Raw genomic sequence first — 144179 nt, 5'->3', positions numbered from 1 at the left:
GAGTGTAGTCAAAACATTTTTACTGAACAACTACTGTGCAGTAGGTTATGCTCAGCCTGCAAAAGATAGGCCAGATATGGAAGGCTCCTGCCTTCAAGGAGCTCACATTCTAGTTGCCAACAAACAAAAACAACAGATAGTAAACAAACAAATAAACAAACAAAACTACATTAAACAAACAAAAACTACAGATTGAGATCAGTGTTATAAAGGACACGGGTTCACATGATAGTACACAAGGGGCAAAAGATGGGAAGGAGGGGAAGAGAAGAGTTTAAATAAACCTCACTTCAAAGCCCAAGTCCTCAATATTAGAAAATAGGGTTTATCCCCCCCATAACTGTAGGACACAATAACCACTTACCTTTTACTTGCTTTCCTCTTTATTATGTATCCAGTTCCTGCTCAGGGTAATTTGGGGGAGTACGTAGATTAAGCATCCTTTCCTCTCACTCTCTTTTAGCTGTTACTAAAAATTTTTCTCATGAGGGTGTGAGTTGCACCAACACTCTGGAGAAATTCTCCTCCGTGGGCCTTCTTGTTAGCTCGCCCTGAGAGACACCAAATGGCCCTCACCTTCTTAGGGACCCCTTCCACTTTCAGTGCCAAGGAACAATTGGGAAAGGAAATCAAAAATCATCCACAGACCTGAAAATTTTTACCAAGCTGAATAAAATGAAGACACTCCTGGCAGCTTTCACTCCATAAACAAGCTGAAAACTGCCTGACCCACTGGCTCACTTCAGATTCCAAGTGAACTTGGAACTTACACTTTGGCAAGTGTAAGTCTAAGGCCGCTGCATTCACCCTCAGAAGGGGAGGGGCTCCAGTCCTGGCTAAGATAGTATTTTAGGAATTTATTGGAAATCAGAAGCGTACTGCAGCTCTCCTGCTGTCCTCTCCAGCTCTCCTGCTTCATATTTATTAGGGCAAGATAATCCCAACATACAGGCTACGCTCTTGTGCCCAAGATCCATGCTTTCACTCCAGCTTCCACGGCCTCATTTAGAAACCACCCTACTGAACGACAAAGCCTGCCCAGGCTCACCACAAGCGTATTTAGCCTGAGCCCCAGCAGCAGAGCACTTAATGCTTTGAAGATAGCCCACAGTCAAGGAAATAATAGAGCGGGAAGAAATCAGAAAAACAAGTTGGTTTGGAAGAGCTCCATCCAAAACCCCACCCATCCAAGAGCCAAGTTGCCAAGCTAGCACCCTGCTTGCCACATGAGTCATATGTTTTTGTTGTTGTAGTTGTTGTGGGTTTTGGGGTTTTTTTTTTTTTTTAATGTCACAGAGAACTTGTGATTCCTTCTTAACCAAGAGAGATGATATAATTCCCTAATCTCCGTGCATAATTTTCACAATTGGTTAGAATGCCGTGGCTGGAGGTGCCCGCCAGCCGTGCTTTGGAGGGGAGGTGAATAGGCAGGCTTCAATAAGGGACCTCCTCCTCCACTTCTAGATCCCATGAGTACTTGGGTTATTTGTGGGTTTGGTTTTGAAAGCAAGCAGCCCCTGGGCATACTGTCACCGCTCTGCAGGACAAATTACTGGACAGGCCAGTAATCACAGTCATGGGCATTCGACTGGGTCGATGTTCCCGACCTCCCCTTGAGAGGGAGGAAATAAGCCTGGTGCTCACATCGTCCAACACTTCTGGCAGGGGTTCAATTGGCTTCCCAGGAACTAGCAAGAAAAGCAATGTGTGGGCACGGGGAAGCAAATGACAAAGTGAAAAATGTTCTAACAAGAAATAAGTACCTCAGCTTGTTTGGCTGCTCTTAGCATATTGGCCTCAGACCAGGAAATGTGTGTGTGAGCATTTCCAGCATCTGCGACTCCAGGTATCTTGTCTTTCTCTTTTTCTTTTTCTTTTTTTTCAGAAAAATTAAATTTTATTTCAACGATGCACATTGTCCAATTAGAAGGAGAAGGGAGTCATTACATGTAACCAGAAAATTAACTTGGCTTGCCCGAGTTTGCAGATCACGTAAACTGGTATGTTTCTCAACTTCATAATTACAGTGTTAACATGAAAGCAAACTTTAAAGATTTTTTTTACTGTGTTTTTGTCTGTATATTCAGCAACTAAAATTGACAATTAAGGGTCTTAATAAATGGTTGTTTCAAATCAAGAGAGATGTTATCTAAGAAAACTTAACTGTGCTAACCAAACTTTCGGAATTTGTATCAAAAAGGAAGTTATTTTTGAACTTAGATCATAGCAGCAAGGAATGAGTGACAAGTTTGATGGCTGCCAGTTTTCAGCTTAGACTGTGGCTCTCTTTACCCTGCTACCAAGATGGTCGTTCCCATTCTAGTTATCACAACTGTGTTCTTGACAATTTCTTTTTCTGCTGCTCACCCCAAGGTAAGTTTTTGTTTTGTTTTGTTTTGTTTTTTTTAGATTTTATTTCTTTATTTGACAGGGAGAGAGAGAGATCACAAGTAGGCAAAGAGGCAGGCAGAGAGAGGAGGAAGCAGGCTCCCTGCTGAGCAGGGAGCCCAAAGCAGGGCTCGATCCCAGGACCCTGAGATCACGACCTGAGCCAAAGGCAGAGGCTTAACCCACTGAGCCATCCAGGCTCCCCTCGAGGTCAATTTTTGCCCCAATCACCTATGTTAAGGAGAGGTGTGGGAACGCTGGTCTGCGTTCCATTCGCTCTCTGACCTGGTTTCTTTCTACTGTCTTCCTCGTTTTCTCGGCTCAGGTCCCCTTTCTCTTTTTGTATGAAATTCTTGGAGTTGGAGGATACTCAGTGCTTATGAGGAGGGAAGAACACTTGGAACTTCATTTGTTCCCTGTTATTTATTTCAGGGGTGAAAAATCTGGGTAGGTGAGGCATGAAGCCAAGAGAAAGACCTTTTTACACCATCTTCCCCCTCCCTCACTGCTGCTTAGCCTATAGATCACAATTTCAAAGTCAGGAGTGATTTTAAAGATTCATTTCCTTATCTATCATTCTTTCTCTTTGTGTTTCTGACTTCTTTTTTAGTTTATCATTAGGCTATAAACTCCAAAGTCCAGTTCCTACGAACCTTATTGCCTAAGAGAATTCAGGAAAGGTACTCCTCCCTAAAAGCCAACCAGAATTGTCTTCCACCACTTGGTTCTAAAAAAGACCTTTGTCCAAAAAGCGGTGCTGTATATGGAATGGGTATCCTAAATGGAAGAACTGGAGTCCTTAGTGGAAATTCCTTGGATAGGGATGACTCTCCAAAGAAAATCATGGCTACTAATCATAATTGTCATCATGATCTGTTGCCACAAAAATATTTGTGAAAACCTATTCTGACTTTTTGCCTACTCTACTTGAAAAGAGAGTTACCTTTAACAATGAGGTGGAAGTCCTTGGTCTCCATTCGCACAGATGAATTTGCAACACAGCTGTAGGTTCCATTGTCAGATTTCTTGACTTTGGTGATTGACAGTTGGAGAGACTCACTTGTCTGATGGACTTGGTAATTTTTCTCTAAAATCAGGATGTTACTGTTTTTGTACCACATCATTTTAGCCTGGGGGTTGGATTTCACGCTGCAAACCAGCCTCACATCATTGCCTTCCTCCGCTGTTTGGAAGTCATCTCCACTTAGAATAGGAGGAACTGCAAGACTCAAGCAGGTGGGTTGAATTAACAGACAAGCAGTAGTTGACTGTCAACGTTCAAGATCTTCCTTCAGTCTCTCTCATGTAGTCATTCATTCATTTGACAAAAATTTATTGAGTACCTACTTTGTGCCAAGCACTGGACTAGGAACCAGGGATACACTGGTAAATGATACATATCCAGTTCCAAACCTCATAGAACTTCTATGTAGTAGAGAAGATGAACCATGGAAAAACGTCTATAATAATGAATCTGGGGCGCCTGGATCAGCCATTTAACTGACCGACTCTTGGTTTCGGCTCAGGTCATGATTTCATGGGTCATAGGATCAAACCCTGTATCTGGCTCTGTGCTCAAGAAGGAGTCAGCTTGAAGATTCTCTCCCTCTGCCCCTCCCCCCACTTGCACACACAAACTTTCTCTCTCTCTCAAATAAATAAATCTTTTTAAAAAAATAATGAGGGGTGCCTGGGTGGCTCAGTCAGTTAAGTGTCTGCCTTCCACTCAGTTTATGATCCCAGGGTCCTGGGTTCAAGCCCCGCATCTGGCTCCCTGCTTGGCAGGCAATCTCTATCTCCTTCTCTCTCTGCCTCTCCCCCTGCTTATGCTCTCTCTCTCTCTTAAATAAATTAATAAAATCTTTTAAAATAATTAATTATAAGTCTTTGCTCTCTGACCTTGAGAAAGTTACTGAACTGCTAAGTACCTGCTCAATTTCCTCATCTAAAAAGTGGGCTAACACCTCTATCTGCTGTAAAGATTCAATGAGGTAATGCCTGTAAAAAATTTACCACAGTGCTGGTCATATTATTGTGGTGCTGGTGTTGGTGGCCGCGGCAGCCACGGTGGTTTTGAGGTTTCCTTACCTCCTCTATTTTTGCATTTTATCTACCAAATTTGCCCTGGCCACATTTAACCAGTGCATACTTGCATTTCCTCGGTGATCCTCTAAAAATAATGTCCTCCTCCCGGAAGGTGCTCCAATCATGGCAACTTTGACATCTATGGAAGTTGTGACCTTCTGAGTCTCTCTCATCCCTCTGTGTGAGCAAGTCCTTACTCCCTCCATGATAAGGGCAGGCACAGAGACAGAGATTTTGAACACGTTTCTCTTTGCCAAATAATTCCAGCCCTCTTCCCCACCGGGGCATTCCAACATCTAGGAGGAGAAATGGTTGTGCTGACTCTTTTTCTCCTCTCTGCCCGTTGCATTTTCTGGTTGAGGTGCGGAAGAGCAGTAAAGTGCTTAAAAAAATGGGCAGTAGGAAAGAGAGGTGGAGAAGAGGAGAAAAGGAGCTTGGATACACACTGAATAATTAGACCCTGAGTAGGCTGTGCTATTAATAACGCTTTCAGAAGAACGACATTTTGTTGCTCTTTGGAATGAGCTTGAAATTCTGTATCCATATCCAACAGCATGTTAGATGGTATTCAGAGATGTAGGAAGCTGCTGAAATAGATAACAGAATTACCAAATGTACTATAGGGCCTGTGGACGTGTCCTATTAGTTGTTCCTTTTTATTTAACTATTTACAGAGTTAATTTGGAAGACTGTCAGCAATACGTGGGTATTCCCTTTTATAAAATTAGCACATTTCTGATAAAGTTAAGATCCTCTTTGACTCCATCTTGTTCACGTCCTGGCTCCCCAAAGAGGCCCACTGCTGTAAGTTTCATGTAAATCTCTACAGCTGTTGTTTTTAAAAACAAACAAACAAACAAGGTTTTTTATACATATACTGTACCGATAGGAAATACAACATATTGTTTTAGGAGGCTTATATAAAAGACTCTATTCATTCGATAGCTTGCATGTTTTTGAGATATATATACGATGAACCACAGATATAGGACTCTTTGATCATTTTACTTGATGGGGATTCTTTTCTTTCTTTTTTCCCTTCTCCTTCTTCCTTTTTTTTTTTAATTTTTATTTTTTTAGAAAGAGAGAGAGTGGGAATGTAGAGGATAGAATCTTAAGCAGGCTCCACACCCAGCAAAGAGCCCCACATGGGGTTCCATGCAGGGCTCATTGCGGGGGCTCAATCTCACAGCCCTGAGATCATGACCTGAGCCAAAATCAAGACTCAGTCACTTAACCAACCGAGCCACCCATACGCCCCTAGCCAAACCAATTTTCAAAAGGCAAATAACCCAATAGAGAAATGGGTAAAGGACATGAGCAGGCATTTCACACAAAAGAAACATGAACAGCCAATACACTTATGAAAGGGTGGACACCCTCATTCTTAATTAAGAAAATGAAACTAAAATTCCAAATCAGGCTGGCAAATTCTTGGAGTTGGAGGATACTCAGTGCTCATGAGGGCATGGGGAGACGAGCACCCTCACACACTGTTGTGGGAGCATAAATAGGGCAATGAGGCAACACCAAGCTCATGTGAAAATGCACACACAACTCTTCAGTCCCAGGTTTCAAGTACCACTTAACACAGTGCAGACAACAGCGATTGGCTAGCGGTCTCTTCCCTCTCACTCACAAGTGACATTCAGCACCACTGAAACGGACACTGACTGGTCCCTCTGTAGCTTGCAGGTAAAGGTGACTCCGTTGTCGTTTTCACTAATGGAAGAAACACAGACCGTACTGGAGTTGATTTTGTTTCCAGATTTCAAATCCACTGTCCCCTCTTCTCGGTACCAGAGAAGTTCTTCCTCTCTGGTGTGGTTATGAACAGCACATTTCAGAGATTCTTGGGAGCCAGGCTCAGTGTCCAGGATATAGTTCTCAGTGCTATTATTCACAGTTAAAACAGAAGCTGGGAGGGCAGGAAGAAAGTATTAACCTAAAGTGAATGATCAAAACGATGTAAATGGGGGATTGGTTAAACAAATCATGTTACACCCGTACAATGAGATATTTTGTGATAATTAAAAATAGTCCTATTGATCTATGGTTTTACGAGGGGGAAAGCTCTGTAATGTATTACTAACTAAAAGAAGTTATGTTAAAAGTAAATGTTAAAATGATGGTTACCAGATTTTGCTCCACATTGGAATCACCTGGGGATCTTTACAAACACATGGTTGGCTCCCACCCCCAGACATTCTGATTAACTGATATGAGAGCAATCTGGGTATTGCATTTGCAAAATGCCTTCAGGCAATTCTAATGCGCAGTGAAGTTTGAGAACTACTATGCACAGAATTACCCCATTTACACACACACATGCATGGATGTACACACACATGCATTTAAGAGGAAAAGTCTTGGAAAAAAATTCAGTGTGTACACTGAACAGGATTGGTAAAAATAGAGAAAAAAGTAGAGAAGTGCTTTCTAGACATTAATTGTTTACTTTAAGGGGTTGAAAGTGGCGAAGGAAGGGTGTGAGAGTGAGGAAATACAAATGAAAAAGATTGATAGTAACATTGAAAAATACTTAGGACACCACATTAGGTGAATAGGCAGAATGTAAATTACATCTCTAGTAATTACTATGAGTGTATAAAAATTGAATATGCAACTGAATACGGGCAAAAGCTGATTTGAAAATGTTTCCGATTAGGTAATGGGATTGTGGAAAATTTAGTCTTGCATTTCTGATGTTTGAATGCTATTTTGGCAGTGTAGTAAAATAATTGATGTTTAAACAGCTGTGGTCTGTAGCACAATCGAGTTGTTGTGCGAAGGATTATCAGGATATATAGCAGCTGGTTTCCATCTCTGATTTTCAGAAATCCGTTCACTGTAACATACTGGAATTTCAATTCTTACTTCCCTAGTTCAAAAGCAAGTAACAAAAGGTAAAATTGACTTTAACTGCACACACTTGCCCCTGACATGACATTTGTTAATATAGTCTGTAATCATATGAATTTTTCCTTTAAAATGCATAAACTACTGGTGAAAATGATGTGATTGCTGCCCAGTATTTTTTAAAAATCTGGAAGAATACATATAAAAATGTTGTTGAGTGGTTATCTCTGGATGATGGGATTTAGTTTTCTTTCTTCTTTTTTCTTTAAAGATTTTATTTATTTATTTGACAGAGACAGAGTGAGAGAGAGAACACAAGCAACAGGTGTGGAAGAGGGAGAAGCAGGCTTCTGCTGAGCAGGGAGGCCACCAGGGGGCTTGATCCCAGGATCATGACCCAAGCTGAAGGCAGACACGTAATGACTGAACCACCCAGGGGCCCCTATTCTTTTTTTTTTTTTTAATTAAAAATTTTAGGGGCGCCTGGGTGGCTCAGTGGGTTAAGGCCTCTGCCTTCGGCTCAGGTCATGGTCTCGGGGTCCTGGGATTGAGCCCTGCATCCGGCTCTCTGCTCAGCTGGGAGCCTGCTTCCTCCTCTCTCTCTGCCTGCTTCTCTGCCTACTTGTGATCTCCGTCTATCAAATAAATAAATAAAATCTTTAAAAAAATTTTTTATTTATTTGATGGGGCGCCTGGGTGGCTCAGTGGGTTAAGGCCTCTGCCTTCGGCTTGGGTCATGATCCCAGGGTCCTGGGAACGAGCCCCACATAGGGCTCTCTGCTCAGCAGGGAGCCTGCTTCCCTTTCTCTCTCTGCCTGCCTCTCTGGCTACTTGTGACCTCTATCTGTCAAATAAATAAATAAATAAATCTTTTAAAAAATTTATTTATTAGAGAGAGACAGACAGACAGAGCAGTAGACAGAGAGAGAGACAGAGAGAACACACACACATGTGGAATAAAATAAAAAACATGCACATGACAGAAAGAGACAGAATCCCAAGCAGACTCCCCGCTGAACTTGAGCCTGAGCCTGACACAGGCTGATCCCATGGAATCAAGAGTCAGACGCTCAACTGAATGAGCCACGCAGGTATGCCTTCTTTATCCTTTTATATATTTCCTAATTTTTTCTACAAAGACTGTGTATTACTTTTAAAATTGGTGTTTGGCGGGGGAGGGGATCTACTTCCAGGTTGGGGTAGAGAACAAATGCAGAAAAGATTTTCTTGTGAGTGGTTATGCTTAAATAAACAGCAGAGTGTATTTTGGATGTCATTAGTAATGAAATGCATTAAAACGGAGAAAAATAACAGCTGTGGCTCTGGAGAGAATAGAATATTTACTCTGTCTTATAATATCAAGAACCATAAAAATGTTTTTCCATTTAATGTCTTATCATGTGGTCTGACTCCTCTACTCTGAGCCATACTGGCTGTGTATTTGGTGATTTGGATTTTCCCAGTACCCGCTGATCAGGTTTTAATTGGCAGTATTTATTTACAAAGAGACCAAAGGAATATTAACTTACTTGTAACCTCACATGGCAGAAACAAAATCACTAAGAGAAGAAATCTGCATGTTCTCATGAGGCCACTGACGTTCCACACCATCTTTAACAAATTTATGTCTGATCTGCTGGGGGAGAAAGAGTGTAGTTTGTTCTGTACTTTGGTCTATACTGACTTTATGAACCTTCCTCTTGTCTATTATGCATTTAAAATAAAATCCCAGATGAGTCATCCCAGCTGTACTCTTTCTAGTTTTTAATTAAACAATCCTGTTCTGATTACTGAGTTCAAAGTACTTTTGGTATTAGGGATTTTTTTTTTTAAGGCAAGAAAAGAAAACCACAAGGAAATACTATAGGGCAGCCTGGCAAAGGCAGAACCAGTCTTCCTTGGAGAAATTGATAGGATGTCATTTTAACAGAAAGAGAGAAGAAACTTTATTCATTCACAGACAGTCTATACTGAGCTACAGTAATTCTGATTTTGAAAGCCTCTTTTGGACCAGTGTTGTAAAAGTTGCTCTCTGCTACAGAGAGTTTTTGAGACTGCCCCAAATCCCATAGACTCAGATGGTTCATACCTTAGAAAAGACTCAGCTGCCACATGGTCTGTAGTCTGAATCACATCAATCTCTCTGCTTTCCCCCATCCCACTACCATCATCCCCCTTGGAATACACGTTCCATTTAACCCAGTATAGACTAAAAATAATAGATAATAAAGTCCTCCATTTTTTTTTCTTTCTATGCTTTTGCTGCCACTAGCCCCCTCTCCCTAGATACTTTCCACTTCATCTGGGAAAAACATGGATGTATGACTTCCTTTCAAGACTACCACTATGAATATGGTAGAAACACATGTTGAGTGGTTTCTATGCAACAGGCACTGTGCTGAACAGCCTACAGACATTATTTCAATTTCAGTGAAGTCCCTAACAGCCCTCTTGAGATCACTGCTAAAGGTTTGGAGAGACTATGTAATTCGCTCAAGATCCTGAACACAGGAAATGTCCGGGCTAGGATTTGAACCCTGGACTTCCAAGGCCAGGGCTCTTAAGTATTCTACTGGGTAGACCGATATTCTCCTCCTTTAAGAAGCTGCCATTAATCCCTTCTGAGCCATGGCCTCTCCATAAACACAGCAACCTGAAGTTTTGTCCCCCTAATACAAATATTAACCTTCAAGAGATGGAATGTAATTCAAATATTAACCTGCCTAGGATTTCTGTAGGCAGGCTCTGCTCCTACCCATCCCAGGCCTGTCCTGACAGGAGCAAGCTTCATTCTTGTCAGACTCACCTCTTCTGACCGGCAACGCTATGTCAATATTTCAATAAGATACCATCAGTAATAACATCAATACTTTTGGGATGCCTGGGTGGTGCAGTTGGTTAAGCATCTGCCTTCAGCTCAAGTCATGATCTCAGGGTCCTGGGATCGAGTCCCGCATCAGGCTCCCTGCTCGGGGGGGAGCCTGCTTCTCCCTCTCCTCCCTGCTTATGCTCTCTCTTGCTATCTCTGTCTCTATCTCTTTCTTTCAAATAAATAAAATATTTTTTTAAAAAAATCAATTCTTTTGTAACTTTAAAACCTTGCCAAAAAAGATTTTTATCATAGTACTGTAATGTGATGATTTCAGAATTTGGTCATTAATAGCCTTTTCCCAAGCACTGTCCACTGTAGGTGCCTAATAAGATCTGAGAGTGTGGGCTCATTAGCAGACCATACCCGACCTATTAATTAAGGAGGAGGATTAATTTCTCCCCTTCTCTTCCACCATACCAGACAACATCCTTTCAAGATGAATTTCCCTTTCTTGTTTTTAATTTTCACAACTTTCTATACAAGACAAAGATTTACTGCTTACCTGCTGAGCTCTGAAAAGCTGACTTCCTTGACCAACTGTTCCTTCATCTGGAACCCTGAATCCTTTCCCTGTTACCATCTTTATACTACTTGAATTTAAACACTTTATGACAGTAGGGTCAAGTCAGCAAAATAAATTGGGTTCAAAGTCTATTTCTTTTTATGGATTCTTAGAGAAGACACTAACTAGGAAAGACATCTTCAGATCTAAGTTTTCATATGTCCCTAAATTACTAGGTGAGGCCAGAGATTACTAACAGGGATATAATCATACCAGGAAAACCTGACCTTGTGCAAAAGTGTGTAGCACATTTCACCGAACAATGCCATTTTCAAGTTAGATAGGGCACCGGGCTTGGGTTACCAGTGGTAAGTAATACTTTTCCACCATGATTTAAGTTGTGGAATCTTCCAATATTTCAACTGCTGTGAAAACCAACCCTTTCCTCAGATCGCCCCCTTACCATTCTCAGGCTGTCAGATTATCAAAGCTATCCAACTGGAACACGGCGGCCAAAATAGTGGAAGATTCGACAACTTAAATCATGCTGGAAAAGTATTACTGGCCCCTGGTTACCCATACTTGGTGCATAAGCTATACTAAGCCAAGCAAGACAGGGAAAAGGTTTTTGGTTTTGGGGTCTTTTTGTTTTTGCTTTTTTTGGCTTTGGGGTTTTTTTGTCCAACACTTGGAAATGATTTATTTCCAATGTCTTTAGAACACAGTTCAGATCCCTGCATGGACAAAAAGAACTAAAAAGACATTTTAAATTTCATTCAGTTGGGGCATCTGGGTGGCTCAGTGGGTTAAACTCTCTGCCTTTGGCTCAGGTCATGATCCCAGGGTCCTGGGATGGAGCCCCGCATTGGGCTCTGTGCTCAGCAGGGAGCCTGTTTCCCTTCCCCTCTCTGCCTGCCTCTCTGCCTCCTTGTGATCTCTGTCTGTCAAATAAATAAATAAAGTCTTTAAAAATAATTTCATTCAGTCATTTCCTTGGTAGTATTGTTATTGGTTTTATTACTTGAAATTACTTTCTTTATAGTGTAGGATAAACACATTTTTGAGTTAATAACATTAAGAATCAAGAATTTCCCTGAATCAGTCTCTCTGCTCAGCAGGGAGCCTGCTTCCCTCTCTCTCTCTGCCTGCCTCTCTGCCTACTTGTGATCTCTGTCTTTCAAATAAATAAATAAAATCTTAAAAAAAAAATCAAGAATATCAGGAGCACCTGGGTGGCTCAGTTAAGTGTCTGCCTTCGGCTCAGGTCGTGATCCCAGAGTCTTGGGATGGAGGCCCACTTTGGGCTTCCTGCTCAGCAGGAGGGGGAATCTGCTTCTCCTTCTCCCTCTACCTCTTCCCCTGGCTTGTGCTCTCTTTCTCTCTCTCTCTTTTTCTCAAATAAATAAATAAATAAATCTTTAAAAAAAAAAAAAGAAGAAGAAGAAGATCAGGAGTTTTAGTATAAGAGGAAAAAAAAAAAAAGGACCTTATCAGAAAATCAAAGAACAAAGTAAAACACTATAATGGTAAACAGAATTGAAAATGATTTTTAAACATGCATTTTTTTTTCTAGGTGTACAGTCTGGAATGACTAGAAACATTGCCAGTCCGGTAGAAAAGACTACTCGCAGTACTTAGAATCTAGGCTTTAATATCATTCTTCATGACAATGAACTAGCATTTCTTGAAGAAACAGCTGATTTTGGGTCTGGTATAGGAAAAGTAAAAGGTGAACCAAGGAGATCTCAAGACAGAAGGAAAGAAAGTTTTTGAAGACTAATGAGCTCCTATAGGACAGGGAGAAGTTTTATCCCTTTGAGACCCTCACGTGTTTGGGGAATCCTTGTGTTACACTCTCAAGAATCAGCAATTTGAAGGGAACTTTTTTATTGGTTAAATTATAAGTGTATTTATGGTGTCATTACTCTGAGCTATATAGTGGTTCCTTGGTAGCACTATCATTCTCATTTATACAAGAAATGGATAAAAGAAGATTTATGGTTATCTGCACATTTTAGCACAATGGTGAAGCATACCAGAGATCTGGGACTTCCACAAGTTATTGAACTTCCGTGAGCCTCAAGTTCTTGTCAATGCAATAGGAATAATCATAGTGCCCTCCCTTCAAAGTCACTGTGAGGAGTAGGTGAAGTGAAGCATGTGAAGCAGCCACACGGTAGGCTCTTCATTAGCAGGAGCTATCGTTATTATTAAGATGGGCTGAGCAGGACCCAGCCTCAGTATATGGCATTGTTCCAGAAGAATCATGACCGCGAGTGGTTTCTGTGACTGACTCGCAAGCACCATCTGAAAGGTTTGGAGCTTACTACTCTGTGGATTAAGAGCAGTGTGTTTTACCATCATCATTTGGAAGTGAATTTAGCTAATGAATTGATAATGTCTTGGTTCTGGGTCCCTCCAGGGCAGACTCTTAAGACAGTTGCTTCGGCTGCAAGTAGTAGTTTATTTAAAGCTGACCTCAGGAAGTACAGTAAGGAAGCAAGGTAGGTAGGGAAGGAAAGACAACGAATAAAAGTCCTTCCAAGATGGAAGGACAACCAATAAAGGGTGTGTTAATGAACAGGTTAGTGCTGGGGGTGACTGTCACTAGTAGGTCCTTTGACACACTCTGTAGAGCATACCTGAGAATCAACTCATGAGGGGAAGGAAGCTTGGGTATATATCTACTAACTTTTTTCCATCATTGGTTAAGGAACACTCTCGGGGTACTAACTCCCCAACATCTCCAGCCCATCCTATGAGGGCCGAGTACACTCTTTGGATTGTGCCATGAAGGTTCAGGAAGAGACACTCAGGAAGTCACCTGTTTGCTATATGGGAACTGTTGGCAGGTGACCTCTAGGCAGGCCAAGGCCATTTGGGCAGGGCACCAACACCAAATTCTATTTCTAAATGATATTAGGAAATAATGGTTAATTATTCTCAGGTGTGATAATGGAATTGCAATTATGTAGGAGAATGTCCTAATTCTTGGGAGATACCTGGTGAAATATTTATGGGTTAAGTGTCATGAGGATTGCAATTAACTTTCAAACAATTCAGCCAAAACAAACACACATGTGTGCACATACACACACAAGCAAATAATAGCTAATATTCATACCTACTGAATCTAGACTCTAGATAGGGTTAAACAGTTACTCAATTTTTCTTTATATTTGACATTTTCATAAGTAAAATGTTGAGGGAATGTATTTAATAGATATTTATTCCCTATGAGCTGAGTACTCGAAACATTGGGAGGGCCAGTGCCATCCAAGCCAATATGGTGTTTTTTTTTCTTTTTTTAAAATATTTTATTTATTAATTTGACAGATAGAGATCACAAGGAGGCAGAGAGGCAGGCAGAGGGGGGGGGGGAAGCAGGCTCTTGCTGAGCAGAGGGCCCAATGTGGGGCTCAATCCCAGGACCCTGGAATCATGACCTGAGCCGAAGGCAGAGGCTTTAACCCACTGAGCCACCCAGGCGCCCCCCAATATGGTGTTTTTATCATGAACAAATGAAAGACTGGACTTCTCAATTCACTCTCCTGATATCTGTGGAAAATTGCTTTACTAACTATACGAATCTATGACATCTACACGATGAATGGTGCTCCCTCAATTCTACAACATTAAGTGGGTATTCCAAGAGACACGAAAATATGCAAAACAAAGGTCTTCGTCTTGAAGAGCCTGATGTTCTAGAAGGGAAGGTTAAAAATGGCTAGAAGCCAGGTAGAGTGCCCTCAGTGCCTGAGAGGGAGTTCAGATTTTTCAAGAATGAGATCATGGCGCCCCTTCTGGAGAGTCAGAGAAGTGATGAGATTTGTCCAAGGTCATAAAAGTCATTCCTAGAACATTCCGCTTTGCTATAACTGACAGAAAAGGGAAACAATTTTGCCATAAAGAGTGAAGCCTAGTAGTTAACAATTAAGCCTAAGTAGTTTGCCTGGTTGGAGTATTAACAGAGTCTAGGACTTGACACCTTCCACAAATAGCTCAGGCCCAGCAGGAGAGGAGAGAGTCAGCCTGGAATCTGGAAATTCCTGGGAATGGAAGCCAATCCGCTCCACATCAGGCCCCATGCACTTCTGGGCAGAGAAGAACTGGCAGCCTGCTGATTTCGGTGAGCATAAGAAACATCTGGGGAGGGGCGCCTGGATGGCTCGCTCTGCCTTCAGCTCAGGTCATGACCCCAGGACCCTGGGATTGAGCCCCATGTTGGGCTCCCTTCTCAGCAAGGAGTCTGCTTCTTCCTCTCTCTCTGCCCCTCCCCCCTGCTTGGGTTCTCTCTGTCTGTCAAATAAATGAACAAAGTTCTCAAAAGAAAGGAATGAAGACAGGAAGACCAACCTGGGGAGTCTTCAGGCACCTTTCCTTCATCAGTTCTGTTGAGACTCCAGATTTTCATCTTTAATAGCCTACCGGTGATTCACACAGTGTTCCGGCTTCTTATTTCGAGAAACAGTCTATGCACCAAGGGTTGGTGAGCGTGATGGAGGTGGAAGGGCCTCAGCTAAGGGGAACCTGCCCAGAGTATCGCCTACTGCATGGCAGGCACCCAAGAAACAGTACAAGGAGGGGAGGGAGAAAGGGAAGGAAGAGAAAGGAAGGGAGAACGAGATGGGAGGATACCCACTTGAAGATAAATTGGAGGTGCAAGTTGGGTGCTCCCCTGGAAGAGAATGCGTGCACAGGGCCATCTGTGGGAGACAGACTGTAGGTATGTGGGCCTCACGGTGCCTCGGGAATGAAGGACAGGAGAGGGAACCAAGCAACTAGCATGTAGGAAAGGCATGAGAGGCACAGGTTTTACGGCATTTTTAACCAGGGCCATTCCCTAAGGTCTTTGAGCCATAGCCTTCACATCTGCTGTCACCAAGCTTTCTGTGACAGAGGCAGCAGCTCGGCAAATGGGTGGAGGGTTGCAAGCCAGGAAGATCATCTAGCTGGTCACTGGGAATGCACTGAAGGGTTTTTTGTTTTGTTTTTGTTTTTTAATATTTTATTTATTTATTTGACACAGAGAGAGAGATCACAAGTAGGCAGAGAGGCAGGCAGAGAGAGGGGGGAAGCAGGCTCCAGGCTGAGCAGAGAGCCTGATGTGGAACTCGATTCCAGGACCCTGAGATCATGACCTGAGCCGAAGGCAGAGACTTAACTGAGCCACCAGGACACCCTGCACTGAAGGTTTGAAAGTGACAGAAAAGCTAGAAATCTGGCAGTCATAGCCTAGCAACAACAGAGTGGTCCTTTGAGCAATGCAAAGGATCCAGTGTGGTGAATTTTCCATCCAGGCTCCACCAGTGTCCTACTCAGCTCCTTAAACTCAGGGGTGCCTGGCTGGCTTAGACAGAACACGTGACTCTTGATCTTGGGATCCTGGGTTCAAGCCCCACGTTGGGTGTACAGGTTACTAAAAAAAAAAAAAAAGTAATAATCTTTTAAAAAATTAAAAAATAAATAAACTCCTTACCCTCATTCATGGGACTTCAGAGTTCCTAGCTTAAACAGTGATTAATGATCCTGTAACATCCCAGTCTCCACTAGGGTTCCTTCACCACTGACAATCTTAGATCTTAAATCAAGACCTCAAGGGCCACCTTTCTAGGGTTGTCAGATTTAGCAAATAAAAATACAGGACACCCTGTTAAATTTTGAATCCAGATAAACAATGAATATTTTTTTAGTCTCCGTTTGTCCTGTGCAACCTCTGCCTGTTAATTCATGACCAAAGCCAATATTTGGGGTATAGTTGTACTAAAAAAAAAAACCTGTATTTATTTGAAATTCAGATTTAACTAAGTAAGTACCCTGTCTTTTATCTGGAAATCTTACATCTGTCAACCCTTCCTTTTTTTCACAGATGAGGAAATGGTGTTCAGAGAGGTAAAGAGATTTGGCCAAAGTGACACAGAGGTTAGAATCCATTCAGGATTCCTGGCTGCCCCCACTGAATTCTCATCCAAATGCCTTACTTCAGAGTTCAACCTTGGCTTCATCCATTATGGATGTGCCTTGAAGTCTCGGTGAAATTCCCGAATTTCAGGCAAAAAATGCGCGTGCAGATGTATGTCTTGTGTGTGCAAGTGCACACACTGATTTTCCTGAGGAGATGGTGTCTGCCCTTTAATGAGTTTCTCAAAGGAGTCATGATTTTATTTTTTTTAAAGATTGTATTTATTTGACAGAGAGAGAGAGATGGCAAGAGAGGGAACACAAAAAGGGGGAGGGGGAGAAGCAGGCTCCCCGCTGAGCAAGATGCCAGACAAGGGGCTCCATTCCAGGACTCTGGGATCATGATCTGACCAGAAAGCAGACACTTAGCCACCGAGCCACGCAGGTGCCCCAGGAGTCATGATTTTAAAAACGAGGTTAAAACCCATGTTTTCACAGTAATATGCTCCACCTTCAAAATGCAGAACATCTGTTACTTTCGACTGAGGTCTCATTTCTGCTTCCCCTTTATCCCTTCGCTCCCTGGCACAACACTGGATCCGGATCTCCCTAGGAGATGAGTAGATTTTGTCCACTACTACAGCAAAAAATATCCACTCCATCATCTCAATGCCATAAGATGTCATCCTACCCTCCACATCCTCCTTATACCAAACCCCCAATTCTTCTGCTCTGTTCTCTATTTTCTTTGTTCTACCTCTTGGAACGGACAACAAAGGGTTGACCAGAACACCTTTCAGAGAGAGAGGGAGAAGGTAGCAGAGATATGACCTTTGGGACTGACCACTAGAGGTCCTTTCTCATCTGCAGTGATTTTGAAGTTCGTCTGCTAGGGGTTAGGGTGTTTCCCTGGACCACTGGGGAAGGTCTCAGCTTGTTACAGGCTTACTGTTGTAGTCTGTGCCAAGCACTGGGGGGAGTAGTGGTGTGATTCAGCAAGAGTGGTGCGGCATAAAATGGCTTCCTTAGATGTTGGATAATGTCTTCCAGCATTAGGCTTCAAGGCAGTGTTTTTAAGCAGCTCAGGGTTTGAAGCTTCCTCCTCTCCCACAAGGGAAACACACACACACACACCACACACATGCACATACACACAGGACATCCTGTCGCTCACCGTCACCAGGCAAACGTCCAGCTTTCTTTGGAGCATAGTCTAGCTGCAGAGCCGTATTTACTGGAAGCAAACGAAGCTTCCGCTGGAGACCCTCCTTTGCGTAGGCTCATTCTAAAGGCCCAACCCTAGTAGCTTTATATTTATAAGGTTGGGTTCTTTTCTTTAAAGATTGTCCCCCAAGTACGTAAATATCAGGCCCCCATGGAGTCTGGATATAGCCTCTTCGACTTTAGGATACAGGATTTGGAGAGGAAAGGGGCCCAGGGGCTATTTGAAAGGGAGGCCGCCCTGGAGACTAATGAGTGAGAGTTTCCTGTGAGAGGAAGAAGTTTATACATGTGTCAAACGACAGGGCAGCCACTTAGTTTCCAAAGAACTGTAACTGCGGAGGCACCAGAAGTGAGGGAACTCCCTCTCGCCTGCCTGGAGCTTTCCTTGGGCTGTGGGAGCCTGCCAAATCTTGAGGGGCAGGGTAGTTCACTGACCGGCCTGTAGCATCCTGTTGGCTGCTTTCTGAATAAATAAATGGTCTTGCCAACCATTGTGTAGATTTGTGGTGGGGGGAAATACTCCAGTCCCCATCACGAGCTATGATGGGCCATGAACTTTACTTTACTTTAAAGAGTAAGTAATCCAATCAGGGTTGAATGAACAATGAATGCTATTTGGGAGGTAGAGATGGATTCTGGAATCCAGATTAAATCAAGATGCAACAATTTCAGAAGCAGGTGAGTGTAAGGAGCCGAGAGTTTCTTCTGAAAGAGAACAGTGCTGGAAACCTGCAGCCCGCGATGTGGTGGGAAGGACTGGTACCCACGGGTAGAAGCTGACCCAGCGCATTTCTTCCACCCTGCATTCAGTTACTACAACCCCATAGCTTGAAATCGGCCAGGCTGGGAGTATTTACACCATTGAAATTGGCAGCTGCTGCAACTCAGGGCTCCCCCAACCAGGACCGGTTGTTAGGTAGTTACCACCATATCACTGCCTGTGCTCTACCCCTAAAACCTCCCCTCACTGCCCTCCCCCCAAACTGACAGATTGCAGAACCTGCAAGCAGGCCACCTTGTGTGTGTGTTTGTGTCTGGATAAGCACACAAAGGATCACATTTGTACATTTCCCCTTCGTAGTCAGCTTGGATGTCAGCGATCCTCCTGGCTCTGTATTGACATTTTTTTTTTAAAGATTTTTATTTATTTGACAGAGAGAGATCACAAGTAGGCAGAGAGGCAGGCAGAGAGAGAGGAGGAAGCAGGCTCCCCGCCGAGCAGAGAGCCCGATTTGGGGCTCGATCCCAGGACCCTGGGATCACGACCTGAGCTAAAGGCAGAGGCTTTAACCCACTGAGCCACCCAGGCGCCCCTTGACAATTTTTTTGACCCAGTGTTTTTCTGCTACTTACAACCTGATCCCAGATGGTGGTATCTCTCTCTCCCTCTCTCTCTTAGATTCACAGTTTTCTCTCCCTTACATCATGAGGCTTTCAGTACATCAGGGACTAAGTAGCCAATTGTGAAAGCTTCTGAGGCAATAATATTGTGAGGGCGGCAAATCACCTGAGCCATCTGTAAGTGAGCCAAATCACCTGAGCCATCCGTAAGTGAGCCGTGCAGACCATATCAGCAACTTGCACAGTATCATCCAAATGGAAATTATGTTAATATTTGGTCAGTGTTCTTTCAAGATGCAGGTTCTCACCAAGTACATCCTGTTCTCCTAAAGCTCGGAGAAATTTGAGACTAGCATTTTGGGTTAGATGGACAGAACCCAGGAATGTTATATCACTTCTGGGCCTGAAAGTCTTGAACTGCAAAATATTACATGGGAGACATGGGGAGGGGACTGTCATTTTCATGTCTACTTTGGGCAGATAATTATGTAACAAATAGCCTTTGAGGAGATCATTACTATCCCCAATTTCCAGACAAAAGAATGGAGTAGTATATTCAAGAATATATAGCTAATAGGTAATAGAATATTTTCGTAGCGACTTAACAATATTGTTAACAATATTGTTAACATAACATAACAATATGTTACGGTAGCATGGTAGAACTTGCAGGAAAATCAATCCCTTGTCTCATTTCTCCCCACCCCCACCGCTCCTAAATCTGCTCACCAAGGCAACTCTTTTTGTTTTATTTTTTATTTAAAAAAATATTTTATTTATTTATTTAATTTACTTGAGAGAAAGTGAATGAATGAGGGAGAGAGAAAACAAAGTGGTGAGGGGCAGAGAGAGAAGGAGAAGCAGACTTACCACTGAGCAGGGCGCCTGACAGGGGCTTGATCCCGGAACCCCAGGATCATGACCTGAACCACTGGGGTGCCCCCGCAAGGGAACTCTTTTTAGACTTTTACTATTTTTCTGGTAGTCACCTTAATATCTCTATCCTTAACCAATAGGTTTATTAGCAGAATGAGTGTAGTGACTTTGTTCAGTTTGTTTTATATCTGTACCCTCAATGCTTTAGGACATCATAAATATCTGTTGAAAAAAATACCATCTTTTGATGTATCAGTTGGCTTCCTGCTCTGTAAGATAAGGATCTGGTGTGCTAACAACATTTCCCTTTCACCTCTCCCACTGCTTCCCATTAAGGCTTTATCCATATGTTTACTTCCTCAGCTAGTAAACTTTGTAACTCTAAGTAATGCACAGACTCCTTTATCTCTTATTCCACAACTACAGATAATACTTTTGGACTCCAGCGTGAGGGTCCTGGTTTCACTACAGTTCTGCCTGACTTGAGGACCCATACCTCTTCCATCCCGCTGACTACTTTTGGGCCAGTGAGTGTCTCTCTGCCTTGTTTCTGAAAATATATTAAAAATAATAGCCACTGGGTAATGGATTTTGAACAAGAGGTATTCTTGGGCCAGGGTCAACAACCAGAGAACGGTCTGAAGATATTGGAGTGAGTTTATCAAGCTAAAGTTGAGTGTAGTTCAGAAGCATTAAATAGGCACAGGCCAGAATTCTGATAGCCGGTTATAATTGGCTGAAATCCTCCTATGGCCTAAGGTGAATTCCTGCCATTTCTTTAAAACAGGACTTGCATTTTACACTAGGAATGTGATGGGCCCAAGAAACTGGTAGATACTCTGGGTTCTATCATCAGCACAAAATACCCCAGAAATGTCCCCTTGCCCGATGTGTGCCCGGAGTCAAGTTATTTCCTTGGCAAGTGGTGAAAAGGAGTGGGAGCTGGGCATAACCCCGGCATAAGCCTGGGTGTGGGTTTCATTAGAGAAAAGTAATTGACACCGAGCAGCAGAGGCCATGAAAGGGAAACAGACGTGGCCTTTGTTTCTTGGGGCCCTCTGGCTGACATTACACACAACGCAAACACTGTCCATGTTGGTGCTTGATACGGAGTTTTTGTTTCTGCCCAGTCCCTGCCTTCTTGCAGAAGACAGCTTCACTTGTCTTTTGTTTGTACTTCCTCATCCCCAGCAAATCCCACTTGTTCTTAAAGGTACCTGCTGGCTTTGTGTAGCTGAGTTAGACAAGGGCTTGACCTACACATCTGGAACCTGGGCTTGAGCAACAGCGAGGACAGATGGCAGGAAAGCTCAGTTCTGAGCCCCACAGGCACCTGTTGGTCCTGCTATCTAAAGAGAACTCCAAGGGGCGCCTGGGTAGCTCAGTTGGTTAAGCGACTGCCCTCAGCTCAGGTCATGATCCCAGAGTCCTGGGATCGAGTCCCACATCAGGCTCCCTGCTCAATAGGGAGTCTGCTTCTCCCTCTGACCCTCTTCCCTCTCATGCTCTCTCTCACTCTCTCTCTCAAATAAATAAATAAAACCTTTAAATAAATAAAAAAGAGAGAACCTCAAGAGGGGCACCTGGGTAGCTTGTTCGGTTGAGTGACTGCCTTTGGCGTGGGTCATGATAACAGGGCCCCAGGACTGAGCCCCACATTGGGCTCCCTGCTGAGCAGGGAGTCTGTTTCTCCCTCTGTCCTTCCTTGTGCTCTCTCTCTCTGTCTCAAATAAATAAAATCTTAAAAAATAATAAAAATGAAGAGAACCCCAAGGACTAGTCCCTGTCCTACAGTCCAGCAGAAAACGACCCCTCTCTGCAGATTGCAGAGTTGCCCGTGGGAACCTGGCAATGTTTGCTTGATCTCTTTGCAGACAGTTACAGATAGTACAGATAGTACCTGCCTGCTAGGAGAATATCATAAGAAGTAGTGGGGGAGCTCAGGTCATGGCAAGATGAGATTGGAATTGTATACATTTAGGGTCTGGACTTGAACAAAGCCACATCATTAGTTTGGTCAAGAATCAATTAGGAGTATCAGGAAAAAACTGGAAATGACTTAAATATGCAAATCTATTTCTCTCTTCTATTTAAGAAGTCCAGAGATAGTCATCCCGTGATTGGTAAGGTATGCCATGGTATCCTTCTTAATATTGCTTTATCCTGCATGGCTTCTATTCCCAAAGTTATCTCTCTCTCTCTCTCTCTCTCTCTCCTTTTTAAGATTTTATTTATTTATTTGTCAGAGAGAGAGCACGTGCACAAGCAGGGGTAGCAGCAGGCAGAAGGAGAAGCCGGCTCCCCGCTGAGCAAGAAGTCTGATGTGGGACTTTATCTCTGGATCCTGGGATCACGACCTGAGCCAAAGGCAGATGCTTAACTGACTGAGCCACCCAGGCATCCCTGCCAAAGTAATCTCAACATGGCTCCTAGACTTCTGCTCATTGGGTCCATATTATAGCCAACACAGAGGAAAGAGGGCAAAGCAGGCCTCTGCTTTCCTTTAAGGCTGTTGCTTGGAAATAGCTCATAGCTCATACCAACTACTTACATTGTTCATACCAACTACTGCTTCTCTGTCATTGGCCAGAACCTGGTCATGTGACCATACCTCCCTGCAAGAAGCCTGATCATTGTTGTTTTTATTCCAGGCAGTCATGTGCCCAGCTAATAATCAGGGATTTTGTTCCTCAGTACAAAGGAAAATGGAGATGGAAGAACAACCAGTCGTCTCTAATCCCTGATGGAGCAGATCAACACGACACTCACTGCCTCCATTCAGGCCACTCTTATTTGGGTTCACTGGCCTAACCAAACATTACACATGCTTGAGAGTCAACTTCCAAGGATAAAGATGAAGCGTTCTCTCAGGTTGCACCCGCTCCACTGACCTCTCAGGTCAGGGCAGACCAACTCCATTTGAGGGATTGGGATAAGTAGTATCTCAATGTATCCTGGCTAAGAAGGCGTGCTACTTAAAGATAAGCTTTGTCCTTGCCACAGGAAAAAAGCAGTAGGCTTAGACCTGTCCCACCACACAGCCATGCCAACTAAAGGAGGCAGGGAGAAGCATCTCCAACAGAGGTGTACCCAAGGACACTGGACTCCAAACTAGGATTTGATTTAGACCTTTCCCCTGTCTTCAATGACTAACATGGTGGGTCAAGGTATGCCTTCTGGATCACAGAGCAATGAGAATTCAGGCCATGCCAGATGGAGGAGTGGAGGGCTTCACTGACCAAGACCTGGTGAATCAAGGGGCATCCCTGGTCCAGGTAAAGCCATACCTGTGTGTGGTCACTTCTCTCTGTGTGTGAGCAGGACTCCTTGCCTCATTCCTAACAAAGAGATTATGGCTGAAGCTTTGGGATGTCACTGCTGAGAATAGGTTACAAAAAGACTATGGCTTCTGTGTTGCCCTCCATCTGAGCACTTACTGAGGGAATCCAGTTGTGGGAGGCCCTTGGGGAGGTCCACATGGCAATGAACTCCTATCTCCAGCCCACAGCCAGGAATGATCAACACCTGTGAAAGCCACATGAGTGAGCTTGGAAATGGATCTTCTCCAATAAAGCCTCGAGAAGACTGCAGCTCTCATCGATAGCTTGACCACAATTTTGTGAGGAACCCTGAACCAGAGTCACCCAGCTAAGCTGCACCCAGATTCTTGCCCCGCAAAAACTGTGACAGCATGCCTATTGTTGTAAACCGCAGAGTCTTGGGGTACCTATTTATGGAGCAATAAATAATGAATATAAGTTGTTTACATCTTAAATCCTGCAAGTTTACTCCTATTCTCAACTTTTTAGACTTGTTATCTCAGCCTCAACGTGCCAGGTTCAGGCCATGCAAGAATGTGAACACAGAGCTGAGATAATCCCCTTGAAATTAGAGAAATATTTCTCCAGGCAGCATGAGTGTCACGAAGAAATACTATAAATCACTTTCTTTATTTAAAAAAATGTGTGGGAGCGCCTTTCCGTAGCAGACGACATGCCTCTGCTTCGAGAAGCGGAGTCTCGGAGTCTCGTTTCTTCTTGCAACACGCTGAAAAGGCATGCATTCCTTGGTTGCATTGCGTATTTGCAACCTCCTCTCCTTCCTTCATCCCTGAGTCAAGGTCAGGGCACTCGCTGGGAGTGAAGCAGTTCATGGATTAGCATTCCAGTGCAACCTGTTATTCTTAGAATAACGCTCTTCTTTGCTAAGCATATGGCCAGGTTTCCATCAGTAATGACTCCAACATCTATTTTTTTCACAAAATCATTATTATAGATGAAAACTCTCTTCTCCCATAGCATGAATCTGCAGCGATGAATAGAATAAAATGTCACGGAGCATTTTCCCCTCCTGTATGTTGCACACATATAGCAAGGGCTGTTTTGTATATAGAACATCAGCCTTTTCCTTCGTATGTGAAGGGAAATATCTTTTAGGAGGTGCACACGACCCTATTTGATTTTTACATTGTAGGCTGTTGAGTTTTTGCATCAGCCTAGAGCATCACTAGATAAACAACTTTTGTTTGCCTTCTACTCAAGCATAAAATGTGTCATTAGCTCTGTAATTGGATTTAGACCTTTCTGGCAATAGAATAATTTATAGCCTTGTTTTGCTGCAGAAGTATAGATTTCAATAATGTTCTATAGTTATATTTTCTGGCTTCCTTTAAAAATCAAATTCATCAATTTGGAAAATATTATTTTGTTCTTACTCTAGAAAAAATGTTATTATTTTATTGAGAGGTCACCATGTTTTGTTTGAAAAAGACAATAAAAAGTCATGGGTGGCTTTATGTTAATATCTGAACAAGTTCATAATAAACAATACATTGAGGAATAGAGATGAATAAATTGTTAGTCCAGTAATGTCCAATTTTCAGATACTCACTATCCCTTTTGCTATTTGCACTATAATATTTTGCCTACTTGTACAAAATAATTACATTTTCAGTTGTCTATCCTACAACATAAAGAGTCACATATTCTCACTAGAGTCCTACTCATGACTTAATTCTATCATGCTACTTTGATTTGTGGTATTCACATTACTATATTCTTGGTTTTTATATTATTTATTTTATTTTTATTTTTATAGAGGGAAGGAGAGAGAGAGACAGAGAGAGAGACTCTTAAGCAGTCTCCATGCCCCACATGGAACCTGATGAGGAGCTCAAACTTGCAACCCTGAGATCGTGACCTGAGTTGAAATCAGGAGTCAGACACTTAACCGACTACATCACCCAGGCACCCGTATTTATGATTTCTTTTTAAAAACTTTAATAACAGGGGGCGCCTGGGTGGCTCAGTGGGTTAAGCCACTGCCTTCGGCTCAGGTCATGATCTCAGGGTCCTGGGATCGAGTCCCGCATCGGGCTCTCTGCTCAGCAGGGAGCCTGCTTCCCTCTCTCTCTGCCTGCCTCTCCATCTACCTGTGATTTCTCTCTGTCAAATAAATAAATAAATAATCTTAAAAAAAAAAAAAACTTTAATAACAGGGGCACTTGGGTGGGTCAGTGGGTTAAAGCCTCTGCCTTTGGCTCAGGTCATGATTCCGGGATCCTGGGATCGAGCCCCACATCCCGCTCTCTGCTCGGCGGCGAGCCTGTTTCCTCCTCTCTCTCTGCCAGCCTCTCTGCCTGCTTGTGATCTCTGTCTGTCAAATAAATAAATAAAAATCTTTAAAAAAACCTTTAATAACAGGTTGATTGAGATATAATTCACATAAAGTTTGCCCTTTGAAAGTGTGCAACTCAGTGGTTTTCAGAACATTCATACAGTTGTGCAACCATCACTGTTATCAAATTTTAGAATAATTTCATCACCCAAAAAAGAAACCCTCCCCCTATTAGTAGTCACTCCTATTCCCCTCTTCCCTCCAGCCCCTGAAAACCACTAACCTGCTTTCTGTCTCCACAGATTTGCTTATTCTGGACATTTCCAATAAATGTAATCACACAGCATGTGGTCTTTTATGTCTGATTTCTTTCACTTAGCATGATGTTTCCAAGATTCATCCACCTGAGCATCTGTCATTACTTCATTCCTTTTTATGGCCAAATATTTTTCCATTATATAGATATGACACATTTTTGCTTATTTCTTCATCAGTACATGGACAATTAAAGTGTTTCCACTTTTTGGCTCTCATGAATAATACCACCATGGACATTCATGTACAGGTTTTTGTGTGGACAAGTGTTTTTATTTCTCTTGTGTATATACCTATGAGAGGAGTTGCTGGTTCTTATGGTAACTCTATGTCTAACATTTTGAGAAACTTCCAAACTGGCTGCACCATTTTATAATTCCCCGCAGCAATGTGTGAGGATTGCATTTTTTCTGCGTATTTATCATCATTTGTTATTGTCTGTCTTTTCCATTTTAGCCATCCTAGTATGCTTAAAGTGGCATCTCATTGTGAATTTTTTGGTTAACGGATTTACTGCGATATAATTCACCTCCATACAACTCCCCCATTTCAAGTGTAGGACTGAGGGCTGGCTCCGTGGGTGGAGCACATGACTTGATCTCGGGGTGGCAGGTTGAAAGGCAACATTGGATGCAGAGATTATTTAAAAATAAGATTTCTTTTTAAAGTGTACAATCCAGGGGCACCTGGGTGGCTCAGTGGGTTAAAGCCTCTGCCTTCGGCTCAGGTCATGAACCCAGGGTCCTGGGATCAAGTCCCACAACAGGCTCTCTGCTCAGCAGGGAGCCTGCCTCCTCCTCTCTCTCTCTCTCTGCCTGCCTCTCTGCCTACTTGTAATCTCTGTCTGTCAAATAAATAAATAAAATCTTAAAAAAAAATAAAGTGTACAATCCAGTGGTTTTTCATATATTTGCAGTTGCGTAACCATCACCACAATCATTTTAGAGCACTTTCATCATCTTCAAAAGAAACTCCATTTCCTTTTGCAATCTCACTGTGGTTTTCCTATGTGTTTCCCTTGTGAATAACAATGTTGAACATCTTGTCATGTGCTTATTGGCCGTGTGTACATCGTCTTTGGAAAAATGTCTGCTCAAATCTTTTGTTTGAGAGACAGAAAGAGAGCACGAGCAAGGGGGAGAGGAGCAGAGGGAGAGGGACAAGTGGGCTCTGTGCTGAGTGCAGAGCCTGACGTGGGGCTTGATCCCATGACCCTGAAATCGTGATCGGAGCTGAAATCAAGAGTCAGATGCTTAACTGACTGAGCCACCTGGTTGCCCCACGTCACAGTGGATTCTTAAGCATGTTCTCCACATATGCCAGGTGCTAGTTGGATGTCTTTTGGCATAATTGTTATATGCTTGGCATGAGGCCTACACAGGTTGGTGTCTTCAAAGAGGCCCATCAGATAGGCCTCGCTTGCCTCCTGCAAAGCACGAATAGCTACACTCCAGAAGTGCAGGTCTGTTTTGAAGTCCTGAGCAATTTCTCACACCAGACTCTGGAAAGGAAGTTTGTGGATCAGAAATTCAATGGTGGGACACCTGGGTGGCTCAGTCGGTTAAGTGGTTGCCTTCGGCTTGGGTCATGATCCCTGGGTCCTCAGAATGAGTCCCACATAGGGCTTCTTGCTCAGTGGGGAGGCTGCTTCTCTCTGACTCTGCCTGCTTTTGTTCTCTTTCTTTCTCTCTCTGACAAATAAAATCTTTAGAAATTAAAAAAAAAAGAAAAAAATAGAAAAAAATTTAAAAATCTTTTAGAAAAAAAAATTTAGAAATTTAAAAAATTCAATGAACTTCTAATAATGTCTAATTCCACAGAGTGCCACAGTACCAGGCCTGTAGTGATGAGATTTCTTCACCCCTCCAGTAGAGGGCACACTCTTGCACGTGGCTTTTGTAGCAGGTTGCTTCCTTGGTGCATTACCACAGGTCCATTGGCAGGCAGTAGACTTTGGTACAGCCATGGTACAAAGACCTTCTTACTTATCCCCCTTCTCCTTTGGCTGGGCTTGGCAAACTAGAGGTGGCCCTGGCGTTAGTGAGTGACAAGAGAAGGTGGTGAGGAGGCCTGAGCTGCTAGTTCTTTTTAAAATTTTTGGGAAATGTGGTTCACAGGGATAGGGGCAATGAAAATGCAAATTTAATCACTGTTGGGTCAATGTTCTTAGTTGCAAGCAGCAGAAACTAACTCTAGGTGGTTTAAGCACGAAAGAAAATTTACTAAAACGATGTTACTGGGTGATGGAGAAATAGGCTCGGAAAATAGAACAAGGGGTGTTCCAGCAGTAACCAGGTCCAGAGGCTAAATATTACTATAAATCAGTCCAGGAAGATCCTGTGATTATACCTGCTAAACCACTGAATGCCACAGGTTGGTGTGCACTCGCCGGAGGCCCAGGATACTGCCCCACTGCTAAACCAGAACCCCAGCAAATGGATCTTTCCGCCACTAAGGCGGCCACTAGGCACCACAACCAGTTCCTGCTCTCTGTGTCACTTGCTCGCGATCCAAAGCTGGAGAAATGACGGTACAAGATCATGTCTACGCTTACCTCTCAGATCTGTTGATGCTTCCCAGTCTGCCTTTGGAATAAGACTGGGACAGGTCAAGGGTGCTGCATTCTGGTTGGAAGGAGGTCGTGTTGAAATTGCATTTAGGAATATTACTTGAGTTTTCTGAGCCTCACTTCTCTCTTTTTTCTTAAATATATATTTTGTGGAGTTTTAAAAAAAATATTTTATTCATTCGTGAGAGAGAGAGAGAGAGAGGATAGAGGGAGAAGCAGACTCCTCACTGAGCAGAAAGCCCGGTGCAGGACTGGATCCCAGGATCCTGAGATCATGACCTGACCTGAAGGCAGAGGCTTAACAGACTGAGCCACCCAGGAGCCCCAAGCCTCATTTTCTTTGTCTAGCCCCATTTTCTTTGCCTTTTTTACAGGGTTATTGTGGGAGTTAGAGGAACAATGGACATAAAGTGAGTAAGACAGTGTTTGGACACAGAAATGTTAATAACCGCTGGCTGTTTATAGTCTTGGGTCAGTCTATTTCTTGGCTACCAGGTCCTTTTTCTTGGAGTCAGCAAAAGTCTGTTTTTCACTGTAGCTTTCGAACCATCTCTGACTCCTAAGCTTTCGTATTCCAGCTCCTAATCAATGCCAGTGTTCCTGAACTTGAATGTCTGACCTACTGTGAAGTAGAGATGCCTCCTGTTGAACTTGGTATTGGACTTGTCCTGACCATGCTATTGGCTGAAAGCTGTCAGGCTTAGAAATGCCTCTCCACAGCTTTCACAATTTGCCATGGTACACTGGCAGGACACAGGGTAGAACAACCGGGTGTTGTAAGCACAGGCTCTGGAGTTAGACTGTGTAGACTCAAACTCACCCATCTTCATCTCTTATTAGGTATTAACTTCGGAGAAATTATGTAATCTCTCTGTTTCCTCTTCTCTAAATATATTAGAACAGTGCTAGGCCAGGAGCAAGCTCTGTAGTACTTGCTTTTATTTTATTTTATTTTATGTATTTTTTTAAGTCTGAGACTCAAACCTAAGCACTGAGGAAAGAGGACCCCTGGCAACTAAGATGCTAAGGTCAGACTATGCCACATAAGGGCACATAGACCGTAATCTTGTGGTTGTGGGATCAAGCCCCATGTCCGGCTCCGTATTGGCTGTGGACTCTGATTAAGATTCTCTCTCTAGGGGCACCTGGGTGGCTCAGTGGGTTAAAGCCTCTGCCTTCGGCTCAGGTCATGATCCCAGAGTCCTGGGATGGAGCCCTGCATCAGGCTCTCTCCTCAGCAGGGAGCCTGCTTCCCTTCCTCTTTCTCTGCCTGCCTCTCTGCCTACTTGTGATCTCTGTCTGTCAAATAAATAAATAAAATCTTAAAAAAAAAAAAAAGATTCTCTGTCTCTCCCTCTGCCCCAACCCCAACCCTCACATATGTGTGCACTCTCTCCCTCTTTCTAAAAAAAAGATGAATTACACATTTTGTTCTCTTACAAAAAGACTAATATTCTAAAATTCCTGGGGTGCCTGGGTAGCTCAGTTGTTGGGTGTCTGCCTTTGGCTCAGGTCTCAATCTCAGGGTCCTGGGATCCTATCCTGCACCAGGCTCTCTGCTCAACAGGAAGCCTGCTTCTTCCTTTCCCACTCCCCCTGCTTGTGTTCCCTGTCTCGCTGTGTCTTTCTCCATCAAATAATAAATGAAATCTTAAAATAAAATAAATGAAATAAAAGAAAATAAAATTCCTGACCTTTTCTCTTATGACAAGTGACTTTCACTGCTATGCTACCTAACAGATATTAAAATAATGAATGCATTTAGACAATATCTTTAAAGAAAGGGTGGTGCAATGTGAAAGTAACTACTTTTGCAAAGAAACCCTTTTTACTGAGAGATCATTTTGAAAATGGATGCCTGGAAATGTTTCCATTGTTATTCCTGAAATTGGTATAATTGTATCATCACCTAGGAAACATTTTAATTTTCATGCTTAAAAAAAATTGGAAACAAAGTCCTCTAAACTATTCATACTCGAGACATCGGTTTACAATATCTTTAACTGGTTTTCAAGAATAACTCTTTGACATCAGTAAATTTATTGGCTGAATTTTGATAAAACTTTGCATAACTGGTGGATGAAAATGAATATTCAGATTTAGTAATGCATTTTTGGTGTATTTTAATACTACATTACTTTGTGAGTATCTTTTTTCAGCTATGATGATGAATAAAACCTTTTTTCAAAATAAACCAAAGTTAGAAATATGTTTGTGCATCTCTGAGTCACAAATTATTAAGCCTACATTAAAACAAAAACAGTGAAATTTATTCAGGTATAGAGAGAGCAAAAATGTTTTGCATCTCTGAGAAATCAAATAAAAATTTAAATAAAAATATTCATTTCCTCTCTATTTCCTTTCAATTTGTATTCTGCACATTTTACAATGTTCATCTATGTTTAGTCACATGCGTACATTACTTAGAAATAAATAAATATGCTAGAGATTCATGCTCAATCATTTTTATTGAGAGGGTGTGTTCTCAAAAGAATATGAGACCCACTGCTTACAAAGAGAAGTCTGAGCCTATGTGAGAGATAAAGGAAGAGAGGGGCAAAAAGCTGTTAAAACAGGAGACCAGTCAGGTACCTCGGCTTCACAACATTCCAGATCAGTGGTAATAAGAGAATGAATTAGGGTGGTGACATTTTGAATGGAAAGGGACAGATTCAAGAAAATGAAGTGATGAGAAGACAGAGCAAAAAGCTTTGGTGACGAACGAATGGCATTTTGAAAGCATGGAGAAAGGCACCTGGCTGGCTCATTCAGTTAAGCGTCTGCCTTTGGTTCGGGTCATGATCTTGGGGTTCTGGGATAGAGCCCTGCCCTGGGACTGAACCCCTCACTGGGCTCCCTGCTTAGTGGGGTGTCTGGTTCTCCCTCTGCCCCTCCTTCCACTCTTGCTTTCTCTCTCAAATAGATACACAATTTTTTTTTTTTTTAATCTGCCATTAAAAAAAATAGAAAGCAAGAGGAGGTAGGTATCAGTGACTGACCGGAGGAAGAAAAAGTTGATGGGACAGAAAACAACGAATTTCATTTTAAACATGTCAAACTTGAGTGCCTTTTGGGACCTTACAGGAGAAGATCAAAGGAGCAGTTGAGATAAAGAGAGTGGGTGACAGTGGCTAAAAATGGCTTTCCAGTCCATATGTTTTACAGTTCTAACATATTGCTGTGAAGATAATATGCATTCATGGGAGCCAATGTATTTGACTTCTTAAAATATGAGTACACTTTAGAGGCACACACATCTCTCTTTCTCCTTCAGGACTTCCCACTGTAGCAGAAGATGGGAGAGAGAGGAAATCCAGAGGCTTAAAGTGGAGGCACTGCTCTGGGAAACTCAGATTCCAAACCCACTCTACCACTCACTAGTTAGGCAACTGTGGGGACTTATTTAATCCTCCTAAGACCTAGTCCCGCTATTATTAAATCATGACCTAATAATAATTATTTTATATCATTACTGTGCAAATTGAATGAGCTGTGTAAAGTACTTATATCCTTGCCTTTACCGTTTTGTTTTGTTTTTTAATTTTTCTTAAGACTTTATTTACTTGTCAGGGAGAGAGTATGCATAAATAGAAGGAGCAGCAAGCAGAGGAAGAAGCAGGTTCCCCACTGAGCAGGGAGCCCGATGCTGGACTCGATCTCAGGACACTGGGATCATGACCTGAGCTGAAGGCAGTCGCTTAACCAACTGAGCCACCCAGACATCCTGGCCTTGTATCATTTTCAAGCATTATTTAAGCATTAAATAAAAATTGGTTTTAATTATTGGCTAGTCTCTGTAGTTCTTGGAAAACAAATTGGCTGCTGTGTTATCTTTTATTTCGGCCTACTACATCAGAGACTACACATTCGCATACTTATAAAGCCTGTTAAATCTGTTCCTAAATAAGTGTTGTTTTCTCCCTTTCGATATTTCTATAAACAGTGGCACCCATGTAGCACACGTTTAAGGTTTTCTAATAATTTCATATAAAAGCTATATACTCACATTCACACACACACACACACACACATTCATACACACACTAAAGACTATCCACAAAGTTCTTAGTATCTGAGACCTGAACTGAGAAAGAACTTTAAAATTCGTGTATTTGGATCATACCTATAACAATGATGATTATCCATATGTTATAGACTGCATATTTTGTCTCCCCCAAATTCCTATGTTGAAATCCTAACCCCCAATGTGATGGCATTAGGAAGTGGGGCCTTTGGGAGATGATAAGGTCATGAGGACAGAGCCCTTATGGGATTAGTGCCTTTATAAAAGAGACCCCAAAGAAATCTCCTGCCCCTTCTGTCACATGAAGACACAGTGAGAAGACATTTATGAATCAGGAAGTGGACTTTCACTAGACACTGAATCTGTCAGCACCTTGATTTTGGACTTCGTAGCCTCTGGAACTAAGAGAAATTATTCTGTTTGTAAGCCACCCAGTCTATGGTACTTTCGGTACAGCACCTCAAACTTAGACATTTTACATCTCTATAGTATTTTGCAGTCATAAAAATGATACACTTTGGGGTGCTTGGGTGACTCAGTGGGCTGGAGCCTCTGCCGTCAGCTCAGGTCATGGTCTCAGGTTCCTGGGATCGAGCCCCGTGTTGGGCTCTCTGCTTGGTGAGGAGCTGGCTTCCCCCTCTCTCTCTCCGCCTGCCTCTCTGCCTACTTGTGATCTCTCTCTCAGTCAAATAAATAAAATCTTAAAAAAAAGAGAAATGATACATTTTGAGAAAAGACAACAGAAATCCACCATGTAGGGGTGCCTGGGTGGCTCAGTGGGTTAAAGTCTCTGCCTTCAGCTAAGGTCATGATCCCATGATCCTGGGATCGAGTCCCACATCAGGCTCTCTGCTCAGCAGGGAGCCTGCTTCCTCCTCTCTCTCTGCCTTCCTCTCTGCCTACTTGTGATCTCTCTCTGTCAAATAAATAAATAAAATCTTTAAAAAATGAAATCCACCATGTATATACTTGGTGTCCCTGAAGTAGATAGTTGAGCAAATCAAGAATAAGAATATTCAAATAGAAAAGTAGTTTCCTGAAATGAAGAACAGAATCTACAAATTTAAATCATACACTGTGTTGTAGGAAAAATTAATACAAGAGGTCTAAAAACATGACATAGTCACATGAAATGACCAAACTTGATGAACAAATGAATAATCCTACATATCTCTAGGCAAAAAACACAAGTCACTTGTAATGGGAAAAGGTAAAGCCAGATTCAAACTTATTTACCACAACGGTCCATGCCAGAAAATGATAGAGCAATGTTTACAGAGTTTTAAGGAGAAATGAGTGTGACCCAAGAATTTTATACCCAGCCCAATTTCTACCTGTGTGTGAAGGCAACCAACAAATAGTCTGACACATGGTTAGACTTTGCTCAAGTAAGGCAATATAGAAATACTTTTTATAGGGACGCCTTGAAGGCTCAGCTGATTAAGTCTCTGCCTTCAGCTCAGGTCATGATCCCAGGATCCTGGAATCAAGTCCTACATTGAGCTCCTTGCTCAGCAGGGAGCCTGCTTCTCCCTCTGCCCCTCCCTCTGCTTGTGCTCTCTCTCTCTCTGAAAAATAAGTAAATTAATAAAAGTCTTCTAAAAATTAAAAAAAAATTGTAAAAGCTACATAATGATGAAATACAGCCAATTTGGATATTTCAGAATAAAAAATTAAGGGAATGGGGGAAATATGATATAACAGGACTAGTCATGAAGTTGAATCTATGTAAATCTAGAAATAAAGCAAAGCAATTACAGGTCCTTCCCAAACATGTCCTCCGTGTTTGAACAAAGAAGAAGAGCCAGCGTGCAAAGTGAGGAGGACATCCATGTGGTGGTGTGGCCCAACACAGGGTGTCAGAGCCTGAGTGGACAAGGAGGGCATCCACGCCGAGGAGCAGCCCCACACTGGGTGGGTGTCAGAGTCTATGCAAGGTACTGGCATTGAAAGGCTTCTTGAGTGCGAGACATTGGAGCCTGTACAAGGTGAGAATGGTATCCAGTGGGGTGGTTGGTGGGGGGGGTGGCAGTGGTGGTGGCTGAGAGCAGAGTGTCAGAGTCTGAGCCAGATGGCAAAAGTGTCCATGCATGGGGACACCTGGGTGGCTCAGTTGGTTAAGCAACTGCCTTCGGCTCAGGTCATGATCCCAGAGTCCTGGGATCGAGTCCGACATTGGGCTCCTTGCTCGGCAGGGAGCCTGCTTCTCCCTCTGCCTCTGCCTGCCACTCTGTCTGCCTGTGCTTGCTCTCACTCCTCTCTCTCTTTCTCTGACAAATAAATCTATAAAATTTTTTAAAAAAGTGTCCATGCATGGAGGTGACCTGGCAAGGGTGTCAGAGCCCAAGCAGGGTGAGGAGGACGTCTCCATGGCAGCACAGACTGGCACCCGAGAGCACGATGAGAGCGTGAGCCTGGTGAAAGAGAATCTCCGTTGGAGGGCATAAAAAAAATTGTCTTGTCCTTAATTGTGATTTTTCTGACAGTGTGTGACTATTTTTTTAAATGGGCACACACAGACTTTTTCTCTGACATTGCAGCTACCTACGTGGGAGGAAACAACACAGAAAATGGTTTTAAAGTCTTATTTGATATGTATGTATACAAGGGCTGGGAGTATCATATTAATCAATCACATGATATGGATTCCTTTCAACTGTGTCTCGCTTTTCTAATACTTTTGGCTCTATCATTAAGGAATTTTGGTATGCTAATAAAAAAAATTTTAATGCTACTCAAAGAATATGAAATGGGTAGACTGTAGACACTGACACTTCCTGGACCACCTCACTTTGCTGTGCCCATTCACTTCTTCCCATGGCAGGTACATGAAACTTAGTCAGTGTTCAGGCTCCCAGGGTTTTCGGGGACTCTGCTGCAAAGGCTGAACTTGAAACCAACTATGTCTTTCCTTGTGGTTTCACACTTGTTATATATTTTTTTTCTCACTTTACCACCACCCAGACAAGCTCAGCCTCCCTTGCTACATCAGCTTTCAGTGGCTTCACTTCCTGGCTTCTGGGAAACCACAGCCTCCAGAGTTTTTGCAGGCTAAGCAATGCCCCCATTAAAAACACGCAAATAAGAAGGTAGATGCAAGAGAAGCACCAGTGCAGTATCTGATGGCGACAGTGGGAGGAGAGCCCTGTTTCCGCAGGTTCTTCATCATCATCCTCTGGTCAGGAGGTCTCTCTGGTCTTCAGTCTTTCAGTAGCTGTCTCCGGGACATTGTTGCATTAAATTCTTCCATATGAAAGAAAGCCTGCTTTCAGGACACTAGAAATGTCATATTGAATCAGAATAATGGTTTGGGGGCTCAGGATTTCCATGGCTGGTGGTATTGTCAATCCCTACTTTGTAGTATCTACAAAGACTAGTCTCTAGTCTCCCAGTTGGTGCTAATCTGGAAAGTTTTGTTTTTGTTTTTGTTTATTTGCCAGTATGAAATAAAAAGTATAAGAATAATACAGGAGAACATACCAATGTCATTTTGGGGAAAGAACTGTTTTTTTATCCTGAGGCTGTGTCCTTCTTCTTCTTCTTTTTTTTTATTTGACAGAGAGAGAGAGCACAAGCAGGCAGAGCAGCAGGCAGAGGGAGAGGGAGAAGCAGACTCTCCGCTGAGCAGGAAGCCCAATGCAGGACTGGATCCCAGGGATCTGGGATCATGACCTGAGCCACAGGCAGCTGCTTAACCAACTGAACCACCCAGGTGCCCCTCCTTCTTACATTTTTAACTTCAAAAATATACCTCCTTTTATGAAGAAGATGAAGTTATCATCTTCTAACTGATAGTAGATGGCCGGTTACTGTTCTTCAGGGTGCTTACTTGGCAGAACCAAAGACAGACAACTTCATGTCAATCCATGGGTGTCTTTTCTTGGTACTCTTTTTTTTTTTAATTGTGGTAAAATACTTATAACTTAAAATTTATCATATGCACAAATTTTAAGGATACAGTTCAGTGACATTAAATACATTCACCCTCTGGGCAGCCTTCACTACTGTACCTCTTCAGAACTCTTTTTTATTTTGCAGACTGAGATTCTGTCCCCGTTAAAGAGCAACTCCCCATTCCCTCCTCCCCTCACCCTCGGTAATCATCATTCTGCTTCCTGTCTCTATGAATTTGACTCTAGGTACCTTATCTAAGTAGAATCATATAATGTTTGTCCTTTTGTGATTGGCTTATTTCACTCAGCATGATGTCCTCAAGGTTCAAGGTAGTGTATGTCAGAATTTTCTTCCCTTTTAAGGATAGATAATCTTCCGTTTTATGTATATACCATATTTTATTTATCCATTCTTTTGTCAATGGATATTTGAAGGCTTTCACCCTTTGGCTACTGTGAATAATTCTGCTATGAACAAGGGTATACAAACATTCTTTTAGACAAAATAAAGATATAATTTACATATAACAAAATGCAGAGATTTAAAGTGAACTGTTTGATGAACTTTGAAAAAGATATTGATTAATCTAACTGTCACCTGAATCAAAATACAGAATACTTCTATTATCTCAAAAAGTTTCCTTGTGCCTCCTTTAAATCTCTCCTCCCCAACAACTGTTCTGACTTTTATCACCATAGATTCATCTTGCCTTTCTAGAACTTAAAATAACTAAAATTATACAGTATGTACTCCTTTGCGTCTGGCTTCTTTTGCTCAGTATAATGTTTTTGAGCTTCAGCAACATTGAAATTCACTCCCCTCGATTGCTAAGTGTTATGCCATTGTATGAATATACACAATTTGTTTATTCATTCTCATTTGGGTTGTTTCCAATTTGGGGCTATCATAAAGCTGTTATGAACAATCTTGCGTATCTTTTTTTTGTGGATATATATTTTCCATTTCTCTTGGATAAATGCCTAGAAGTGGATTTGTTCTCATCAGAGAGGTGTATGGGTAACTTTATTAGAAAATGCTTAACATCTTTCTAGAGTGTTTTATTTTTATTTTTACCATTTTACCTTGTACTCTCCGGCAATGTATGAGAGTCTCCGTTTTTTCACAATTTTGCCTTTGGTATTGCCAGTTTTAAAAGAAATTTAACCAATGGGGCACCTGGGTGCCTCAGTCAGTTAAGCATCTGTCTTCAGCTCAGATCATGATCTCAGGGTCCTGGGATTGAGCCCCACATTGGGCTCCCTGCTCAGCGGGAAGCTGCTTCTCCATCACCCACTCCCCCTGCTTGTATTCCCTTTCTCTCTCTCTCTCTCTGTCAAATAAATAATAAATAAAATCTTAAAAAAATTTTTTTAAACCAGTCTAGTTGGTGTGTAATGGTGCTTGTACAACTTTATATCAATTCCCCAAGGCAATCAATTTCAAGGAATATTTCAGATTAGCTTTGCTAGGATAGGACTTTTCAAATAAAAGTTTAAAAAACATAGCTTAAACTAGTTTAAATGGAAAATAGTCTCTATTTCCTCCTCAAGCTAACCATGGACCACAGAGTTGGAAGGAGCTGCTCTCAAGAATGATTGAAATTACCCCCAGATCACTTCTGTATAACCTGTTCTCTCTGCCTCTATTCACATGTTGGCTTCATTCTCAAAATTCACTTGTCGCCGCTAAATTGGAACTTTGTCTTCAGGCAAGTCTAGGCTTTCATCCATATAGTCTTCTAATTGAATAGAGAAGAAATCATCTTCCCATTAGTTCTGGTTGGAAACTGATCATTCTAGTTTGGGGTACACATGATCCCTGAACCAATCACTGTATTTATGGCAGAGACCAGTTTGGTTGTGTGCCAGTCCTGCAGCTGGAGAATGGAGAAAGTATGATTGGACTATCCCACCATAACTATGTTTGGAATGGGGAAGAACAGTTTCCAAAGAGGTTGAGTACTCTTTGAGGCAGGTAAAACAATAACATCTATATATTCATCTTGATTTTTAAGGATGTTTCTATTGCCATGAGATCCCGAAGTCCTGGAGCCCATGTTCTTCCCTTGACTGACAAGCACAAGTCAGAGATATAGCCCAGACACTTCTAATCACACTTAACTCATTGTACATCTTTTGGCTATGAGTCGATCTATCTAGCCATGACTTAAGCACTGGGAGGGGACTGCCACTTGAACGACATCATTTTGGACCCAGTAGCCAAATGCTATCTAGGCCCCCTAACAAACAACCTACCCCACCTTGCTAACATGTCAACATTCTCTTTTCCTGTATTCCTCTTTGGCTACTTCATCTTGCCTTCAGAACACAACTCTAGTCAGCAAATCACTGCTTTTATTTTCTCTCCCATTGTCCAGCTTTTAACTTTGGAAACTTTCTTTTTCTGCAATCCCCAGGCTCTAAATCTAATTATTTTGGCTCTCAGAAGCCATCTCAGGAACTCATTTTTCCTTCCTGGCCTTGACCCATACCTATACTTCTTTTTGCTGTACCTGTTATACACCAAGTCCTGCCTAGTTTAACATTATACCCAAGCTTTTGTCTCTGGGCTGCACTGGTACCCAAGTTCAGCTTCGAGAAGTGACGTGTAATTCTAGTGCTCAAGGCCATGGTAAAGAAGGCCACATTTTCTGAAGCCATATCTTTATGATCAGGGTTGTATAACCTCCCAATTTCTATATTTCTAAATATAGTCAAGGTACAAAATGATTGAGAAGATGGAAGCCATTCTGCCTCTCTAATATCTTGATGTTCTCAAAAACCTTCTCCACACTTTGAAGCACCACTACCAAAAGCTCATTCAGTATCCTGATGTAAGAGACCAATGATTTTGTGTACTTTTGTGGGATTTTGTCAATAAGCATGCTGGTTCTTTTTCCAGAATACCAATTCTTCCCTTGTTCCCACCCATTCTTCCTTTCACTCATTAACAATCATGATGACTAGCAGAAATTGGGAAAGAGAAGAGCAGTCATGATGGCTAGAAAAGTAAGAGCCATCTTCCCATGAGCTTTTAAAGGTCAGGGGAAATGTCCAGAGATGGGAGAAGGAGCAATATGGCAAAGGAGTAGGAGACCTAAATATTAGCAAGTCCCAGGAGTTCAGCTAGATAGTTATCAAACCATTCTGAACACCTACAAACTCAGCAGGAGATCAAAGACATGAAGAGAAGTAATTCAAGGAACAGAAAAGCAACAACTTTCTGGAAGATAGGACTTGCAGAGAAGTGAATCTGAGGTGATATATGGGAAAGAGACTGTGGGGGAGGGGCCGGCTCCCAGCAAGGAGTGGAGCAACAAAATTGGAACTTTTAGAAATCTGCTCCACTCATGGACGTCTCTCCAGAGGCTAAGCGGGGGGTGGCGTAGGAGGGGGGTGGAGCCCTTGCAGGGATAGTGTGGTCTCAGGACCCACGGGGTCACAGAAAGACTAGGGGTGTGTGCGTGTGGCAGAGCCCCCAGGTATCAGAGCAGGAAAGCCGACTACAGAGACAGAGCCGAGGAGGGGGCTTTCAGCTCTGGGTTACCTTAAACCATGATCTGAGGCAGAGTTAGGCCATTGCTCTTTGAGCAGAGACCCCACAAGTAACAGATTTGGGAGACTCACCTTCCCCTTCCAGGAGGAGCAGTGCAGGAACACGCTGCAGGTTTCTGCTGGGTTTGGAGATTCCAAACAGGGCCGTGTGCCAAAGATAGAAATACTTGGTCAGGGGCCGGGGGAGCACAGAGTGCTGCCAGAGACCAGGGAGACAGGAGAGATTGACCACTTTTCTCTGAGGGTGCAGTGAGGAGGGGGGCCCCAAGCTCTCAGCTCCTCCAGCAGGAGATTTGGGGCCGCCATCTTCATTCCTGTCCTCCAAATCAGTACGGAAATTGTTCAGGAAACAAAAGCTACTGAGAGCAAAACTGCACAGATTGCTTAGCCTGGCTCCTGGCAAGGGTGGTGTAATTCTGCCTTGGGCAAATACATTTAAGAAACACTGCAATAGGCCCCTCTGCCAGAAGATTAGCAAGAACATCCAGCCAAGGCCAAGTTTACTAGTCAATGAGAACTGTGGAACTCCAGAGCTAGGGGAATACAGCACATAGAATTCATGGCTTTTTTCCCATGATTCTTCAGTCTTTCAAAGTTATATATATTTTTTAAATTTTTTCTTATTCTATTTTTAAAAATATTCCTCTTTCCTATTTTAACTATTTTACCTTATCAATACCTTTTAAAAAATCTTTTTAATAATTCATTGTTATAATCATATCCTATTCCTTCATCATATTTAGCCTTATTTTTTTTTATACAGATAGGTTTTTCTTTCTTTAAAATTTTGGGATACATTTTATTCTATTAGATCAAAATATACCCTAAATCTAGCACATGGCTTTGTTCTAGTCTCCCGCCAGAGCACATTCTTAATCTCTCTTTTTTTTCCAACCAACTTTTTATCTTATCAATTCCTTTTTTAGAATCTTTTTAAAATTTTCATCATTCACCATACTCCATTCCTTCATCATGTTTACCTGTATTTTTGTATACATATAAGTTTTTCTTTCTTTATAATTTTGGGAGGTAGTTTCTTCTAACAGACCAAAATACACCCAAAATCAAGTGTGTGGCTCTGTTCTATCCACCAGTCTAATATATATGCATATATATATATATATATATACATATTTTTTTCTTCTTTTTATCCTCCTTTCTTCTACCCCTGGTTTCAGGTCTCTTCTGATTTGGTTATTGTGTATCTTTCTGGGGTCATTACTACCCTTTTAATATTTTGTTCTCTCATTCATCTATTCTTAACTGGATAAAATAACAAGGTGGAAAAACTCACCTCAAAAAAAAAAAAAAAAGAAAGAACAAGAGGCAGTACCAACAGCTAGGGACCTAATCAATACAGTCATTAGTAATATGTCAGCACTAGAGTTCAGAACGATGATTATCAAGGTGCTAGGTGGCCTCAAAAAAAGCATGCAAGATACTAGAAATCCTTATTTCCCCTTTCTGGAGAAATAAAAGAACTAAAATTTAATCAAGTTGAAATAAAAAAATCTATTAATGAGGTGCAATAAAAAATGGAGGCTCCTACTGCTAGGATAAATGAGCCAGAAGACAGAGTTAGTGATATAGAAGACCAAATGATGGAGAATAAAGAAACTGAGAAACAGAGAGACAAACAACTACTGGACCACAAGGGGAGAATTTAAGAGATAAGTGATACCATAGATGAAACAGTATTAGAATAAATGGAATCCCAGAAGTAGAAAGAGAGAGGGGGACAGCAGGCATACTGGAGCAAATTATAACATAGAAGTACCCTAAGTTGGTGAAGGGAACAAGCATCAAAATACAGGAACAAGAATCAAAATCCAGAGAACGCCCCTCAAAATCAATAAAAACAGGTCAACACCCCGTCATCTAATAATAAAACTTACAAGTCTCGGTGACAAAGAGAAATCCTGAAAACAGCTTGGGGCAAGATGTCTGTAATATATAATGGTAGAAATACTAGATTGGCAGCAAACCTATCCACAGAGACCTGGCAGGCCAGAAAGGACTGGCATGATATATTCAGGGCACTAAATGAGAAAAATATGCAGCCAAGAATATTATATCCAGATAGCCTGTCATTGAAAATAGAAGGAGAAATAAAAAGCTTCCATGACAAACAAAAACTAAAAGAATTGCAAACACCAAACCATTCCTACAGGAAATATTGAAAGGGGTCCTCTAAGCAAAGAGAGCCTAAAAGTAACAGACCAGAAAGGAACAGAGAGAATATACAGTAACAGGCACCTTACAGGCAGTACAATGGCACTAAATTCATATCTTTCAATAGTTACTGAATAGCCCTGAATGTAAATGGGCTAAATACCCCGCTCAAGGGGTGCCTGGGTGGCTCAGTGGGTTAAAGTCTCTGCCTTCGGCTCGAGTCATGATCCCAGAGTCCTGGGATAGAGTCCCAAATCGGGCTCTCTGCTCAGCAGGGAGCCTGCTTCCCTTCCTCTCTCCCTCTCTTTGCTTGCCTCTCTGCCTACTTGTGATCTCTGTCTGTCAAATAAATAAATAAAATATTTTTAAAAATACCCTGCTCAAAAGACGCAGGGCATCAGAATGGATAAAAAAAAACAAGACCCATCAATATGCTGTCTGCAAGAAACTCATTTTAGACCCAAAGACATCACAGATTTAAAGTGAGGGGGTGGAAAACAATTTTCCATGTAAATCAACATCAAAAGAAAGTTGGGATGGCAATCCTTATATCAGATAAATTAGATTTTAAAACAAAGACTATAATAAGAGATGAGGAAGGACCCTATATCATATTTAAGAGTCTGTTCAACAAGAAGATCTAACAATTTTAAATATCTATGTCCTTAACATAGGAGCAGCCAGTTATATAAACCAATTAATAATAAAATCTAAGAAACACATCAACAATAATACATTAATAGTAGGGGATTTTAACACTCCCCTCACTGAAATGGACTGATCATGTAAGCAAAAGATCAACAAGCCTAAAAAAGACTTTAAATGACACACTGGACCAGCTGGCTATCACAGATATAGTCAAAACATTCCATCCCAAAGCAACAGAATACACATCCTTCTCTAGTGCACATGGAACATCCTCCAGAATAGATCACATCCTGGGTAACAAATCAGGTCTCAACTGGTACCAAAAGATTGGGATCATTCCCTGCATATTTTCAGACCACAATGCTCTGAAACTAGAAATCAATCACAAGAGGAAAGTTGGAAAGAACCCAAATACATGGAGGCTAAAGAGCATCCTACTAAAGAATGAGTGGGTCAACCAGGAAATTAAAGAAGAATTGAAAAAAATCATGGAAACAAATGAAAATGAAAACACAACTGTTCAAAATCTTTGGGACACAGCAAAGGCGGTCCTGAGAGGAAAGTATATAGCAATATAAGCCTTTCTCAAGAAACAAGAAAGGTCTCAAGTACACAATCTAACCTTACACCTAAAGGAGCTGGAGAAAACTGCTAGAACTCATACAGAAATTCAGCGAAGTGTCAGGATATAAAATCAATGCACAGAAATCGGTTGTATTTCCATACACTAACAGCAAGACAGAAGGAAAATAAATTAAGGAGTCAGTCCCATTTACAATTCCACCCAAAACCATAAGATACCCAGGAATAAACCCAACCAAAGAGGCAAAGAATCTGTACTCAGAAAACTATAAAGTACTCATGAAAACAATTGAGGAGGAATCAAAGAAATGGAAAAATGGGGCGCCTGGGTGGCTCAGTGGGTTAAAGCCGCTGCCTTCGGCTCAGGTCATGATCCCAGGGTCCTGGGATCGGGCCCCGAATTGGGCTCTCTACTCAGCAGGGAGACTGCTTCTTCCTCTCTCTCTGCCTGCCTCTCTGCCTACTTGTGATCTCTGTCTGTCAAATAAATAAATAAAATCTTAAAAAAAAAAAAAAAAGAAATGGAAAAATGTTCCATGCTCATGGATTGGAAGAACAAATATTGTGAAAATGTCTATGCTACCTCAAGTAATTTACACATTTAACGCAATCCCTATCAAAATACTATCAATTTTTTTCAAAGAAATGAAGCAAATAATCCTAAAATTTATAGGGAACCAGAAAAAAACAAAAACAAAAACAAAAACAAACAAATAGCCAGAGGAATGTTGAAAAAGAAAACCAAAGTTGGCGGCAAACCAATTCCAGACTTCAAGCTCTATTACAAAGCTATCATCATCAAGACAGTATGGTACAGGCACAAAACAGACACATAGATCAATGGAACAGAACAGAGAGCCCAGAAACGGACCCTCAACTCTATGGTCAAAAAATTTTTGACAAAATATGAAAAAATGTCCAATGGGAAAAAGACAGTCTCTTCAACAAATGGTGTTGGGAAAATTGGACAGCCACATGCAAAAGACTGAAATTGGATCATTTGCTTACACCACACACAAAAATAGACTCAAAATGGATGAAAGACCTCCATGTGAGGTAGGAATCCAACAATATCCTTGAGGAGAACACAGGCAGCAAACTCTTCGACCTCAGCCACAGCAACTTCTTCCTAGAAACACCATCAAAGGCAAGGGAAGCAAGGGCAAAAATGAACAATTGGGACTTCATCGAGATAAAAAGCTTTTGCACAGCAAAAGAAATAGTCAACAAAACCAAAAGACAACTGACAGAATGGGAGAAGATATTTGCAAGTGACATATCAGATAAAGGGCTAGTATCCAAAATCTATAAAGAACTTACCACTCTCAACAACCAAAGATCAAATGATCCGATGAAGAAATGGGCAGAAGACATGAACAGACATTTCTGCAAAGAAGACATCTAGATGGCAAAGACACACATTAAAAAGTCTCCACATCACTCGGCTTCAGGGAAATACAAATCAAAACCACAATGAGATACCACCTCAAACCAGTCAGAATGGCTAAAATTAACAAGTCAGGAAATGACAGATACTAGCGAGGATGCAGAGAAAGGGGAACACTCTTGCACTATTGGTGGGAATGCAAGCTGCTGCAGCCACTCTGGAAAACAGCATGGACATTTCTCAAAAAGCTCAAAATAGAGCTACCCTATGACCCAGTAATGGCTCTACTGGGTATTTACACTAAAGATAACAAACATAGTGATCCGAAGGGGCACATGCACCCCAATGTTTATAGCAGCAATGTCCACAATAGCCAAACTATGGAAAGAACCTAAATGTCCATCAACAGATGAATGGGTAAAGAAGATATGATATACACATACAGTGGAATACTATGCAGCCATCAAAAGAAATGAAATCTTGCCATTTCCAACAATGTGGATGGAACCAGAGGGTTCCATTATGCTGAGCAAAATAAGTCAATCAGAGAAAGACAATTATCATATGATCTCTCTGATATGAGGAATTTGAGAAGCAGGGCAGGGGGTTATGGGGGATAGGGAAGGGAAAAATGAAACAAGATGGGATCAGGAGGGAGACAAACCATAAGAGACTCTCAAGAAACAAACTGAGGGTTGCTGGGGGATGGGGGGATAGGGTGAGGGTAGTTGGGTTATGGACACTGGGGAGGGTATGTGAGCACGGTGAGTGCTGTGAAATGTGTAAGCCTGTTGATTCACAGACCTGTACCCCTGGGGCAAATAATACATTATATGTTAATATAAATAAATAAACAAATAAATGTCCAGAGATGGTCACCCCTTAAGACAGCAGAAGAACAAGAACACCAAACACCAAGCAAGAGAAACACTCATGTTTAATTAACGTAACAAGACTTTTGTCATCCTTTTATGTAGAAGGAAGCTATTTTAATTTGAGCATGTATGTAAGGTTTTGTGGCATTTTGAACAATCTTATTTTGAATTTTCTTCTGGGAAGGTGACACCGTGATCTTTTCAGTGCTTAAGGCCTTGGGGGGGGGCTTTCTTAATCTGATCTTAATTGTGTTTTTTCACTTCCGTACGTCCAGAGCCTTGTCCTGGGTCTGGCGTGGAGATTGTGCTTAGTCAAGGTCTGTTGGATGAACTAATAGCTGGATGGGATATCTGCAGAACAGAATGCCGGGAAGGAGGCAAAGATGAGAGTGAGGGATGGGGTGGTGGTGGGAAGCAGCATTTGAGAATCTGCTGCAAACATCCGCTCCGGTGTCCTTAGAGATTGGCTGTAATTTCCACTCCTTCTGTCTTTGCTTTGGTTGGATGAGTTCACCTTACTTTCTCTGGCTTCGTTGTCTTCTCATTCCTTTCTTTGGGTGCTGTGAAAAGTGGTTCCCTTCTCTAGTGAGTATATGAGCTGGTAATTGCTTCTCACAAGGGTCATTTTGCAAACCCACTGCCTTGTTCTGTGTCCCCAGCACTGGGGGTCTCCTGGGAGCTTTGGCTCCTGTGTGGGCTTGCGGCATTTTGGTAGCTGCTGTCTCCTTATAGCTCCTTATATTCCCTTGCACCATTTCCACCCAGACCTATAACAGAAAGATGACTGCAGATTGTTCCCATAAATAGCATCAATCTCTTCACCTTCTGGAGCTTTATCGTGTACTCTTGAGATGGAGTCCAGCTGGCTGGGTGTGAATGTGCGTTGTTTGTGCCAATTCAGTCTCGGCAAGTATTTTCATCAAAATTAGAGGCTGGAATTGCTGGCTGTCGGAGCCTCCCTGGTAACTGACTACTTTTCTGGTTAGGGGGGTGTGGGTTGTGCTCTGAGGTCTTTATGCAAGAGTACATAGTCTCAGTTATTTGCTCTTTTTTTGGAGGGTGTCTTTGGATTTGGGCATTCCTTACCACATCTGGGCAAGAGAGCACCTGGTCCTGTTTGAATATGTGGCTAGATTCAAGGGTCCTCCTTGGGTAAACCTGTAAAATAGTATAAGGTATTACCCAAATAAAACTAGGCTATAGTTAGCCCTTTCCCAGCACAGAATATTATCCAAGAGAAATCCGAATCCAAATCCCATAAAAGCCTTGATAAGTAAAGTATGGTTAACTCTTCATTTTGCTTTATAATTGACCTTACCATTACAGAGCACATATTCTCTCTCCTAAAGTCTCTCTCTCTTTTTTTTTTAAAGATTTTATTTATTTATGTGACAGAGAGCTATCACAAGTAGGCAAAGAGACAGGCAGAGAGGGGGAAGCAGTGAGTCTGCTAAGCAGAGAGCCCGATGCAGGGCTCGATTGCAGGACCCTGAGATCATGACCTGAGCTCAATCCCAGGACCCTAAGGTCATGACCTGAGCCAAACACAAAGGCTTAACACACTGAGCACCCAGGCATGCCTGAAGTCTCACTTCTTAAGAGCTTCCTCCAATTTTCCTTTTTTCTCTGAGATTCTCCACCCTCATACATGCCCTTTATTACCCTCTCCCCTCTTAGGGCACTAGTATCTTTTTAAAATTTTAATGGAGGCACAATTCACATAATATAAAATTAATCATTTTGCTTTATTTCTTTTTAGGTAGGCTCCAGAGCGGGCGTGGAGCCCAATACAGGTCCTGAACTCACACCCTGAGACCAAGACCTCAGCTGAGATCAAGAGTCAGAGGCCTTTAAAGTGTACAATTCTTTTTTTGAAAAAAGATTTTATTTATTTGGAATAGAGAGACAGAAAGAGAGCATGAGCAAGGGGAGAGGGAGAGGAGGAAGCACATTCCCTGCTGAGTGGGGAGCCTAATGCAGGCCATTCCTAGGACCCCAAGATCATGACGAGCCAAAGTTAGACGCTTAACCAACAGAGCCACCCAGGCACCCCTAAAGTGCACAATTCAATGGCATTTAGAACATTCACAATGTTGTGCTACCGTCAGCTTTATCCAGTTCCACAATATTTTCATCACCCCTAAAGGAAACCCTAGCTCCGTCAAGCAGCCATTCCCCATTCTCCTTACACTTGTGCTTTGTGTAAGTTCCCTAGGTGATTCTAAAGGGTGACCAGAGTTGAGAACCATCAGCATTAAATAATCCTGTATTTCCTGGGGCTTCCTTTGCTGACATCTCCATTCTTTACCCCGGCAGACTAAGCAGCCAGCCAAGCCAAAGATCCTCCATAGAAATGTGGGGGCAAACTCTGTTTTTGGCTCCAGTCACACAGCAACCCTATTCTTAGTATTTCTCTCCTTCTCCTGTCCCACGCACCTATATTCCACTCTCATGGGCCCCTCTCTCAAGCAACTGTTTAGCTGAGTCCTCTCTGAGTTAAGAATCCCCAGCTTTGCTGCCCCACCCCTGGTCTGAGCTAAGATTACAAGATCCCTGACCTGTTGCCTATGAATTGAGAGAGAAGCCTTTCAGACTTCAAGGAACCCCTCTCTAATGGTATATTTCAGGCACTAGACATGTGGGGAAAGGGAAGGACTGTTTGGGGACAAAGAAGCCTTTCCCAGTTTGTTCATTACCTATGAATGAGGCATGTACTGAAGAAACTGGCTGGAAGATCATTTTGGTCACCAGTTACTTAATCTCTCAGAGTCTGTATTCTCACCTGAAAAATGAGGACAATAAAACTGACCCCAGGGACGCCTGGGTGGTTCAGTCCGTTAAGCATCTCCCTTCGGCTAAGGTCAGGATCTCAGGGTCCTGGGATGGAGTCCCACATCCGGCTCCCTGCTCAGTGGGAAACCCACTTCTCCCTCACCCTCTGCCCCTCCCCACCAGTCATGCTCTCCCTCTGTTGCTCTCTCAAAAAAACAAACAAACAAAAAAACCCCAAACACACAAACAAAAACCACCAAAACAACAACAACAAACTGACCCCAAAGGGTTGTATTTCAAAAGTTGCAGCCACAGAAATTATTCTGGTTGAAGATGAATTAATTAAAAGGATACTGGTTTGTTCGTGGAATTGCTATGAGGCCTGGAAAACCCGAGATTCTCCCTGGAGAGTCACAATGCCCCAAAGCAAGCAGCAGAACTAGGGGAACTGCTCCTCCTGTCACCAAGTACCACCTGCTGTGTCTTACCCTGCCACAAGCCCTGGCACTCAGAGTGCAGTGTCCTGTTGGCTCCGTTACCTGGAAACTATGGGTTGCTGCCATGCTCACTCCACTACGGCCAAAATGAATTTCCCACAGTCTCTGCCTCTTTGTGTCACAATTCAAAGTGCGTCTCAGGTTCACCTGCTTGGCCTAGCCCAGGCTGTGGGCCAAGATCCCCGGAGAGCAAGCACCTGGCATGGGCAGCCTGTAGAATGGGAGAAGGTCCCGCCTCCCACCAGGACTCATGAAGGTGGAAGATTCCCTAAAAGAAGGGATGGGGTCTGGATACTGGAGAGCCAGAAATGAGGACAAGTGTTCCTCTTCAAATTGTGGGGATGAGCAAGACGGACTGTACGGAAAGCACATTTTACGCTCTAACGCTCACACGGGTGTTAGTTACAAGGACTGCCAATTCACACGGTTACTTATTCACGTATTTCTTACGCATTCCACCATGTTGCTTAACTCATTGCATTACGGCACTTCCTTCTTCTTTCCTTCTGTCTCATACACACTTACTTACGTGCTCCCCCTCCCCCCCCCCCCCGCAGGGCAGGGCACATAGATCTCATAAACATTGAGAGAATAAAGTGTTCCAGTGCTAGTATGGTGATGCAGGTTGGTATAGGTTGGTTGTCTTCCCAGCTTCCATTCTCCTCTTCCTTTTTGCCATAGACTCTGATTTCCATTCGGGGATCCATGCAGCGCCTGGGATCAGATTCGGTTCAGGGCACCAGCTATCCAGTGCATAGCCTAAGTTAAGCCAATCAGTGTATTCCATCTCGCCCGTAGTGATTGGTTTAGGGGTGGCCATGTGACCTAAGCTGATCCAATCCAAATGAAACTCAGCATGAATGAGAAAGCATGGGGTGGGACGCCTGGGTGGCTCAGTTGGTTAAGCAGCTGCCTTTGGCTCAGGTCATGATCCCAGCGTCCTGGAATCGAGTCCCACATCCGGCTCCTTGCTTGGCAGGGAGCCTGCTTCTCCCTCTGCCTCTGCCTGCCACTCTGTCTGCCTGTGCTTGCTCTCGCTTCTCTCTCTATGACAAATAAATAAAAAATAAAAAAAATCTTTAAAGAAAGCATGGGGTGTAGGGGAGCTTCGGACAGCCCTCATGGGACCACAAAGAGAGACAAACTTAGAATAAAGTGAACATTGAAGAAGGCAGGTGCTTGGTGACCAATTTAGTCACAGGGTAAAGCTATGCCTCAATGCAGACTTCTCAGTTATATGAGCCAATAAATTCCATTTATTATTGAAGTTAGAATGAGTCAGGTTTTCTCATATGTATAACTGAAAGTATTTGATACTTGCTTCCCTCCCTTTCTACCTCATGAGACTAGAAATTCTGTCCATTTGGTGCTGGCTAATAGCGAGTTATTTTGTTTTGTTTTTGGAAATACAGATCCGAATCACTGTGGTGGCATCATGATTGGGCAGCAGCATTTCTACAACCTAGAAACAAGTCTAACTAAAATTTAAAGAACAGGTCTACCTAATAACCAAGGTAAATTGAAAGCGATTTCAATCAACATCTTTCATTTCTCTTTGGCCTGGGAAGATACAGACTCTGAGGACGTAAGAGCAAACTCTATGAAAACAAAAACAAAAAACAAACAACAAAAACATAAAACAAAATGTATTCCATCTAACTTACAGAGAGAAGTTCTGTGGTGTTACACCTTATCTGGGTGATCTTAAAGCAGGTTTTCTAGAAGCACAGTCTGGGGCAGGGATTCTTGGATGAATGATTTACTGAGGAAGTGCCCTCAGGAGAAACCTACAAGGGATTAAAGAAAGGCAAGATAAAGGAAGAAGCTAAGTAAAGATGAAAGAACTCTTACTTAGCCTGATTCCATGTAAAGCTCTGGGTCATAAATTGCTCCTAAGTTTTCCCATCCATAGGCAAGGGACCCTGCATCTATGACCCTGGTGGGATAGTGGAGTGAGGAGCGGGGAGGGGCACACAGGCTGTGTGTGTAACTTGACAGATATTTCTGGGCAAAGCATTTCCTGTCAGCTAAGGAAAAAAATCTCCCAGAAAAGGGTGCAGGAGTAATAGCAGCTAGGGGATGGATATCCTGGCTTGGTAAAGAGGATCTGGGCAGTGAACCAACAGCATCTGCAAGAACTGATGTGGTCAAATCTTCTCTCAAAATTTTCTTACTTCACCCATCTTGAGGCTTCATTCCCTTTTTAAAAAATTCCCCTTCAGAAATTAAATCATTCTTGTGTTTTGCTGCTGGGAACAACAGCAGCACATTTGTGAAAACTCTAATTGGATATTGCTTCATGTTTTCTCATCCTCGTCTCTTGTAGGCAATTTTTGTCAGTTTCTCTAACTCCTCTTTAAGTGGACGTGTCTCTACAGCCCTCAGTTAATTCTCCAGTTAATTCCTCCACAGGCACTAACCAAGTGTCTGTCACCTGAAAAATGCCGTTCATTTCTTTGTTAATAACCACTAATCCCGTAAAATTGGTTTTCCACATTCTTCTTTTTAAGATTTTATATATTTGAGAGAGATTTAAGATTTTATTTATTTATTTGAAAGAGAGAGAATGAGAGAGAGAGAGAGAGAACATGACAAGGGGGAGGGTCAAAGGGAGAAGCAGCCTCCCCACTGAGCAGGGATCCTGAGGCAGGACTCAATCCTGGGACTCCAGAATCATGACCTGAGCCAAGGGCAGTGGCTAAACCAACTAAGTCACCCAGACAACCCATTTTTCCACAGTCTTCAAACAGTTTTCACCAACATACATTTCTACTTCTGTTTTAGACTTGGTTGCTTATTTCTTTCAAACTCTCTTGTTGTAGGTTAGATGTGCACACTAAGTATGGACAGCTCAGAGTGGGTTGAATGAAAGGAGCCCCAGGGTGTGACGGCAGGAGCTCTGGAAAGATTTTGCAGATAGGGCTGGAGTTCCCAGCTCTGCCATGTGTCTAGCTATGGGACTTGTCTGAGCTGGTTAGTGGCAGCTTAAATCTAGAAACTTTTTAGGTTGTCCTGCTACCCCTAAAGAGTTGTTGTGTACATGAATGAAATAACATATGTGAAAGCACGTGTAAGGTGATATGGTTATACAAACTAGGCATTGACATTATGTCTTTCTTTCCAATCTCAAGTTTGCTTTCATATGGTTACTTTGGATCAGAATGAGATGACTTAATCTATTACTCGTGCGTGTTTCTTGGCCTGCGAGGTGCTAGGACTGGACATACTCTTGCAGAGGCAACCAAGAGCAAGTGGTCACTTGTCTGGGTGAGTTAACACTAGAGGAACTTGGGCATGGAACAAAATTCAAGTGAAATGGAGAATGTAATTGTGATCCAGTCTTTCCCTCATCTACATTCATCTTCGCAAGGGCCTCCCATCCCTTCAAGCTGGCTTTTCGGAACTCAATTCTTTGGACTCCAACTATACTTTTTAGGCTCCCAGATGATCTCCTCAACAAACAAATAATCAAAGAAACCCTTCTGTTCCATGTCCCATTAGCTTTGAGGTATAGAGGACATGATAAAAACAGCTGGTCCCTATTACGTATCAATGACTAAAAAAAATAATAATAAAATAAGTATCAAAGACTGAAAACTATCATTAGTCTCCATTTCTCTTTCCCACCTTCCTGTCTTTTCTTGAACTTCTGACACCTACTATAACATCCTTACTCCCTGCTGATGGCCTTATTTCCCATTTCATTAAGAGAAACAGGGCACCTGGGTGGCTCAGTTGTTAAGCTTCTGCCTTGGGCTCGGGTCATGATCCCAGGGTCCTGGAATCGAGCCCCACATTGGGCTCCCTGCTTGATGGGAAGCCTGCTTCTCTCTCTCCCACTCTCCCTGCTTGTATTCCCTCTCTCGCTGTGTTTGTCTCTGTCAAATAAATAAAATCTTAAAAAAAAAAAGAAAAGAAAGAAAAAAAGGGGCACCTGGGGGGCTCAGTGGGTTAAGCCTCTCTCTACCTTTGCCTCAGGTCATGATCTCCGGGTCCTGGGATGGAGCCCCGCTTCAGGCTCTCTGCTCAGCAGGGAGCCTGCTTCCTCCTCTCTCTTTGCCTGTCTCTCTGCCTACTTGTGATCTCTCTGTGTTGAATAAATAAATAAAATCTTAAAAAAAGAAAGAAAGAAAGAAAGAAAGAAAAAGAAAAGAGAAGCAATCAGAGAATATCCACTAGTGCACTACACCTCGCCTACCCACTTACTTGTACCTATGCCCATGTATTCTGGGTGACTACAGATCAAGGATCTGTGCTCCTACCGAAGGCCAGCCCTTCCACTGGCGGATTAGATCCTGTGACTTCAGCCATTTTCCGCCCTATTGTATCATCAGATTTTCCCTCTTTACTAGATCATTCCCATTAGCACACAAACAACCTTTCTCCCACCTTAAAAACAAAAAACAAACCCGTTCCCAAATATTATTTATTTATTTGACAGAGAGTATGATAGAACACACGCAGGGGGAACAGAGGAAGAGGGAGAAGCAGGCTCCCCACCAATCAGGGAGCCTGATGGAGAAACTAGGACCCCTGGATCATGACCTGAGCAGAAGGCAGACTCTTAACGACTGAGCCAGCCAGGAGCCTGCTCCTAGTCACTCTCGAACCCTGTCCATTCCGGTTTTTCCTGCACCACTCTGCTACAGCTGCTCTTACGAAGGTTACCAGGAACCTGTGCATTGCTAAATCTAAAGATCAATTCAATTTCGTCCTCATCTTTTTTTTTTATTTTTAAGATTTTATTTATTTATTTGAGAGAGAGACAGTGAGAGAGAGCATGAGCAAGGAGAAGGTCAGAGAGCGAAGCAGATTCCCCATGGAGCTGGGAGCCCGATGCGGGACTCTATCCCGGGACTCCAGGATCATGACCTGAGCCATCTTAAAGAGATTTTCTTCTGCCTTCCTTGTCTTGGATCATGGCAAGGCCATCCATCTGGGTACTCTCACTAGCTTGTGAAATCATCTTTTTCTTCTTTTTCTTCCCTCTTACCCATGCAGTTGTTCAATCTTGTCAATCCAACAACCCAAACATCTTTCTTATTTATCTTTTCCTTTCTAACCTCGAAAAGCTTGCCAGACAGCTCTTGTCCAGACGGTTAACTACTCTTTAGCCCTCCCCACACAGCCCCTGCAAATCTCTTGCTAGAACAAAGATGTAATCCACACCACTCCCCTCACGGCTCCTCTCAACACATACTACATTCTAGCCACCATTCACAACCTGCCGCTGTCCCTCTACCCTTGCCGGTCCCTCTGCCTAGACTGCCCCTTTCTCCATTTTTTTTCCCATTTGAGATTTCTTATTATTATTAAAAAAATAATGATCTCTGAAAGCTTATAATATGCAAACTATGCCATAAATATTATACATGCATTGTTTCATTTAATTATCAGAAAACAGAAATAACTTTACCAGGTGAGGGATGGGGTGCCTGGGTGGCTCAGTCATTAAGTGTCTGCCTTCGGCTCGGGTCATGATTCCAGAGTCCTGGAATCGAGCCCCGCATCGGGCTCCCTGCTCAGCATGAAGCCTGCTTCTCCCTCTCCCACTCCCCCTGCTTGTGTTCCTTCTCTCCCTCTGTCAAATAAATGAATGAAATCTTAAAAACAAAAAACAAAAAAACAAACCAAAAAAACCCAGCTAGGAAATGGTTGATCTAGGATTTCAGCTTGGTTCATGATCTGACAATATTGGTGAAAATTTCTCTGACTCATCACAATTAGTTGCCTTTTCCTGTGTTCCAATAGCATTTGTTGTTGTTGTTTTGTTTCATTTTAGTTCACTACACAAAAGCAGTTTTATTACAGAGGTTAAACATACAGACTCTGAAGCCAGACTCCATGGGTTTGAGCCCTAGGTCTGTGGCTTGTCAGCTGTGAGACCTTGTGCCTCAGCCTTTTTATCTTTGAAATGGGAATGATAATAGTACCTTCTTCAGGTAGTTGTGAGGATTAAACGCATCAGCCAACAGAAAGGGTTTAGCACAGTGCCTTTGCATAGCTCTGGCCCTATGGGTACACGCTGTTCTGTCTATGTTCTATCTTCCTCACTAGACTCTGGCCTTCTGGAAAAGGAGAATCTCTCATTCATCCTCCAGTCCTCCTGAGCCAGGAAAGCAGATCTTTCACTAGAGTAGGTGCTCCATAAGCCTCTACCAAACTGAATTTGTAAGTTTACAGATGTTTGCATCAGACAATGTGACATTTACAAGTTCATGGTTTATGCTGTTCTTCAATTACCTTCAAGTCTTTTAAAGAAAGTGATTACCTTGATCAACAAGGCCATCCAACAGCTCTGCCTTGTTTTGAAAAGTCCAGGTCTTTACTGCTCTGCTTCTGTGAACAGGAAGCCTTTTCACCTTCAAACTTTTCCTAACTTCCTTCATTTGTGAGGCCAACACTTTCCCTTTGGGGGAGGAGGAAAGGGACACCTGTCACAAGGTTCAAGACTTCTCTGGGACAGCTAGAGGTATGTAGCTGGAGATTTCTCCTCCAGTGAGCCGTGGCCAGGGTCAGGTTTCACTTCTAGCCACTGGCACAGTGTACCTGCTAGGACCAGAGGCTCTAAACCTGAGAGAGGTCTGAGGATTCCTGGGAGGGCTCAGGCTCAAGTCACATCACATTGTCTCACTGCCCTCAAGCTTATTTATTTACATTTCAAGGCTGCCTCCCTAGGTGAGGCTGTGGGAGTGAGGTGGCAGGAAGAGGTTTCAAAGGAGAGCAAAAGTAGTAGAAAAGGAAATATTTGATTAGAGGTTAACATGTCCCCTGGGGTTTCTTTGATTTAGATTATTGTAAAAGTGCATCGTGTAACGATTAAGCACTCCCCAGGGGGAAGTGGTCTCTGTATCAAGTGGAGGCTTCTGTTCCTGATGTGTTATGCTGCTGTGTATGATGTGGACTCAACCAAACGAGGCATTTATAGCATCAGTCACAGTGACTGTGCTAAAGTCATCATCATCACCTAAGCCTGAGCTCTCTTCTCTCTTGTATCTTGGTGAACACCTGCAAAAGTTGCTTAGGCTGTAACTTGGAGTCAGCCTACAGTCCTCTCTTTCGGCCACCAGACCTTATATACTTCCTTTCCCAAAAGTCTTTCATATCCAATTCCTTCTCTCTGCTTCCACTGGCATCGCCTTTGAAGGTTAAAGGCTTCATCATGTCCTCTTGGATTGTATCTTCCTCACGAGTTTTTTGGTCTCAAGCCCTAGGCCTTCGACTCCATTCTCTATGTTAGGGTCAAGGGGATTTTTCAAAATTAAAATCTACCTGGTTTACAATCCATCCATGGCTCCCATGGTCTTCTGTATTATGTGTTCCCCAGACCCTGGCTTGTGAGGCTTTTCAGGTTCTGATCCTGCTTCTCTGGCTTAGGTCCTGTCAGGTCACCTCCACACCTGTGAGCACCTTCACATCGTAATCTTGATCTGCACCCAGTCCTCAGAACATGGAGTAAGTATTCTCAGGCCTTGCAGTTTTCTGGGCTTGCTCCTCCTTCTGCCCAGAATTCCTCCTCTCCCCTTCAGCTTTTCTTCTCCTTTTCTCCTCCTCAGGTTGAATGAGGTTTCCCTCATATCATACCTGAACATCTCTATCAGAGACTGTATCTGATCTCTATCTTACCAGCATCTGGCTCTGACATACAGTAGATGCTCAATGAATATTTGACAGAGAAATGAATGAACTCTTTACTAGTCTTATTAGGGTTCAATCATAGTTCAAGAAAGGCCTTGAAATGCCTGGCTCTGAAAGAAGGAAATACCACAGTTATTGTAATTATGTTGTTAGATGGGTAAAATTTCGCAATTGATACAAAAATTGTGAGATTTTGTGTTTCTTCAAGCTAAAGTGACTGAAGCTTATTTTAAAAAACAGTTTAAAAGGCCTTGCCTCTAGACGATTAAAAAAACCCCTATTTGCCAGCTTTGACAAAACACTGAGTTCAGGAATTATACTCACCAAGCAAGTGTTTCCAGAAATGTCATACCTGCTTCTTTAAGAATGTCATTCTAAGGCCACAATTAAATAACTCTTTCAGGAGAGTTGTGAGAGGGGAGAAAGTGAAATATGAAATGAAATCTGCCAACAGAGGGCTGAGACCAGCACACACAAGAATTAGTGGCAGAGAAATAACCTGGAGTGACACGTAAGGACATATACATTATACATGATTATACATTAACACAAAGGGAGCCTACTACGTAGCAGATTTCTGCTAAACATAAAGAAGACACCTTCTTTCAACACAGAAACTAAGAACTGGAATGGACTGCCTTGTGAGGTGAGCTCTAAGTGTCCCAGTGTCCTGCTGTCCTCAGTGGCTTGCAGGGCGCTGGGCTCAAGCCAAGGCAAGACGGCCCCAGTGGAAAGGCACGGGGTGGAAACGGCTAGGGCGTCCTTTGGCTCTTTCAAGGTAGATTCTTTCGAACCTTTTGATTATTATTTTTTTTATTGTATTCTTTGATTCTTTGGAATCTTTTGATTCTTTCGATTCTCAGTTCGAAGCGTTAAAGCGCAACGGGGAAAAGCTGCAACAAAGATGGGAAGGGAGCTAGCTAGTAAGAATACTCAGAGAAAAGTGGGTGAGAATTTAACGGGTAAGCCATAAAGGAGAGACTGCGCGATTAGAGGAAACGCCGAGCAAACGCAGAAGAGGAAACCGGGAGGAGGGAAAGCGAGGGAGAGGAAGCCGAGGGAAGGAAGAGAGCGACCAAACTACTCCGGGACAGGAGGAAGGCACGCCCAGAGCGAAGCTGCCGCTTTAAGGAAATCCCCGCCCCCTGCGTGACGCCGCAGCAGACCCGTCCACGATTGGCTGTGACTGGAGGGCGGGAGGGGGGTTGCTAGGCGCAGAGGGGATCCGGCGGGCCCCCGCCTCCCGGAGCGCCGAGCCGCGGGAGCGGAGTGGGGATTAGCGGCGCTGCTGGAAGATGGCGAGGGGCTGGGACGCGCGGCCGCCGTGGCGGCCCGGGCGCCTCCCGCTTCTGCTGTGCCTGCTGCCGCTGCTGCTGCGGAACCCGACCTGGGCAGCGCACATCAAGAAGGCGGAGGCGACGACAACTACGACGAGCGCAGGCGCCGAGGCGGACGAGGGCCAGTTCGATCGCTACTACCACGAAGAAGAGCTGGGCTCGGCGCTGAGGGAGGCGGCGGCCGCGGGGCCCCCGGGCCTGGCCCGCCTCTTCAGCATCGGCAGCTCGGTGGAGGGTCGGCCGCTGTGGGTGCTGCGCCTCACGGCCGGCCTGGGGCCGCCGCCTCCTGACGGTGACTCGGGGCCCGACGCGGCGGGGCCGCTCCTCCCCGGCCGACCGCAGGTGAAGCTAGTGGGCAACATGCACGGCGACGAGACCGTGTCGCGCCAGGTGCTGATCTACCTAGCCCGCGAGCTGGCTGCTGGTTACCGGCGCGGGGATCCGCGCATCGTCAGCCTGCTCAACACCACCGACGTGTACGTGCTGCCTAGCCTCAACCCCGACGGCTTTGAGCGCTCGCGGGAGGGAGACTGCGGCCTCAGCGATAGTGGCCCACCCGGGGCCAGCGGTCGCGACAACAGCCGCGGCCGTGACCTCAACCGCAGCTTCCCCGACCAGTTCAGCACCGGCGAGCCCCCAAACCTGGACGAAGTGCCCGAGGTGCGCGCCCTCATGGACTGGATGCGCAAGAACAAGTGAGTGTCGTAACCCTAACCCTTCACCCCTACCCCAGCTCGCCCACCCACGTGAGCCTGCGGGGTCAGAGGCTGAGTGGGCATTCCGACCGTGCACTCACTAGGCATTCAAACAGTGCTTGCTTGCAGGCCCAAGGGACGGCGGTAGTGAAGGGGGAAGGCGACACCTGGTACCCGGGGCAGGGCCCAGGCCGCTTAGTCTCTTGTTCCACTAATAGTCCAAGAAGCGCTGCCTAGAGGCTGTCATTTGTTCAACCGATGCAAAGAGCTGTTTGGCTAGAAGCGAGACTTCTTTCCGACATTCTGGTCCCTATTGTCACAGAATCATAGAATATGAGCTGTAGAAGAGAACTTAAGGATAACTCCTTAGGTCAGCTCACTCATTTTATAGATAAGCTGTTAATATTGCTGTTATTACTGTGCTAAGTAAGCTCTTTCCCTGGACTGCATGATCTCACTTGATGTTGGTCACAACCTCATGAAACAGACATCGTTAATATCCCTGTTTTGCATAAAGGGGAAATTGAGGGTCAGAGCGGTTAAATAATGTACACAGTAGGAAGTGTAGCTGGGACTTGGATGCAGGCAATCTCTTTGTCAGTGCCCTTAACAGCTGTAGAGGGAGGCTGTAACCCATTAATGATAAACGACACTCTCTGGGTCTTGGTTATTTGAAGGAAACTGGTTCTCTTCCAGTCTCCACTTCTGACTCAGCTAGGGAGCATATGGCTATGGCTGGAGAACTTGCACAGAGCTGGTACTTTCATCTGTGAGCTGCTTCATTTTAGCTTCTCTGAGAGGTGTCTGGTGTCATTTGTGTACTTTATTAGTGGGCCAGAACTGAATGGCTAATTACCACATTTAATACCTTAGGTGTTATTAAGCACTGTGTGCGTTGTAAAAAATTAAAAGCAATAGGACCTCAAGAACTTGATACATAACGAGAATATTATAAATATCTGTGAGATGTGTTTATGTACCCAGTTAAACTTTACAGGAATTGTTCCTCCTGACAAAATGTGTGTGGGCTGCAATAATATTCCATCTTTGTGGAAGAGGTAGAACTTGAACTGTGTCTTGAGAGATGAGTAGGATTTTCAGCAAAAAGGAGGAGGGGAGAAATAAAAGAAGAGAGAACTTACTCCAGATGGAATAATGTCTGAAGTGAGCATGTACTTCTTTTCTTTTCAAGCTTTGCCAGCTTCTCTTTTTCGGCTTTGCCCCCGTATCCCCATTTTTGTCTTTCATAAGGCTTGCGAGGCAATAGTTAATCTTTCCATCTTGATTTAAAGGTTTCTAAGTGACAGATATAATAAAAGTAATAATGAATAGAGAAGTTTCTCTCTGGGACTTGGGATCATCTTGTCTACAAGATTTCAAGGCATGTGACAGACCTAGAAAATTCATAGGCATTATGACACTCCTAGATTTTTTTTAAAAAATATTTTATTTATTTATTTGACAGAGAGAGATCACAAGTAGGCAGAGAGGCAGGCAGAGAGAGAGGAGGAAGCAGGCTTCCTGCTGAGCAGAGAGCCTGATGCGGGGCTTGATCCCAGGACCCTGAGATCATGACCTGAGCCGAAGGCAGCGGCTTAACCCACTGAGCCACCCAGGTGCCCCTAGATTTTTTTTTTTTATCTTCCACCTTTCACTTTGCTTCTCCTTTTGAGATCCCTTGTAGATATTTAATTTCACATACATATTCTGGGAAGAATTTTTTTTTTCTTGTAAAAAAAAATGAGCTCTGAACACTTGCCCAAGAAACGTGACTTTAATGTGTATCTTGTTGTCAGAATCTATGATGGCCAGGGCATTTCTGAGATGATATATCGAATGAACTGTTTGCATTGCTTAAATGAAAATGCCCTGTCATGACCCTTGCCGGGATATAAATTCCGTGACTGGATTTTTCTCATCATTATTAGTTCTGCGGTGACCAGAAATGAAAACGAGCTTTGCCTTGGTGCAAGTCACCTTGAGGCTATACCAAAAGCCTTAAACTTTAAATGTGGAACCAAAAAATTTGCTCTTGGTTAATTTTTTCATATCATAGTGTTTAATGATTATAAGTTTTGGTTGGGCCAGTTAGTTCAATGACAGGAGCTTGTGATGAATTTACAAGTTAACCTGTGTTTTTTGGCATTACGCAGAAAGTCATTTGGTTCTGTGGCTATGGACTGTCCCAGTCATAACGAACCACATTTCAAACATGTAACTCTAATAAGAAGGGAAAGTAGGTGGGCGCCTGGGTGGCTCAGTGGGTTAAGCCGCTGCCTTCGGCTCAGGTCATGATCTCGGGGTCCTGGGATCAAGTCCCACATCGGGCTCTCTGCTCAGCAGGGAGCCTGCTTCCTCCTCCTTCTCTCTCTACCTGCCTCTCTGCCTACTTGTAATCTCTCTCTGTCAAATAAATAAATAAAATCTTTAAAAAAAAAAAAAAAAAGAAGAGAAAGTAGGTGCCTCTATAGGGTGAAAAGTACATCCATCCATCCTCACTTTTCACAAATAAACTCAAAATGCATATTCTTTAGTGATAAATTAATAACAGGACACTGATATATAAATAAAATTAGAAGCACAAGCATACACACAACCTGAGATTGATTTCTGGAGTCAGCTCTGTGAATAGGAAATTTAAGAACTGAACACATCAGTCTAAATAGGAAAATTACCTTTTTCAGTGTATTTTCTGAAATCATTTAAATGATTTCTAGATATGTTATTCACCTGGCTAGATTAGAAATAGATTTTTGTTTTTATTTTGGGTATGTAAGAATTTAAGACTTATCTCAATAACTTCTGCTTAGGAAAGTGAATTTTATTTTCTTTATTTACCTTATACTTCATCCAGTGGTGTTTCTGTATTATTGATAATTGACACATACTTAGGAAAATATACAAGATTTTAACCCCATCATGAAAATAAAGATTTTATAGTTTTCTTGGCCCCGATTTTTGGCATATGAGGCTTCTTTAATTAAATATATCTGCTTAGACTTTAATAGGAGATTAGCATATAAGTGATTTTTTGGTATGTTGTTGAAAAGTATTATCTTATGGCTGAGAGTGGGTACAAACTACTGTTGAGGGTCTTGTGTTATATCTGTAGTTTCCTGAATCTTTAGAATTTATTGTATCAGACTCAAGTTCTCATCATTTTTATTTATTTTTTGTTTTTATTTATTTTTAAATTTATTTGAGAGAGAATGAATGCGGGAGGGGAGGGACAGAAGGAGAGGGAGAGAGAAAATTTCAAGCAAACTCTGCACTGAGCTGGAGAAGGGGCTCCATCCATGACCCTAAGATCATGACCTGAGCCAAACTCAAGAGTCGGACATTTAACCCACTGAACCACACAGACACCCCTCAAGTCCTCATAATTTTTGTTTATTTGTTTTGTTTTGGTTTTTGTTTGTTTTGTTTTATTAACATATAATATATTATTAGTCTAGTCCTCATAATTTTTTAAAAAGTTATTTGTAGGGTTATCTGGAGAGCACAATAGAATTAACTTAAAGATTGGCTTTTTAATATCTATAGATCTTTTTTTATAATATTTATTATAAAAATTTTTTTATAATATAATTTTTTTGTTTAGGAGGTACCTTAAATCTTATGCAAGGAATAATATATGATCTGAAGTCAAGTATGAGGTACATTTAAAAGAATTTATTTGTGTGGAAGCCATAAAATACTTTTCAAATAAAATTGGATTGACATGCAAAGTTAGTTTGATAAAGACTAAAAATGATAAACTTCTAGCTACTATAATAGGTATCACTTTGTCTTGAAATCCTACTTTTAAGACTACACAAGTCAAGTAAGGAAAATCTAACAATTGAATTTTATCACTCAAGCAGATTGCATATATTTTGTTGTTCTTGAAGTATTCAGTTAGACCATTTTAATATCTCTGAGAAGCATTGCCAGAAATGCCTAACAGTGAAAACAGCATTTAGTAGAAAATCCCAATCGGACTTTAAAGTTTTAACTGAAAATATACAATTAAAGTGGCTTGCTTCGTTTATTTAGAATATGCAGTTATCCATTTTATTTTACAAGAATATGAGTGCCATGAGGACATTTTTAAGTTTGTTTGTTCCCTGTTGTATTCCTTAGTGCCTAGAACATTTTGCACGTAGTTGACATAGTGGCTGAATGGATTACCTGAAGTAGGCTAGCCTTCTCATATCTTTCCCAAAATCAGAGCGTGAGAGAAAAGTGCTTAAATTACTTTAGACATACAAATCTAAAGTAAATTGATAATACCTTAGTGGTGAGGGCCAGATGGGTAGAATGGAGTTTAAATGTTAGAATATATACTTGGGCTTTGTTTCTGTGTCATTCTTTCACCCAAGAGCTAGCAGTGGTAGTGGGGAGTAGAATGAAAGTCTGAAGGCAGTGATTCCCTGATTCCCTAAGTAGGATGCTAGATATCTTCAAAGGAGTGAACATTTGTTGAGCAGAAGATATACAGCAGTGGTTGTGCTGAAGGTGTTGTACATGTAATAATTCTTAGAACAACCCTGGGAAGCAGGTAGCTTCAGCCCCCATTTTACAAATGAGAGAGAAACTGGGGTTCAGTGACTTTAGGGGCAGTAACTTCTTCCTGATCATATTTTATTACTGGCGATATCAAATTTATTACTGGTGACATCATATTTATTACTGAGTGACAGCTCTGAGAGACTGAATGTTCTTGCCCACATTTGCCTGGCTCCAAAACCTGAGCTATTGCTGCTCTACCAAGTGGCATTCTCTGGTGTCTGGAAGGTTGCTACTTATAATAATATATGTTAGTTTTTAACTAGTCTCTTTTCATAGTCTATTCTAGTATTTAGTCACTGTTTTTATTGGCTAAGTTTTATCTTGATGAACAGATTCTGTGTTGCAAGTAATTTTCACTTTTTGATATTTTCTGGGATGGTACTGATCACGCTTAAAATAACCTTTCAAATTAGAGATACTATAGGTTTCAGTTTCTTTGAAGCATATAGAAAGAAATGTTATATATAACCCCCATCAGAATGTCTGTAGGTCAGTTCATTTCAGCCACCAAAAGGCAGAAGCAAGAAAATCCAATTTAAAGTGCAAAGAGGAAAGTGTTTAATCTGTAGTCACATTAATAGTTTGAACTGTTCCATGAGGGAAAGATGTATAAATAGGACTTCGGCATGTTTTTGTTTTTACTTTCACCATAAAAGGAGTTCTTCAGTATTTCTGTATCTATAAATTTCACCAAATTATAAATTGGTTCACTTAGAAGTAGAAACATAAAAAAAAAAAAAAATGTTTCTTTTATGGGAGCAGCCCTGTCTCCATGTCAGTTTATTTTTTAATGGACCAATCAGAAACCTTGGGCTTAGAAAGCTGCTTCTATGGTGATGCACTGAAGGACTAATCTTCTCTGTGCTATATTGTTTTTCTCTGAAAGCAGCTCACTGTATCAGGTTCTCCCCACCCCCAGTCTTCTCTACTGTGGCTTCTCTCTTGAAAATGTGAATTTAGTATATTGTGAAACTGGAGTCAGGCAAAACACATACTTTTTTAATTAGATTCCCTACCTTTAACATTTTGGGATAGTAAATATAAAAAATCATGAAGGTTATTAACCTAACTCATGTATTCAACACATATTTATACAAGGCACATTTTCTACAATGTTAACATGTTATGAAATACAAGTATTAGATTGAACTCTATGAAATTGTCATTTTTGTAGGTCAAGAACTAACTGAACACTGGCAAGTTCATATTGTTCAACCTAACACGTACATTTTGAATTCCCTGAATTAGTTGTCTCCCGGAATGTTAATTTATACTGTTACTCAGCTACATTTTCAATGATGGCAAAATTCTTTAAAGTTACTTGTATAAACTGCCTGAAATTTGTTGAACTGATGATGTTTTCTTTCCTTTTTTTTCATTGTTGTTGTTCTGCTTCCAGTAGCTGATAGTGTTGTCTCTTCTAGTTCTCTAAGAGATACATGAGTTCATTTATGAAAGATGTAGAATTTTTAAATACATGGCATTTTCTGTACCTTTTTTTAGTGACATGTGCTTTGGTTTTTTTCAAAGGTTTGTGCTTTCTGGAAATCTGCATGGTGGCTCGGTGGTAGCAAGCTATCCTTTTGATGACTCTCCAGAACATAAGGCCACTGGAATCTATAGCAAAACCTCAGATGATGAAGTCTTTAAATACTTGGCAAAAGCCTATGCATCAAACCATCCCATAATGAAAACTGGTGCCCCTCGTTGTCCAGGAGAGGAAGACGAGACTTTCAAAGATGGGATCACAAACGGCGCACATTGGTATGATGTGGAAGGTATGGAAAGCCCTGAATTTGCTATATTTTCCCCTTTATCATTTGGCTTTTCTCTCTCTCCTTTTTCTTTTTCTTTTTCTCCCCTCCCCTCCCCTCCCCTTCCCTTCCCTCTCCTCCCCTCTTCTGCCCTCCCCTGCCCTCCTGTAAGCTGTGTGCCCAATGTGGGCATGGACTCCCCACCCCTCCCCCCACGACACCCTGACCCCGAGATCAAAAGTCACATGCTCTACTGGCTGAGCCAGCCAGGTGCTCCTCATTTAGCTTTCTTGTGAATACTCTGAGTGGAAAAGAGGAAACTAAGAGGAATTCTAATTTTTAAAAATTTTCTGTTTTTTATTTTGAAATTTTCAAACCCACAGTACAATTGAAAGACTACACGAAGGCCTATATATCCTTCATTTAAACTCACCAACTTTTGTTATTACCCTAAATGTTCCTCCTCTCCCGTCCCTTCCCCTCACACATTCTCTTTTGCCAAAGCATCCACAGGTAGGTGCAGATTCCTTAATATTTCACCTGTAAGTACCTCAGCATATGGTTTCCAAGTACCGGAACATTTCTGTGTACAACCATATGCTATTATCATAACTGAGAGGTCAACAGTAATTCAGTACTACAATCCTACATTCTGTCCATCACTCAAATTTCCTTTATTAGTCCTCAGATTTCCTTTATAGCTCCTTTTCTTCCAGATCAGATCCAACCAAAGTTCAAGCATTACATTTGGCTTTCCCAATGTGGTTTCCCTAGGGTAGAAGCATCAATATCAATACTTTCTTAATGATAGTGAATCCTTTGAAGAGTTCAGGCCAGTTGTCCTACAGAACATCCCATATTCTGGAACCTGGTCAAATTTCCCAGCAAGACTCACATAGATTACATCACATCATATGCGGACCCACATGAAGTACCTGTGCCATGTGTCCATTGCAGACATCTTAGTTAATGGGCTGACCACCAGTTCTCTCCCTTTTATATAAGGGCATGGTTTCCTTTTATATTTTAATCTATGGGGTGATCATGGAATTTTTTTAAAAATTGTGGTTGAATACACACATATAACATGATATTTGTTATTTTGATCATTTTTAAGTACAGAATTAAGTGGCATTCATTACATTCACAGTGTTGTGCACCCAATGTCCTCACTACTTAAGAAAACTTTTTCAGCATCCCAAACAAATTTGGTGACCATTAAGCCATAATTTTCCATTCCCTTCTAATCTATTCTCTATCTCTCTGGATTTGCCTATTCTAGATATTTCATAGAACTGGAATCATAGAATGTTTGTTCTGAGTCTGGCTTATTTTACTCAGCCTGATGTTTTCAAGGCTCTTGCAATTTGTAGCATATCTCAACACTTCATTGCTTTTTATGATGAAGAAATACTCCATTGTATGCGTATACTCCATTTTGTTTATCCACTCATTTATCGATGGGCGCTGGATTGTTTCGACCTTTTGGTTGTTGTGAATAATGCTACTTGAACATTGGTGTACAAATACCTGTTTAAGTCCTTGTTTTTAGGGCTCCTGGGTGGTGCAGTCAGTTGAGCAGCTGACTCTTGGTTTCCGCTCAGGTGTGATCTCAGGCTTGTTACATTTGAGCCTCACATCAGGCCACATGCTCAGTACAGTCCGCTTGGGACTCTCTGTCCCTTCCCCTCTTCTCCTCCCACCTCTATTCATGCTCTCTTTTTCTCTCTAAAATAAATGCATCTTTAAAAAAAAAAAGTCCTTGTTTTCATATCTTTTGGATATTACTCAGGAGTGGCATTGTTGGATCATATGGTAATTTTCTCTTTAGCTTTAAGGAACCATCAAATTGTTTATTTACCCCAGTGGCTGTACCATTTTACATTCCTAGCAGTAATATATAAGGGTTCTCATTTTCCACAGAATATTATTTTTAAAAGAGTTGTTAAAGTAAATTTGTTTACCTTTTCTTTTCAAATGTTATATAAACCGCTATTGTGCTTTTTAGACTTTGGATGTCCTTTAAATAATAGCCTTTTTCTTTTTATGCAGTCTTAGACTATTTAATTAAGACTAAGCAGAAGGTAGAAGTTAATTCATGGAAATGTCATCTGTATAAACTTTTTTTCCTTTTAGAATCTGCTGATGGTAAAATGCCGTAGCTCTTCCTTATTTTTTTAATGGCAGTGAGTTACATTATAAAGTGTCTTATGACATTTCTTTTAATGGGCCTTTATTTAAACCTTTGGATTATTCTTTGACTTTATCTGTCAAGCACTGTTTACTCAAATTGGATCCTAAGTTTGAGAACTTGATACTTTGAGGGTCTTTTGATTCCCCTATAGTTTCTACTAATATTTCTTGTATGTAACAAACATCCACAAAGAGGTTTAAAATAATTAGAAGCCATTTCTGTCCATGACAACTAGAGGTGATTTGAAAATCATTTAATTTCTTTTATAGATAAGAAACATACTTTGATGTTTAATCCCATTGCAGTCTTCAGCAAACATATTTAATAAAGTCTGACTTTATGAACTAATGGTTTTATGATGCAGTCAAGTTGCTTCATTAATTGGAGATACCATTTAAAATAATGTGTTAAAAATAATTTACTAAAAAAAAATAATAATTTACGGGACGCCTGGGTGGCGCAGTTGGTTGGACGACTGCCTTCGGCTCAGGGCGTTATCCTGGAGTCCCGGGATCGAGTCCCACATCGGGCTCCCAGCTCCATGGGGAGTCTGCTTCGCTCTCTGACCTTCTCCTCGCTCATGCTCTCTCTCACTGTCTCTCTCTCTCAAATAAATAAATAAAAAAAATCTTTAAAAAAAAAAAAAAAAAAAAAAAAAAATTTACTTTTTTTTTTTTTGGAGAAAATTGCAAACAGAAAGAAATTTCTAATTGATGGTTAAGGAAGGCAAATCTATGTTATACTATTAAAAAAATAGGGTGCTGCCTTCACAGTAATTAAGATTGTTTGGTTAAATACAACATCTGAAAACGCTACATTTTGCTGCTGCCACTATTATTGTTTTAATGAACATCAACTTTTCTCCTTTTCTAGCTGGATGGTCAGATCTATTTTCTGGTTATTTCTACAACTAACTTATATCTCTTCCAGCAATATTGAGCAGTTTTAAGAAATTCAGCAGGGCAAATTCACTTTGTTTATCTTATCCAGGACTGCAGTGAGTAAGATATTGTGAAACCTCGTGACTAGGCATGTACTCAGACCCGGATGTCCTGGAGTAATTTGACTGCCGCTTTATGTGATGTATTTAGAAATTCTAGCTCGAAGTAGTATATACTTTTAGAGCTAAAAGCGAATGTATTGATCTACTCCAACCCTTTTGCTGTATAGGGAATCAAGACCCCTGAGAGGGAATAACTTGTACAATATCATTTATTACTTTAGCAAATATTTACTGAACTTCTGCCATCTCCCATATACTGTGTTAGGTAATGGGAGCTTGAGCCAAACGGGAGCAATTCCTGCTGTCAAGGATTAGACCGTGTTTTAGGAGTACGGGATGCGGGGTGATCTGGCCCCCCCATGGTCACATTGGTTAGTAGGGTTGACCCGCGTATCTAGTTGTCTAGGTGGGTGGGCCTTGCTTCTCTCAACATGTTTCTCAAATCTGCAGGATACCTCTAGGGAATGACTATCCTAATAAGGCCTCTGAATGAGTAGTCATGCTCTGCTGCTAAAGTCTCCTTATTGTGTGAGAGCCTAAGGCAAACTTTTTCATGGAGCAGATCCTCTGCTGCTGCTGCTTTTTTTTTTTTTTTAAACCACAGTGTGCTGATTTCTTTGCCTTTTGTCTACCATTCTTTTTTTCTTTCTTCACAGTTAAGGAGACATAAAAATCATCTGATGGTTTAATATGTTTATTCCAAAGCAAATTTAATGAAACTGAATGGTAGTTTTAGGTCAACTTGTAAGAATTGCTTTCTTTTAACTTACAAAATTTTAAAAAGGACAAGTAGCCCCAGGCCACCTATAATTGAAATTATATGATCAAAGGTCACAATTTGATATAATTTTTAGAAGTTTTCTTAGGCAGAATGCTGTTATATTTTTTTCTTGCAGATAGAACAACTCTGGAAGGCAGTGTAGTATAGTGGCTAAGGGCAGAGCTTTGGAATCCTGCTGCCCTGAGTTTGAATCCCAGCTCTGCCGTTGACTAGCCACGTGTGTGAGAGAGAAATAGAGCGTGCGCGTGTGTGAGAGGCGGGGGTGGGGAGAGAAAGAGAAGTTTATGCAAGTAAAGTAATTTCTCTGAGACTCATTTCCCACATACATAAAAGGAAGACAAATACAATCTACCTCATAGGATTATGAGGCCCAAGTGAAAATGGATATAAAGCTCTTAACCTAGCAGCTGGCATCGTGGGTGCTTATATCTGGTGGAATTTAAACTTCAGGAGGGCAGGAACTTGATTTATTCAGTTTTCAGTTTTCTGTTTCTAGCACATAGAGCTGTGCCTAGGCTATAGAAGGTAAACAATAAGGCTTTTTTGAATTTTGAATAAGTGAATCCTTGCATCTGAGAAATGAGTACACAGTTATTTAAAATCTTAGATGATGTGTAGACAAGATAATCTTACAAAAATTTATAAAAATATTCCTCTTAATTTTGTTCACACTCTGAGAAAATAAGTTATCTTACTGGTAGATCTGAGGTGAATGTTTTTCAGACTTTTTTTTTTTTAAAGATTTATTTGAGAGAGAGAGAGTGTATACACCCAAGTGGGAGGGGTACAGGAGGAGGGAGAGAGAATCCAAAGCGGACTTCACACTTGGAACATGGAGGCCCACACGGGGATCAGTCTCACCACCCCGAGATCATGACCTTAGCTGAAACTAAGAGTCGAACGCTTAACTAACTGACTGTGCCATCCAGGTGTCCTGAAACTTTTTTTTTTTTCCCTGAAACTTTTTTTTTTTAATTGTAATCTAAAATGTAAAATTACCTTTCAGTCATTTAAATACATCTCATATGTGTGTGTACATAAAACTGAAACAATTTCATGAAATAGTACTTTGTGATATATTCTGGTATTGCTTTTTTCTAGTCTCTACTAGTTCATTAAACAAAAAATGCTTATCTGAACCTACTTCTGTATCTCACAGTGCACTAATGGGTCATGACCTATAGTTTCAAAGTATACTGTTTTTGGTTACTCTTGGTAAAATTGATTTATTTTCAAATTCTAAGTAGGAACAAAACACCTTATAAATTGCATGTAATAACTTACAATTTAGGCTTTTTATTTTGCCCTGTCTTGTTTATGTTAGTCATTTCCAGTGAGGACTGAGCCATCTGTGTTTATCTGAGATCACCTACTTTTAGACTGTTTTCCTTATATCAAAGAGTACTGAGATAAGAAATTGGTCAGAAATATTGTCAGGCCTGTGTGTTGTTCATGTGAGCCTGTGCATTCTCTGATTAGTTAGGTCAGCTGCCATAGTCTTTAAACATTGCTAACTTGGGGCTGTGTCTTTTCAGACTGGTAATTATGAATTTTTTTTCTCCTTTGGAAGAAGAAAATGGTCTGTGCATTTATCAAACTTTCTTTCCTCTCCTTTTGTACTTTATTTCAGCCCTTTCCCCCTTCTCCTTTTATGGGCAGAGAGTTAGGAAATGTGGCCAGATAGCATATAATGTAACTAATTCAGGGTTTTTTTGTGAGAATAAACTTCTTTGGTTCTGTGGATAGCTGTTCTCTGCCTAAAGTGGAGGTCAGACTGAGCAGCACTAATATGCTCTAAATATTGAGGTATATTTGGCTTGAGGTAGATTGTTGCCAGCAAGGGGAAAGCATGGGGAAAATAATTACCAAATTGTTTTGAACAGCATGAAAGGTTATACTTAGTTCAAAAAAATGAACTGAAAAGCTTATTCTTGGGGAGCACACTCTGTGTCATTGAACAGGGCATTATGATGAGGATGTGGAGAAGAAGGAACTCTGGTATAATGTTGGTGGGAATAGAAATTGGTGCAGCCATTGTGGAAAACAGTACAGAGGTTCTTAAAAAATTAAAAATAGGGGCGCCTGGGTGGTTCAGTGGGTTAAGCCTCTGCCTTTGGCTTGGGTCATGATCCCAGGGTTCTGGGATCAAGCCCCACATTGGGCTCTCTGCTTGGCGGGGAGCCTGCTTCTCCCTCTCTCTCTGCCTGCCTCTCTGTCTACTTGTGATCTCTCTCTCTCTCTCTCTCTCTCTCTCTGTGTCAAATACATAAATAAATAAGTCTTTAAAAAAATTAAAAATAGAAATACCATATGATCCAATACCCATTATTGGGTATTTATCTAAAGAAAAGAAAGACACTAATTTGGAAAGAGACATGATATGTTTCCCTTTGTTTATTGCAGTATTGTTTACAATAGCCAGGAGATGGAAGTAACCTAAGTGTCCATCAGTAGGTGAATGGATAAGGAAGATGTGGCATACACACACACACACACACACATATGTACTTATATACACAAATATGTGTATATGTATATACACAATGGAATATTACACAGCCATAAAAAGGATGCAACCATGCCATTTGAGACAACATGAATGGAGGATATTACACTTAGTGAAATAAGTCAGACTGGGAAAGACAAATACCATATGATTTCATTCATAAGTAGAATCTAAAAAAAAACAAACAAATGAATTAAAAAACAAATAGCCTAATCAGACCTATAAAGATGGAGAACAAATTGATGTTTGTCAGAAGGGAGGGAGTGGAGGCTTGGGCAAAGTAGGTGAAGGGGAGTGGGCGATACAGGCTTCCAGTTATGGAATGAAGAAGTCAGGGGAATAAAATGTGCAGTATAAGGAATATAGTCAATGATATCGTAATAGTGATGTATTGGGATAGGTGGCAGCTGCACTTGGAGTGAACATGGCATGGCGTATGAACTTGTTGAATCACTATGTTGTACACCTGGAGCTATACTCAAATAAATAAACAAAAAGCAAACAAACCCTGGGCATTATGAGTTAATCATATGATGCCAGGAAATTGGAATCTGTTTAAAGCAAAGAAAAAATCAGATGGACAGTGCAGAACTGAAAAAGATGCAGTATCTGATATATTAAGAATAGACAAATCCATAAATACAGTAGGAGGTTTTAAACATGTCTCAGTATTTGTTAGATCACAAAGACAAAAATATCAGTAGGGACACAGATTTAAATAACATAAATAATCCAACCTGACTAATGAACATATACAGATTATTGTCCTTGTATCTAATTTTCCTGCATCTTTACTAATCTGAAGTAGAGAGGAAAGGTAATTTACCATTAGTTATACTTATGTGTCTGGTTCTATTGGTGCTTGTATTACTTTATTTTTAAAATTACATGTTACAAGCAAAGTAACAAAAAACCAGAAAGTGTTCTTACACCTTTGCTTGTTTCACACTTTAATAGCATCAAGTCTAAACTTACTAGCATGACCCTAAAGGGCCTAGAGTCTGACTCAAGCCTATATTTCTGGTCTTCTCTCCTACCTCTCCTCCCCTCCCCTCTCCTCTCCTCTCCTCTTCTCCCCTCTTCTCTTCTTTCCTACCTCTCCCCTGTCATTGAACTACTTGTCCTTTCCCCAAAATGTAAACCTTGGGCTATTTTCTGGGATGCTTTTCTCCAGTTCCACTGTGAATGGAAACTCTAGGGTAGTTACTGTCACTCTCTGGCCTTCCTAGAGCTTTTTGTTAATATCATCATTATGATGCTTGTCTGGGTTATGTTGTTAATAGTTTTTTGTGTATCCTGCTAAAGTGTGAATTATTTGATAAGGTCAGCGTGTTACTATTCATTTGGAGTTTTTTTGTTTTGTTTTGATTTGATTTTTTGTTTGTTTTTTGACAGACAGAGATCACCAAGTAGGCAGAGAGGTGGGTGGAGAGAGAGGGAGGGGGAAGCAGGCTCCCTGCTGAGCAGAGAGCCCGATTCTGGGCTCGGACCCAGGACCCTGGGATCATGACCTGAGCTGAAGGCAGAGGCTTTAACCCATTGAGCCCCCAGGTGCCCCTGGAGTTATCTTTATACAAAATGTATTGGCAGTGAAAAAGTGCTAGAGGAAGAGAGACTAGGGAGTGTTCACTGTTCTTTGGTGCAGAGTTTTTTTTGGAGATAAGGGCTTTATCTAGAGGGATGCCAGGGGAATGAAGAGGGAGTGTGAGATATAAGAAATTGTTGCAAAAAGAACTACAGGATTGACCATCCGTTAGATGGTAGAACAGAGTGTCAAAAAGAGGGACCCAAAGATCTAACTTGGAGGTGATTGAACCTAGGAATACTAATCGGAGGAGTATGTGTGTTTGTGTTCGTGTTCTCTTCAGGTGAGAGAGGAGTGAAGATCGGGGATGGTGCTTGAGATGTATTAGTTACTAGTTACAAGTGCCCATTGGGCAGTTGGGAAATAGGCTCTGGAGATTGGGAGAAAAGTCAAGATGATAAAGAGATTTAGCAGTTTTGAGATAAGGAAAACATATGGCAGCATATATGATTTTGGAAATTGAATTGGTATTGTTTCCTGACATAATTTAATTGCTTAGAGCTGGAGCCAGAAATTCAACTAGAATATATATGCATAGTAGAATACATAGGGGTGCCTGGGTGGCTCAGTCCATTAAGCATCTACCTTCAGCTCAGTTCATGATTCTAGGGTCCTGGGATGGAGCTCCATGTCGGGCTCCCTGCATAGTGGGGAGCATGCTTCTCCTTCTCCTGCTCCCCCTGCTTGTGATCCTTCTCTCTGTCTCTCTGTCTCTGACAAATAAATAAATAAAGTCTTTGAAAAAAAATAGAGTACATATATAAATGAACAGATGGGTGGGGTTTTGGTCTGTTTGTTTGTTTGTTTTTTAACCTCTAAAGTATATGTACTTCTGGCATTTTGCTCTGGGATGTTTTCTTTAAGCAATGCTGGAAGTTCACATATTAATTTTCACACCATTGTTCATGCTTGAAGAATACTATTGATAATCAAATGTGCATTAGTAAAGTGCTTTTGGTCTTATCTAAACTTGTACATTAAGGAGGTGCTTCGACCTCTTTCTTCCTTCTTCTCTATTCTAATGTGAATGCTGCCTAATTTGAAAGGAAAGCAAAAAGGTAAAACAGTTCTCAAACAGAATATATTTGCTTCTACTCAAGTCACAAGTTTGCTTTAGTAAACTAAAATATACAGCCTGATATAAAATCTGACCTTTAGGAGCGGCACAATTGTGTATTTTGTAACATGATAGACTTACGTAAAGGTGGAGAACCATATGTTAATCACTACTTTAGGATTTGGTCCCTAAATCTTCAGATCTGAGGTCTAGATAATCGGGTTTTTTTTCTCCTTTCTTTTCTTTTTTCTATTTAACTCAGGTGGTAGAGAATGGGAGAGTACTTTAAAAAAAGGAAAATGCAGTTCAAAGAGCTGTGTGAGAGATCTTGTTGACCAACTTAAACAAAACTGAAAACAGATGCAGAACTGTGTAATTTAGTTTAACTTTGTAGAACCATATCATTAGCAAATATATATTCAGTGGGAGTGGTGAAGGAAATAGATAAAGTTGCTGAGAATACAAACACCAAGTTCAGTTAAGATTTGCTCATAGTAAACTTGAATTTAAAGACCAGGAATATGGGGAATTTTTAAAGGGCCTCTGTTTTTTTCTGTTCATTTGATGCAGATGTCCCACTTAAAATTTTTTGAGCGCTATGCTCATTAGGTTTTAAAAATATATCAGGGAGTGCAAAATTATCACTTATTAACTCACTTATTATCTCTAAATAAATTGTTCACAGTTGTCAAAATTGTGAGAACTTCTCACTGTCCTTTGAAGTAGGTTTTTTTTGTTTGTTTGTTTGTTTAAGATTTTTTAATTTATTTGTCAGAGAGAGTGAGAAAGAGCACAAGCAGGGGGAGCGGTAGCCAGAGGGAGAAGCAGACTCCCTGCTGAGCGAGGAGCCCCATCTGGGACTCAGTCCCAGGACCCTGGGATCATCACCTGAGCCCAATGCAGACACTTAACCAACTGAGCCACCCCGATGTTCCTGAAGTTTTTTGGTTTTGTTTTTTAAAGATTTACTTATTTGTCAGAGAGAGAGCACATGTACAATTTGGGGTAGTGGCTGGCTGAGGGAGGAAACAGGCTCCCTACTGAGCAAGGCAAGGTGGAGGTGGAGGACCTCCCAGGACCCTGGGATCATGACCTGAGCCAAAGGCAGATGCTTAACTGATTGAACCACCTAGGCATCCCTCCATTGAAGTAGTTTTATTAAAGAAATATCAGTAAGCTCCAAATTTGAATCTACAGTGGAAATTGCCTATCTATATTCCTATATTCCAAAATGGTTTTCCTATAGAATTTCCTAACATATTGTAATTTTTTTTTCTATAAAATACTTATAAGGTTCTTGTATAATACAGTTCGATGCTTTATAATTTGGCCCACTAAGGCAAGTTAAAACAAACTTGCTATGTTTAATTCTTAATACTGAAGCACTGATTATATTTTTTTCTATTGACTTTCTGCTTGAGACATAAGAGTGAGTTACTCATTAGTTCCCTGTTTTTGAATGAAGGGTTGAATTTATTTAAGTACCTCTCCGCCCCCAACAAAGCTAGATCTCTCTAGTGAAAACAATAATAGGGACTGGTTCCATGATAACGATGAATTGAGTGACTAAAGCATATGAAAATTTGTTGTCAGATAAATAAAGGAGTTTAATGGGTATGAGCAGATCCTTTTATCGGAAGATTTAGCCACCTATAGCAATTACTGTTAATCACAATTTGTTGTACTATTGGACAGTTTGCTAATGGTTATATTTTTAGTCTTTTTTTTTTGATGCTGGTAAAGGAATGAAGGGATTGTAAGTTTCACAGTACATTACATTCAGTTTTTTCCAAACAAAGAAAACTTTGGATTGGCAAGGTAATGTTTTTAAAAAATTTTTTTTGTTTTTTTTTTTAACGTAATCTCTACAACATGAGGCTCTAATGCACTACTTTTCTGACTGAGCCAGCCAGCCACCTGGGTAGATAGGTTTAAAAGCAAAATTTGTACCATTTTTCTTTCTTTGTCAATTCTTGTAAGTAGAGGAAAGAATCTAAATCAGTGATTTTCAAACTGAGATATGTATGGGGAGAAGGAAGGAGACCTGTTTTGATAGCTTTAAGGAAATAAATTTCCAGATCTTCCATTCCTACTCTTTTCTAAAATTAAAAGATAATTTTGGGGTACCTGGGTAGCTCAGTCAGTTGAGCAATGGACTCTTGATTTTGGCTCAGGTCATGATCTCAGGGTCATGACCTCAAGTCCCACATCAGTTCTGCATCCAGTGGGGAGTCTGCTTGGGTTTCTCTCTCCCCTGTAAAATAAATAAATAAATCTTTTTTAAAAAGGTATTTTCAGTAATTATTACCTGTTTATTGCTTAGTAAAATTGATAATTTTGCCTTTCTGTTAAATTTTATGCTAGTAGTTATAATAATTCAATCTAAAAGATAAAAATTAGTTCTTAGGGTGTTAAAGTAATTGAAAATTTAGGGAAATTTACATACATATACATACATATTATAGTTTGAAGTGTTATAGGATGATCGGTGTAACACTTGAAACCACACAAGTATATCACATTCAAATAACCTATGGATGAAGCAGAATGGAAATGTAAGTTCAGGTAGAAAAAGGGAAGATGTAAAATTCTTATTGTGAAAAAAGAGTATATGTTCACACAAGTTTTATATAGATGATTCCAGGAATTAAATCTATATTTTATTTTTTTGGGTACATCTAAAATAATAATGTAAAAGTTTTATTTAAAAATATAAAAATTTATACCATCCAGGAAACTACACTGTTTGCAACTAGTGAAACTAAAGATGAAAACTTTTAGATGCCAACTATGTGAAGCACTGCATAATTTTTCAAAATTATTTTAGTACGAATAAACAAATTTGAAGGTCATTGGCTTAGCTAGCCCCCTGAGAGAGAAATGGATAACAGAGGTGTGCTTATTTATGATTGTTAATAAGTCAGAGAAATAACAGACCTTTTTATACTGTTAGTAAAATATTTTATTGCTTTGAGGCATGCCTATAATGAATGTTCCACTCCCCAAATTTAAATTTTCTTTAACTGGATAAAGATATTGTTCTGAGGTCTGATATTTAATCCTGTAGCCTGTATTGAGCCACATGACACCACCTTAAAAAAAAGCAGACATATGAACTGAATCTGGTAAGTAGCCGCAGCTGTCAGTAACATCAGGCTTATCTACATTTTAATGGCTGTTCTCTGTTACAGGAAACTCTAGCTTTGTATAGGTAGGGTTTTTTTTTGTTGTTGGGGCAAAGATCAAGACAGAAAGATCTCAACCAGCTGCCTAGTTAAGATTACTCATTGACAGTTAGTATTGGGAAAATAAATGTTAAGTTTAACCCAGATAGCAAATAATGCCTATTGGTAGCACCTCACAAAACTCAGTTAATATCTTCATTTGCTTCCAGGGTTTTTTTTAAGATGATTTATAAAATGTAATTGCTAAAGTGAAACTTGAAGCTGGTGAATAAAAACTTTCTGATATTCTAGAGTTAGAATAGCATTTTAATCTTTTTTTGTATAGCAAATAAAAATGAGTTTACCACTGTTCACGTTGGTGGGTTCCTATGAGTTTAGAAATATGTGGATTAGGAAGATACCACAACTTGTAAGTTGACTTCTGAGAGTAGTTTATTATTATAAACTCGGGAAATGTGCTTTACTTTTAGATTTCATTAAGAAAAGGATATCCTGTATATAGCTTTCTATTACTGATTCTCTGTAATTCCTTCATGTCAAAGAATATACCTTATATGATTTCAGTTCTTGTACATTTGTTAAGTTTGTTTTACAACCTAGGGTATTGTCTGTCTTGATGAGTGTACCATTTGTACTTGAAAAGAGTATGTATGTTGCTGTTGTTGGGTGGGGTGTGCTCTAAATGTCCTTTAGATCTATTTGATGGTAAACTTGGACTACAATGTTTTCTTGGTCAATTGACCCTTTTATCATTAGGTAGTATCCCTCTTTAAAACCCTGCTACTGAGGCGCCTGGGTGGCTCAGTGGGTTAAAGCCTCTCCCTTCGGCTCAGGTCATGATCCCATGATCCCGGAATCCTGGGATCGAATCCTGGGATCGAGCCTGCATCGGGCTCTCTGCTCAGCAGGGAGCCTGCTTCCCCTCCTCTCTCTCTGCCTGCCCCTCTGCCTACTTGTAATCTCTGTCTGTCAAATCAATCAATCAATCAATCTTTTAAAAAATAAAATAAAACCCTGCTACTTTTCCTTGTTCTCAAGTCTACTTTGGCTGATACTACTCTAGCCTCTCCATTTTTCTTTTGTTTTATGTTTGCCTGGTGTATCTTTTAACCTTTTTACTTTTTTTTTTTTAAGATTTTATTTATTATTTGACAGAGATTCAGCAAGAGAGGGAACACAAGCAGGGGGAGTGGGAGAGGGAGAAGCAGTCTTCCTGCTGAGTAGGGAGCCCAATGTGGTGCTCAATCCCAGGACCACCTGGCGCCCCACCTTCTTTTACTTTTAACTTCTCTGTACCATTATATTTATTTAAAGGGAGTTTCTTAGGGCACCTGGGTGGCTCAGTCGGCTAAGCATCTGCCCTCTGCTCCAGGTCATGATCTCATGCTATCTGCTCTGCAGAGAGCCTGCTTCTCCCACTGCCTGCTGCTTGGCCTACGTGTGCTTGCTCTCTCTATCAAATAATAAATAAAATCTTAAAAAAAAAAATAAAGGGTCAGGTCATGATCTCAGGATCCTAGGATCAAGCCCCACATTGGGCTCTCTGCTAGGCAGGGAGCCTGCTTCCCCCCACCTCCCCCTCTCCCCATCCCCGCTCCTGCCTCTCTGCCTACTTGTGATCTCTGTCTGTCAAATAAAATAAAATCTTTAAAAAATAAAATAAAGTGAGTTTCTGATGGACAACATGTAATTGGCTCTTATTTTTCAATTCATTTGACAATTTGTCTTTTATTTATTTATTTATTTATTTATTTTTAAGATTTTACTTAGTTGAGAGAGAGAGTGAGCTAGAGGGCACACGAGGGGAAGAGGGAGAAGCAGGCTTCCCACTGAGCAGGGAGCCTATGGGGTGGGGGTTCCCAGGATGCTGGGATCATTACCTGAGCAGAAGGCAGAGGCTTAAAAGACTGAGTCACCCAGGTGCCTCTGGCAATTTGTCTTTTAGTCTGTATGTTTATACCATTTACACTGAATGTAATTATTGATGTTTGGATTTAAGTCTACTTTTTAATTATTTTCCTCTTTATTCCCTCTGTTTTTTATTCTACTGCTTCCTCTCTCCTGCCTTCTGTGGGATTGTTTGAATGTTTAGTATTTTATCTCTTGTGTTTTTTACTGTATCTCCTTTATATGGTTTGTTCTGGTAGTTGCCCTAGGAGTTAAAATTTACATGCTTAATTTTTCTGTTTGTCTGTCTACAGGACTGATATTTTACCACTTCAGGAGGAATGCACAAATCTCACCACCACACTGTACCCTCCCCCACTTTTTGTTGCAGTTGTCATTTGTATTACATGTATATGCATTGAAAACCCCACCAGACAGTGTTATGATTTTTGCTTTCCGCTGTCATACATACTCTAAAGAACTTAAGAGGAAAAAAATAGTTCATTGTATTTACCCAGATATTTACCATTTCTGCTGTTCTTTCATTCTGGAAATCCTGAGTTTCTCTCTGGTGTCATTTATTTTTTTTACCCGAATAACTGACTTTCTTTAGCATTTCTTTTATTTATTTTGGTTTTGGTTTTGGTTTTCGTTTATTTTTTAATTATGTTCAATTAGCCAACATATAGTACATCATTAGTGTTTGATGTAGTGTCCAGCGATTCATTAGTTGCATATAACACCCAGTGCTTATCACAACATGTGCCCCCCTCAATACCCATCCCCTGGTTACCGATCCCCCCACCTCCCTTCCTTCTGTAACCTTCAGTTTGGTTCCCGGAGTCCAGAGTCTGTCGTGGTTTGTCTCCCTCTCTGATTTCTTCCAGGTTTTCCCTCCCTCCCTCTGTGGTCCTGTACGCTATTCCTTATGTTCCACATATGAGTGAAACCATACGATAATTGTTTTTCTCTGCTTGATTTATTTCCCTGAGCATAATCCCCTCCAGTTCCATCTATGTTGATGCAGGTGGTGGGTAATCATCCTTTCTGTTGGCTGACTTTAGCGTTTTTTTGTTTTTTTTTTTAAAGCAAGTTGGTTTGTGATGGATTCTTTAGTTTTCCTTCACTGAGAATGTCTGTTTTTTGCCTTCATTACTGAAGAATATTTTCACTAGATATAAAACTCTAGGTTTTGGGTTGGCAGGTTTTGTTTGTTTGTTTTATGCTCTTGCCTTCTGGCCTCCACAGCTTTTGATGAGAAACTCACAGTCATTTGAATTGTTGTTCCCTTGTATGAGCATATCATTTTTCTGTTACTGCTTTCAAGAGTTTTTCCTTTCAAGAGGTTTTCCTTTGTCTTTGGTTTTGAGCAATTTGATTATAAAGTATCTAGCCATGAATCTTTTTTTTTTTTTTTTTTTTTTAAGTTTAACCTGTTTGGGATTTGCTGAGTTTCTTGAAATCTAAGTTTACATCTTTTGCCAAATTTTGGGACTTTTTGGCTATAATTTCTTCATTTTTTTTTTCTTTTTTGGCATTGTGCCCTTTTCCTCTCCTTCTGAGACTCCAGTGACAAGAATGCCAGACCTTTCAGTAGACCTTTGTCCCTAAAAGTATTCTTTTTTCTCTGTTACTTACATTAGGTAATTTCTGTTTGTCTGTCTACAAATTAACTCTTACCCCTTGTCAGTTCCATTCTCCTGTTGAATTCATCAAGTAAATATTTAAATTTTGGTTATTGAATTTATCATTTTGAAATTTCCACTTTGTCCTTCTTCTTTGTGTCTTCTGTTTTTTATTTCAAGAATGGTTAATCTTGGGGCACCTGGGTGGCTCAGTAGTTAAACGTTTGCCTTGGGCTCGGGTCATGATCCCAGGGTCCTGGGATCAAGGCCTGCATCTGCCCTCCCTACTCAGCAGGAGGCCTGCTTCTCTCTCTCTCTCTCTCTATCTCTCTCTCTCACTCCCACTGCTTGTGTTCCCTCTCCCACTGTGTCTCTCTCTGTCAAATTAATTAAATCTTTTTTTAAGAAAAAAAAAAAAAAAAGAATGGTTAATCTTACTTCCTTGGAATGTGGCCTAAACAACTGCTTTAAGCTTAGTCTGATAATTTTAATATCTAGGTCACACTGGGGTTGGTATCTATTGATTATTTTTTCCTTTCAAGTGGTTGACATTTTCCTGGTTCTTTTAATATCAAAGAATGTTGGGTTATAGGCTGAACATTTTGGATCTTATGAGAGCCAAGTCTTGTTTAAATTCTACAAAAAATGACAACTTCTTTGTTTATTTTAGCAGTCAATGACCCAGGTAGGCTCAGTTTTAAGTTTTGACTTGCCTCCTATGGGCTGTGATGGCAGTTTGAATTTTCAAAGCATTTACTGTTCTGTTCAGATCTGTTCTGTGTGCTTACCTTCCAAGGGCCAGTCTGGAAGCTGTTTTGTTATTCAGTTCTCCATGCTTTTGGCATGTTGTTAGGGTCATACCCACACATTGCAGTTCAAGAGTAAGCCCGGGAGTTTGTAGACAGTTTATGGAATCCCTTTCTTAATATCCTTCTTTCTCTACAATATCACCAATAGTCCCTAGTTTCCAAGGTCTCCTAATATAGATGATAAAGACATGAAAGGATGTGCAATATTATTTGTTGTCAGGGAAATATAAATTAAAACCACAGTGAGATCTCATTGTACACCCACTAGAATATTTAGAGTCAAAAATCTGACCAGTTGCATGAGCAGTTTAAGTGAGGATGCAGAGAACCTGGAACATTCATGCATTGCTGGTAGGAATGTGAAATGGTAAGCCACTTTGGAAAATAGTTTGACAGTTTCTTATAAAGTTAAACTTACATTTGCTGTATAACTCAGCCAAGCCACTCCTAGATATTTATCCAAAAAAACATGAAAATATATGCCCACACTAAGGTCTGTGCACAGCTTTATTCACTATCACCAGAAACTGAAAGCAGCTCAAATATCCATCACATGTAAAAGGATAAACAAATTGTACTACATCCATGCAAGTGAATACCGAGAAATAAAAAGGAGAATTTATATGTGCAACAGTATGAATGAATCTCAGAAGCATTGTGCTGAGTAAAAGTAGCCTCATACAAAAGGCTTTATACTGCGTGATTTCATTTATATGACATTCTGGAGAAGGCAAAAATATAGGCAAAGAAATTAGATTAGTGGTTGCCCAAAACCTGGGAGCTGGAGGAAGGGAACTTTCTGGAATGAGACAAATGTCCTGTATCTTGATTGTGGTGGAGCTTATATGAATGTACACATTGCACTATATACTTAAAAAGGATGACTTATATAGAATATAAACTATGACTCAATAAACTTGAGTTTAAAAAAAAAAACCTGTAAAACAGCATAGCATGTTGGTTAGATTGTCAAAATTGTTTTGAATCAGTTAACTCATACTTGAGTATAGGGAAACTGAGAAACTGTATGTTTCAAAGAAGAATAAAGTTTAAATTGTCATGCAAAAAGATTTATCTTTATATGCTTTAAAAAAAAAATTATATTCAGGGGGCGCCTGGGTGGCTCAGTGGCTTAAGCTGCTACCTTTGGCTCGGTCATGATCTCAAGGTCCTGGGATCGAGTTCTGCATCAGCCTCTCTGCTCAGCGGGGAGCCTGCTTCTCTCTCTCTCTCTCTACCTGCCTCTCTGTCAACTTGTGATCTCTCTCTGTCATAAATAAAATCTTTTTTTTTTTAAGATTTTATTTATTTCCTGACAGAGATCACGTGTAGTCAGAGGCAGGCAGAGAGAGAGGAGGAAGCAGGCTCCCCACTGAGCAGAGAGCTCAATGTGGGGCTTGATCCCAGGACTCTGGGATCATGCCCTGAACCGAAGGCAGAGGCTTTAACCCACTGAGACAACCAGGCGCCCCAAATCTTTAAAAAAAATGACATTCAGTTAGCCACTGTATAGTACATGGTTAATCCTTGATGCTGTGTTCAGTGATTCATTAGTTAATTGTAACACCCAGTGCTCATCACAGCATGTGCCCTCCTCAATACCCATCACCCTGTATATGCTGTTTTATACCTTTTTTGTTATTATATGGTAAATATCATGCCCATAAATGTTTGTCCACAATACCTTAAATAGTTGCACAGTAGCCCATTTTATATAATTATAAACTGATCCCCCATTTTTGGATAGTCAGGTATTTTTCAGTTTTATTCTCTTTTAGTTTAAACATTATAGTCCTTTTCTTTGTAGCTATTACCTTGGAATAAGTGCCTGGAAAAGAAATTTTCTCTATTAAGGTCATGCCAAAGATGTCATACACGTAATTATTAAATTGTTACCCAGGAATGTTCTATAACTCTCTTATTTTATGGGGTTTTTTTCTTAGTCTCTTTTTAAAATTTTTTAAGGTAGGTTTTTGGTCAAATATTTTACAGTTGTTAATAGTTAAATCTATCATTTTTTTTCCTTTTATGCCTTCATGCTACTTTGCTGCCAAACTTAGATTCTTCTCATCCTGAGAGTACAAAAATATTCATGTTGAGTTCCAGGTTTGTTTACAGTTTCATTTTTACATCAAATTCCATATGGATTTAAGTTTATTTGGTATGATAGGAGGTAAAGCTCACCAGTATTTTTTATCACATAGTTACCAGTTGTTCATGTAACAATTACTGACTAATTCATTCCCCCTTAATTTTATTTCCAATATTTATATGGCTTCCTGTTAAATAGGGTCTTATCAAAGGAAAATTTGGGGAATACATGCCAAGATTTAATGAATATTTTGTATTTCCACTAGATTCTATGCTGTAAAGCAATGATTGATTCCACAAAGATGTGTTACAGTTAGGTACACTCCTCACTGTAATATTTCCTCAAATCTATAGGACCTACAAAAAGAGTTTTGTCTCCATGAATCTGACCTTTAGTTTTAGATTGTAGAGTTATTAAAAAAAAAAAAAAATCACTACAGGGCGTGGTCTGTGGGGCTAGAGTCCACTGAATGTAATTTCTTTTCTTAAAGTCTTCTTTTAGAAGACTTCTATCCTTCCTCTCTTCCCCTACCCTGGGAATATATTTCTCTGTGTCATTGATTGGCACTGGCTAGCTATAGTACTATTAAAGTTTAAAAAGCTGATTAGATAATACTCCAAAATATTACTGTAAACTTGGTGTTCGTGTTGCTCTTAGCTAGTGTTTCTTAAATAGCTACTTAAGTAGGACAATTAAGGAACAGACAAAAGAATGCCAGAACTCCAGCCTGGTGATTATAGTGTTGTAAGCTGTCTACTTCCCTACCTTCTGGCATAATTAAAGTATGAATTGGCCATGTTTGCAATTTAACATAGCTATTAAGTTTTACATATGCAAAAAAAATGAGCTCACACATGCCTTGCTCTGAAATTGTTATTTTTATGTGTGCTGTGTTCTGCTTCCTCACCAAGACTCTAGACTATGAATGAAGGTATGTCTCTTATTTACAAATCCCTATAATCTTAGTATAACATCTTAAACACAGTGACCATTGTACTATGACCAATATAGTAGTAAAAATTGGAAAAGATTAATAAATATGTATCACGAATAGTATGTGTATGTCCACATTGTACATACAGGTGAGAGTTAAGCAAAGATGATCATAGATGCCAGACCCAAAGTTCATACCAAGATGCTGGACAATAAGAAAAGGTCAAAAGATGGATACCTTGCCTTCTAAGAAGAATATTAAGACCAAGTTACTGGGCTTTTGGTGGTTATAAACTTACATATATTCTGGGAAGACAAAGTCTTTGGCATCTCAAATTTAATACATTCAAAACAGAATTCTTAATTACCTACTTAGTTTCATTCTTTCAACAGATATTTTCTGAAGGGCTATTGTGTGCCAGATACGGTCTGGTGCTTGGAATATCCATCAGTGGGTGTAGTAGATAATCTCTGCCCCTGTGTTGCTTATAATCTAGTCTAGAGAAATAGGCAGTAAATAATAAACTTAATAGGTATATTGTTAAGTACTCTAGAAAAAAGAAAAAGTACAAAAGAGTGAGTGGAATTGTGAGTGTTGGTGGGATGGGCTTGGGGATAATGTTGGGGAGAAGCAAGTAGCAACTTTAAATGGGGAAGTCAAGTTGAAATTGGAGCAAAGAGCTGGAGCTGAGGGAATTGGTCAAGCAGGCATATCTGGGAGAAGAGCATACCAGGCAAAGGGAGTAGCTAGAGCAAAGACCCGAAGTCAGGAGGTACCCAGTGTGTGAACTTGCAGGGAGGCCATTGTGGCAGATGCAGAGCCAGTGATGGAGAGAGTATGAAAGAAGGTTAAAGGGGAAAGGGAAATGGTAGAAGACAAATTGCATGAGGCCTTAGGCCTCTGTAAAGACTTTGGCTTTTAGTCTGAGTGGAAAAGGGAGTCATCATACAAAAGAGTAACATCTGACTTAACATTTTAACAGAATTAATTTCACATCTCTGTTGAGAAATGAGTATAGAAGGACAAGGGCAGGTATAGGGAGAACTGTTAAGAGTGATTGAAGAAATTCAGGCAGAGAAGGGATGGTGGCTTGTAAAAGGGCAGCAGCCATGGAGGTGAGGAGAAATCTTTGGGTTCTGGATTTTTCAGTTAGAGCTACCATGAATTTCTGATGCTTTAGATTGGAATGTGACTCCAAAGATTTTTGGCCTGAGCAGCTGGAAGAGTGGAAGTGCCAATAGCCATGATAGGAGAGATTGCAGGTGGAGCAAGTTTGGAGAAGATGAAGGTACCTTAAGTTTATGATATGCAAGTAGAGATGTTGAATAGACAATTGGATGTACAAGTCTGGAGTCTGGGAAAGAGGTCTTCTCTAGAGATAGAAATTTGAGAGTTGTCAGCATGTAGATAATATTTAAACCATGAGACATCAAGGGAATAAATAAGAGAAGAGGACCAAAGACAGAGCTTAGGCATGTCATAGCTTGTACCTTTGTTGTTCTCCTTTCAGATAGTTAATGGCACTACTATCTTCCTAGTTTCCCTAGCTAAAAATCTAAAAGTCATCCTTGATTCTGTATAAACAAATCCTTTCTAAATCCAGATCTGTCTGCTTTATCTCCCCTACCAACAGAAATCTTAGTTATGATCCAAGCCATCATATTTTTCTAATTCTTCACTCTGCTTCCCCTTTTACTCCTCATCCCTGAGTCATTCTCTACCCAGCAGTCAGAATGATCTTTAAAAAGGCAATTCATGGGACACCTGGATGGGTCAGTTAGTTAAGTGTTCAGCTTTTGATCTCAGCTCAGGTCTTGATCTCAGGATCATGAGTTTAAGCCCTGCGCTAGGCTCCATGTTGGGCATGGAGCCTACTTTTTTTTTTTTTTTTTTAAAGGCAATTCAGATTATATCACACCTCTGTTCAAAACCCTCCAATGTCCTGTATGGCAAGGGAAGCAATCAACAGAGTAAAAAAACAGCCTATGGAAAATACTTGTGAACCGTATATCTGATAAAGGGTTAATATTTAGAATATGTAAAAAACTCCTACAACTCGGGGCCCCTGGGTGGCTCAGTGGGTTAAGCCGCTGCCTTCGGCTCAGGTCATGATCTCAGAGTCCTGGGATCGAGTCCCACATCGGGCTCTCTGCTCGGCAGGGAGCCTGCTTCCCTCTCTCTCTCTCTGCCTGCCTCTCTGCCTACTTGTGATTTCTCTCTGTCAAATAAATAAATAAAATCTTTAAAAAAAAAAACAAAAAAACTCCTACAACTCAAACCTCTCAAGTAATCTGATTAAAAGTGGGCAAAGGACTTGAATAGACATTTCTTCAAAGAAAATATACAAATGGCCAACATATATATGGAAAGATGTTCAATATCACTAATCATCAGGGAAAAGCAAATCATAACCTCAATAACTTATCACTTTATATTCCTTTGGGATGGTCAATCTAAAAAAAAATAGCAAATGTTGGTAGGGATGTGGAGAATTTGGAACCCTTTGAGTGGTTGGTAGGAATATAAAAATAGTGTAGCTACTATAGGAAACAGTATGGAGCTTCCTCAGAAAGTTAGAAATAGAATTACCATATGATTCAGCAGTTCTGCTTCTGAGTATATATACAAAAGAATTGAAGCAGGATCATGAAAAGATATTTGCACATTGAGATTCACTGCAGCCTTATTTACAGTTGCCAAGAGACAACCTAAATGTCCATTGACATTTGGATAAAGAAAATGTGGTATACACATAGAGTAGAATATTATTGTGCCCAAAAAAGGAAGAAAGCATCTCTGATAAAGGACTGTGATCTAAAATACATGAAGAACTCTTAAAACTCAACAGCAAAAAATAGCCTGATTAAAAGTGGGCCAAAGACCTTAACAGACACCTTACCAAAGAAGTTACACAGGTGACAGGGGCCCATGAGTGGCTAGTCAGGTGAACATCTGACTCTTGATTTTGGCTCAGGTCATGATCTCAGGGTTGGGGGATTGAGCCCTGCATTGGTTGTGCTCAGGTTGTGATCCAGGGTCTGCCTTCTGCTCAGGTTGTGATCCAGGGTCTTGAATGAAGCCCTGTATTGCATCAGGCTCCCTGCCCAGCAGAGAGTCTGCTTCTCCCTCTGACCCTCTCCCTGCGTTCTCTCTCTTAAATAAATCAATAAAGTTAAAAAAAAATAAAGAAAAGATGCTCCATATTCCATGTCATCAGGGAAATGCAAATTAAAGCAACAAGTTACGGGCTCCTGGGTGTCTCAGTTGGTTAAGCGATGGCCTTTGGCTCAGATCATGATCCTGGAGTCCCAGGATTGAGTCCCACATCGCGCTCCCTACCCAGCAGGGAGTCTGCATCTCCCTCTGACACTGCCTCCTCTCGTGCTCTCTCTCAAATAAATAAATAAAATCTTTAAAAAAAAAAAAAGGCAACAAGTTACTACTTCCTACCTACCAGAATGGTCAAAATCGAGAATGGCCAAAATCCAGAACAGTGGCTGATGAAAATGTCAAGCAACAGGAACTCTCTTTCATTGGTGATAGGGGAATGCAAAATGGTGCAACCACTTTGGAAAACAGTTTGGTGGTTTCTTAAAAAACCGAACATATTCTTACTATATGCTAACAGCTATGCTCCTTGGTATTTACCCAAAGGAGTTGAAAACGTATGTCCACACAAAAATCTGCATACAGATGTTTGTAGTGGGTTAATTCATAATTGTCAAAACTTGGAAGCAACCAACACATCCTTCAGTAGGTAAACAGGTAAGATAAACTGTGGTACAGCCAGACAATGGCATATCATTTAGCACTAAAAAGAAAACTATTAAGTCATGGAAAGACATGGAGGAACTTTCAGTACCTGTTACTAAATAAAAGAAACCAATCTGAAAAGGCTATATACTGTGCTATCCCAACTCTGTGACATTTTGGAAAAAGCCAAGCCATATGGAAATAATAAAAAGATTAGCAGTTGCCAAAGGTTAGGGAAGGGGAGGGTTTAAAAGGTGGGGCACAGTGGATTTTTAGGGCAATGAAACTGTATGATACTGTTATGGTAGAAACATGGAAGATCTCTGTACCTTCTCAATTTTGCTATGAACCTAAAATTGCCTTAAAAAATAAAATTTATTTGAAAAATCAAGTGACAAGAATGGTAAGGCAATAAACTTTCTACAGAACGAGTATGAGGGCTTATCTGGGTGTAGAAGTGGTGAAAGTGGTTGCTGTGGATGCTTATTCCCCTTTTTACTTCCCTCTTCCATTGAACACATTTTGAAAGGGTTTGTTATGTCTCACCCTCTCTCCCCTCCCCTGATTTGTGCAGCTGCATCACCCTAGATTTTGTCTTTTTTTCCCTCTTGTTACCTTCTTTTTTTTTTTTTTTAAGATTTATTTATTTATTTATTTGACAGAGAGAGAGAGAGAAAGATCACAAGTAGGCAGAGAGGCAGGCAGAGAGAGAGGAAGGGAAGCAGGCTCCCTGCTGAGCAGAGAGCCCGATGCGGGACTCGATCCCAGGACCCTGAGATCATGACCTGAGCTGAAGGCAGCGGCTTAACCCACTGAGCCACCCAGGTGCCCCTCTCTTGTTACCTTCTTGATAAAGGGAAGTACAGTTAGAATAGTAGGCACTTAATAATGCTTAGGCATGAACATCCTTCACAACTTTAAGATCATGTATACCTTTCATGCTCATGCTGTCAAAAGTCTTAACCTCTCTCTGTCTATCCTACTTCTTAAATTTGTAAAATGGGTGAAATAATACCTATCTTATACACTTGTAAAGATTAAATGTTAATATTCTTTTTTTTTTAAGATTTTATTTATTTATTTGACAGACAGAGATGACAAGTAGGCAGAGAAGCAGGCAGAGGGAGAGGAGGAAGCAGGCTCCCTGCTGAGCAGAGAGCCCGATGCGGGACTCGATCCCAGGACACTGGGATCATGACCTGAGCCGAAGGCAGAGGCTTTAACCCACTGAGCCACCCAGGCGCCCCAAATGTTAATTTTTTTTTTTAATTTTATTTATTTATTTATTTATTTGGCAGAGAGATCACAAGTAGGCAAAGAGGCAGGCAGAGAGAGAGAGAGGAGGAAGCAGCCTCCCCGCTGAGCAGAGAGCCCGATGCGGGACTCGATCCCAGGACCCTGAGATCATGACCTGAGCCGAAGGCAGCGGCTCAACCCACTGAGCCACCCGGGCGCCCCAAATGTTAATATTCTTAAAGCTCATAGGACAGGTCTGGCATATGGTAAAGACCCAAACGTAGAGCTGTTATCATTATTCTGTTGTTATTAACTGGTGTGTTTGTACTCTTCTTAACTGTTCATCCTGTCAGTCAAATACCTTTCCTTTATGTATATTCCTTTTCAGCATATATTCCTTTAACCTTCCTTCTTAGTCTCCTCTGTAATCCAAGAGCCTTCCCCAGTTTCAAACCAGGTTTTCAAAAGAAAATTTATAGACTCAGAGATGGCTGATTTAATTTGTTTGGTCTTTCTGAGAATAAACATTTTTTCCCTTATGTTACAGGTGGTATGCAAGATTACAATTATGTGTGGGCCAACTGTTTTGAGATCACATTAGAACTATCTTGTTGCAAGTACCCACCTGCTTCTCAGCTTCGACAAGAATGGGAGAACAATCGTGAGTCTTTGATCACATTGATTGAAAAGGTAAAAGTAGCTGACTGGAAGGTTGGGGAATAGAAATAGCAGATAATATAAGGGAGAAATTCAGTTGCACTGGAGTAACAATCTTTAACAGTTCTTTTCCTCTGGAGGGCTTTCTCTGATTGTCTTAGAACACTTTATAGACTGAAATAATCAGCCAAACTTGTACTGTCAGGTTCTTATAATGTCATGTGATCATATTTGCTAGAGAGCCTTTACCACTATATGAGCCATGGACATCAGTTTAATTTAAATATCAGGCAGGGTAATATACTATTGAATATACCAGAAATTATTACTTAATGAAAAATTATTACTTGTTGAGAAAATTAAAAGTCTTGTTTGGAGGAGAGAGAATTTCAAAAGCATATTACTAGTCTACATGTCAGACATGTGTTAAGTGTAAGCGACAATATTTTTTTTCTGTATTTTATTTTCACTTGGAGGCATTGAAAAATATTTCAGGAAAATAGAGACGTGACTTTATTTATTTTTTTTAGAAATTCTAGCATCAATGCAGAGAGAGGTGATGTTCTCTTGCCTTCCAAATTGTCTTTGAGCCGTCTACTTTGATTCCTGTTTTTTTAGGTTCACATTGGAGTTAAAGGATTTGTTAAAGATTCAGTAACAGGATCTGGTTTAGAGAATGCAACCATCTCAGTAGCTGGTATTAATCATAATATCACAACAGGCAGATTTGGTGATTTCCACAGATTACTTGTCCCTGGAACTTACAACATTACAGCTGTTTCAACTGGGTAAGAATTTAGAATCTGAAAATACCAAGCCTCTGTTTATAGCTAAGAGAGAAGTACAGTCTAGGAAACATTATTGACTGTACCTGGCTTTTATTTTTTCCTTGTTTTCTGATTTTTTCCCTTTTACAGCGAAAAAATAGTATTGTGGAGTCTTGGGACATAGTCGATCAGTATAACTGGATGTGAAGCATAATTGTAAAATTTTGAGGAAGGACAGTTTTAAAAGCTTAAAAAGATGGTCAGCTGTATAAAGCATTGCCTCAAAGCTAACTGAGTACCAAAATAGAAAAAACTCAGAGCTCTGGGAAAGACATTTTAAAAAGTTGCCCTAACATCAGCTTTCTAATATGTGAAATAAATGAGTGGTTTCTTACCTCCCCCAGCCACCTTTCAGGAATCCCAGTTTGTTAAGGATTTAATTGAAAGTGTTTCATTTAATTTTGAGCTTTTCTATTTGGGAAAGTAGTTGGAATGTCAGTGTGATAAGGCACAGCAAAGTATTGAATGGTTTATCCCTTCCTTGAGTACTGTAGCAATTGTTATGGTGGGTTAGTGACCTCCATCTTTCATATTATTCTTTCCTTTGCGTGTAATTTTTGGTAAGCATTCTAATAGGTGGAACTGAGAAGACGGTAAGAGAAATAGTTCTTTAAAGACTTAATCTGGGATTCTCTGAGATCATGTCATAAAGTCTTGAATTTACCCATTTATCTTTATTTAGTTTGAGTTTTGATAGAACACCGAGTGTAAGAGTATGAAAAGGCTGTTGTGCTTTTATAATGTTAAAGCATTTTGTGTTTAAATTTAACTCCAAGCCACCTACTTTTAAAAAAAAATTTTTTTCTTTCAGGTATATGCCACTGACAATTAATAATATAATAGTGAAAGAAGGACCGGCCACAAAGGTGAATTTTTCCCTTCGGCCAACTGTGGCTTCAGTAATCCCTGACACAACTGAGGTGGTAGTAACTGCTAGCACAGTCGCTCTGCTGAATAATCTTCCTGGAACACAATCCTTCCACCAGCCAATTCAGCCAAAGGACTTTCACCACCACCATTTCCCTGATATGGAAATCTTCTTGAGAAGGTTTGCCAATGAATATCCCAACATCACCCGGCTTTATTCATTAGGAAAATCAGTAGAGTCAAGGGAACTTTATGTAATGGAGATATCTGATAACCCAGGTGTCCATGAACCAGGTAATAAGCGTGGTCTTATACATAATTTCAGTAATGCCTTTCAGAGCTATGTACCATATTTCTGTGTTTCATCTAGAAAAGTCACCTTAAGTATGTGTAACTGGAACAAGGAAAATGTAACCAATCTTTTGCAAGAAAAAAAGAAAATCCATTTCATAATTCATATTAGGCACGGTATTTAATGTACTGCATAGATTAGATTTTTTTCTGCTAATGGTATTTTTATTTTCATATTATATGGCATGTGTGTGCATGTGTGTATGCTTTGAGCCTGCGCAGATGTATATTAGTAAAGAACCTGCTTTATAAGATACTTTTTCCTGTTTCTTTTGCCAAAATATATCTTTTCTTAAATTTTTGGTTCAAGGTCTTACATATGTAGGGGAAAAAATAGAGTCCATGGTAAAATAAAAAGGAAAGAAACTCTTCCTTGTAATTATTTTGTTTTTAGGTGAACCAGAATTTAAGTACATTGGAAACATGCATGGAAATGAAGTGGTCGGACGGGAACTGCTATTGAACCTCATTGAATACCTTTGTAAGAACTTTGGAACAGACCCTGAAGTGACAGATTTAGTCCGCAGCACTAGAATTCACCTTATGCCTTCCATGAATCCTGATGGGTATGAAAAGGCCCAGGAAGGTAAAGAATAGCTATCTATTAATGCTTAACCTTTTTGGTTATCATATAGCATGATTATTTGGGAGTAGAAGAGAATTTGAACTGGTTGTTTCCTTGGAATTAATTATTTTGTTCTTATATAATTGTTCTGGCTTTTGTATTCTTATAAGATAGGCTAGTTCATTCAACAATTATGATACCAGTTTTACATTTAATGGAGTTCTCCACTTCAGTAATGGCTCTTATTTCCTAAAGATAATATAAGATTTTAATAAATTTTTCCATTTTAACAATAATTTAAAATAACTTAATTATTTGATTAATAAGAAATTAACAAATAACTTAATTTAAAAAGTTTAATTGCTTTTAAAAATTACCATTACCCAGTAATCTTGTTAAATTTCTGTATTGGGAACACTGTCGCATAGGTGAAAACTCAACACCAAATCTCTTTAGAAGCCAGTGATTCTATATTGACTCCCAGTTGTACTTCCCCTGCATATTCTAAACCTGCTGAGGTATTGACTTACCATTCCTCTGCCTCCTCTGGGCCAGCCCATATCTGCCTCAGGGCAATATAGTCAGAAGAGGGTCGGGGGCAGGTTGCTTACAGGGGCTACTTTATGCCGAACACTAGGAGTGTGAGAGTCTGTTTTTGCCCACCCACAGTTACATCCAGGCAATCATACCAGTGAGTAGAGTAGGTACCACCATATGAATATGCAGCCACATGGTTCTCACTGACTGAACACTGAGAGAATCAACTAACGAATCAGCAGGTTAATCCATTTTTTATTATTCAGTGTACTTCACTAAGGACCTTCCTTATTGTCAGCCTCACAAATCCCTCCACATTCCTCTTTGGAGACCTTTACTGAGAGATGGAACAACTCACTACCAGTGAACCCCCCAGTAGGTTTTTCTCATTCACTTGCAAATTTTCCTCATTGCTATGATTATCCTTATTAAAAAAGAGTAAATTTAGATTCAATTCTTTCTTCATCAGGTTAAACTTCCAACTGTGTTCTTGACTGACTACCTTTTTGTGATTACTTTAATGTAAGCATATCAGTTTTCTTTTTTTCATTCGGTCTGTTTCTTTAGGATGTCTAAGTGACGTGTATACCAATACAACAGAACCTCCCTCTGATCAGTCGTGTCCCCTCGACATTGTGATCGTGTCAGTGTATGGATTATTGGCAATTGAGCAATACTTTTTTTTGAGCCAGTACTTTAATATAATTTCTCTAGTTGGATTTTTTCTTCCCCTTAAAGTATGAACAGAGGGCAGAAAAGAAAGGATAATGGTTTCACCTTTCTAGTGAAAAGATCTGGAGGAGATACACTTTTTTAGTGTGCAATACCGAAAAATGTATGTTTTAATCATAGTGTGATTACTCGTAGTGAAGACCGATGTGTTCACATTTACTTTTGGATTAAGATAGCTGAAATATTATGTGTTGGGTTAAAATGTAAGTGAAACATGGCTTAAATTTAAATACTTTATCATACAGGAGATTCAGTAAGTGTAATTGGCAGAAACAACAGCAACAACTTTGACCTGAACCGAAATTTCCCAGACCAGTTCTTTCAGATCACAGATCCTACCCAGCCGGAAACTATCGCTGTAATGAGCTGGATGAAGTCCTATCCATTTGTACTGTCTGCAAACCTGCATGGAGGTAATAGCAACCTGATACTCCAGTAATTAATTCTTTTTTAAAGATTTTATTTATTTATTTGACAGAGAGAAATCACAAGTAGATGGAGAGGCAGGCAGAGAGAGAGAGAGGAGGAAGCAGGCTCCCTGCTGAGCAGAGAGCCCGATGCGGGACTCGATCCCAGGACCCTGAGATCATGACCTGAGCCGAAGGCAGCGGCTTAACCCACTGAGCCACCCAGGCACCCCTCCAGTAATTAATTCTTGTTGAGAGCATTTGAAAATCCTGGTGGAATGTTATCTGTTTATAGTTTCAGGCTATCTTAAAATGGGTATCCTATGACCGATTTTATAACAGAAAATAATAAAGATCTTCTCTCATTGCTTTAAAAAAAATTTTTTTTATTAACATATAATGTATTATTAGCCCCAGGGGTACAGGTCTGTGAATCGCCAGGTTTACACACTTCACAGCACATACCTTCCCCAAAGTCCATAACCCAACCACCTTCTCCCTACACGCCCCCCCTCCCCCGCAACCCTCAGTTTGTTTTGTAAGATTAAGAGTCTTATGGTTTGTCTCCTTCCAGATCCCATCTTGTCTCATTGCTTTTTAAGCAAATTTCCTGTTTTCCCCCTTTTCTTTCCTACTCTTCCCCTCCCCTATCCTCCCTCCTACATTCTTCTTCCTCTCTCCTTCCTTTCTCTCTCCTTGTCCCTCTCTCTCCCCCACCCTCACTTAGTTATGCAAGTGTTTTATATGTATCCTTCACATGTGTTTTATATTCATTTATATTCATTCCTCTCACTGGGAATTTGGTAACATACTCTCTGTCATTCAGAGAAATTAAATACTAACAAACTGGAAATCTTTAGTCCTATTCTTCACTAGAATTTAATACTCTTTTATGTAAGTTTAGAAGACATTCCCTTATTTTTTCCTTGCTATGAATTAAACTGTAGCACAATGGCCTCATCCTTCTGTAGTGTTTGGGCGTGTACACTTTCATAGAATTCAGCAGGAATTGGTCAGTTGGATAGGATGAGAGGTCAAGATTAAAAATCATCCCAATGTTTGACTAGGGCTATATGAGTAAGAGTGAAAGTGTAAATACCAAAGAGAACTGAAAGCATATGTCTGCAAGTAAACTTGTACTTGAATATTCATAGTAGCATTATTCATAATAACCTAAAAGTATAAACAACCCAAATATCCATCACCTGATGAGTGGCCAAATAAAATATAGTATACTCATACAATTGATTTATTATTTGACTGTGAAAAGCAATGCAGTCCTGATGCATTTTACAACATAAATGAACCTTGAAAATATGCTAAGTGGTAGAAACCAGTCACCAAAAACCATATGTTACATGATTACATTTTATGAAATGTTCAGAGCAGGTAAATGTATAGAGATAGATAACAGATTCATGGTTGCCTCAGGCTATGGTGAATAATGGTGGGAGGAAATGGGAGTGACTGCTAATGGGTACAGGGTTTTCTTCTGGCATGATGAAATGACCTATAATTAGGTAGTAATGATGGTTGTACAACCCTGTGAATGTACTAAACAACATTGAATTATATACTTTAAATGGATGGATTATATGTTACGTGAATTACAGTTGACCCCCGAAACAACATGAGAGTTAAGGGGGCTAGCCCATGTGCAGTTGGAAATGCATCTATAACTTTTGACTTACCCCAGACTTAACTAGTAACAGCCCACTGTTGGCCAGAAGCCTTACTGATAACAACAACAGTTGATTAACATGTATTCTGTATGTTATGTGTATTATATACTATATGCTTAGAATAAAGTAAGCTTGAAAACAAATTTATGTTACCAAGAAAATCGTTTTTAGAAATACATTTAGTCATTTCTACAAAATCATTAAGAAATACACATATAGTATTGTATTGATAAAAATCTGCATGTAAGTGGATCCATGCAATTCAAGCCCCTGTTATTCAGGGGTCAACTGTTCAATAAAGCTGATTTTTTGTGTTGTTTTTATCTTTGTTTTAAAGAGCAAAGGTATTAGCATCAAGGGTAAGGGAAGTAATTAAGTGTCAACATATGTTGAATTATCTAATAAAGTATCAGAGTTGAAATTTGATGGAATATAGATTAACCTTCCATGTTATTTATTTTTTTTATTCTTTTTACCTGCGATTTTAAAATGACAGTACACACTTATGATGTTTATAATACTAGCTCCATTCCAATGAACATAATTTAGAGATTGACATATGTGGTATCAAGACCTTGGCATGGTGGGAGATACATCTTCAATCATGTGGACTTGTTTCTTTCCAGGACATATTTTGCTATAAAGTTCCCTCTTAGAACCACTTTTGCTGCATCTCAAAGGTTTTGAATGAGTGTGTTTTTATTTTTCATTTGTTTCTATGTACTTTTTTATTTTTCTTTTATTTTCTGATTGACCTATCTATTTTTTAGAAACATACTATTTAACCTCCATGTATTTGTGGTCTTTCCAGATTTTTTTCTTGTGGTTAACTTCTAATTTCATAGCATTGTGGTCAGAAAAGATGCATGGTATGACTTCTGTCTTTTTCAGTTTGTTGAGACTTGCTGTGTGGCTCAATATGTGTTCTGTTCTGGAGAGTATAACATGTGCAGTTGGAAAGAATGTGTATGCTGCTGTTTTAGGATGAATATATCTGTTAAATCCAGCTGGTCCAGTGTATCATTCAAAGCCATTGTTTCCTTGTTGATTTTCTGTTTAGATGATCTGTTCATTGATATATGTGGAGTGTTAAAGTCCCCAATTACTGTGTTATTATCAATTAGTTCCTTTATGTTTATTATTATTTTATGTATTTGAGTACCCCCTATTGGGTACATAAATATATATTCTGAGGATTTTATTTATTTATTTGTTAGAGAGAGAGAGAGCACAAGCATGGGGAACAGCAGGCAGAGGGAGAAGCAAGCTCCCTGCTGAGCAAGGAGCCCGATGTACAACTTGATCCCAGCATCCTGGGATCATTACCTGAGCCAAAGGCAGACACTTAACTGACTGATCCAGGCATCCCTGGGTGCATAAATATTTACCATTGTTACATCTTCTTGTTGGATTATCACCTTTATTACTCTATAGTGTCCTTCTTTGTCTCTTGTTACAGTCTTTGTTTTATTTTTTCATTTATTTATTTTTAAAAGATTTTAGTTATTTATTTGAGAGAGAGAGAGCATGAGAAGGGGGAGGGTCAAAGGGAGAAGCAGAGTCCCTGCTGAGCAGGGAGCCCAATGTGGGACATGATTCCGGGATTCCAGGATCATGACCTGAGCTGAAGGCAGTCGCTTAACTAACTGAGCCACCCAGCGCCCAGTAGTCTTTGTTTTATAGTCTATTTTGTCTGATTAAGTATCGTTACTCTGGCTTTCTTTTGACATCCATTTGCATGATAGATGTTTGTTTTTCCATTTCCCTCACTTTCAGTCTGCAGCCGTCTTTAGGTCTAAAATGAGTCTCTTGTAGACAGCATATAGATGGATCTTGTTTTTTATCCATTCTGTCACTCTCTGTCTTTTGATTGGAGCATTTAGTCTGTTTATATTCAGAGTAATTATTGATAAATATGTATTCATTGCCATTTTATTATTTGTTTTATGGTTGTTTCTGAAGATTTTTTCCGAATATTTCCTGTCCTCCATGGTTTGTGATATATTCAGATTTCTTTCTCTTTATTCTTTGCAAATTTATGAATTTGTGAACTGTGGTTACCATTAGGTTTGTTTTTTATTTTTCTCTCCTTTTTTACTCAGGGAGTCTCCTTTCATATTTCTTTTAGGGATGCTTTACTGGTCACGAACTCCTTTAGTTTTTGTTTGTTTGGGAAAATCTTTATCTCTTCTTCCATTCCGAATGATAGCCTTGCCGGATAGAGTATTCTTGGTTGTAGGGTTTTCCCATTTAGCACTTTGAGTATATTATGCCTCTCCTTTCTGACTTGGGAGGTTCCTGCTGAAAAATCTGCTGATAGCTTTATGGGGTTTCCTTTGTATGTAACTGTCATTTGTCTTGCTGCTTTTAATATTTTTTCTTTATTAGTGTTATTTTGCCATTTTAATTACAATATATCCTTTTTTTTAAGATTTTATTTATTTATTTGACAGACCGAGATCACAAGTAGGCAGAGAAGCAGGCAGAGAGGAGGAATCAGGCAGAGAGGAGGAAGCAGGATCCCCGCCGAGCAGAGAGCCCGATGCAGGGCTCAATCCCAGAACCTTGGGATCATGACCCGAGCCGAAGGCAGAGGCCTCAACCCACTTGGCCACCCAGGCGCCCCTTAATTACAATATATCTTGGTGTGGATCTGCTTTTGTTGATTTTGTTGGGGGATCTCTGTGCTTCCTAGATCTGGATATCTGTTTCCTTCCCCAGAGTAGGGCAGTTTTTAGTTGTTATTTCTCAAATAAATTCTCTGCCCCCCTTTCTCACTTTCTTCCTCTGGGACTCCTATAATACAAATCTTTTTTTTCTTAACAGAGAGAGAGACAGTGAGAGAGGAACACAAGCAAGGGGAGTGGGAGAAGGAGTAATAGGCTTCCCGCTGAGCTGGGAGCCTGATGCAGGACTCGATCCCAGACCCTGGGATCATGACCTGAGCCAAAGGCAGACACTTAACAACTGAGCCACCCAGGCGCCCTATAATACAAATCTTTTTGTATCTGATGGAATCACTGAGTTCCCTAAGTCTGGACTTGTTTTGCATAATTTTTTTCTCTCCTTTGTTCAACCTTATTACTTTCCATTACTCTGTCTTCTAGGTCTGTTCATTCCATCAGATATTTAATTTATTGACCCCTTTAACTCTGCTGTTATTCCTTATCTCTGTGTTAATGGTCCCACTGATGTCCTCTGCTCTTTTCTCAAGTCCAGTGAGTATCCTTATAATCATTGCTTTAAATTCTTTGTCAGGCATGTTATTTATATCTGCTTTGTTTAGATCTCCAGCTCTAGCCTTGTCATGTTCTTTCATTTGGGATACATATCTCTGTCTTCTCATTTTGTCTAAGTCTCTGTGCCTGTTTCTGTGCATTAGGAAAGTTAGCTACATTTCCTATCTTGAGGATAAGGGCCTTATAAAAAGGTCTAGTATTGTTCTGCTCTGTGTATCATCCCTTCTTCCCCTAGAAGGCTGGTGTTTCTAGGAATATCTTCAATGTGTGCTATGTGTGCTCTGCTGTTTTGTCCTGGTTGCTTTATCCTTCAGGCCAGTTGCCTGCAGAGGCTCTCTTTGCCTGTTGTGGGCAGTATTTGGTCCCTGGCTTGAATGAGGTGAGTTTTAACTAGATATGCTCTGGTTTGCTTGTGAGATGAGACCTGTTGCCACCACCACTGGGACTGGGGCCCTACAGAACTCCCAGTTCAGGAGACACATTGTGGGCAAGGGCGTAGGCCAGTCTTCTGGGGTGAGGGTCCCTGGGGTTGGAACTCACGCAAGCGAGACTGGGAAGGGTGGTTCTTCCAGAGCACGGAGGTGGGAAGGTGGAGGAATGGGGGGATAGAGCTTGGTGTAAGCAAGTTAGGTAGTGAGTGTCAATGCTGCACTGGTTTCCACAGGTGGGCCTGTGCTTATGCTGAGGAATGGGGGAGGGAGATCACTCTGGCCAGTTTCTTTGTTCCTGGAGAAGTCTCTCGGTAAATGCTGCCTCTCTGGGACGCAGGTGCTCTTCAGATCGCTGCTTCCATGCTGTATGTCCACACACAATTTCCCCTGCCTTCTCTTAAAGAGCAGCCCTAATGTCCTCTAAGCTCTCCCAGAGCCAAGCATGCTGACATTTAAAACTCCAGGCTTTAAGCCCCACTGGTTGCAAGGACTCATGGAATTCAGGCCTTTTTGCTTTCCAAACCAATTGCTACGGGGGTTTGTTTTCCCCTGTGCATCCCTCTGTCTCTCAACCTTCTCTGCAACCATGGTTCTCTCTCCACTGCAGCAGCCATGATCCATTTCTCTCCTAAACCATGTCTCCACATTTCCTACCTTCTTCTGTGTGGCCTCTTCTCTATGTTTAGTTGTGGAATTTGTTATGCCAGACTTCAGATTGATTTCTGGGGTATTTAGGGTGATTTGATAGTTTTCTAGCTGTATTCATGGGATGCAGTGAGCCTATGTTTCTCCTATTCTACCACCATCTACCCCTCACTCTCGATGATCTATTTTGTTTTCTTATCATAAAATCTTTAAATGAGTTTTGAAATCTTAGCAAAGAAATTTAAAAGAGGATTTCTTTGGTGTCAAAAATTTAGAAGGATTTTGTCTTGTTTTGTTTTTTAAAGATTTTATTTATTTATGAGAAAGAGAGTGCACACAAGCAGGGGGAGTGGCAGGCAGAGGGAGAGGGAGAAGCAGGCTCCCGCTGAGTGGAGAGCCCAACATGGGACTCGATCCTAGGACCCTGGGATCATGACCTGAGCCCAAGGCAGATGCATAACCAACTGAGCCACCCAAGTGCCCCAGGATTTTGAAAGAATATAGAGAATAGTAAAATTCCTCTTTGTAAATTTTGATATAATTTTTTATTGAGGTAAAATTCATACAACAAAAAAATTAATCATGTTAAAGTGAATAATTCAGTGACATTTTGTGCATTCACAATGTTGTGCAACCACCATCTCTATTTAGCTCTAAAACATTTTTCCTCCCCAAAAGGAAATTTCTTACCTACTAAGCAATTCCTTCCTATTTTCCCCTCCCCTCAAGCCCTGCTAACAACCAGTCGGTATTCTGTCTCTGTGGACTTGCCTGTTTTGAATATTTCATAGAAATTGTGTCATGCAATATATGATCTTGTATGTCTACTTTCACTTAACATAATGTTTTCAAGTTCATTCAGATTGTAGCATTTATTAGTAGTACTTCATTCCTTTTTATGGGCAAATAATATTTCATTATATGTATATTTCATTGTACATATGTATATTTATTTATCCATTTTTCCACTGAAGGACATTTGGGTTGTTTCCACTTGCTCACTATTATGAATAATATTTGCTGTGAACAATAGTATAAAATATATGAGTCCCTGCTTTCAATGCTTTTGAGTAATTCCATGTTTAGTGCTTTTTAAAAAAAAGTTTAATTCCAGTGTGGTTAACATACAGTGTTATATTAGTTTCAGATATATGATATAGTGGTTCAACAACTTTCTACATTACTTAGTGCTCATCATGATAAGTGTACTCTTAATCCCCTTCACCTATTTCCCCAAACCCCCTACCAAGCTTCCGTCTGGTAATCCTCAGTTTATCTTCTTTAATTAAGAGTCTGTTTTTTGTCTGTCTCTTTTTCTATGTTCTTTTGTTTTGTTTCTTCAGTTCCACATATGAGTGAAATCATACGGTATTTGTCTTTTTCTGACTGACTTATTTCATTCAGCCATGTTTTAGCTTTTTGATGGAAAAGCCATCATATGATGATTGCCTCTTTATCTGTTTAAGGAACTACCAAACTGATTTCCACAGTTGCCATACCACTCTACATTCTTGGCAATGTATGAGGGTTCCAGTTTTTCTATATCCTCATCAGCGCTTGTTATTTTCTGTTTTTTATATTATAGCCATTTTAGTGGTTAAAGAGTGGTATTTCATTGTAGTTTTCACTTGCATTTCTCTGATGACTAATAATGAGCATCTTTTCTTGTACTTGGCCATTTGTGTATCTACTTTGGAGAAATATCTGCTCAAGTCTTTTGCCAATGTAAAATTTTTTGTCTTTTCATTGAGATGTAAGAATTCTTTATATAGTCTAGATTCTAGACCCTTATCCAATTGCTGATTTTGAAATTTTTTCTCCTGTTCTCTTTTCTATAGATTATATTGTAACTTTTTTAAAATTTTAGCTTTCTTAATAATGTCCTTGACACACAAAAGTTTTTAATTTTGATGAAGTCAAATTTATTTTTTCCTTTATTGTTCCTGCTTTTTAGGTTGATACTAATTATTTTTTAAAAATAGGCTGTTTCACAGAAATAAGTCTTTTATGACCTTTTTTTTCTTTCTTAGAAAATTGGCTGTTGGAAAAACAGTACTGACTAGAAGTTGATGTTGACTTTTTTCTGTTTGAATTTTTAGATATGGGTCATAATTCTGGGGTGAAATTAAATTTTTTTGGCACATTAAATTTGTCTAGAAAGAGGTATTGAAGTATACTTGTTTTTGTTAGAACTATTTTGGGGAATAGAATAAGCATAGTTCTTCATACTTCTTAAAGAATTTTTTTTTTTTTCTGTGTCAGTGTTTGCTGGTATTTGTTACCACAAGATTACTTCATCTGAATTCAATTTGAGTATATTCTTTCAATTCCATTCCCATGAAGTGGCATGATAAAAAGGGCAAATATCTATCTATGGCTTAGCAGTGGTAGGATATATGGACAGATGAACAAATGAAAACCACGTGACAAATAGAAAAGTAAGGGATTTCATCTTGGGATGGGAGAGTAGGCATATGTAGCTCAGGGCTCTTACCTGAGAAATACTCTAACTTCTTTATGCCCTATGAGGAGCATGAAGGGACTTGATATCATTTATATATGCTTTAAAGCATCAGTTTCTTTACCTTAGGTTATGAAAAATCATACAATGCCACTCCAGTTAACTAATTTCTAATGTAAGCATAAGGGAAATTTTAGCATTTTTTACTGAGTGTAGGACTGGCTCTGCTATTCATACATGTCATTTAACCCCTCTATTTTAGACTCCACATCTGAAAAATGAAGAGGCTGGATTAGTTGACCTTCAAGGATCCTTTCTTATTTTAAAACTCCATGACATTATAAATGACTGAACTTTACTAGAAGAGTATCACATTTTGCTCATTTTTTCTGATCCTATATATTGTAAAACTGTTTAAATTAAGCCTGTATACTTCTGGTTTTGGCTCTGACATAAATTATACCTAGAAGTTCAGGTACATTCCCAAGACCTTTCTAGTTAAGGCAACCTTTAAGTGTCATGCATAGCTATTTAATATTTCACTTATCCAGTGGATTTTCCGTTGAGGAAATTAGCAACTTTTTTATTTCTGATGAGGAAATAAGCCTTGGAAAATTGTATTGGTTTTTTCTCTTGGCATTTCTATTGGTACTATTGTCAAAGTGTACTTTATGTTGGTACCCATCTTGAAGGCGATAACATGATACATTTTCCTTTTTTCCCTTTGAAGGTTCTTTGGTAGTAAACTACCCTTTTGATGATGATGAACAAGGGCTTGCCACATATAGTAAATCACCAGATGATGCTGTGTTTCAACAAATAGCACTTTCTTATTCCAAGGTAAGTTTGTGTTTAAACAAAAATACTCGCAGATTCATTAATTTAAAAAAATGGGTTGAAACAAAGTCTGGTAAGACTCTGGTCAAGTGCTTTCTTTTTGGTTAAGCTTTCCATGATTCCTTTCAGTCAGTCTTAACTGTTTTTTCTACTGTTTTCTACCTCACTTTGATTATACTACGTATTTCTCCATTAGCCTTTAATCTCAAGTAATGTCTTTTTGTCTACAATTTTTAGCATAGCACCTGAATCATAATAAACTAAACATGGTAATATAAATTAGCATGCTGGTTTATTTCATTTGGCTAGTATTTAAGTTATAAACCTACTTGTAGTCTAAGGTAGAGGTTGACAAGCTCCAGCTCTAGGGCCAAATCCAGCCCATTAACTGCTTTTGTAAATAAAATATTAACACTGCAACTCTATGGTCTCAGTCACAGCCTTCTGTCATTTCACATTGCCCTTGCCTTCATTGTGAGATTGTTGGGAGTTTCTAACAAGAGAATATATCTATTATTACACTTTAAAAAATAGTTGCCTTCTGTTTGGGCACACCAGGAGTAGAGGGATGTTCATGGTATAAGAGAATATTATACCCTCTGAATAATCAAAATAAAAATTAAGTGATCATATTTTGCTCATATCCCCATCAAATTTGGTGCCTGATATTATAGTTCTTTTTATCCTCATTGTGACTTTGAGTTCCTTAGCCTCTTTTTTTTTTTTTTAAAAGATTTTATTTATTTATTAGAGAGAGAAAGAACATGAGCACACTTGAGCAGGGGGGGAGAGACGGAGAGGGAGAAGTAGACTCCCTGCTGAGCAGGGAGCCTGACAAGGGCTCCATCCCAGGGCCCTAGGACCATGACTTGATCCAAAGGCAGACACTTAATCGACTGAGCCACCCAGGCGCCCTTTTTGGTTTTGTTTTCTTTGACCTTTAATTCTTTTGATTTTACTTTCTATCCCACTACTTACGGACATCCCTTTCAGTGATACTCTCATTCACACCTTGGGATACCCTTTTGACCTACCTGCCTTGCCAGTGTCCAATCCACAGTAATTACCACTATATCCCAGAAAAGTCGCACAGTCATGGAAGTTGACCACACTGTATCTATGCTCTCTAACCTCAGCAGAGCCCTCAGTTCTCCTTGGCAGTATTTCATGTTTTGCTCCTTGACTCTTTGGCTCATTTCCCACTTGGATGATTCTAAACTTTTGTCCTCTATCTGAACCTCCTAATCCCAGCTTTACTCCCCTTATTCTTAGTAGATCACTTTGCCTTGACTAAGTATACCTTTGAATAATCTGATGTGAGTTCATTCAGATAATGTCTTCTCTGTTATTACCAGTTTATGACTTTCCCATATTTTCCTCCATTTCTTGATCCCACCACATCCTGCTTTTTCTGAAATCTTATGACTCCATTTCTTCTGTTGTAAATGGGAAAGGTGATAATTAAAAACCTCACTCTTTACTCACAGCCTCCTTTCTCTTAGTCATGATCTGTCATGATCTATCAGTCCCCCTTGTGCCCTGCCATATAGCTTCATGGTGAGGAAAAGCAAACCAAGACAATCTGCAAAGACAGAAGAGGGGGACTAATGAAGGGTAGGCCTGAAGGTGATGGAATGATCACCAAACATAAAGTACACCCAAAGTCTGAAACCTAAATAAAGAAGCAACTGGGCAGATGAGAGTACTGGAATATTGGGAAGAGATTTCAAAGTATATACAACTTACAAGATCTGGTGCAATTTAAAGGGACAGACATAATTTAAAAAGATAGATGGATTTAAAGGGACTTTCAAACTCTTAACTTCTGGGGCAGAAAAAAAGGCAAAAAGAAATGAAGAAATGCCCTTTGGTGTAATTGGACAGTGAAGAGGAAAAAAAGAAAGAATGGGAGGTGTAGGATTGTACAAGACAGAAGAAAACCATAAAATCAGGAGACTCACAGCTGTACCCTTAACATCAAGGCAGATAAAACAAAAACAAGCTAAAGTACCTTGACTGCTAGACTGACAAAAAAGGGCACCCTTAACTAAGAATTTTATGTATAACAGCCCAGTATTATAAAAATGAGCACAAGATTAGTAAAATCCATGGAGAACTATTTGAGAAAATTAGGAAATGAAATTTTGTACCTATTGTCTAAGGAAACCTGAACTATCACCAAAAAATGATCAAGAAGCAGAAAAAATCTGTAAGTCAAACACTCCAAACAGATTAAATATACCCAAACACACATTGAGTATATGAAAAACCATGTAGGCTCAGCTATATAAAAAATGAAAACAGAAATAGAAAAAAAAAAGATAGGAAGAGAACAAGACAAAATCATCTCTAAAACAAAAAGAACTTATAAGAGCTAAAGACCTCATACTTACTACACAACTATACAATTTCAAACTTACTACACAACTACAGTAATTAAGATACTGCCATACTGACATAACTAAAGATCAGTGAATTAAAACTGAGTACAGAAATAATCTCTTATTTGTATGTTCAGTTGATTTTTTGACAAGGGCACCAAGACAATTCAGTGGGGAAAGAATAATCTTTCCAATAAATGGTGATATGAAAACTGAATAAGCACATGCAAAATAATGAATTTGGGTCCCTTCCTCACATCATATTCCAAAATTATCTCAAAATGGATCATAGTCCTAAATGTAAGAGCTAAGCCTATAAAACTTTTAGAAAAAATACAGGAATAAATCTTTGTGACATTGGGTTAGACACTGGTTTCCTAGAGCACAAGTGACCCAAAAAATTATACATTGGATATCATCAAATATTAAAACATTTTTTTTGCTACCGAGGTTACCGTATTAGTTTCCGATAGTTGCTGCAGCAAAGTTTCACCAGCTGGTTGCCCTAAAACAGCAGACACTTATTTTCTCACTGTTCTAGAGTCTAGAAGTCCAAATGAAGATGCTGGCAAGGGTAAGCTCTTTCTGAAGCCTGTAGGGGAATCCTTCCTTGTCTCTTCCTAGCTTCCAGTGTTTTGCTGGCAATCTTTGGCATTCATTGGCTTCTAGATTGAGTACTCCAGTCCTCTGTCTTCACGTGGCATTCTCCCTATGTCTATAACCAAATTTTCCCTTTTTATAAAGATATCAGACATGTGGGATTAGGGCTCACTCTAATTACCTCATTTCAATGTGATTACCTCTGCAATCAAACACATATTCTGAAGTCTTTGGGAGTTAGGACTTCAATATATCTTCTTGGGGAGATAGAATTCAAAACACATAACAGAGTATCAAGGAAATACAAAGACAACCCACAAAACAGGAGAAAATTATATGTCTGATAAGAATCTTGTATCTAGGGTTGCCTGGGTGGCTCAGTGGGTTAAAGCCTCTGCCTTCGGCTCAGGTCGTGATCCCAGGGTCCTAGGATCAAGTCCCGCATCTGGCTCTCTGCTCAGCAGGGAGCCTGCTTCCCTTCCTCTCTCTCTGCCTGCCTCTTTGCCTACCTGTGATCTCTGTCTGTCAAATAAATAAATAAATAATCTTTAAGAATCTTATATCTAGAATATAGGAAGAACTCCTATAACTAGATAATAAAAAGGCAACCTAATTGAAAAATGAGTAAAGGATTTGAATCCACATTTCTTCAAAGAAGATACACAAATTAACCAAGAAGTATACAAAAAGAGACTTAATATCATTAGCCATGAGGGATATGCGAATTAAAACCACAATGAGATAGCCATTTTGTACCCACTAGGATTAGCTATGATTTAAAAAAATGGAAAATGATAAAGATGTAGAGAAACTGGAACACTTCTATATTGCTGGTGGGACTCTAAAATGGTGCAACTGCTTTAGAAAACAGTATTACCGCTCCTAAGAATATTAAGTATAGAACTACCATATTATCTGACAATTCCACTCTTAGATAGATGCCCAAGATAAATGAAAACACATGCCACACAAAAGCTTATACAGTTGACCCTTGAATATCAACAGGGATTTTAACTGCCTGGGCCCACTTGTATATGGATTTTTCCTGCAATACAATACAGTACTGCAAATATATTCTCTTGTGATTTTCTCAATAACATTTTCTTTTCTCTAGTTTACTTTGTTGTAAGAGTACAGTATATAATATACTAAATATATGTTAATTCACTGTTTTGTTATTGGTAATGTAACAGTAGACTATTAATGGTTAGGTTTTAGGGGAATCAGAAGTTATACCTGGATTTTTGACTGTGGGGGCACTGGCACCACTAATCCCTGTGTTGTTCAAGGGTCAACTATACATGAATGTCATAGCAGCATTATCCATAGTAGCTAAAATGAAAACAATCCAAATGGCCATCAAATGATAAATGGATAAACAAAATATGGTCTATTCATGCAGCGAGTATTATCCAGCCATAAAGAGGGATAGAGTGCAACAAATTACAACTTGAGTAACTCCGGAAAACATTATACTAAGTGGAAGAAGGTAGTCACAGGAGACCACGTATTGTATGATTCCATTTATATGAAATGTCCAGAATAGGCAAGTCCATAGAGGTAGAAAATAGATTGGTGGTTGCCTAGGGCTTGGGAGGCAAGGAAGGCCACAGAGGAGGTTGAAGAAAAATGAGGAGTGCTAATGGGTGTGGATTTCTTATGGGGTGATAAAAAAGTCCTAAAATTACCATGGTGTGATTATCACACAACTCAGTAAAGGTACTTCAAAAACCATTGAGATGAACACTTCAAATGGGTGAGTTATGTTATATGTGAATTATATCTCAGTAAAGCAGATTTTAAGAACCTTAAGAAGACTGAGGGGTGGGGCATCCATTCCCATCCATCCCAGTTTATGTATAGGCCAAAAGGAATCTAAAAGTTACATATCAAAATACTAAATGATCTTTGGCTTATAATTTTTCTTCTTTTTGTGCTCTTGAATTTTCTAATCTTTTTATAATAACATATTTTAAGTATAATGAAATTCAATTAATTCAATTAAGTGAGAGTGAAGAAACAGCTTTCTGCTGTACAACGTGACAGATACCAACTGACAAACTTTCAAGGAGGCATTAGTGGAAAAAGTAGTGAGTTCTGAATAAAAATTATTTTATTTTAGTTAATTATTTAAGTTATTAACTAATTAATTAGTTAATAGTTAATTATTTAAATAAATAAATTATTTTATTTTACTATTATACCAGTGTTAATTTCCTTGTTTTGATCATTGTAGTTTGGTTACATAAGATGCTAACATTAGGGAAAGCTGGATTGAAAGTATATAAAACTCTCTGTACTATTTTTGCAACTTCTCTGCAAGTCTAAAATTAGTTCAGGAGAGAGCAAAAGAAAAAAAGAAAACTGAGTAGTCTTTTGTCTCTGCTTCCTTATTGCTCTCTCCTCTCAGTTTCTTGTCATCTGTCTTCTGCCTCCATTGTTTTACTTGGAAGTCTCCCCTCAAAGTTTACCAGAAATCTGTTGGGTTTTTTTGTTTTACTTTCTTGACCTCTGAAGTCTGACACTATTGTCTTCTCCCCTTGATCTCTGCCCCATTGTGTATTAGAAAGCTCTGCCATTTTTTCTCTTTTGTTGGCTGGACATTGTCTCTTTCACTTTTTTTTTCCCCTCCATCTTCCATCCTCAGCCATTTTTACCATCTTAGCAGTTGCATCCAATTGCATCACCACTATGTGGATGTCTTTTTAAAAAACTGTTTCACGGAATGGGAGTTATTTTAAACAGATGAAAAGATAGAGGCAAACAAGAAGAAAATAAACCTAGAGAGCTCCCATCATTTAAAATCTTGGTATATGAGTTCTAGACTGTGTGTGGACTGAGACTAGACATCTCACCCTCAGTCTTTTAAGTTGTCAAGCCATTAGCTTGAAAATTTTAATTTGGTTTTTAAAAAATGGTCAGAGGAGAGAGAATTAAAGGAGATGGCAAATGCGCATGGTAAAACCAAGGGCCATCACTTTCTGGGGGCTCATGATCTCACTCTTGGATTATTTCAGTAGTACTCTGATGGGTCTCCCTGACTTTGGTTTCTTTTTCACATTATTTTTATAAACTTACTAGAGCCATGGATATTTCACATATCACCCTTTCCTTGGAGATTTTTAGTGGCTCTTTTTTACTCTGAGAATAAAGTCAAAATAAAGGAATAGCTACTTCCTAGAACTACGGTGTCTGGAGTGAGGTTTATAGTAGATGATCCAATAAGATGTAGGAAGAATATATTAAAAATTCTATTTATATTTTTAAGTTTATCCCTTAAATATTTTTATTTTTATCCAGGTTATATTATATGTATTATATTAGTATAATAGTACACATACATAATTTATAACTGAATGCATAGATAGACATAGGAGGTACATGCACATCTTCAGTGAAAAAACCAGAAAGCAAAAGAGCACTACCCAGCGATGGGGTAAAGCAGTGGGGGAAAGCAGTGGGATCATAAGCTTGTAATTGGTATGTTAAGTTTATGAAAGGGAATTGTTCATATGTGTGTGTGTGTGTGTGTGTGTGTGTGTGTATTTATTTATTTACTTATGTTAAATCCAGGGGAGTTGTTTATGTACACATACATACATACACCGCGCGCGCTTGCACACACACACACACACACATTTTTTTAAGTAAGCTATATGCTTAACATGGGACTTGAACTCATGAACCCGAGCTCAGGAGTCGCATGCGCTGCTGACTGAACCACCGAGGCACCCCGTTTATGTATTTCAAAGTTAAATGGTTAATTCTCAGTAGTGGGAAAATAGGAAATTGTTACTTATCTTTTCATGCTTTCTATACATTTTTTTTTCTATTTCCACAAGAAAGAAATGAAGTTTTTATTATCTTTCAAAGCTTGATTTCTTCAGGAAACCTCTACTGCAGCTCTGGCCAGTAATCTTTTTCTTCTCTAGATGCCAGCAGCACTTACTTGTATCTTCATGGCAGTTTTCCTCTTCCTCAGGCAAGCTATTGCGCATGTGCTATGCTAGACGCCGCTAGGTGCTGGGGACACAAAGGCACGCACTGTTTCAGGGAGTAGTGTCTTGTTTTTAGGAAAGAAAAAGACGCAGCCTGTTGTAATGGTACAGAGTGCAGTCGAAGCACAGGGGGGCCATCTGGAAGTGAGAGAATTATCTTGAGGACTTTCAAGCTTCTTGAAAACATGAGATGAAAACAGGAATATGAAGGCTTTTTTGTGGAATATTTTTGGAGAGGGATTGAGTTGGGTTTTATATTACTTGTAACTGCAAGTCATAACGTCTACTTTTTTTTACAGAGCATGTGTAATTTTGATTTTTAAAAATAGGTAATAAGTTCATATAGTAAGCAATCAAAATGGCATAAGAAATTAGACATTAAAAAATCTCAGTGCTTCCCATGGCTCCACTCACCCCCATTCCCACCTCCACATACACCCTGTTGGTAACTACATTTATTATATTGCCTTATCCTTCCTGTGATGCAAACAAATATAAGTAAAGATTCTTAATTTTTTTTTTCAGGAAAATTCCCAGATGTTTCAAGGTAGACCTTGCAAGAATATGTACCCTAATGAATATTTTCCTCATGGAATAACAAATGGAGCTAGTTGGTATAATGTCCCAGGTAAACGTTCTTTAATATCAAGGCCATATAACTTGATGGATTTCCTGTCCCCCTGAATGGTGCTGCTTCTTACTGATCTTTTAATTTCGAGAAAATATCATTCTTTTAAAAATACTGTTTAAATAATTTAAAACATTCAAATAACCTTTTCAACTATTTTTTAATTTGGTATAATTGGAGTTTTGAGTAAAGAGATTGTACTAAAACTTTATGAAAGTGTTATATTTTACCTCTGGCTGTTATTAAAAAAATCCTTAGGTGTGCTAATAAGAAGTGGGTAAGCTATACTTGAATTCTTCTTCAACATGAAAATGCAGGTGTCTTACCTATACCATAAGCATCAAGGTGCTCGCAAATGAGCATATCACTGTTTTTCAACCAATGTTGAGAAAAGATGGATTTGGCTTTTTTACTAAGAATGTTGTTTACTTTTTGGGATCTGACCTAGTACTACTACTTCAGAGTTACTGATTTTAATTTTCTATCCTTTAGGTGGTATGCAGGACTGGAACTATTTACAAACAAATTGCTTTGAAGTGACCATTGAGCTAGGTTGTGTGAAATACCCATTTGAGAAAGATCTGCCAAAATTTTGGGAACAGAATCGAAGATCTCTAATCCAGTTTATGAAACAGGTAACTATTTAGGAGTGAAGTATGAAATTTCTCCCAAGAGCAAAAATACTTTTGTGTGTATTTGATTTTCACGCAGTGATTTTCAAATACACCCTTCTGAATTCAGCCTATTCATGGTTCAGTGTGTTTATCTAGAAAACTCATGGTTGAAAATGAGTTTATTTGTATGCAGGGGAGGAGTTGAAAATGATTAAACAGGATGGTGGTGATTTGCTTTTAAAAAAAAAAAGGAGGGGCGCCTGGGTGGCTCAGTGGGTTAAGCCGCTGCCTTCGGCTCAGGTCATGATCTCAGGGTGCTGGGATCGAGTCCCGCATCGGGCTCTCTGCTCAGCAGGGAGCCTGCTTCCCTCTCTCTCTCTCTGCCTGCCTCTCCATCTACTTGTGATTTCTCTCTGTCAAATAAATAAATAAAAATCTTTTAAAAAAAAAAAAGGATTCTATATATTTATTTGGGAGAGAGAAAGAGTGTACAAGTTGGGGGGAGGGGCAGAAGGACAAGCAGACTCCCTGCTGAGTGCAGAGCCTGATGTGGGGCTCCTTGCGGGGCTCGATCCCAGGACCCCAGGACCCTGAGATGATGATCTGAGCCCAAGTCAGATGCTTAACTGACAGCCGACCAGACACCCCTGCAGTGGATCTTTTAGAATAAGGATCCCTATATCTTTATCTACCTATCTCTTATACCTGTATCTTCAGGTGCCATTATCTTACCAAAGAAAAATTAATACTAATTCCCTAATATTACCTAGTACTTAGTCCACATTCAAATTTCCCTTTCTTTTACCCCAAAATGTCTTTTCATAGCTATATTTTAGAACCAGGATTTAGTCAAGGGTCATGCATTGCGTTTGATTATTACATCTCTTTACTCAACTTTAATCTAGAACAGTCCTTCTGTTTTTTAAAAATGACATTTCCCTTTTTTGTTTTAAAGATTTATTTATTTGTTTGAGAGAAAGAGAATGCGAGCAAGTGGGGGGAGGAGCAGAGGAAAAGAATCTCAAACAGACTCCCTGCTGAACGTGGAGCCCCAACATGGGGCTCAAAATGGAGCTCCATACGGGTTCAGTCTCTTGATCTGAGATCTTGACCTGAGCCAAAATTAAGAGTCAGACGCTCAACTGACTGAGCCACCCACGCGCCCTGACATTCCCCTTTTAAAAAGGACAGGACAGGGGTTTCCTAGGTGGTTGTGTTGGTTAAGTGGCTGCCTCTGGCTCTGGTCATGATCCAGAGATCGAGCCCTGAGTGGACCTCCCTGCTCAGCGGGGAGCCTGCTTCTCTCTCTCCCACTCGCCCTGTTTGTGCGTGCTCGCTCGCTCGCTCTCTCTCTCTCTCTCTGTCAAATAAATAAATTAAATACTTGAAAAAAATAATAAAGAGGACAGGGCAGTTCTTTTTGTAGAATGTCCTATATAGTGAAATTGTCAGATGTGCTAAAGTTTAAACAGTGTTATTTATATTCCTCATGATAAAGACAAACCTAGGCTATGAAAAATTAGCCTTTCAGAAACTGAAATATTTTGCTTAATAGGTGTTTACATCTAGCTTTACTCTCAACTCCTAAATTCCTATTTGTTCCACATGTTTACTTTATTATCAATCTGTTATTTTGGATAAGAGCTCTCAAAATAATTAGATGATCTTTACATTGACATCTGGGTATCCTTGTACTTTATCCAGGTTCATCAGGGTGTCAAAGGATTTGTCCTAGATGCCACAGATGGCAGAGGTATATTAAATGCCACGATTAGTGTTGCTGAAATTAATCACCCAGTGACTACCTACAAAACTGGAGATTACTGGCGTCTCTTGGTTCCAGGAACTTATAAAATCACAGCATCTGCTCGAGGGTGAGTGAGTGACTGAATACTTTGATATTAAGGCTTGAGGCAAGACAAACATTGTTCTATTCTAGAAGGTTATTGCCAGAAAGCCCTAGAGAAGTCAAGCAACCCTAAGTTTAATGCTGGGAAGTTTAGAGCTGGTTACACATTTGATTCTCTTCCAGTGATAAAGTGAGTACATAAATTGTCAGATTGAAGAAATCTATGAAATTCTGCACTTTGAACAGGTCCCTAGGCCCTGTCCAGATGTAAAGCTCTAGTGAGAGATTCCTTCACTACTGGTTACAATTCTGGGAAGTGCCTATTAGTTGGGAAAAAAGAATAACTGCTCTGCTACTGTACTTCTAGTCATGTTGTCCAATAAATACCACCACTTTACATTTGTTCCTTTTTAAAGCTCTTTCACACTTTTTTTCTCCCTATCCTCACCTAAACCACTCTCCTTTTTTATTTAAAAAATTTTTTTAATATGTGTATAGTTGACATCCAATGTTACACTAGTTTCAGGTATATAACATAGTAATTCAGCAAGTCTACACCTTATGCTCTGCTCACCACAAATGCAATCACTGTACAGTGCTGTTACAGTACCATTGACTGTATTTCGTATTTGTACCTTTCATCCTTGTGACTTAATTCATTCCATAGCTGGAAGTTTGTATCTCCTACTCCCCTTCACCAATTCTGCTCACCTCCCTTCCTGCAACAGTCATACTATCATACTATTTTCTTTATTTATAGGTCTATTTCTGTTTTTTGTTCATTTGTTCATTTGTTTTCTGAGATTACATATCTGAGTGAGATTGTTTGTTATTTGCCTTTCTCAGTCTGACTTACTTCACTGAGTATAATACCCGCTAAGTCAATCCATGTTGTTGCAAGTGTCACAATTCCATCTTTTCACAGCTGCACAATAGTCCATTGTGTATATACACCGTATCTTACTTACCCATTGGTCTATCGATGGACACTTAGGTTGTTTTCCATATCTGCGCCATTGTAAATAATACTGCAGTAAACATAGGGGTGTGTGTATCTTTTTGATTTACTGTTTTTTGTTTCTCAACATTGGAATTATTGGATCGTAGGGTACTTGTATTTTTAACTTTTTGAGGAACCTCCATACATTTTTCCCTAGTAGGAATTCACATTCCTACCAGTAGTATAAAAGGGTTCCTTTTTTCTCCATATCCTCACAACACTTGTTATTTCTTGTCTTCTTGATTTTAGCTATTCTAAGAGGTATAAGGTGGTATTTCATTGTGGTTTTGATTTTCATTTCCCTGATGATTAGTGATGCTGAGGATCTTTTCACGTGCCTATTGGCCATCTATATATCTTCTCAGGAAAAATGTTTATTCAGGTCCTATAGCAATTTTTAATCAGATTGTTTAGAATTTTTTTGATGTTAGGTCATAGAAGGTCTTTATGTATTTGGGATATTAACCCCTTATTGGATATGATCATTTGCAAATATCTTCTCTCATTTAGTAGGTTGCCTTTTTGTTTTGTTGTTGATTTCCTTCACTGTGCAAAAGCGTTTTACTTTGATGTAGTCCCAATCGTTTACTTTTGCTTTTGATTCCCTTGCCTTAGGAGATAATATCTAGAAAAATGTTTCTATGGCCAATATAAGAGAAATTACTGCCTCTCTTCTCTTCTAGGACTTTTTTTTATGGCTTCAGGTCTTATATTTAGGTCTTTCATCCATTTTGAGTTTACTTATGTATATGTTGTAAGGAAATGGTCTACTTTCATTCTTATGCATGTAGCTGTCTAGTTTTCACAGCACCATTAATTGAGAAGATGACCTTTTCCCTATTGTATATCCTTACCTTTTTTGTGATAGATTAATTGACAGTGTATGTATGGATTTATTTCTGGAATTTCTATTCTGTTCCATTTTTGTGTCACTACCATACTGTTTTGATTACAACAGCTTTGCTTGGAATCTCAAATTGTGATACCTCTAGCTTTGTTTTTCTTTTTCCAAGATTGCTCTGGCTATTTGGGGCCTTTTGTGGTCCTATGAATTTTAATACTCTTTGTTCTAGTTATATGAAAAATGCTGTTGGTACTTTGATAGGGATTGCATTGAATTTGTAGATTGCTATTTAGGTAGAATAGACATTTTAACAATATTCTTCCAATCCATGAGCATGGAATATCTTTCAGTTTGTTTGTGTTATCTTCAGTATCTTTCATCAGTGTTTTACAGTTTTCAGAGTAAAGGTCTTTCCACCTTTTTGGTTAATTTTTTTTTTTTTGGTCGAATTGTAAATGGAGTTATTTTCTTAATTTCTCTTCCTGCTACTTTGTTATTAATGTATAGAAATGCTACAGATTTCTGGGTATTTTGTTTTTGGCAACTTTACTGAATTCGTTTATTACTTCTGGTAGATTTTGGGGTAGCCTTTAGGAATTTCTGTGTACAATATCATGTCATCTGCAAAGCAACATTGTAACTTTTTTACCGATAGGGATGCCTCTTACTTCTTTTGTCTGTTTGTTTGATTGATTGCTGTGGCTAGGACTTCTGGTACTAAAGTGACAAGAATGGACATCCTTGTCTTGTTCTAGATCTTAGAGGAAGAGTACTCAGCTTTCTGCCCTTGAGTATGTTGTTAGCTGGGGAGGGTGTGGAGTATGATGTTATTATGTTATTATGGAGGTATTGCTTTGGTGAAATTTTCTTTCTTATTTCTAATTCTCTAAGAAAGGCAATTTTCATCTTTTTTATAAGTTTTATTTCTACAAAGATACATTTGCTCAAAAAAGAGAAAATGAACTTACGACTTACTTCTTTGGAAAAAACTCAATTTTCTTTATCTTCATCATCCTTTACAAAACACCTGACTTTTTAGTTTGAAACTCATCATTTTTACCTGCTTGTAGTTCTCTTTGTTGTGTTTTAGTAAGTGTAGACATTACCAGTGGATATTTTCCCCTCCCCTTACTGGCTGTCTTATTTCTGAAGAGTTAGTTTGAACATTAAATTGAAGTGAGGGTAAGTACATGAAAACATTTATAGTTACTACTACCTTTTTAAAAAAAAAATGATTTTGAATATCTAGTGGTCTGTAAAGTGGATGGATTAGAGCTTCACACTAATGAGAAATGAAATCTTTTCTGTTTTTATTCTATTTTGGCATAGTATTAGAAAAACGGAAACAGCAAGATATCTGAAAAAATAGGCCAGGAATTATGCATTTGGTAGATAGATAATGTGCTAAGTTAGTAATATCACTCAGATTTTTCCAGCCATGTACTCTGATGACAGGCAAGTGAACTCAGATTCCAGGAGACATGAGTTATTTCTTGCAAATATGAACTTTCTTTGAGGTCATATATTTAATCTTAAAAACTTATTTACATTTTACAGTCTACCCATGTCTGTTCTTTGTTAATTAATGTTTAAAACAAATAATAAATTATGCAAAGTTATGTATTTGACTCTCACAGGATTTATCTCAAGGATTCATATACCCTCTGCAGACTGAGTATTCCCACTGCAGAAGCCTGGCTCTGATCTCTCCTTTATTTCAGGTATAATCCAGTTACCCAGAATGTGACTGTGAAGAGTGAAGGTGCTACTCAGGTCAACTTCACACTGGTTCGATCTTCAGCGGATTCAAGCAATGAATCAAAGAAAGGAAAGGGGGATCGCACCAACACTGATGATGTCAGTGATCCAACTACTAGAGAGTTTGAAACTTTAATTAAAGACCTTTCGGCCGAGAATGGTTTGGAAGGCCTCATGTTACGGTCCTCCTCAAATCTGGCTCTTTACCGATACCACTCATACAAAGATTTATCAGAGTTTCTGAGAGGACTTGTGATGAACTACCCTCACATCACGAATCTCACCAAGTAAGTGCCACACTGTCACTGCTTTTCTTTCTGTCCTTTCATTCCCCCCCGCCGTTTTTTTTAAGAAGTTACATTCCTTTTTTTTTTTTTTTTTAAGATTTTATTTATTTATTTGACAGAGTAGGCAGAGAGGCAGGCAGAGAGAGAGGGAAGCGGGTTCCCTGCTGAGCAGAGAGCCCGATGCAGGGCTCAGTCCCAGGACCCTGGGACCATGACCTGAGCTGAAGGCAGAAGCTTTACCCACTGAGCCACCCAGGCACCCCAAGAAGTTACATTCAACATAAGCCATGTTGAATGGTTCTTGTAATTTATTTGGGACCTGCATAGAGAGAGAATTGGAGTTTACTTATTTTGAAACTTATTTTGCTTAGAGATCTTTCTAACACTGACTCTGGAAAGTGTTAAGAAGAACACTGGAGAATTACTTGTTAGATTGGCAATGGATGGTCTGTTCCTCCTGGAAATGTAAAATTACTCTTCCTCGTGATTACTTTGACTGAATAAAAAACGCTCTCCACTTCTCAGCTGTATATTCATGTCCTGACTGTTACTTGGTGTGTTTTATTTTGCTGAGGGCAAGGGACAAATTTGGAACTGTGAGCTCACCTGTCAGAGATCGTTCTTTTTTTTTCAAATAGAAAACGAAGTCTGGTTGCTGTCATTTTCTGTACTCCAGTCTCTACTCACAGTTGCTATTCCCTCAAGACTTAAGGACAGTATGTGATTGAGGGTCCTGGAAAAATACGCAGTACTGGCTTAAGCAAAGCTGATGCTGAACCAGCCTGTATCTTCACTTTCTGTGGCTGCCCTGTCTCACTTTCACTTTTGATTGTAAATCTTCTGTAGGTCTCGTTACAGTCACTCGGAAATTATTTTCTTTGTTTGTTGACTCCTGTTGTCTGCCTTTTAAGAGCTTTATTCTACATTTTCCCCCGAGCTTCGTTTTAGTTCTCTTCTACATACCTCATGAGCATTATCTAGCTTCTGACTTTTTTTTTTTTTTAAGATTTTATTTATTAGTTAGAGAGAGAGAGGGAGCGAGAGCGAGCACAGGCAGACAGAATGGCAGGCAGAGACAGACGGAGAGGCAGGCTCCCTGCTGAGCAAGGAGCCCGATGTGGGACTTGATCCCAGGACGCTGGGATCATGACCTGAGCCGAAGGCAGCTGCTTAACCAACTGAGCCACCCAGGCGTCCCATATCTTCTGACATTTTTTAAAAAGATTTTATTTATTTATTTGACAGAGAGAGAGAGATCACAAGTAGGCAGAGAGGCAGACAGAGAGAGAAGGGGAAGGAGGCTCCCCATTGAGCAGAGAGCCTGATGCAGGGCTTGATCCCAGGACCCTGAGACCATGACCTGAGCCAAAGGCAGAGGCTTAACCCACTGAGCCACCCAGGTGCCTGCCTTTGACATTTTTACCCTGTTTTTCTTCATTGACCCTTCTGATTTTACCAGTACATTTAGCTTCTCAAATACTGGTTTATAATGTTCCTAGGTGCAAAGAGTGATACTTACTTTGGCAATACCAATTACCTCTCTTCCTCAGCTCATTCTTGAATATTTCTGCCCAATTCAGGTTTTAATATTGTCCATCTTAGTGCTGTATAGAGCTTATAGTCTTTTCTTATTTTAAAATAAAGGAAAAATTCGACATTATTTTTGCTATCCATTACTTAGTTCATTTAAGTTTTTTTAACCTTCCAATTCAAGTCACACTTTTTAGTTAAGTATTTTCCCCCAAATAGGCAACCCCTGCCAGTGGTGAGACACAAGACAGTTCTAGGTGGTCCACCTATGGGCACTAAGTATAGAATCATGGGAAACCAATAATTTTTCTGTTCTATTAACCTGCCTAAATTTAATGCTAATATTTTTTTCTATATAACTCTTGTAAATCTCACTTTGTATAAAAGAAAACAGGTCTTAAGCTCAGAACTCTTGGGCAAGCACAGCACTTTAAATGATTTTTGCTGCAATACTAGTATTGCATTTATAGTAAAGTATACATTGTCTTATTTATGTAAATTAACTTACATTTAGAAAGTAAGGTTCTGTACATTTGTGTATATATAAATTTTTCCTAAAAAATTAAAGTTAGTTTAAAAGACATATGTTAGCTAAATAGTAGTATAGATTATAGAAGGTAGGGCAAGTACGGTGACGATAGTATGAGAATGACTGAATTTGGAGGACTGGTGAACCATGTCATACTCTTCCTAAATCGGATAATATCTCACTTGTATTTGATTTTCTTTGGTCAAGGGAAACTAATTTTCTTAAGGTTTTCTGACTCAATGACTCATTCTTTAAAGACTTTTAAAGGCTTTTCATGTTTGTTTTCATGTCTTTTTAAAAAATCTGTATTTTTAAAAAGATTTTTAAAAATCTTTTTAAAAAATCAGCATTAACAGAATCCTTAATTACTTCTGACTTTTTTTTTCTGGTTTTTGAAAGTTTGGGACAGAGCTCTGAATATCGTCACATTTGGTCCCTCGAAATCTCCAATAAGCCCAATATATCTGAGCCCGAAGAACCAAAGATCCGCTTTGTTGCTGGTATCCATGGAAATGCTCCGGTTGGAACCGAACTACTTTTGGCTCTGGCAGAATTTCTCTGCCTAAACTACAAAAAGAACCCAGCTGTCACTCAAGTAAGAGAATAGCCTGTTTTGACATGCTTTAGAAGAAAAAAGCTGTCACACATTGAGATCAATGCACCATTAAAAAAATTTCAGGGGCTTCAGGGATATGACAAAGGGGTCAGAAACCACTGCTTAGTGGCTAGTCAGTAGAACCTGTAACTCTTGATCTCGGGGTTGTGAGTTCAAGACCTACATTGGGCCTAGAGCTTTAAAATTTTTTTTTAATTTCCTATTGGATTTTACACAGAGGCACTTTTAGTGCATTATAGACTTTTTTTAAATGGACCATCTTTTTCTATCCTTTCTGGCTAGCATCTTTCCATTACATTTCTTTGTGTGTAATTAAGAGGCATAGAAGAAAAAATACTGAAGATTTGCATTCAGTCCTTTACTCCTTTATTTAATAGTCAAATTACTCTTCCAACCTTTACTCACCATTCTGTACATTCTAACTTGAGGGACTTCCATTGCTAGTTACTTATAATTAGGATACTATATTGAAAATGATGTGGAAGACAAATAGTTTTTCTTTTTATATAAGAAGTTCAAAATTATTGGACATCTTAGCTGCTTAAATTTTAGAAAAAGCAATATGGAATTGTCTACTTTAGCCATCTATGACTACAAAAAAGAACTTTGGTCCAGAGGATTGGTCATGTATGATTGAATAACCTAGTTCCATGTTATCTTAAAGAAAGAAAGAAAGAAAGAAAGAAAGAAAGAAAGAAAGAAAGAAAGATAGTGTGCATCCTCCTAGAGCACTCACTAATTGGCACTGTCTATATAGACTTTAGGAAAGGATAAAGGAACTAATATTTGTTTAATACCTACTATGTGTCAGGAGCTTATACCAAGTACTTTACATGTATCATAATTTAATCCTCAATTTATGTTATCTTCATTTTATAGATCTAAAAAGTGAGGCAGAGATATTTGATAACTTAACAGGGGCCACACAGCTAGTATGTGGTAAAACTGAGATTTAAACCCAAGCGTGTCTCACTCTAAAGTCTGTGCTCTTTTGTTTTACATTACTGCCTCCCCTAAAAGAAATTTGGGAAGCTTTTATGTCATGATTAGGATCAGGAAACAGCTACAGGATTAGGTGAGATGAACTTCAGTCAGACTTGACCAAAAATCATTTTACCATTTTCAGCAAAGCAAATTGTATTGATTTCTTAATGTGAGTTGTAAGGAATATCCCAAGGACATTTTGTTGTTCTCTTTTTTAAAAAGTGGGAGAATATCTAGGATACTGGGTTTTAATACTGCCTACATATTAGAAACATTTAGGAAGTTTTTAAAAATATGAGTGCCTGGGCCCCATCCCCAAAGACATCAGACATCTCCTTAGGTTAAATTAAAAGCTCCTTAGGTTATTCTAATATTTGGCCATATTGCTACCTATTGATATTAATGGTTATAAGAGACTATATGTTCTAGATAAAACTCCTACCAAGAATTTAAAAACTTCTAGTTTATGAGAATTTGCCTCATTTGGTCTAATTAGGCTTGAGGTAGTACTCTTACTCTAGATTGCCATTTGTTTTCAGATAAATAAGGGTCAGAATTATCTGGCAAGTTCAAGAAAATATACACATACCCAGAGACCTGTAGCAAAGCTCAAGCATGTATACCTTAGAAAAATATATCTCTCCCAGGGAAGAAAGTTAAGAACCAATGAATTTAGTGTGTCTGATATTTTCAGCCTATAGACTATTTTAACAGAATAAATAAGCCAGGGATCACTTATTCTGACTTGCTCTCAGAAATAAATAGGATGAAGTATATCAGAAATGCTACATATATAGGTATTGATGCCTATGGATTATCTGAAGGAGAAATTATTATGAGTAAGACAAGTATCTACTTCTTTTTTTTTTCTTTTGCTGATTTCAGCTCTTCTGTCTCATTGTTTCCAGACATACACTAATACTTGTTAGACTATGCATTTCAGTTTTTAATCTGGAAAATACAGTCTATTATTGGTTTCAGCCAGTGGTCAGCAAAGTTTTTATATAAAGGGATAAATAGTATATATTTTAAGCTTTGTGGGACAGCTGTTCTGTGTTGCAGCTATTCAACTCTGCCACTGCAGCACAAAAACAGTCATATGAATGGGCATGGTGGTGTGCCAATAAAACTTTATTTACAATAGCAGGCAGCTGGCTAGATTTAGCGTGTAGGCAGTGGTTTCTGACTCCTTTGTACATCATCAGGATGTCTCTGGGAATATTAGTTGTGCAGTAGTTTTATATTTCTTTTTAAATTTGTTCGGAGCAAGAGAGAATTTTCTTTTATCTCTCTATCTATAGAGAATTTTCTGTTTATTTTTAGTCCTATGTTTTACATCTGTTTAAAACAAGAAAGACTTTCTGTTTGAGGCATGGAAGGGTATCTTATGATCCACATAGAGCTAACTGATTTCTCTTTCTGTTTTAGCTGGTTGACAGGACTAGAATTGTGATTGTCCCTTCTCTAAATCCAGATGGGCGAGAGAGGGCACAAGAGAAAGACTGTACTTCAAAGAGAGGACAAACAAATGCTCATGGCAAAGATTTGGATACAGACTTCACAAGTAAGCCTGATTGTTAGGCCATTAAAGTACTTTGCAGATAATTTTATTTTTCTTTACTAAGAGATTGATAGATTGTGTAGATGCGTAATAGGGTTACTTTCCTTCTAGGTTGTACATATAACATATAAATGACAAGCTAGACACTTGTCAAATTTTTCTCCTTTATAATTTGTGAAAGTAATTCAAGTTTTTTCATAGAAATTCAATCAATAATATTGGAGGGGTTCCATCACTAGCCATACAAATAAGTATATTTTCTCTCTATCCCCGCATATATACATGTATACACACATATACACCTGCACACACACAATGTCTATGTATGTTGATTTGATGGAGTCTTTGATATTGACTTAAATAGGATCATCAACTGTACCTATTGTTCTGCAACTTTTTTCATTGAGCGTATCTTTATCACTGATCTCTTTCCATTTCAGTACTTACAGATCTCTAACATAGTCTTATTAATGACATCTTAGTATGCTGTTAATACTCTAGTTTATTCAACAATTTTCCCACTAATGGACACTTAGTTTTTTTCTAATTTTTTGCTCTTGCAAACTATACTGCAAAAAACATCCCGATTTTTGAAAGTTTTATTTTCTTTCAAAGATGGGTTAGTTATATAGTCTCGATATTATTTTTTAGAAGAGAATATATCCATCCCGTTTTGTTTCCAAATAAGCATTTTCTTAAATTTGCTTAGATCATTAACCTTTACGCATCTTCTGAAGTATATAAAACTCAAGATAATCTACTTTCTAGAGTGTGTCTTTTATGCTGTTGAGATAGTGGCTTGTAGAGTAATAAGGTATTTATATATATATTTTTTAAATTAGTCTCTGATTGTGTTCACGTACAAAGTATTTTCTTAGATATTCATACTAAAATTTTAAAACTTGTTATTTTATGTTTGACTTTATTTTTTAGATAATGCCTCCCAGCCTGAGACTAAAGCCATCATTGAAAATTTGATTCAAAAACAGGACTTCAGTCTTTCTGTTGCTTTAGATGGTGGTTCAGTACTAGTCACATACCCATATGACAAACCAGTACAAACAGGTTTGTAGAATGTCAGTTTATTATATGCTATTCAAGCTTAGATAGGAAATTCCAATTAAGTAACATCCCATCTAAATTTTTCAAAATCGTGAGCATTTGTGCACACTCCATGAGCAAATAACCAATCTAGGAAGATTGTACATATATCAACAGCTTAGTTTCTTGGAGGAGAGAGGTCAGCTCTAAAGATGAGCATTGCCCCCACTGTAAACCTTGACCGGCTGGTTGCACTTAAGATGAGATGGACACTGCTTATTGAATCTGTCTGGGGCCATTGTATATGGACGTACTTTGTGTTGTTTTCAATACAGCTTGAAAGAATTACTGTTGTAGGCCCCAGTTGTCCTAAAATGTAGTAAAATACACCAAAACAAGTTTGTATTTTAGTGTGGTAGCCTCTTATTTAAACTAACCATTATTACCTTTTAATATAAGGAAGATGTATATCTTCTTTGTCTGATTATCCTGGGTGAAGCAGAACCATGTGGTTAATTATTATAATAACTCCTTGATAAACTTGGGTAGGGTACAGGATTTACTAGAAGGAGAGAAAAATGACTTTTGCATCCATGAAGTTGAACTTGGAGTAAAATCTTTTGAATTTCTCCAACTTCTGAATTTTTCTTTGTACAGTGGAAAACAAAGAGACTCTGAAGCATTTGGCATCTCTTTATGCAAATAATCATCCATCCATGCACATGGGGCAGCCCGGTTGCCCAAATAAATCAGGTAAATATTTTCCATACCCTTTGTTCCTGTTGCTGCTTTTGGGTATAGAGAGTGTCTTACCTTAAGGTCTTGTTAACCCTATATCCCTCAATGCTTTTATAGATGAGAATATCCCAGGAGGTGTAATGCGTGGAGCAGAATGGCATAGTCACTTGGGCAGCATGAAGGTATGGTCTATACAATACAGTGAGAATTAAATTATAATTATTGGCCATTCAGTGACAAAATAGGTGACTTTTTTCTGTTATAATCAAAGTGAATGGCATCTGCTTCATGGCTTTCTTGACAAGACAGCCCTCAACCTCTGTCAGCATTTTTTTTTCTTCCATTTTTGCCGTTGCAATCATTTTTTTAAAATTTCTTTTCAGTGTAACAGAATTCATTGTTTACGCACCACACTCAGTGCTCCATGCAATACGTGCCCTCCATAATACCCACCACCAGGCTCACCCAACCTCCCACCCCCCTGCCCCTTCAAAACCCTCAGATTGTTTTTCAGAGTCCATGGTCTCTCATGGTTCATCTCCCCCTCCAGTTTCCCTCAACTTTCTTCTCCTCTCCATCTCCCCATGTCCTCCATGTTATTTCTTATGCTCTGTAAGTAAGTGAAACCATATGATAATTGACTTTCTCTGAATTATTCCACTCAGCATAATCTCCTCCAGTCCTGTCCATGTTGATACAAAAGTTGGGTATTCATCCTTTCTGATGGAGGCATAATACTCCATTATGTATATGGACCACATCTTCCTTACCCATTCGTCCGTTGAAGGACATCTTCGTTCTTTTTTTTTTTTTTTAAGATTTTATTCATTTATTTGACAGATATCACAAGTAGGCAGAGAGGCAGACAGAGAGGAGGAAGCAGGCTCCCCACTGAGCAGAGAGCCCGATGTGGGGCTCGATCCCATGACCCTGGGATCATGATCCCAGCCAAAGGCAGAGGCTTTAACCCACTGAGCCACCCAGGCGCCCCAGGGCATCTTGGTTCTTTCCACAGTTTGGCGACCGTGGCCATTGCTGCTATGAACATTGGGGTACAAATGGCCCTTCTTTTCACTACATCTGTATCTGTGGGTTAAATACCCAGTAGTGCAATTGCAGGGCCATAGGGAAGCTCTTTTTAATTTCTTAAGGAATCTCCACACTGTTGTCCAAATTGGCTGCACCAACTTACATTCCCACCAACAGTGTAAGAGGGTTCCCCTTTCTCCACATCCTCTCTAACACACGTTATTTCCTGTCTTGCTAATTTTGGCCATTCTAACCGGTGTAAGGTGGTATCTCATTGTGGTTTTAATTTGAATCTCGCTGATGGCTAGTGATGATGAACATTTTTTCCTGGGTCTGTTAGCCATTTGTATGTCTTCATTGGAGAAGTGTCTGTTCATGTCTTCTGCCCATTTTTTTTATATGATTATCTGTTTTGTGTGTGTTAAGTTTGAGAAGTTCTTTATAGATCCTGGATATTTCTTATAAGTGGAATCATAAATATTTGTCCTTTTGTGCCTGGCTCCTTTCACTTAGCATAATGTTTTCAGGGTTTGTCTACTTTGTTAGCCTGTATCAGTATTCTGGTCCTTTTTATGGCTGAATAATGTTCTTTTGTATGTATATCACATTTTGTTTACAGTTCATCTGTTGATGGACATTTAAGTTGTGTCCACCTTTTGGCTATTGAGAATAACAGGCAGTGAACATTTGTGTACAATGTAAGTTTGAACCCTTGTTTTCATTTCTTTGAGGGTCCATACCTACCTATGGAATTGCTGGTCATGTCTGCACTCTATGTTTAGCTTTTTGAGGAACGAACAAACTGTTTTTCACAGCACCTGAACTGCTTTACATTACCACCAACAGTGTATGAAAGTTCCAATTTCTCCACATCCTCACCAATACTTGTTATTTCCCTTTTTAAAATATTACATCCATCCTGGTGGGTGTGAAATGTTACTTCATTGTAGTTTGGATTTGCATTTCCCTGAAGACTAATAATGTTGAGGATCTTCTTGTGGGCTTATTGACCATTTGTTTTTTCTTTGGAGAAATGTCTGTTTCTCCATTGTCTATTTTATTTATGTCTTTATTTTTGTACCGTTGCCTATTTTTAAATTGAGTTGCTTATCTTCTTGCTGTTGGGTTATAAGAATTCTGTATTTATTTTGGATGTTAAACACTTGCATTTGCTTGATTCACCGGTAGTTTCTCCCATCATGTAGGTTTCATTTCATTTTCTTAATAATGCCCTTTGATGCACAAAAGTTTTTAATTTTGATGAAGTCAAATTTATCTGTTTTTTTCTTTTGCTGCTCATGCTCTTGTTGTCATATCTAAGAATTCATAGCCAAATTCAAGGTCATGAAAATTTACCTCCATGTTTTCTTCAATAAGTTTTATTGGTTTATCTCTTGTATTTCAGTCATTGGTACATCTTAAGCTGATTTTTGTATATGATGGGAAGTAGGAGTTCAACTTGGGTTTTTTTTTGTTTTGTTTTGTTTTTTTTTATTTATTTGAGAGAGAGAGACAGTGAGAGAGAGAATGAGTGAGGAGAAGGTCAGAGAGCGAAGCAGACTCCCCATGGAGCTGGGAGCCTGATGTGGGACTCGATCCCGGGACTCCAGGATCACGCCCTGAGCCGGAGGCAGTCGTCCAACCAACTGCGCCACCCAGGCGTCCTCAACTTGGTTTTTTGGGATGTGGAAGTCGGGTTGTCCAAGCACCATTTGTTGTAAAGACTATTCTTTCCCTCATTGAATGGTCTTGGCACCCTTGTCAAAAATCAGCTGGCCATAGATGTATGGTTTTATTTCTGGATTCTCAATTCTATTCATCAGTATTTATGTCTGTTTTTCTCCCAGTATCTCTGTTTTGATTGCTGTAGCTTTGTGGTAAGTTTTGAAATTAAAAAATGAGAGTGAAAAAATAATGAATACTGTTTTTCTGAAAATAAATAAATTGAAAAAAAAATAAAAAAAAATGAGAGTACTCCAAATTTTCTATTTTTCAAGGTTGTTTTGGCTCTTCAAAGGTCCTTGCAATTCCATTTGAATTGAGGATTGGCTTTTTTTTCTTCTTTTTTTCTTTCTTTTCAAAAAATGCTGTTGGAATTTTGTTAAGGGTTGTGTTGAATTTGTAGATCACTTTGGGTTGTACTGACATCTCATAGTACTGTTATCCTATTCATGAGCTCAGTTACGTCTTTCCATTTACTTAGGTTTTCTTTAATTTCTTTTTGATAATATCTTAATTGGTTGTCCATCCACTTCAAATTAGTGACGAGTTGTTAGCAGATGGGTGGTTAGCTCATCATTTTATTACCATGTGCAACTAGAAATTTGACTTCATACTCATCTCTACCTACCTTTCTTTCTCCTTTATTTACTAAGAACTTAACGTGTGAGGCACTTTGCTCTACTAGTGATAAATCCCATCCCATTGTACAAATAACCATGTTAAAGAATTAACTGATTTGATCTCAGAGAGAGCAACTCTCAATGTGCCATGAGAAGTTAAAGACAGAAAAGATTATACTTAGAGATAGAGTCTTCTCTTCATAGAGGAAATGGCATTTTGGATGTAGAGATGGTGAAGCAGAACATTCCAGAAAAAGGAATCAGTAGGGGCAGAGTCAATAAGCAGCCTAGTTTAGTTAGAACAGGAGGTGTAATGGAGAGCAGCAGAAGACAAGAACGGAAAGAGAGTTTGGGGCTCTGAATACTTTGTTTTAGTAAGGAATGGGAAGCCCCTGAAGGTTTTGAGCAGGTATATAGTAACATGATTGGAACTAGCTATGGAAAAATTAATCTCTCAGCAATGGGTTAGGATAGTTTGGAGGAGGGAGAGACTGTGGTGCAGGGAGACGAGTGAAGAGCAGCCTAGACAATGAATTATGAGGGCCTCAATTAGGGTAGTGAAAATGGGAATGGAGTCAAAGGATGAAGTTACAGAGATATTGCAGAGATATTGACAGGATTTGGCAAATTATGAATGATGGTGAGAAACTGAAGTCAGACACAAGAGATTTAATGTCTGTGTGAGAACATGAGTTAATACCATTAACTGAATAAGGAGAAAGGACGGGTTTGGGGTTGTTGTGGGGAAGGTGGTAAGTTAGGTTTTGGAACCTGTCCACACAAGCAGTTGCTGTGCCTGGAGAATAGCTATCCAGGAAGCAGTGGCTGCTGTCATCAGTAGGGTGAAGGTATCAGAGGGCAAATGCTCGAGCTTCTGCCTCCAGGCTCCAAGACAGCTGTGAAGTTCTGGAGTTGAGGGGGAAGCTAGCTATCCAAATGCACTTATTTATTCACTGATTTATTCAACAAACCCTAATAAGCCCCCTCTACTTGCCAGCCACTGTGGCAAGCCCTAAAGATACAGCAGTGAATTAGACCTAGTCCCTAGTCTCACGGACTCTCTTAGTAACAGCCATGTTTGTGACTGATTGTAATACTGAGTGGTTTATTTATATTAGCTGTAAAATGCTTTACAGATCCTTTGTTTATTTCACCCAAGTTTTCTTTCTATTCCATATGTTGGATTACATAGCCTCATTCTTTTATTTGTTAATTTTTCCACATCTGTTTTTGAATTTTATATTGCAGGATTACAGTGTCACCTATGGCCACTGTCCGGAAATCACAGTATACACAAGCTGCTGCTACTTTCCTAGTGCAGCACAACTGCCTTCCTTGTGGGCAGAAAATAAGAAGTCTCTTCTTAGCATGTTGGTGGAGGTGAGCCTTTCCCTTTTAACTAGAAGAAAACTACCAGGAATGAAAAGCTTGATCAAAACAGGTTCTTAGTGTTTTACTAATAATTTATATTATTATTTTTAAATATATATATATAAAAAGAGTTTTGTTGAATTTATATCACCTAAATAGGTGCCATGATTTCAGACATCTGGAATCTGCTGTAATTGAGATAATTAAACCCTTGGAGATATTGCACATTTTTTCATTTGAATGTCATGCAGAGACAGTGTACTGTGGTGGAAAGTAAATCCTCAAGATATCAGAATATTTGGGTCCTAACGCTTTAGGTTTTGACTGTATCAGAGTTCTTTTATCCCTTATTGCTCTGAAGCAAGGAATGAGTAGCAAACAAGGCCAGAGTCAGTGGTGAAGGATGAACAAGTCAGTTTTATTGGGGGGGGCGGGGGTTGTTGCTTTGTTTGTGTATTGTTTTTGTCATGCCGCAAGCTATTGCCCTGAGAATATCTGGAAACAAATTTATATTTTGAATATTTTGTACAGGTTCACAAAGGAGTCCATGGTTTTGTTAAAGATAAAACTGGAAAACCAATTTCTAAAGCAGTCATTGTACTCAATGAAGGAATAAAGGTCCACACAAAAGAAGGAGGCTACTTCCATGTGCTGTTAGCTCCAGGTGTCCATAATATCAATGCCATCGCTGATGGGTATCAGCAACAACATTCCCAGGTGAGAAACTCGAATTTAATAGTACCATGTAAATTCTTAATCTTAATAGTATTTCCTTTTTATTTTGAAACTCTTGTGAGGAATAAAGAAATAAAATGTGTAACTAACTCTGGATTATGATATCTTGTTATCTTTCTATCCTTCAGCAACAAAAAGGAAATTTTTATAACATTTTATATACTTCAGAGGACAATGACTATTCTCCTTGGTTTAGTATAAAGGCCTTAGGAATAGTTCTGGGATACAATTTATGAAAAGTTGTATTGTATGAAAAGTAAACTTTTTCAGAATTCTTTATATTGCATGAAAAGTCGTATGAAAAGTAAACGTTTTCATGATTGTTAAACTTTATCCCTCTAGGTGTTTGTGCATCATGACGCGGCTAGTTCTGTGGTAATAGTCTTTGACACAGATAACCGGATATTTGGTTTACCAAGGGAGCTTGTGGTAACTGTATCAGGTAAAGAAATTTAAATTTTTAGTAGTTGAGATTAAAACCAGTTCTGTTCCTGAAACCAATATTGTACTGTATGTTAACTAACTAGAATTTAAGTAAAAATTTGAAAAATAAAATTAAAAATCAGTAAAACCAGTTCTGACATTTCAGTTTGAGAGCGGATCACCTCCCCATCACCTGTAGCTGATCACTTTTCTTCTAATATCTCTTTATCTAAACATTTTTTTGGATTTTCCCGGAACACTGTTCTCCTGTATGTGTGTTCTCATGGCTTTCTCCCTCACATTTTCAGGTCTATATTCAAATGTCACCTCCACAAAGAGGCCTTCCCTGATCACCCTAGCCAAAATAGTCCCCCTCTCACTTTCTCCAACCACTTTTTTTTATTATAGAACTTACTACCACTTGACATTACATTATATATTTAGTCATTTACTTGTCTATATTTGATCTTTCCCACTAAAACATCAACGCTCTGAGCAAACAGGGAGTTTATGTACGTTTCCAGTACCTAGGACCATGGCTGGCATGTAGTGGGCCTTAATGAAGAATTGTTTACTGAATGAATCATTTGCTTTATATTAAGATTGTAAGTTCCTTGGACTTTGACTTATAGTCTGTTTTTTTAAGATCCTGGAAGGAAGAAATATTTGTTTTCTCCAGGATTAATTTGTGCCATAGCTTGAATCACTGAGATGAGAAAGAAAAAAAAAAAAATGTAGTAAAATAATAAATGCTCTGCTGTATTGTATCTTTTTGACACAGAGAACCTTGGTTCATTTCTAAGTGCAATTTGGACTTGACCCAGAATAGCCAAGTTTTATTATAGGGGGGCGGGGAGATTCTTAGTTAATAGAGAATGGTATATTGGAAACATGGTAAAATCATAGAGTCTGTTGTGGAGTGTTTAAAATAAGGAGTACTAGCTTGAATCAGATGAAGTGTAAATAACTTAGTGGTTAGAAACATAGGAGCTAGGAGTCAGCAGTGGTTTAAATCTGGCTTTCCCATGCATTTGCTGTCATGAACTTAATTTTTATTCTGATTTTATTATTTTCTGTTACTAAGACTCTTATTTTGATAACCTGTATATAAATATTTTGAATAAATGAAGGGTTTGGGATGAGGTAAAATTTACTGAAAAGGATCAGTAGAAGTCACTGATAGAGAGCCCTTTGTAGAACAGTAGACAGTTTGGTTTCACTATAGTAAAAGAAAAATATGTGTATACGTACACATGCATGAAGAAAGCTCTGGAAGTACATTCACGAGAGTTGTTAAAAATGATCTCTAGTTAATGGAGATGTGATGTGGAGTTTTGGCTTGAGGTTTTGGTGGTTTGTTTATCTCTATTTTTCTAATTTTGCATAGTAAACATGTACTGCCTGTGTAATAATAAAAGGTAGTTTCTCAGTGTATGAAATAAAAATTAAATAAAGGGCATATCATCAAAAGTGTCATTGTGGAAAAAAAAAAAGTGTCATTTTGAGCAGCTTATTTAGATGCTTCAAGTGGAACAGCACTCACATGGTAATCTTGTTTGGCAGGTGCCACCATGTCAGCCTTGGTCCTCACAGCTTGCATTATTTGGTGCATCTGCTCCATCAAGTCTAACAGACACAAGGATGGCTTCCATCGGCTCAGGCAGCATCATGATGAGTATGAAGATGAAATTCGCATGATGTCAACAGGCTCCAAGAAGTCCCTCTTAAGCCATGAGTTCCAGGATGAAACGGACACTGAAGAGGAAACACTATATTCTAGCAAACATTGAAACACAGACTCCGCACATCTCCCAGCATAAGTACCAAGCGAAATTACAGTTCCTTTTGGGAGACACTGCATTAAGAAGAGAGACTCTCTTGCTTCTTCAAAGAGCTTTGGGAAGTTAACTTGCTAAATGTGTATCCTCTGTGAATTTGGCTGGCAGTTTTGAACTTCCCCTCCTTTAAGTACTCTTACCTTAAAAATCTGCTTTCTATTTATGCAGCAGATGGGACAGCCACTTTGTTTTTCTTTTTAATTTAAGATGAGCTGTTTGGAGCTTATGTTATAAAGCCAACTAGTGGATGTTATATTTTGCACATCAGGTTTTTACTAGTGGCTTGACTTTTTCTCTTTATTTTAAACGGCCAAAAGAATCCAGAAACATTTAGGCAGGGACAGCAGTCAGAATCTGACATAAAGCTTTAAAAACTCAAGGTTTTCTCAACCTACTGAGAAGTACTTTTCTCTAGTTATTAAATAGCTGGAGTTTCTCTTATTCAGGTTTAATGGAGGCTGAATTGATTTTTAAATATATATAACATTAGGAAATGAATAAATGGGCTTCCGCATCTGGCTTTCTACTTGTTCCAAGGTTAGATCAGAACTGGTGGGCTATGCTCTAAAGCGGGATTTCACTACCTCTCTTATAAGGTTTAGCAAAGTTCTAAATACCCCCATTTTAAGGGAGAACTTGTTGAATTTGCTGTAAAAGATCTGAATGTCCATTTGAATAGAACTGAGAGGAAGATCTACCAAAAGCTAAAACTTGTGTCGCATATCTTTCAACTTGGTAATAATCCCACAGGTGCTGCTGCTTTTTATCTGTGAAGCACTAGTTTATTCTAGGAATGCCTAATTCTTTAATATTTCCTAAATTTGAACCTTTTTCTGTGTTGTACACTTATGGCTTTCAGATGACCCGGCAATGTACAAGATCTGAATTCAACTGAAAACATCTAGAAGTGTAGAAGAGACCTACTTGCACATTCTTTCACTGGCATTTGAACACAAAATACGTATGGTTCATGCTCCAGTTCAAGCCTACGGATATGCTACTGTTACTGAAATAGCTTGGGCAGTCTTATTCATATAGGCCTCTGCAAATGATTGGGTTCTTTGTCCTAATGTTTCATTTGACAGTCTCTTTTTGATCAACCAGTTTTGTTAAAAATTCAATTGAAAGCATTTAAATATGGCTCCCTCCATTAAAAAAAGTGTAAACAATGGACTGCCGTGTGCTGTAACACTGTGGTGAGAAAGTATCATCTTCACTGCCACTCAGGTTATTGCAAAGACCTGAAAGATTTGCATTTTACTGTGTCTATCATATCATGCTTTTCAATGGAATTGATGCTTTTTGTAAGTATGAGTCTTACCAATGATCTAATGGTTTAATACCTTTGAATGTTTTTAATGGCCAAGTTGCTGCTGAATTTGTACTAAATCAGGGGATCAAAAAACTTGCTGTCATCCTTTCAAATTGTATTCTATATCCATTAATGTACTGGTCATCCCAAAGCCTTCATATGGAATGGCTTATCACCTGTGTAGGTCACTCCAGGTTTTGTGAGGAATGCGCCCAAAGTGGCTTTATATAAAGAGATTTGGTTTAGCAGGAATAATGAGGTCATGACACCTGTTAGTATCTGTGATAAATTTGGGTGGTTCAAGGTTAAGCCATTCTGATATTAATCCTAGTATTAACAACTCTAAATTCTGAGCCCTTGCCACCCACTCTCACCCCACCACATACACAACTAATACTTAATGAAATATAAATGATTTAATGTCTTCGAACAATACTTTACATTTTCTTTATGGAGGTGATGTGGTAGCATTGCTCTTTTTAGCTTTACTTTTTAAGAGTGCAAAGTCAAAACCAACAAAGAGCCTGAGTGGCTGGTCCTGCTTGGGACATTGCAGGTAGAAATGAAACAAAGTTGATGGGACAGCCTTTTCTTTATTAGCATTGGTCTTCACTAGAGGGTGCCTTTTAAATTCATTTCTCTTTTGAAATAACCATGTCTTTAACTGTTCATCACAGTGGCTGGAGTCCGTGTCTTTAAGCATGTATACATTTTTTTTTAGAAGTGAACACACAAATAGTTCTTTTAGTAATTTTTCCTGAAAGTAAAACCAAATTCTGCTATAAATCTTGACTCTTTAATGAATTTCTAAATCATGCATTGCTCTGGAAAATAAGACCTTCTCAGCCTGTGTTAGCTTTGAACATGAATGTATAGGGTCATGACTACTAAGATTGTGTTCTCAGTCCCGCTTTGTCTCTTATTTGTGGCTCTAATTTTAGACCACATTAACTGCTTAAGGCATTGAAGCCATATGGAATAGGGAATGCATTTCTTCAGTGTTTCTCCTAGAGACTTTCCATTTCCTTGGAGTCATGGAGGCAAGTAAGTATCACAGTATTAAGAAATTGGCCCAAATCTGAGTTGTGCCTTTCTTTACTCACAAGGCATGTTTTTTGTCCTGGTGATCCGTTTGTAAGCCTTCTTACCTCCCAGCTCCTTAATAAAAGCAAAGTGATTGAGTAGGTAATTTTCAAAGCGTCTGCCTGTGTAAATGTACTTGTACTGGTTATGCAGTTCGGTAAGATGAACTCAAGTTAATTTCAAATGGGTGGAGACCCCTTTTGGTTTTGTTGTATTTTGCTGACCACTTGCTTAGTGTTTTGGACCCCGTCCAGTTGAGGAATGCTTGCACTTCTCACTGGAGGAAATTTGCTTTGGGACTTTGTCGTCCTCCAGAAAGGAAACTTAATGTGTATTTGGCCCAGTGTGATTGATTGGTTAATCTTTGGTAACTTTCACCTGGATGGAATTTGCTGAATTAATGAATATTGAACTTAAAAATCATTATGAGTTGACAAATAAATAAAAGGTAGTCCTTGTGCCTGAGCTTATTGTGTTTCTGAGCTAATACCAGTTTACACAGTAACCATGACCTACTCCTCCATTTCCATTTATTCTCAATACTAAATAGTTTCCGCTTCTTGTTGCCAGATATGCACTTGTTGCCAGATTTTGCCCCTGTTGTATTAAAAGCTTCTTGGCTATGAATGCTGTGATGGTGCCCTGCCTATGGTTCTCTGGTAGATTGCTTTAAAAATAGTAACTTTATTGCTACTACAAAAAATTCCACTGTGGTTGATGTTTGGTGACTTTCTACCTAGCAACTTTTTGTAACTCCTTGAGTTTCTGATTTGTTTTAACTGTAGCAGATTCTTTGGGGGTGATTAGGGCCCTTGATTAATGTCAATTAAACTTGGATTTCCAGTTCATAAAGAAATATCTCCCAACACCCATTCCTCCAATCTTTAGCAATAATTAATTAATATTCCACCTGATTTTCAGAATATTGTTAGTTGATTTTGATTAGACAGAACATATTATGAAATTTGAAAATAGGCTATCATTTTAAGGCAATTGGATATAAATTATGTAAATATGTATGATTATGACTTTTATAAATGGCATAACATGAATGTACTAGCTACATTCTGTGCTGGCCATGCGCAGATTTTCTGGAGGTATGATATAATGGTATTTTTTTATGCTCAGAGTAAAAATCAACCTTTCACCTCTCCATTTTGTCCAAGTGACATTCCCAGGCTCCCTAACAATTCTATAGCTACTTCTCTGAGGTGCCCAACACTCATTCATCTCAAGTACTTCAGTCTTTGGTTTATTTCATGCACTGTGCCTTCAAAATGAAATTTTTAAAAGGGACTCTAAATGAAGTTGAATAGTAGTTTTAAAAAGTCAATCTGTGTAATTTATGTGAAATCTAATTGTAACAAGGTCCTTTCTGTTTTTTATATGTAAACAGATCTAATCCTGTATAAAAGTTATTTTATGATGTTTGTCTTTCTTTGTGTTTTGTCTCATAATCTTTTTTCAAAAGCAATAGACAAGAAAAGATTATTGTCTCAATTTGAAAGCTATGTATTTCGTTTTCCTCCCTATATTAGGGGAAAAATAGTAGGCTAGGAACATAGAGTGTCACCTGTAGAGTGTTTTTGTCTTCAGGAATTTACTCAAAAGAAAGCTATTTCTGAAATAATCACATTGTATAGTAGCCAGAGTTCTTTCTGTTTGTGGCTCAGCTAGATTGATAACATGTCCAATCACTCCACAAGAAACACCACAAAAATGGCTGTTGAAAAGTTTATGTGCACATTTCAAACTTGTTTGTTAAAAACTTTGTCCTTTTTCCAAATAAGCCACATTTTATAATGTGTCCTGCTGTGTTAGGCATAGTGGTGATGAATTCACCATCCGCTTTCAGTTTTTGTTGATACTGCTGGTCCAATAGAAACAAGGAAAGTGAAGTTATATAAAAAGATGGGCTCTGCTGACAAGGAACTCATAGTCCAGACCAGAGAAATAGAAATGGGAATAAAGCCGTACTTCCACAGCAGTTGGTTCCTCTAAAAAGAAAATCTCTGCTGGAGGGGAACTATAACATGGAGATTTGAGTGTGCACATTGGAGTTGGCCCAATCTGTGATAAATTCTCAGCTCTCCAACTTGCTTCCTATGTGGCCTTGCATTGTACAGTTTTCTTCACATTCTCTTAAGTCTTACTTTCTCTACCAGTTAAGGAATAATACCCAGTAGAATTGTACTGATATAATAATTGACTCTGAATTGAATGCCCATGGTGATCAGCATCATTTTCCTTCATTTGCTGTTTTCTGATCTTTTGAAAGAAGAAAGAGAGGTATTGTGTCAAATATATGAACAAAGATCTGTTTACAGGAGTTCATTTTAATTTAGAAGAAATTCCTACACATGAATACCAAAAAAAAAAGAGAGTGATGAAATTTTCCATTATGTAGTCCCATAGACTATCACATGGCAGTAAAGTTTTTTAGAATTGTGCCAAATGCTTCATACTTGTTTTTAAATGAAATTAAATTGCATTTATGCATATTCAGTGAAAAGAGCCTGAATTAGCTGTGGCAGGAAGTCCAAATAGTAATAACAGTTCTTTTCCCTTCAGTGTTTGAAATATTTTTCTGAATTCTTTTGGTCAGGAATTTTCTTGTAACTGATCACGAACCTTTTGGTTTGTATCTATCAATCATGTTTCATTTTTCAGGTTTCTAGAAGCTGATTGTTCCTCAGCAATTACACATGATGTTCAGTGCTAATACAATTCAGTTCTGAATAAGTGCCATTCTGTTAAGGCTTCATCTCTTATATTCACCTGCAGCTAGAAAGCCAACTGATTGTATGCTGTTTGTTGCAGAGCTCAGATAAATACCTCAATTATTACCCACAATTTAAAAGCAATTAAATCAGCATATGAAGCCCAACTTTAATATCACAATTTCCACCTACATTAATCAGTAGAATGTTAAAAAACAAACATGTTACTACTTATGCATTTCGTCTGAAGTCAGATGGAATCCTATTCCCTTTTAACTGTGTAAACAAATGTAGACAAGGCAAACAAGAATTGGAGCAGAAAGTTGTCCAAGTTTAGAGACCAGCCTGAACAAGATTGAAGACGGAAGGGTGAGAAGATTGGAAGTGGGAATATATTGAGACGGACCTCAAATTCAGCAAAGACAATTTATGGATTCAGTTACAAGAAATATAAAAAGGCTGTGATGCAATCGAAGGCAGCACGTGGAGAAATTAAAGATGGAACATATAGAAAGATTGCAGATTAAATAGAAATTGTCATAACATGGATTACATTCTGTGATGGTCATTGAGATTGAGGCAAAGCAAGGGGGTCGTGGGGGAGAGATCTAGATTGCTAGATCTGAACCACTACTTATTTTTGAGTATTTGAAGTTATTCTAATATTTCTAATTATTATTGTCCCTTACTAGGTATTATATGATTCCAGTAGAGGTGTTCAAGATTAAACAGGCTTTTGATTTAGCATTTGAAGGATGTGAGGCATGCCCATAAGAATTGATCCTAAAGGGGCGCCTGTGTGGCTCAGTGGGTTAAGCCGCTGCCTTCGGCTCAGGTCATGGTCTCGGGGTCCTGGGATCAAGTCCCACATTGGGCTCTCTGCTCAGCAGGGAGCCTGCTTCCCTTCCTCTCTCTCTGCCTGCCTCTCTGCCTACTTGTGATCTCTCTCTCTGTCAAATAAATAAATAAAATCTTAAAAAAAAAAAGAATTGATCCTAAAGATAGGGAATGGGATAGATGGTGAGTGGGCTGATTATGATAATGGCTGAATTGGACAACTGGATTTTTTTAGAGAATAGTTTTAGGTTTACAGAAAACTTGCAAAGATAATAGAGAGCTGGCAATGGGTTTTTATTTGGAGGATGTGAGTGTTGGGAGGGCAACAGATGAAAGATTGTATAGTTTTCTATTCATCAGACTTGAATGGAACACATTTGAGAGGGACTGGGCACAGCAAATATCATGTATAGAATTTAATCATGCATGCATAGTCTACGTGATCCAGGTGTCAAGCCATGTAGTGATACCTCAGTGAACTGAGCTAAACTCAGTTCTTCTCTAATGGATGGTATTTCCAGCCTAGATTTGGGGGAGACCTAATGATTTTGCAGTGACCAAACATGGGCAAAGATAACCCAGCATGCAGAGAAATAAGACACCACCAATAAGAAAGCAGAAAAAGCCCTATACTGGTTTCAGGTGTTGACATTATTAGACCCTGTAAAACAAATAAACTGTTTTCAAAGAATAAAAGATAAGCCTGAGACTATCACAGGAAACAATAAAATAACAGAAATTCCAGCAGTGAAAGTACAGAAGTTAGGATGCACAGTTAAAATGGCAAATTGGACACACAGAAGCAGTGACCTTCAAAACAGACCCAAAGAAACTCTCTGACACAGTGCAGAGACAAAAAGGTAGAAGAAAATAGGAAGGTGAGGGTAAAAACGTGACTTAACATAAGACTAATACATGTTTGGTCATCAGAATTCTAGAAGAAAAAGAATGGAATGTAAACTATTTTGAGACAATGATGCAGAACTTTCCTAAATTGAGAAGTGGTATCTATCGATTAAAGAAACTCAATCTAAGTAAGAAAAAGTAAACACCCACATTAGACAATCAGTGAAGCTGCTGAGCACAAAAGACAAAGCGGGGGAAGTGGTCAGAGAGAAAATAAATTAACTTGAAAAAATTAGCAGTAGGTTTGAAGTGGGGGGGTGGGAGGTTGGGGTACCAGGTGGTGGGTATTATAGAGGGCACAGCTTGCATGGAGCACTGGGTGTGGTGAAAAAATAATGAATAATGTTTTTCTGAAAATAAATAAATTGAAAAAAAAATTAGCAGTAGGACTAAAAGATTAGACTCACTCCTAACCACGGAAACCAGAGTACAGTAAAAATCGTATTTTGAAATTGCTGGGTAAAACATTAAATAGCTTCCAACATAGAATTCTACATTAAACATACCGTTCAAGAGTAAAGGTCAGCTTCCAGGTAACTAAAGTCATTGATGGCAGCCTGTTTCCTAATGTTTCATTGCAAAATAATGCAAAGAAAAAGAAGGGAAAAGGAAACCTACACAAAAGCCACACTCTCAGAGTAACTTGAAGTCAGAGAATTTTGAATCAAACTTAATAAAATGAGCAAAATCACCAGATCTCAGCATGTACTCTCATATGCCTGCCCCGGCACCATCCCAATGCAGGGCTTTATGGAGCAAAGGCAGATGGAGATAATCTGCAAGAAAGACAGAAGGAGGATGACTGTGCAAAGACGTTGCAGACGTTAACCTGTAACCACTGCCAGAAAGACCGAATCTATCCTCAGTCCGAATCTAAAAACATGTCCAAGTACATCAGAGCACAAACTATAGGGAAGGGGCTTCAAAGTGGGCACAATTCAAAGGGGCAGGCATAATTTAAAGGGACAGCATGAAACATAGCTTTTGGTGAAGGAAAAAAGTGGAAAAAGTAGAAGCATCCATTGACAATTAGATAATGAGGAAGAAAAGCAGCAAAGAGGAAAATTCAAGAGTCTTGCAAGATAAGAATAGTGCAATAGGCGCCTGGGTGGTTCAGTGGATTAAGCCTGTCTTTGGCTAGGGTCATGATCTCGGGATCCTGGGATGGAGTCCCACATCGGGCTCTCTGCTCGGCAGGGAGCCTGCTTCCTCCTCTCTCTCTGCCTGCCTCTCTGCCTACTTGTGATCTCTCTCTGTCAAATAAATAAATTAAAAATCTTAAAAAAAAAAAAAAGATAAGAGTAGTGCAAAACTGGAGCACTTAAAGCCCCTCCCTCTCACCAAAACAAACCCACAAGAAACCTACTACCAAGTGCTTGAATTTCACTAGACTGATGGAAGAGAGCTCAGCCATGAATGAAGCATGGAGATATAAATAACATATGGATTCTGACATGGAAAAAGCAAATTTGTCATCACTTGCAGATTTGATTGTGCACCTGAAAAATACAAAATAACCTACAGGCTAATTAGAAATAATAAGATAATTCAGTTCGACTTCCAGCTGTGGGTGAATTGGCTTGAAACATAAAGACCTATCCATCAAGAACAATGAGAAAAGCTGGATTTAAAAGCAAAACCAAGGGACGCCTGGGTGGCTCAGTTGGTTAAGCAGCTGCCTTCGGCTCAGGTCATGATCTCAGCGTCCTGGGATCGAGTCCCACATCGGGCTCCTTGCTCGGCAGGGAGCCTGCTTCTCCCTCTGCCTGCCTCTCTGTCTGCCTGTGCTCGCTCTCTCTCCCTCTCTCTCTGACAAATAAATAAATAAAATCTTTAAAAAATAAAAAAAAATAAAAGCAAAACCAAAAACTTGTTTGAAGGATTGAAGAACTATTAAGTTACCAAGGACTTACGGGGTTGAGATCCTAAAGCAAAGGGAATTCAGGGGTGAACATGATAGTAAAGTTTTATCGTAAGGCATTTGTTGACACATAAGCAGTGACTGAGAGAGAAACCTACTAGGGAAGAGGTCAAGAGGCAGAGAACTTGAGCAGAAGCTGTAGGCAGTAATCATTGGGTGAGGGGAAAATACAGATTTAGTATCTATCAAGGAAGGGGGCACTGCTCAACAGGCTTTCAGTTAGGACACTTGAGTGGCTACGTATTAGAAGCAAGGGACAATCAGAGACAGACACATTTTTACGAACCCAGAATCCTATGTGGTCTTAGTGCCACCCGGGGCTGGAGTAAGCTAATGTGCCACTACCCAAACCACTGGCACCAAGCAGCAATAAATGGACCCTTGGGGAAGATAATATCTGAAGCCTCAAATGATTACTACAAATTTTAATTTATGATGTATATAATATACAAATAATTGAAAGTTATTTCTGTTGTCAAAAGACAAAAGATGAAAGATCAAGGGGGGAAAAACAGGAATAGTCCCATGAGAGTTACAGACTTTTCATTTATCAGTCATGACAATGAATAAATGCAAAAAGAAAAGATGAAGACTTTTAGCAAAGAATTGAAATCTAGTAAAAAGTAAGGGAGGTTTTGATTCCAGACAAAATCAGTAGATATATCTCTCTTCTATTCCTCCTAATAACCAGAGCAAAAAATCTCATGTATTGTCTACAAAACAAATAAGATTCAGGATGGTGGAGAGAAGAATGCAGACCAGTTAGGGACCTCAGGATTCAAGGAATGATATGTGGTGAATTCCTTGGGTTTTCTTTCTGCCTCATATATCCTGCTGTGGGTGTTGCATTATATATCCCATAACGGAGGAGCTGGCAATCCAGAGATGAGATGCCAAAGAGTGGAGACACAAAAATCCCAAAGAAAATACTTCTGTAGCCAAAGGACACAGAAAGGGGCAGCCTACCAAGATGGAATAGTTTTATTTCTTTTTTTTAAAACAGATTATTTATTTGTTTATTTATTTGACAGATCACAAGTAGGCAGAGAGGCAGGGAGAGAGAGGAGGAAGCAGGCTCCCCGCTGAGCAGGGAGCCTGATGCAGGACTCAATCCCAGGACCCTGAGATCATGACCTGAGCCGAAGGCAGAGACTCAACCCACTGAGCCACCCAGGCGCCCCGAAATGGAATAGTTTTAAACAATAATTGCACTACGCCAGCCAAATGCTACTGAGAAAACTGAGGCCCATCTCTACCCCTTATAGCAATGGCTAAACTGGGGGCAAAGACTCTACTTGCGCCTGGCTATAAAGAAGCCAGGGTGGTGGGTGGTGTCAAAGAAGGCCCAGGTCAGGGAGCCTGGAAGGCTCAGTTGGTTGACTGTCAGACTCTTGGTTTCCATTCAAGAACAACCCCAAGTTGGGAGATCAAGCCCACCTCAGAAGCACACTCAAGGATAGTCCACTTCCCCTCTTATTCTCCCTTTCCTTCTGCCCCTCACCCCTGCACACTCTGAAATAAATATTTTTTAAAAATGAAGATGATGAACCAGGTAAAGAGCCAGGACCTCCATCACAGCACAGTGGTTATAAGCACACACACCCCCCATTATGGTGTCAGTGGGTGCCATCTAGGGAAGGGTAACATGGCATCCCCAACATAGCAACTGGGTTATCGACAGAGGCCAGGGTAGAATCTGAACTTCTCTACTTCAACCTTGAAGCAACAAGCCAGTTTCCCATCACCCCCACCAGCACAATGTCAGAGGAGTTCTGCTTAAACAGAAGACTTAAATATCCAGGGTCTTATAATACCTTAAAATAGCCAGGACTACAACGTAAAAATCATTCATTATACCAAGAACCCAGGAAATTTCAACTTGAAAGAAAAAAAGATAATTAACAGATGTCAATATCAAGATGATGCACATGTTGGAATTATCTGACAAGGACCTAAAATATATTTTAGTGAGAAATTACAAATAAACTTAGGACAAATGATAAAAAGAGTCTCAGCAAAGAAATAGAAGATATGAGGAACAAAATGGAAATTTTAGATTTGAAAAACCCAATAAATGAAATTTAAAAATTCAGTCAACCCCTTCAATAGCAGAATGGAAGGGACAGAGGAAAGATATGGCTGTCAGCGAACTTGAAGACAGAGCACAGAAATAACCCAATATGAACAACAGAAAACAGGCTGAAAAAAATTAGTAAAGCCTCAGATATGAAGAGTACACCATATCTCTAACCAAAGGTCTACTATTTGTGTCATTGGAGTCCCAGAGGGAGAGGAAAAAGAGTATGGGGCAGAAAAAAATATTAGAAGAAACAATGGCTGAAAATTCCCCAAATTTGGCAAATGACATAAATTGAAGATTCAGGAAGCTGAGCATATCTCAAGCAAGATAAAACCAAAGAAATCCATACTAAGACACATCTTAATCAACTTTCTGAAAAGAAAAAGTTTTGAAAGCAGTGAGAGAAAAGATACCTTACCTATAATGGAAAAACAATTCAAAGAACAGCCAATTTCTCATCAGAACCTTGGAGGACAGGAGGAATTGGCACATTTTCCAGTGCTGAAGAAAAAAGAAAATTGTGAACCTCAGATTCTATATCTGGCAACAATATTTTTCAGGAATGAAGAGAAAATCAAAACGTTATCAGATGAAGGAAAACTAGTAGAATGTGTCTCCAGCAGACCTACTCTTAAAAATGGCTAAATGAAATTCTTGAAACAGAAGGAAAATGGTAAAAGAAGAAACCTTGGAACATTGGGAATGAAGAAAGAAAAATGGAAAGAATAAAATATGGGTAAATACAGTTAGCTTTCCTTCTTTTGAATTCTAAAAATTATGGTTGACGGTTGAAGCAAAACCGATAACATTA

The 144179-nt window shown here is 39.6% G+C and overlaps 2 protein-coding genes, 1 long non-coding RNA gene and 1 pseudogene across 4 annotated transcripts in view; 2 read left to right on the top strand and 2 right to left on the bottom strand.

The window, feature by feature from the left end:
- Positions 1–10766, bottom strand: part of TMIGD1 (transmembrane and immunoglobulin domain containing 1) — a 16375-nt gene extending 5609 nt beyond the window's left edge. Inside the window, exons 1-4 of one of the 2 annotated variants that reach the window (XM_044250469.1) lie at positions 10707–10766; positions 8862–8965; positions 6113–6391; positions 3332–3607 (exon numbers count right to left, since the gene is read on the bottom strand). In XM_044250469.1, the coding sequence (XP_044106404.1) occupies positions 3332–3607; positions 6113–6391; positions 8862–8965; positions 10707–10753 (706 nt within the window). In that variant the 5' untranslated portion in view covers positions 10754–10766. Of the gene's footprint in view, positions 1–364; positions 896–3331; positions 3608–6112; positions 6392–8861; positions 8966–10706 lie in introns of those variants that run through there. The other variant, XR_006384737.1, reaches the window with a different exon arrangement.
- A 3951-nt stretch (positions 10767–14717) lies between these two features.
- LOC122907659 lies at positions 14718–23806 on the top strand. Its single transcript, XR_006384738.1, has 2 exons — positions 14718–14835; positions 22700–23806. It is a non-coding gene; the product is annotated as an uncharacterized LOC122907659 (long non-coding RNA).
- Positions 23807–27276: 3470 nt separating this feature from the next.
- On the bottom strand, positions 27277–28006 carry LOC122906373 (annotated as a pseudogene).
- A 29858-nt stretch (positions 28007–57864) lies between these two features.
- On the top strand, positions 57865–136330 carry CPD (carboxypeptidase D). Its single transcript, XM_044248225.1, has 21 exons — positions 57865–58623; positions 64705–64952; positions 90123–90265; positions 90851–91020; positions 91871–92220; positions 92672–92863; positions 94357–94524; positions 103707–103816; positions 111318–111420; positions 111913–112055; positions 113739–113908; positions 117449–117772; positions 120231–120426; positions 122860–122995; positions 123926–124057; positions 124691–124786; positions 124889–124953; positions 129391–129522; positions 130045–130230; positions 130591–130690; positions 132235–136330. Exons 1-21 carry the CDS (start codon positions 57887–57889, stop codon positions 132459–132461), a joined length of 4128 nt encoding a protein of 1375 aa, XP_044104160.1. The 5' UTR covers positions 57865–57886; the 3' UTR covers positions 132462–136330.
- The last annotated feature ends 7849 nt before the right edge of the window (positions 136331–144179 follow it).

This window comes from Neovison vison, chromosome 5 (genome assembly GCF_020171115.1).
Source record: "Neovison vison isolate M4711 chromosome 5, ASM_NN_V1, whole genome shotgun sequence".
NCBI classification, from domain to species: Eukaryota; Metazoa; Chordata; class Mammalia; order Carnivora; family Mustelidae; genus Neogale; species Neogale vison.
Note: the sequence above shows the minus strand (reverse complement) of the source record. Positions and strands in the feature narration are given on the sequence as shown.

What these genes read in the sequence shown, in the direction of transcription:
- CPD (XM_044248225.1), top strand. Translation starts at nt 57,887, where the DNA reads ATGGCGAGGGGCTGGGACGCGCGGCCGCCGTGGCGGCCCGGGCGCCTC. An exon ending in CCCAGGTGTCCATGAACCAG is followed by an intron (nt 92,221 to 92,671) that starts GTAATAAGCGTG and finishes TTTTGTTTTTAG; the next exon opens with GTGAACCAGAATTTAAGTAC. An exon ending in GTCACTTGGGCAGCATGAAG is followed by an intron (nt 124,954 to 129,390) that starts GTATGGTCTATA and finishes TTTATATTGCAG; the next exon opens with GATTACAGTGTCACCTATGG.